Source organism: Dryobates pubescens, chromosome 19 (genome assembly GCF_014839835.1).
Source record: "Dryobates pubescens isolate bDryPub1 chromosome 19, bDryPub1.pri, whole genome shotgun sequence".
Taxonomy (NCBI): domain Eukaryota; kingdom Metazoa; phylum Chordata; class Aves; order Piciformes; family Picidae; genus Dryobates; species Dryobates pubescens.
Genome location: NC_071630.1, coordinates 15,039,427 through 15,177,915, shown reverse-complemented (window position 1 = coordinate 15,177,915; position 138,489 = coordinate 15,039,427). Strand labels below are relative to the sequence as shown.

The 138,489-nt window shown below is 47.8% G+C and overlaps 8 protein-coding genes and 1 non-coding gene across 25 annotated transcripts; 5 read left to right on the top strand and 4 right to left on the bottom strand.

Moving 5' to 3' along the window:
• Positions 1–237: 237 nt before the first annotated feature.
• On the bottom strand, positions 238–32,186 carry PHLPP2 (PH domain and leucine rich repeat protein phosphatase 2). 2 transcript variants are annotated; one of them, XM_054170307.1, is made up of 19 exons: positions 31,512–31,597; positions 31,351–31,429; positions 24,152–24,285; positions 22,628–22,818; positions 22,063–22,188; positions 20,704–20,858; positions 16,616–16,762; positions 15,330–15,560; positions 14,462–14,664; positions 13,948–14,008; positions 13,047–13,142; positions 10,925–11,080; positions 9,990–10,190; positions 9,149–9,311; positions 8,524–8,654; positions 8,011–8,121; positions 7,390–7,578; positions 7,028–7,259; positions 238–5,458 (listed from the first exon to the last, which is right to left on the bottom strand). In XM_054170307.1, exons 3-19 carry the CDS (start codon positions 24,204–24,206, stop codon positions 4,319–4,321), a joined length of 3,588 nt encoding a protein of 1,195 aa, XP_054026282.1. In that variant the 5' UTR covers positions 24,207–24,285; positions 31,351–31,429; positions 31,512–31,597; the 3' UTR covers positions 238–4,318. The 2 variants fall into 2 exon arrangements, with proteins under 2 accessions (XP_054026282.1, XP_054026283.1); XM_054170308.1 differs by adding an exon at positions 32,000–32,186 and having other exon boundaries at positions 240–5,458; positions 31,351–31,595.
• A 2,796-nt stretch (positions 32,187–34,982) lies between these two features.
• Positions 34,983–77,787, bottom strand: AP1G1 (adaptor related protein complex 1 subunit gamma 1). The gene is made up of 23 exons (XM_054170091.1): positions 77,670–77,787; positions 67,303–67,506; positions 63,150–63,274; positions 60,605–60,746; positions 59,303–59,399; positions 58,071–58,147; positions 54,188–54,283; positions 53,614–53,694; positions 53,271–53,369; positions 52,817–52,872; positions 51,832–51,945; positions 49,453–49,593; positions 48,750–48,804; positions 46,949–47,071; positions 46,530–46,619; positions 45,913–46,040; positions 45,210–45,314; positions 42,952–43,093; positions 42,382–42,508; positions 41,869–41,964; positions 41,481–41,641; positions 40,408–40,506; positions 34,983–38,024 (listed from the first exon to the last, which is right to left on the bottom strand). Exons 2-23 carry the CDS (start codon positions 67,501–67,503, stop codon positions 37,923–37,925), a joined length of 2,457 nt encoding a protein of 818 aa, XP_054026066.1. The 5' UTR covers positions 67,504–67,506; positions 77,670–77,787; the 3' UTR covers positions 34,983–37,922.
• LOC128898193 (small nucleolar RNA SNORD71) lies at positions 50,650–50,736 on the bottom strand. Its single transcript, XR_008462732.1, has one exon. It is a non-coding gene; the product is annotated as a small nucleolar RNA SNORD71 (small nucleolar RNA).
• Positions 77,788–79,052: 1,265 nt separating the features above from the next.
• ATXN1L (ataxin 1 like) lies at positions 79,053–87,946 on the top strand. 2 transcript variants are annotated; one of them, XM_054170093.1, is made up of 3 exons: positions 79,054–79,246; positions 79,557–81,154; positions 87,054–87,946. In XM_054170093.1, exons 2-3 carry the CDS (start codon positions 79,667–79,669, stop codon positions 87,108–87,110), a joined length of 1,545 nt encoding a protein of 514 aa, XP_054026068.1. In that variant the 5' UTR covers positions 79,054–79,246; positions 79,557–79,666; the 3' UTR covers positions 87,111–87,946. The 2 variants fall into 2 exon arrangements, with proteins under 2 accessions (XP_054026067.1, XP_054026068.1); XM_054170092.1 differs by lacking the exon at positions 87,054–87,946 and having other exon boundaries at positions 79,053–79,246; positions 79,557–82,637.
• A 620-nt stretch (positions 87,947–88,566) lies between these two features.
• Positions 88,567–101,243, bottom strand: ZNF821 (zinc finger protein 821). 13 transcript variants are annotated; one of them, XM_054169836.1, is made up of 10 exons: positions 100,994–101,243; positions 100,750–100,886; positions 99,177–99,264; positions 96,940–97,315; positions 93,738–95,682; positions 92,303–92,428; positions 91,668–91,810; positions 91,016–91,120; positions 90,383–90,549; positions 88,575–89,692 (listed from the first exon to the last, which is right to left on the bottom strand). In XM_054169836.1, exons 6-10 carry the CDS (start codon positions 92,382–92,384, stop codon positions 89,038–89,040), a joined length of 1,152 nt encoding a protein of 383 aa, XP_054025811.1. In that variant the 5' UTR covers positions 92,385–92,428; positions 93,738–95,682; positions 96,940–97,315; positions 99,177–99,264; positions 100,750–100,886; positions 100,994–101,243; the 3' UTR covers positions 88,575–89,037. The 13 variants fall into 13 exon arrangements, with proteins under 13 accessions (XP_054025820.1, XP_054025809.1, XP_054025811.1 ...); XM_054169837.1 differs by having other exon boundaries at positions 97,047–97,315; XM_054169840.1 differs by having other exon boundaries at positions 93,738–95,402; positions 97,047–97,315.
• A 170-nt stretch (positions 101,244–101,413) lies between these two features.
• On the top strand, positions 101,414–110,543 carry IST1 (IST1 factor associated with ESCRT-III). Of its 2 annotated transcripts, none has more exons than XM_054170151.1 (10): positions 101,414–101,434; positions 103,450–103,547; positions 104,205–104,385; positions 104,643–104,730; positions 105,043–105,126; positions 105,503–105,613; positions 106,003–106,209; positions 107,322–107,414; positions 108,549–108,594; positions 109,707–110,543. In XM_054170151.1, the coding sequence occupies exons 2-10, from the start codon at positions 103,460–103,462 to the stop codon at positions 109,904–109,906; spliced, it is 1,098 nt and encodes a 365-aa protein (XP_054026126.1). In that variant the 5' UTR covers positions 101,414–101,434; positions 103,450–103,459; the 3' UTR covers positions 109,907–110,543. The 2 variants fall into 2 exon arrangements, with proteins under 2 accessions (XP_054026126.1, XP_054026125.1); XM_054170150.1 differs by lacking the exon at positions 101,414–101,434 and adding an exon at positions 101,464–101,545.
• Positions 110,544–111,326: 783 nt separating this feature from the next.
• On the top strand, positions 111,327–114,865 carry DHODH (dihydroorotate dehydrogenase (quinone)). Its single transcript, XM_009908958.2, has 8 exons — positions 111,327–111,587; positions 111,977–112,176; positions 112,293–112,375; positions 113,272–113,459; positions 113,869–113,982; positions 114,313–114,466; positions 114,540–114,699; positions 114,811–114,865. Exons 1-8 carry the CDS (start codon positions 111,480–111,482, stop codon positions 114,863–114,865), a joined length of 1,062 nt encoding a protein of 353 aa, XP_009907260.2. The 5' UTR covers positions 111,327–111,479.
• Positions 114,866–117,591: 2,726 nt separating this feature from the next.
• Positions 117,592–119,647, top strand: LOC104307845 (haptoglobin). The gene is made up of 5 exons (XM_009908943.2): positions 117,592–117,704; positions 118,058–118,119; positions 118,267–118,368; positions 118,544–118,618; positions 118,851–119,647. The coding sequence occupies exons 1-5, from the start codon at positions 117,694–117,696 to the stop codon at positions 119,612–119,614; spliced, it is 1,014 nt and encodes a 337-aa protein (XP_009907245.2). The 5' UTR covers positions 117,592–117,693; the 3' UTR covers positions 119,615–119,647.
• Positions 119,648–120,095: 448 nt separating this feature from the next.
• Positions 120,096–129,897, top strand: DHX38 (DEAH-box helicase 38). Of its 2 annotated transcripts, XM_054169954.1 has the most exons (26): positions 120,096–120,552; positions 121,007–121,194; positions 121,334–121,438; positions 121,757–121,922; positions 122,037–122,155; positions 122,271–122,347; positions 122,608–122,763; positions 123,674–123,835; positions 123,921–124,028; positions 124,400–124,512; positions 124,616–124,753; positions 124,980–125,166; positions 125,255–125,440; positions 125,883–126,023; positions 126,195–126,305; positions 126,381–126,497; positions 126,744–126,851; positions 126,968–127,080; positions 127,563–127,771; positions 127,850–128,004; positions 128,086–128,241; positions 128,316–128,450; positions 128,529–128,654; positions 129,007–129,102; positions 129,268–129,389; positions 129,532–129,896. In XM_054169954.1, exons 1-26 carry the CDS (start codon positions 120,230–120,232, stop codon positions 129,614–129,616), a joined length of 3,702 nt encoding a protein of 1,233 aa, XP_054025929.1. In that variant the 5' UTR covers positions 120,096–120,229; the 3' UTR covers positions 129,617–129,896. The 2 variants fall into 2 exon arrangements, with proteins under 2 accessions (XP_054025929.1, XP_054025931.1); XM_054169956.1 differs by lacking the exon at positions 120,096–120,552 and adding an exon at positions 120,639–120,685 and having other exon boundaries at positions 121,007–121,438; positions 129,532–129,897.
• Positions 129,898–138,489: the final 8,592 nt, after the last annotated feature.

The following is a 138,489-nucleotide window of genomic DNA, read 5'->3' as shown; positions in this document are numbered from 1 at the left end:
AACAGGGATACACAAGGTACTCTGGGGTTTGAGTTCTCCTCCCTTTTAGTAGCTAGGTGCATGGAGTGTCTCAGTGCAGGGATATGTGGACAGTCCACCATGGTCCCGTTTCTTTTAATGACTCTCTATTTCCTGCTTGCTGCAGCTGTGCAGCAAGAAAGCTGTGCAGTACTGGTTAGAGCAAGTTCATAGGGCAGGATTTCTCTGGCAGGATACAGAAGCTGCCCAGTAACTGGTGTTATAAATCCCGCCCTCAGAGTGGTCTGCAACTATGGAAGCCTGCTAAGAAAAGCAGCACCCAGGGGTCAGTGAAGGAGAACACACAGCAAGGCTACTGCCAGCCACAGCCACATTTGACTGCAGTACTGCACAAATTCCCTCCAGTAATGGAATCAGAATATATAGAGTTAGATGAAAGTAAAAATCTTTATTGCTAAGTCAGCTGAAAAGTTGATGCAAAAATATTCTTCCTTCCTGGACTGCTCTATACATCTTGAATAAAGAATCAATGGAATAGTGTTTTCCAGCAATCTTACATTATTTGTCTCTCCAAAGCAATACAAACATAGGCCAGAGTGCTGAAAGTGCATTCACTGGACAACCTACTCCCATACACAATAAAACCAGGGGTTGTTACACGTGCATGCTGGAGTGGGATACAGAAATTATCCTCCTTGAAACAAACCAAACCAAACCATGAAAAGAGATTATTTAGTAAACGGTGCACTGCAGTATTGGTTTCACATGCGCTGGGTCGTGTGAGTCGAGTTAAAAAAGGTCATGTTCCAAAATGTGGAAAAAGAGGGAAAAATACACTGGACTCTTCAGACAGCAATGGAACGGCAGATGATGACTGCACAAAACCAAAGAGGTGAACCTCTTGCCTGAAGGCCTTTGGCAAGTGGCAAGAAAGCCATCACCGTCTGGAAGGAGTGCAGAAGGACCTCACAGCTGCCCCACCCCAAGAAAGGGAAATACTTGCTCCTCGGAACAGGATTTTACCCTCCTCTCTAGTTGAGGATTCTGAGCAGGTCCCAACAGACTATGGTGTTGCCTTCACCAGGCCTGTTCCTGGTGCTGGCAGCAACTTAGAGGCTATCCCTTATCCTCAGTACTTGGCCCCCCTACTACTTGTCAGTGAGTGTAACCTTTATGGATTCCTTGTGCAGAAGTCTTCCTGGACAGGCCAAGGTCAGTGCCTTTAGAGCACCTGTTCTTAGCAAGCATGCTTACCAGCAGAGACAGAATTACTGAAGAGATGGACAAACCAACTCACCAGCCTAACTTCATTGTGGCTGCATGGAGCATGGCAGGTCTGGCACTACTCAGCAGGGACAAGACAGCCTGATGACACCAACCTGTAACAGCAAGTCTGTTAATGAATGGGACATTCTTAGTGACATTGCTCTGTGGCAAGGATGTAGCTGTGCAAGAACCACATACAGAAATCAGGAAGCAGACTGGACAACAGGGAGAGAATGGGGAAAGCACTTTCCATCCCGTGCTACGAGTCCTTCACTAGACTTGGCCATTTATACCTGTTCTACCTACAGCAGTGCTCCAAGGGAGCTCAAAATCTAAGGTGGTGTTAATTTATAAGGTGAGGAAGACAAAGGAGAAGCTTGCTGCCTCTAGGAAGGCAGGAAAACAAAAGGTGGTGGTGGAGGGGAGCACTCAGACTGTGGTGCTCAGAATGAGACAACAGTTCACAGTATCGGCTGAAGCACAGAAAGCTGTGGACTCTACCTAGTGTAAGAGAACAAGGTATGTTTTCTGCCCTGACAGTTCACCCCCACAGAAAACATGAGCTGGCTGTATTAAACTCCCCTTCTGCTTCAAAACCAGAAACAGCACTGGAGAAGAAGGCTGAGTAGGAATTCCTTGCATTCCGTTCTGCCATTACTGTTAGGAGGAGCAGCTCAGAAATCTGCACACTCCCCTGTGGAGTTTATTTCACTTAGTCCTTCCCCACTGAGCCAGGAGAACTATTCATGATTATCTCCCTGTGGGACTGCCAACTCTCCAAGCAATGCTACTGGTTCAGACTGGTAAGTATGCATGGGATTTTCCACATCAGTGCAGGAAATGGAAAGCCGATTTGCATTAACATCTGCCACTCTCCTAGTGCAAGGTCTGTCACAGTCTTACTCAGAAAGAGGAGTTGTATTCCTGCATCAGTCCCACACTGGACAGAGGCTGCTTTGCAGCTCTGGCAAGTATCAGAAACTTGGCCTGGGCACAGATACTTGGTGAAGTTATCACCAGTGACAGAATTAAAAGTTACAGTAAAATACACTGGGATGAGCCTTTTCTGCATACTTCATATGAAGAGAACATGAAAGAGGTTCGGGGTTTGATTTTTTAACCTTTTTCTGCTGTTGTTTCTCTGCCTAAGGGATTAAAATGATGCTGGTTCTGTGATTCTTAAGAATTAGCTTTTGTCTCCATTTCCAAATGAAACAGGTATTCAAACAAACTCTGAGAGAGTTTAAACCTTGGAAAAAGTGGGGCTGTTTCAAGATGACATCATAACTAGCACAAGGATATCCTAAAATGTCCTCTGATGCATGGTAAAAATATGGGTTTTTTTCATAGTGACAAGGAATTCAAGGTGCTTTGAAATCTCAGTAGGACTCCGTTAGATTTTGTCTAAAGATCTGTATGGACAGAATCCCACAAGTAGTCTGCAGTATATCCTTCTGAGCATGGCCTGAATTTGATTCAAAAATATAAAACTCAAGCCCCTCAGAGTTCTTGAGAAGAAACTTTCAAGTTTTCTTCATAAATATAATAAAGAAGAAAAGGCACTAGCCCACATTACAGCCAGGATTATTGCACCACTGACATGATGGGGACAGCTGCTGTCCAGCTCTCTGCCAGCTAAGGAAGACAGCTCTGCACGCTACAGGAGCGGTGGTCTTTTCACGACCCTTACACAAGATGATGATGTAGGCAGCCAATTTACACCCTGCACCAAAAATCCTAATGGAAACACAATGCATCTGCTGAGTGCAGAGCAGCCAGCTCACTACCAGTGGGAGTGTTGTAAACATCTCCCAGTGCTGGTAAAACATGTTCTTAGAGTGAAAAGTTCTGGTTTTCCCTTTTTCATTGAAAGCTAAGCAGAAACAAGGATGTTTCCATCTTGCCTGTGGCCAAATTGGGCAAATACTGTGAAATGCAGTTTGCTGTGGATTTACAATATGACTCCTGTTTTCAGAGGCAAGCTAAGGTGCTGTAGCTGACAGTGAACAGGTTCACGTTGGTGAGAGCACTAAACACTTGCCCAGCGTTTGAAGGACAGCCTCACCGCTCACTAGCCTCAGAGCACTCTGGTTTCCCCTTAGGCTGAGTACCTCATTGAAACAACCATGAGTTCCTGGTTTCATTTCGTTGTCTTCTGGACACAGGAAGCCTTGACTGTGAAGCATCCACAATGGAACTGGCAAGTTCCTGTTGAGCTGAGTCTGTGCTCTGCAGCTAGAAGCACTAGCTCTACACATGACCTTAGTCAGCCAGTCCAGAACTGATCTTTCCTATGCTCCATGTAAAATGCCTCAATAGGCATCTGCTTATCACTCAGCTATTTTCTCATCCTGCATAGGCTGGTTGCATCATAATCCTCACTCTACCCTGCACCAGTGCTCATCAGAACACTGGTACCCTGATCTTGCCCTAACAATATCCACTGGGAAAAGGCCTCACCACACCTGCTGTGGAGTGCTCTCTCCCCTAACCCTAAATAATAAAGTGCTGGGCTGAAGGGGAGCAGAACAGCGTTAAGTGCAATCAATAAAAGTGCTTGCAGTTAATGTAGGAAACCATTCTTGGGTCAGCTTCATTGCAACTGGCTGTATTCTTCCAAGGAATAACAATGTCAGCTGCTGGGGGAGTGGAGGGGGGAGGGGGGGGCTGCATCAGAAATATTCACAGAACTCCAAACACTGGACATTGCCCCCTCAGCAGCCCCCTCACACAGATAGGCCAGCTCCTTTCCTGCAGAGCTGGCAGAACCTCAGGGTTCAAGGAGCTACACACAGGTGTTGGAACACCTGCCCATTTCCTAGTGCCTGCACAATTTCCAGACAGTCCCTAACACAGAGCTCAGCTGCTGGTCCAAGCGTTCACAGAACTACTGAGACTCTGCAGTGAAAAGCGGACAGCCCAGACCTTAGCACACTTAATTCTTCCTCAACTCCATTAAGGAAGCAGCAGATGCCTGTACTCCTTGCAGATCCCAGCTCCCCCTGGAGGGCAAGAGAGCTCTTATGGGTCAGAACTTCCTGGGACAGATGATCTGGGAGCAGTACTTTTAGGGTTACAAAGCTGTGTCAAACTCCTCTGGCATAGTCACTGCATGTTCCTCTTTCTGTTCCTGATCTGCTCCATTCTCCTGGTGCTGCTTCATTTGTTCCTTCACTTCCTCCTCCAGATCAGGTGGCACCACAAACTGATCTTCTGGCTCCATCTGGGACGGAGCAGCAAAATAGCCTGTCTTCTTCTTGGGTGCCTCTGTGGCTACTTCAATGAGGTTGAGGCTCTCCTCCAAGGGCACTATGGAGCCATTGGAAAGCTTCTTTCCATAGAGACAGCACGTGGAAAGAGATTTTTGCAGTTCACACTTTTCCTTGACCCCTCTCTGCACAGTGTTGCTGTTTACACTATTCTGTCTCCGAATGACAAGGACAAGCCCGGAGTCATCCTCCGGCCCTGGAGCAGAGGAGCTATACTCTGCAAGAGGAGGTTCAGACTCCAGGCCCTTTCCTTTGCAGCAGTGGATATCCACCTCTACCTCCACTTTACTGCCATTTGTCATCACACCTTGCACAGGCTGCTCATCATCGCTATCTAGACCATTGTCAGACTGGTTGCTAGAGAAGGTGGCACTAGAAGGTTGGCGTTGAAAGATGCTTGAAGAGAGCACAGGGTGTAGGCTGCAGCGTCGCTCTTGTCGTGGTAGCAAACTGCCATCAAGACCAACAGCGCTGTGTTCATCTGAAGCAGTAGAACCCACCTCGCTGCTAACCTCAGAAGCAGACAGTTCACTGTTGAACTCTGAAGCAATTCCACTGCTAGATGAAGGCGTTGCTGGCTTGGTGGTGGTGGAACTAAATCCCCCGGAACCTGGCAGGGTGAGGCCATGCATCTCACACGTGCAGCTGTCATCACTGATGTTCAGACACACCACCACTGCACCTACATTATCTTGGCAACCATAGCTTTGGGCTAAAGTGCAGAGTTTCTTCGCAGCAGCCAGTGGGTCGTGGAGGTGGCGCACAGCTGAGACAGCCTCTGTGTAGGAAAGGTGCTCCCAGAGAGCTTTGTTCCCCAGAAGTAGCAGCTCATCTTGTACAGTCAGTGGAATGGAATGGACATGTGGTTTGGGCAGGATCCAGGGATGTAAGTATGTGCAGCCCAGCATCCGAGTGCAGCAAGTCACACCATTCACCTTATTGTCCTGCAGACAAGAGAAAAAAGGGGCAGCAGCCTTATATGTGCTGTTAGATCATTTGGATCACAATCCTTCCTCTGCACACATACTGGCTAGGGAGGGGCCTTGAGAAATGCAGTACACAGCTACAGCAGAGCAGAAGGGGGTCTGGGCCCAGGAACCACAGGACAAACATTCACTGTTCCTGATCATTCACACTGGCAATAACACACTTTTATCCCACAAGACTTTTTGTCACAGCCTGAAGTTTCAGCAAACTGTTGTGGAATGAGCAGCTAGACCTCCTGCAGCACACGGACCAGAGTCTAACTCACCAGTCTTACATGAAACATTCTCTCAGTATGAGTGAGACAGTGACTTTTTGCTTTCTTATTGTGAGGCAGGTTGTCCACACATGAATTTCTGTGCATTTAATGAACGATCTCTCTTAACATTCTGAAGTGTGGACACTACATCCTGAGGAAGAAATGAACAAGTAGGTTTCTCACACTACTGCTGTAACCAGGAGGTATTACTTCCTTCCTGTTCCTGACAGATAATCCCCAGGCTGGCCTGGCCCTAGCTTCCTGAACAGAAAATTGCCCTCAGCCCCTTTTCCATGTCAGTGCATACAGAGCACACAGCCCCCACAATGTTTTGAATTACATTTCAGTGTTCCCACTTTCTCCATCCTCTGGTGTTAAATGTTGCTGCTGCTTCATATTAAAAACCAGCAGAGGTTACATGCAGGGAAGTCTCTGCGAACAATGATTTCATTTAATCAGTTTTTAAACCATTCAATGTGCTACACTGATTCAACAGCTCTTTATAATCAAGAATGCTACAGAACACAGCACCGTGCAGAGCTGTAACACATTAAGATTGTCCCTGTCAGAAACACTTCCATCGAACACCCTGATACTTCGGAAAACACTCAGTAGAAAACCAGCATGACTGGCACTGATCTCTCAGATCTTCACCAAGAACTTATCTTCCAGTTCTTTGGAACTGCTCTTTCATTTCAAAGTTTTTAGAAAGTTAAACACTACAGAGTTCTCCAGAAACTCTTTCCATAATTTTGCATAAGACCAATAAACATTTCTGATACTTTTTTTTTGGTGTTAAGAATTTTTACCTGTAATACACTTTTTTAATCCAAGTTCTGCATACCTCAGTGGCCACTAATCCTGTACTTTCACTGAGTAAAACATGGAGGAAATCCAGAGAGAGGTAATTTGAGTCAAAATTCTCAAGAAACACCAAAGATATTTTGTTGTTTTTGTTCCTCAGTGGCTCATCTCCACACTCACCCAAGTCATGCACAGTATTAGGGACCTCCCCTTCTTTAGCTCCACAGCTATTTTTTTTTCTTCCCCCTCTTCCCAAGCCATCCTTGGCATCCCATGCCTGTAGTTCTTAAGCCACAATGGGTGTTCTAGGCACGTGTCATTCTGAAGAGCTAATCAGGAAGCAACAGACAAGTCACCCCAACACTCTCATGCCATCCTCTCTCCTGTAGTAAAGGCAGCAGAGCTCGAGTTTGTGCTAAACTTTTTCAGGAGGGTGGGAGCTGAAGTAAAAAGGATCCAAACCAACCTCTGTTATAATGGCTTTTTGCTCCTTGACTCTCTTGGCTTCTTCTGAACACTGTTCAAGGCTGAAGACTTTGGAGAGAGGCAGTGGTTTTCCACTTCGGCACAGAACGGCTTGGCACGTCCCCACATTGGCCACCGTCAGAGAGAAGTTGCTGGCTGCATCGGCCGCGTCGTGACGAATATAGCAAAGGACAGCAGAGGACCCCAGCTTTTGCCCAGCCATGCCCAGCTTCCTGTGGGAGAAGATGCAGAAGGCTCCAGACTCCACTGACAGGCATTCTGGAGGGCTGCCTCACCCCACCTAGCACACGAAGTGAAATACCCATGCAGGTCCTGCCAGGACCAGCCTGCTCCCTGTCCTACCTGTGGGAGACCAAGAAGGTGTTGGACATGAACATGGTGTCTGACTGCTGTACCTCCTCCAGGAGCACATCAGCCATGGTGCACTGCAGCAAGCGTGGCAGCTCCTCGTTCTTGTCACCATCAAACATGCCATACACAGCCTCCATGCCCTCTGCAAAGCTCCCCAGTGCCAGGGATGACACACACAGCCTGTTAGAGAAGCACACAAGCACACTTAATGTCTCGGAAGATTACACATTTCCCAAAACCACGTCCACCAGACACCTTGCCAAGAGTGCTCTTCTTGCAGGGCAGCAAAGCCACTGTCCCTATGTTGATTGCCCCATGAGATGTACAGCTGCATTCCATTTCTCCTAGACACTCCTTCACCACACTCAGGAGAGGCAAATAGGCACAGCTAGAAAGAGAAAGAAAGGGTGGGAAACAAAATGCAGGAGTCCCAGGATAAGCATGAAAACTGAGGGACAGAACATTGTGGATGCTTTGCAACTTAGCAAGAGATCTGGAGAGGCAGAGTGGTGGATAAGCTCTTGAGCAGATGAGACCTGCTTGGGTGCCTAGCAGTATTCCCCTAGCACCCTGAGAAAACAGTGCCAGCATTCAGCAGACCACAATACTCACTTATTTCTTTGGCCTGCCATCTCAGCCACTCCATGACTCCAGAAGGTAGAAGTGAGTGCTGTGTCTGCTGTGAGGGAGGGCTTAGCATCAATCTTCAGTGTGGTAATGTGACTAGAAAGAGGTAGAAGAACAGAAGTCATTTTCTCCCAGAACCTGCTGAATAGTTTGTGGTCAAAGGACCTTGTCCAGTTTAGAGTTTTAGACAGCAGCCTATTTAAAGAAATGCACCAAGGGGAGGAGCTTAAGGGCTTGGCCTTCTGAAGATGTCTGGCTGCTTATGCCAGAGACAGCTGGGACAACCTCATACCACCTGAGAAATTGTTTGCTTGCTCTGATGATATGGACCCAGACTTAGACTTTTCCCTCCTATAAGACAGAAAACTTCAGCTGCCTCAGGCAGACAATATCATAACACTATGCAGTGTTTTGATACACACTTTCCTATCCCATTTTCCCTCCCAGGAAGGGTTACCTTTCCCAGGTCACTACTGGTTTGTTATCTCCATGGCTCACCTGAAGATGTCCAGTGTCTTGTGCTCTAGCACCAGGTTTGTGTTTCCACTCAGGTCCAACTCTTGCAAGGCACCTGGCAGTGCCTCAGGTATTAGGATTTCAGTTAACTCATTGCAGCTCAAATCCACAAACTGCAGTATCAACAAAACCACAATGAGAAAGAAAATACCCTTTGTCCCGTCACATGAGCAGTTGCTCCAGTACACCTTCTCAATATCACATGGCCCCCCTATTGACTGTGCCCCACCAGCAGGTCATGAAAACAGGCCTGACCTATCGTTAGAAAAACTATTTAGAAGCAGCAAATACCTACAACCTGCAATAGCCAGGACTCCAGTACTGAAAGAACAGCTCACACTGAAGGCAACAGCAGGCCTATATAGACAAATCTGCCCAGCTATGTAACACTCAAACACTGCTGTCTCAAATGGGAACCCAGAAATATGCATAGAGATGAATGGCAATGATGAATGAGAGATGAGCCACCTTTGATCAATTTGGAGAGGCATATTCTGTGCCCTCTCCTTGGATGGATCAAGCAGAATGCTGGGCTCCTTCCCCACTTAATCTTCATTCTCAACCCAAAGTTTCCCCTGATACCCCTCTGCCTTCTTCACACAAATACCTGGATTCGGGGCAAATGCAGGATCTCCGGAAAGATGCTGATTTCATTGGAGTGTGCAATAAGTGTGTGAAGTAGCTTGCAGTTTGCCACTGTTGTGGGAATTGTTTTCAGTTTGTTGCCACTCAGATTCAGCTCTTCCAAGTGCTCCAGTTTACTAAGTTTACTGAAAGACAAACAAAAGAATACTGCATCTTATGTCCAAAAACTTCTGAACCCACAGACAAGGTATCCACAGATGTTGCCCTTATGAGATACATTTCTAATTTATTGGTAAGAGCCCAAAACTTCTAAGAGATGCTCTAATAAGAGCTTGAGGTCCCCAAGCCTGGCTATGCAACAGACTGATCCTTCACCCCTGACTTGTAAAGCACTGGAGCAGAAGACTGCAGTGTCTCAGTTTCAAAGCTGGCAAAAAAACCTCCAAGCTGTGTCAATTCACTTTGTAGGAAAAACCAGATTTACATGGAAGTGGTTGCTCAGCCTGACCAGCACCAGGAAAAATCAGGGCAAAGCTTGCACAGAGAAGTCTGACTGAGGGTCTTCTGACAAGACTGAGAAGTGAAAAACTGCAGCACAGTGAGCTGCATGCCAGAAGCCCTGAGGCTGTGGAGATACACTGTCCCCATGCCCCACCCCCCCATCCATCACAACTAGAGGGACAGGAACCACTGCAGCCAACAGTACCCTGTGCAAATCCCCTTTTGCATGCTATTCCTCACTGTGTGTGGATGAACGGCACGCTTCTGCCCACAAGCCACAGGCACTGATTCACACAGGGTTTGCAGTAAGGCAGGTGACATCCCTCCTGGTGATCACTGCCTTGCCCACCAGCCTCACCTACCTTGCGGGGAAGGTCTGTAGGTTGTTGTTTGCCAGGTGCAGGATCCGTAGGCTCGGGTGTCCCACCAAGACAGGGATGCATTGATCTGTGAGGTTATTATTGGTCAAGTAAAGCAGCTGCAGCATGCTCAGACTCTCCTCCCCTGTACATGCAGAGGGCAAGGACTCCAGGCTGTTTGCAGATGCATTCAGGTACCTGAGGCTAACCATAGCAAGCGCAAAAATCAGACTTCACATAATTTAAAGCACTCCACTAACAGCAGGAAAAGGAGCTATAAAAATGCCAGTGCAGAGAGAACAACAGCATTAGACAGAAGGCCAGACAATGCACTGTAACATCCCTACTCACATTCAGATTTATGAGCCTACTAATGACTTATTAGCTATCTAGCATTGCAGATGCACACAGTGTTTTACAGTGAACTGTGAGTAGTGAAGAGCCTGTGGAGGTGGTGGGTAACGCTGGCAGGAAGCAGACTACATCAGCTCTCACTCAGAGTCTTTAAAAGAAGGGTTGACTCATGTCTGAATAGACAGTTATGAATGGTTGTTCCCTTGTAAAGGTCTCTCTTGCTGTCCTCCAATGACCTGATGTACATTCTGCTATAGCACATGAAAATCTGTATGGCTTTCTTCCTCTGCACTTGACTTCACACACTACTTTTAAAGACAAGCTCTTCAGACAGTAACATGATCTGAGAAACAGTTGCAACTGAAGTTAATTTTTCAGTTGGCTGTTTTCCTGTAACATGGACCGATTCCCACAAATCTGCTTGACACCTTCCCTTATGGCACCTGAATGACCTCCACGAAGTGCATGTCTCATAAGACATAATGCAAATGGCACCTTGCAAGGACAGTCATGCAGATGCCACTGCCCGCCTTTACAGCTCCAAAGGTTAATGCAAGCAAAAGATGACTGCTGTTGCCACTCACTTCAGAGCCTTGACAAAGAGTGCCTCTGGCAGTTTAGTCAACAGGTTGTGCTGAAGGTCCAGCACTTCCAGTGGAATGTGTTCTAGAAGAGGAGGAAGGCTCTGCAGACGATTGTGCCCCACCATCAACTTCTGAAGGCTCAAGCTGCTGAGGATCCTAAAAAGACACAGGGTTTTCTATATCAGCTTGGTTCACTCCACATCCACAAAATGTGAGAGGGTAGTATTCAATCTGTTATCATTTTACTGTACAGCAGAAAAAAAAAAAGAAAACACAGCGATCCATAAAATGTAAGCAATGACAAAGCAGGAACCCACACACGGGAAGGTGCCTCTCTCACTCTGAATGCTTGCAAGTGTACCTGCATTTGTCTCTCTGCTACTGCAGATCAGTAACTTGTGATGTGGCTGTGTGCATATGCCTGGCATCCTCTCAGATAGGAATAACAGAGAAGTCATAAAGGATGGATTTAAAATGACTGTTTTTCCCCTGTGCCACCTTGAATTCAGCGCTTTAACAGGCTGTATAGCACTCCTGTATCACTGCTGAGGCTGTTGTCACATTCTCCAGAGTTGCAGTGCTTGTTGAAGGAAAAGCCTCTATCCCCACAAACTGCAAAGAACTGCCCACAGGAATTTTGAGAAAGGGTATCTGAACACACCTGGATATAGACCAGAACCATCCTGCCCATTTGTGTGAGGTGATAATTTGGGACTGCATTCTGAGAGCCCTGTACAGAACAGCTTGGAAGCCAGGAATACAAAAGCTGCATTAGTGTGCTGTGCCATGTGTGCCAGCTCAGTTTCTTTCTGTATGCTAATTACAGTGGGGAGAAAAAAGCTATTCAAATGCAGATACACTAATTTCTTACTCAAACTGACTCTTCCAGAACTGGCTTGGGTATCTCCACTCACTGTTGCACACCACTTGGATACAGTTCTGTTTTCAGACAACTAAGTGTAAATGACAACTTTATGGTGAACTAATTTCCTTTCTGTGAGGCTCTTTCAGATTCAGTCTGCTGGATTAACCTGACCAATGGCTGAAAATCAACGCTTGCAAAGTTCTAACTGTACACAAAACATACTTACAGTGTTGATGAGAAGCAGATACTGGAAGAGATCCCCAATGAGTAAATATACAAACATACTTACTAAGAACAGTAACACAGTACATTCCAGCAATCTCTAAAAATGCTTAAATTTATTTTTAGAGCATTTATTCCTGTGTCTCAATTCTGCAGGTTCCTTTTGCATAACATACTTAAAATCTGCTCTTTTTTCATCCAGGGGTAGGGCTAGAATTCTTTTTGTAAGTTCTCATTATCACATCTGTGTTACATCCTTTTCTTGCTTCTGATGTATGCAGTCTTTCCTCTGAAAACCATTAGAATGTCACTAAGATCACTTCCTATGCCTGCTGTTTTAACTGCTTCAACCTGCTTTCTGTATTCCTTCACTGTAATCCATCTTCCTGTTCAGTTTCAATATAGCTTGCCCTAGATGCTGTCTTTCATTCACTACAACCACACCCCCACCAAACACACTTGTTAGGCTTCTTTTTGTGCTTTGCTTCTTTCCATGGTATTCCTTGTGCCCTGGGAGAAGTCATTATAAATGTCTGCAAAGTTATATTAGTTCTCGGCTCCCCTTTACCACAATTCTGCAGAAACTGAATGGGAAACAGGGAGAAAGGAGTTGGCTGATGATGTGTTGTGAAAGCTACCTTTGAGATCAGCTGTATCTCTGTGATGTCTCTCCATGAAAGGTAAGAGATGAAATGTGGGGCAATGCAAGGCATATTAGGGCCTCATCCACGACCTGTGATCACAGACACTATGGTAAAACAAATCATAGCAGTGTGTTCCACTTCATGTGCAAATAGCTGCAGCAGAAGCCAGAAGACAGGATGAAATTACCTGGCCTCTGTTATTCAAGAAGCTGATTTAGAAGTCAGTTCTTTCCAACATTTGAATACAGAGTATTTTCAACGCTGCACAGGGAAAGCAAGCACATTATATCTCTGCACAACAAGGAATAAAGCAACTGGAACAGCACTGCTTCTCTCCCCAGTCAGCTCACTATAGAAGAAAGCTCAGCTCTGTATAAGAATGTTTGCTGACCTTGACGGAAGATCCACAAGAAGGTTGTAGCTCACATCCAGAACTTCCAGTTTCTTTGCTTCACAGGCCCAGTCTGGGACACACTGAAGTTGATTGCTGAGAAAAGCAAGAAAGAAAAGCTAGACACCAGCACTCTGTGTGGAACACAACCTGTTTGAATGTGACATGACACTAGTGACAGCCAAACAAAAAACAACAGGCAGGAAAAGAACAGCCCCTGGGCTAGCCGCAGTGAATTTATCTCACAGCCAGCTGTGTAATGCACACTGAGCTCATGCAAGACTGGTAGAAAGCACTGATGCAAGGCTCTGATGGTTAGGCTTTTTGTTCAGCACTCACACCAGCAGAACAGGCCACCCTATGCTATCCTGCTATTCTGTGTCAGCCAAGAACTCAAGCAAAAAGCAATCACAGGATGACAGGATGTTAGGGGTTGGAAGGGACCTCTGGAGAACTTTGAGCCCAACCCCCTGGCCAGAGCAGGTCCTCTGGATGTTCTGTCTTACAGATGTCTGTAATGCTGCTCCGAGGGCAACAAAGCTGAAGGCAGAGATCACTGTTGGCTACTCTAAATGTCTGATCTACAAATTCCCCCCTTTTGGCTCAGTAAGCTGCTACAAATTTCAGTGGTCCCTGCTTGGCAGTTATTGCTGTTCATGGCCTAGAGCTGAAGGACAGCCAGTCACCTAGACAAGTCATACTGGTTCAGAGGGGCTTCTGGTCTGGAACACTTCCAACATTCTCTAGCAATGGGCTTTCCAGTTCCACTGTTTAGATGGAATGCCCTCCCTTGATTGCTCTCAACTCTTTCTAAAGCTTAAAAGCTTCAGAAAATTTCTCCAGAGAACAGCAAATATGTCCAGACACATCATGTTAGATTCTGTAGTATATAGGCACTTACTGAGAGAGCTCTAGACAAGTCAGTTGACCAGGAACTGGATAAATATTGACAGCTGTTAGACCTGATGAAGTAAAAGAAAATAATTGTGACTGCAGAGCTTCAGAAGGAAAACAGCAGAGAGAACCAGACAGACTAGCTGGGAAGTGAGACTCATACAGTCTTTATGGACACTCAGGGTCTTGTCCTTCCCAAGAGAGAGTTCACATTTAATACATCTGCCATGCAGCACTCGAGTGTCTCAATATGCCACTTCTCCCTCCGCCACATGGGGCATCAGAGCAAGGAACAACCAGATTTTTTTTCCCAAACAAATCTCACTGAAATCCAAATTTCTTGGACAGCTACTCAACACCACAACCTCCCCCCTGTTACACAGCTTGCCCACATCCATGCATCTGTGATCCCTGGGAAGTAACCCCAGAAGACCCATGACATATAGTCTCACTACTGTAACATCAGTGTAAACATTTTGTGTGTGTGTGAGAGGACAGGTGAAGAAGACAAAGATACGTACAGTTGCTGTTGGCATAGAGGGCCCGAAGGGAGAAGCCACTCAGTGTCAACTCTTTCAGCTTATTCCTCTCACAGTGCAGCTGCTCCAGGCTGCCCAAGGAGCTCAGATCCAAATCTGTCATCTGATTGTCTCGTAAATCCATGTAAGTCACAGATTTGTTCCCCTCCAGAGTGTCAGCTGCTGCTCTCTTCAGGTTGTTCAGCCTAAACACTCAGAGATAAGAGTTACAAAATCAGAAAACAGGACACTGAACTCCAGCAAGAAGACAGAAGAAAGGAGAGGAAAGGAACAGTTCTGGTGAAGGCTAATGCCAAAGGTAAGCTCAGGAAAATGTGTGAGGCACAATGGTGGATTTAGGCAGCAAATACAAAGAAAAACATTTCCTTCGTCTATACTGCTGTGAAACCATTTCACTTATTACCTGCTGTTTAAGAAATTCTGAAGATCAGCAAAGAATTTAGAAGCCAGGTCAGGGGACAGCTACTTGTACAGGAAGCTAATGCAGAAACTGGGTACTAGACCGCCTTGCCACAGACAAAAAGTTCTTTGTCCCTGAGAGCTCTGCAGTAGGTAGCCTGGAGAATTGGGATCACATCTCTAAGGGGAGGGAAGGAGGAGAGGGCAAAAAAGGGTAGGAGAGATCAAAGAGCTACTGCTTCATATTCAGTGACTTCAGGCATTGTTTAGTTAACCTTGCTTCTCGAAGTGAACTCTGCATGCCCTCAGAAACACAACTCCCTAAAAGCTGAAGAATCAGTAAGAGAAAAAAACAATCACACCTAGTTTACTGCAAAATGTAGCAGAGCCACACAGCTTCTCTACTGTACAATCTGGTTTATACATGTATGCAAGCTTCCCCCCACCTTACCTCAGGTCCACGCTTTTGATGTGACTCATACGGTTCAGCACAGCAAGGTCCAGGGTCTCTATCGAGTTCCCTGCCAACGATAGTTTGTCTAAGAGGACAAGTTTCTCACAAATTGCTGGCAGTTCACAGAAGTTATTGAAGGAAAGCCCAAGACAGCTGAGTTGTTGCAGACTTTGTAGTTCTTCTGGTAAGGAGGTGAGGAAATTCCCATCAAGCCAGAAGGTCTGGAGACTGCAGCAGTGAAAAAGAGCAACAAAGTAATTCAGCAGAGAGTGGTGAACGCTGCATTTAGCATTTTCAGTAAATACCCTCATATGTCCAGCTTGTCTCAGTGTGGCTTTTTCAAAAGTACCTAATAACCAATATTATTTTTATACACAAAGTTACTGGAGTTTCTTTTATTACACATGGAACTGAAAGTATGCAATACCAAATAGTTCCTAAATTGTTTTGGAGGTAAACTTCTGGTTGTGCCAAAGATTCTAAGTTAACACATGCGAAACACAAATCAGTACTTACATTGTAAATGAAAGATGCTTACTTAATCACTTGGTTTAGTACAAATTAAGAACTCCTCACTCAGCATGCTGGACTATCTCTAAAGGACAAACTAAAACCAAACCCAGAAGCAGTAACAGTGCAGAGCTACTTCATAAGGAACAATAAAAATCAACTGCACCTTCATGAGCTGACTGCTGGACTCTCACATCACTGTTATGGCACTTATTCATACCTATGGAACTTATGGTACACCTTAACCACAGACCCTCAGAGGTGGTGAGGCCACACCTCAAACACTGTGTTCAGTTCAAGTTTACTAAACTTTAAGTGACAGTATATTCATATGCTTAGAAGCCGTTATATTTACTCCAGTTGAGCAAGGTGGTGCCTGTGATTCAAGCCATCACAAAATACTGTTCAGAGTCTTCCTAAGTCAGTCCAAAATATGCAAGATCTATTAATCTCCTCCATTAGAACATTGATTTACACCAAGATATATTGCATAGCTAGTAAAATTTGCAGGAAGTCACAAATTATGAATAACTCACTACATATCAGTGATTTAAAATGGCAACTATATAAACATACTGTGATAGCTTCAAGAAAAATCAAACCTTATTGGACATCCTGGTTTTTGACTTTCTGATGGAGTCAAATCCATCAGTCTTTGAGGGAAGAACAGGCTGCCCCAGCAATCATACTTCCCTAAGTAGCACCTTCACATCAGGTGTGCTCAAAAGCAGCACAAAGGTGTTTATGGCTACAGATAAAAAGAATATACTCACTTCAACAATTTGCCAATCTGGCTTGGCAAGTGGTGAAGTCCATTACAGGAAACATTAAGCTCTGTCAGAGTAGAGATCTCACACAGTGACACAGGAAATTCTCCTAGTCTATTATGAGACAGGTTCAGGCTCTTCAACTGAGAAAACCTATGGGCAAGAATACTAGTTAATTCACAAATCTCCATGGTCTCAAAGCAAAAACATACAAAGCCAGCCATAAAGAATTTGCAAGTCTTTTTACACTGGTGATACAGTCAGCTACCTCTTTGTGGGGGTTTCTACACAAATTTAGGTTTAAGTTACTGGTATTTTTTTATCTTGGTGGCAATGCCAAAAGTGATCAAATACCATGGTTTTAGCACAGAAGCCCTAAGACCTTCACCTAGAAGTCCTTGGAAGGGATTCCCCATCTAAAGTGCCACTTGCTTGGCAGAGTGTACCACAGGTACAGCCACACAAGTACTGACACACAGCCCTCAGTCACTACCATTCTACCTGCACTTCACAGATGGTTGCCTATTCCAGCTCATCCTATCACCTTGCTAGGTCCAAATAAAGAGAAGAAATTAAGGGTGGCAATGGGGTAATATGCCAGAGGTTCTTCTCACAAGTGTTGTGACCTCTTCATACAAGGGGAGTGGGGTGTGGGGAAAAGTCTTTCTCCCCACATAATAGAATCAAAGAATCATTTGGCTTGGAGAAGACTTTTAGGATCATCAAGTCCAACCATTCTCTAACTCTACCAAGCCTGGTGTTAAACCATGTCTCTCAGCACCGCATCTCTGTGTCTTTTAAACACCTCCAAGGATGGGGATTCAATCACCTCCCTGGAGAGCCTGTTCCAGTGTTTGAGAACCCTTCCAGTCAAGAATTTTCTTCCAATATTTAATCTGAACTTCCCCTGGTGCATCTCGAGGCCATTTCCTCTTGTCCTATCACTTGTTACCAAGGCAAAGAGACCAATCCCAGCTTGCAACCATCTCCTTTCAACAACCCCACCCTTTCATGAGACAACTGCAAAACTAATGTGAGATACCAGAGAAGTACTTCTTGGAAACACATAATTCATTCATTTGCTCCACTTACCATGTTTTTTTACTAGACAATGGCAACTAGCTCTTATTTTGAAGCAAATGTTTTTAATACAGTTAACAAAACCAAGGTTCATTAGTTTTGAGGGAGAATACTACTTCTAACTTGAGATGCCTTGGAGTGTAAGATGGAAAAGTTTTGATTTTTTTTCTGCTTTATAGTGACTCCTTTTTCAGATTCAGAATACTTGGAATCATCTCATTCTATTCCTCTATTTTGCTTTTTGTGGGGGGGAGGGTTTTTTGTTTGGTTTTGTTTTTTTAAAGAGGTGGAATATCCGAAACTTGGACGTGGGTTGTTTGCTTTGAGAAAGGAGCCTGTTATGCAAATAAGGGCACAGGCATTTTTTGTTTGCAGCCACAGAGTTGCTCACTTGCAATGCAACTGAAAGCTGAAGATGGTGCACTGGTAATAGCCTTCCTAAAGGGAACACATTGTATGATGCAAAGATCTAACGACACAAAAAAATCCAGGAACTTGCACACTGAACTTTACACCAACAATTTAAAAGAAGAAAACAACAAGCAGAAGCCTACAGATTTGAACTATCTCATTAACTTGGTCTACTTTAAGAGATTTAGGATGGTCAACAGTTCTCAGGCTTTGGAACCAGGAAATGCATTAATGAAACTGCTTTCTCTAGAGTTCTACAACAGCTTTTCCTATAGCGCCTGTCCTTAGCACCAAGCAGCTCTTACTCTGTCAGCAGCATGGTGGGAAGCTGCCCAAGAGGCATTAAATGCAACAGCATAATCAATTTTTAGAACTCATCTCTCTGCAACAATATTAAATCAAACATAAAAAGGGCATTAAAATTTCAAAAAGCTAGGGGGAAACTGGCACAGTGCACAACTCAGTGAGAGACTCCTCAAGTAGACTGCTGTATGCAGCGGGGAAGAAAACACTCAAAACCCTTTTGAGTTCCCCTTCTCTTCCTCCTTCTTTGCACCACTATTCTCAAGGAAGCGGTTGGTATGCAGGAATGGAATACAAACCCAACTCACATTCAGGTAGTATACATGAATCAAGTATAATAATGAGTATGGATACTGAAACTGTTATGGGTCCCCAAGTTTTGGTCTATGCTCTCACACCAAGATTACAGCAAAGAGGTATGGAAACAGAGCAACAAATCATCCCCTCAGGAGCCCATACTGGTACAGGCCTGAAATACTCCCAATTTAACACAACATCCTGTTCTGTCACCAATGCATCCTAGCACAACTGTGTCAGAGAGCTAGAATGGCAATAGACAGGCATGTGTAAGCGCATGTGTGTGCACACAAACACTTATCAACGAAGATCAGATTTGATAACGTTTCCCAGAAAAAGGAGATACTGCAAAGGCAGTATGTTGTATAAAAAATAAGCCAGGAGATGTAACACAACAGTGGGGTTATTCAATTTCCTTTGATTAACATGTCCCCTTTCAGTCACTTCTTTTTGTGAAAGCTAATTACAGTTATAGCTAATCAGACTCCTAGAACATCAAGTATTTCCTCAGAGTAAGAGATCTGATCATTGCAAAAAATTCTGCTGGTCAGAGCTGTCAGTCTCTAGGCACGGGTAACATCTATTGCAAGTGAGTAAGTTTGGAGGCTGTGAGCTATTAAATAGCCTAAAAACCTCAGAAAGAACACCTTCTCAAAAGGCAATGAGCAGCCTTAAGTGGGCTACCTAACGCTACCTTGTTTATTCAAGACTGTGTGAAGTGAGGGCTTCTTTTATGGCTTTTGTTTGTTTGAGGATTTCAGCTTCATCAGATAGTCACTGCCAGGGAAAGAGTCGAGTTTCTGACATGTCAGATCTCTTGTTGACTACATGCAAGGTCAAAAGAAATTTCAAGCCCCTTTGCTGATCCTGTGAACCAAGGATACCGCATTTTAGCAAATAAATTTCTGGCACGGTTTGCAACATCATACAATGTATTTGAAGAGAGAAGCAGAAAGCAAAACCTTAAAATTATTTTAAGCAGTTTTTCCAATAATAGAATCTATTACAATTCATTAGCTAGAAACCATTTAAGTAAGTTTAGAATAAAAACCAGACTAGACTGACTCTCAATGAAACTGCAAAGAACTCCCAGAGAGAGCAGTCTTTTTCCTGTATACTCTCACAGACCCCCTAGGTATCTCATTATTCTGTAGGAAGAAATCACCTGGTAACAGGCCCCTAGAGGTAAACTAAACAATAACACACACACACATAAAAACCCAAACCAGAACCCTCAGACCAAAACAAAACCCTGCTGTTCTGCAAAGTTTCTCCAAATTAATTTTTCTTAAGGCACAATGTGTCCCCACCACAGAGTCATTTGACAGCATTACTTCAGCCTTCCTAACGGCTTTCAAAATTCAGAGTGGCTCCTTCAATTCTTTTCAGCATGGCTAGCATAGATTTCAACAGACTAATCTTCCTCTTGATTGTTATGGTTTTCAGAAATTAGCATTTGTTAAGACTCCTTCACTTACCTGACTATGCCATGCCTTCACACCATCACACAAGTGCTATTCTCTTAAAAGCAGATCATTACCAGTTCCCAAAGCAAAACTGCAGGCCCTCTACCAATTCAGAATGCACATTAAGAACTCACCAAAACAGGCCTTTGCACATCTTCCTACAAACACTTACCCACAACAGCACCACTGTGCTTTCCCTCACCTTTTATTTTATCCCCCAAGATATTCTCTGTTTAGTGGGCAGCCTTCTATTAATGTTGCATCTTGTTGATACAAATGGCACATGGCACCACATAGCTCATCTCAAACTTAGCACAAGGACTGTGGAAGGGAGGCCATGAACACAGTGAACTGTAGGAAGCTTAGGCCTGCCTGTACTGTTCAGTTTAACTTCATATCTCCCTCATTTGTCAGCTTCCCCATGATCAACCCTTTTATAATCCACATGAAAATAGGCAGCACACTCCCTCTCCTCTTCATCCCCAGATACACATATCAAGAACTCCAAATGTAGAAGAAAATTGTTTCTTTGCAGACCTGCAAAGAGAGTCAAGACTCCCTGCTCCACTTGATCTCATAAAATTGTGTCGTAGGTTGAGGTAGACAATGTCTTGACTGTAGAAGAGGTGCTCAGGTAGTTCCTCAAGGCTGTAGCATGAAAGATCAACCATGCCAACTCGCATAGACACAACCTGAAAAGAAGGAGAAAGAGCTGCAGCTGTGCAACAAATATTCTCCAGAACAAACCAAACTGTTGCAATGCAGGGCCAAAGAATGCAAGTAGTACATGATTTGCAAGAATATGAAAGAATCCCCTTGCAACCACCAGGAAGAGTCCATGCAGGAATCTGAGTCCATGGAGCACGAGTTATACCATTTGCCCCTAATGTTTCTGCAAGCCCTGTGACAAGGATGCGTATCTGGATAACAGCTAGGACACAGGAACCCTGTTCTGTATGTGCAATAATGTTGACTAAAAGCTTAGACTATGAGAGAGGCAACCTATTGGAGAAAAACAGTCTATGGATGAGGAAACTGCTGAGAAAGCATAATCTCTGAGTGCCTTCCAAAGGTGCAAGTAGCAACAGGAAGCAGTTGACTTTCTGGTTCCGACCTTTAAGGTACACAGAACCTCTGCATAGCCTAGCTACTTCTTCCAACTTTCTTTTGTTAGCTTATTCAAGGTGCAATATTGGATTGGTGTAATGTTATGATTAAAAGGCTTCATAAATGATTGTTTCCTAAAGTCTTTCCAAAGAACTGATCTCCATTCATTAACTGTGCTTTGTTTCAAAGTCTTTGGTGCTTCATTCCAGATTTCATGACCTGCTTTTATCTTGAACTCACTGGCCACTTAATGATATTACATGTATATCTGCATACGAGGTCAAAGTGTAGCTCAGCATTAAGCTATAGCCACCTAATTGTACTTCATTGTGGAATAAGGGTGAAGCTCTGAACAAGCTACACTTCCCTTGCTGACCTATGATCTCTGTGTTAAACTTACCAGGGTAGCTCTATGCCATTCCAGGGCACAGTTCAAAGCAGATGGAAGTGTGGCAATGTGTGCCATTTATGGGTTTCTGTGACTGTAGAGTCAGTCAGTTGCCAGGGTTTACTCTGTGACTGACCTGTGACTAGCTACTCTCAAGAAGTGCAGTGGGGGTGAAAAAAATGCAGAACTACTACTCGATATTGCACAAGCAGAGAGAAAAGAGAAGGCTAAAAGAAAATCTCTGTAATCCTAAGAACCTAAGAGAGAGAAAACTGCAAGTGTCCTGGGGTACTTTCTCCAGCATCCTACCTTCATCTTAGCCTGCATATCAAGCCTGTGTCAGAAAACCCTTCTTACCCCTGCACCCGCCACCCAAGGCCCTGCAGCCACCCGGGCCTCACCGTGGAGGCTTGTCGGTGCCACCTCTGGCACTCTGCCAGCGTTTCAAAGGAGACATGGTAGGTCTGGGCTTGTGCTCCAGCAGATGTGAAAGCAAGCGTGTACTGCCGGCGCTTCATCTCTTCCACCTGCAAAGGGAGAGGTGAAAACAAAACAGGCTGCCTAAACTCCAACAATCCCAGCAGATCTGAAGCCTAGGGTGAGGCATTACCAACTACCAGTAACAACATATTTTTGATGACAACACAGTAGTGAAGTTATTGGAGAATAACACAGAAGCAAGGCCTTCTGAACATCTCTCTGCTGAAGTAAATCCAAGAAGTAATAATTTCCAGAATGCCCATTCACACCACTGGCTAATGTGAAAGCAGAACTAGGGTCTCTTAATTGTATTAGCCTTAAGTCTACTTTTAAGCAAAGCCAATAGAAAGGGAAGCACAACTCTCTGCACAGGTTAGTGCAATAATGTGTTACAAAAACCTATATTAACTTCTTGTGGATAATACCTACCATTATAACCCCTTCTTCCTTTCTAAAGCACGGGAAGCTAAGCAAAAGAAGTCTCACCTTTCCTCCAACGAGAGGCAAGATGTGCATCTTCCCTGTGTGGCTGTCTTTCACAGAGGACACGATGAGGCACGTACCACAGAGAATCACCAAGCGCTCTGCCCACTTGTGCAGCTGGGTCTTTCCCTTGCGTACATTATAGACACCAGAGAGCAGGACACGATCCAACTGCTCCACCTGACATGGCTTTTCTGAAGAGAAAGGGGACACTGGCATTTACTCTCCATTTATTCTTCATTGGCAGTGGGTGAGTACAAATATCAACACAGCTGCACTGTTCAAGATTGGTTATTGTAAAGAACAAACAAAGACAAGTTGCACTTTAAGTGAAGGATCTTATGCAGAGGATGAGCAACTTCCTCAGTCAGGGCAGCAATGTCTGACAAACCACCAAGGAATGCCTTCCAGGACAGCATTTTAACAGCTGCCATGCAGTGTGTTTTAATCTGCTGGTAATTACAGACTGGCCAAACTTACATGCTTGCCAAACATCCCTCATTCAGATGCAATAGAAAAGCAATTTCAAACTCTTGTTGAGTCAGCTGAAGTCACAGTAACCACCAAAAAAGTGGCTTCTACTGGGCTTTAAATGAAGGCCTGGAAAATCAGCTACAGAATAAAGTTATTTCCCTGAAGATGACTGAAGTGAAAGGACTCCAGCACTGACTGTTATAGCTGTGTTGTGTGTACTGTTATGCTGTGACTAAACAGCAAAGCAGAATTCTGCCTCAGCCTTGTAATCCACACTTACTTTAGGTTATCTGACCTCAATTTTTACAAGACAATGACACATCTCCCAGATGCTTTTCAGGATTCTGTCTACCGTTTATACCATCTCATTGGCTAGGAAGGTTTCACAAACAGTCACTTAATACTTAGAAGAACAGGAATATGTCTGACCTGATTGACCTATGAGTCTCTCCGAAGGAGACTCCACAACCTCTCTGGTTCAGTGCTCTGGCACCTTCCAAGTAAAGAAGTTTCTCCACAAGTTCAAGTGAAACCTCCTGTGTTCTGGTTTGTACCTGTTGCACTTTGTCCTATCGCTGGCCACCACTGAGAAGAGCCCAGCCCCACCCTCATGACCTCCACCCTTAAGATATTTATATGCACTGATAAGATTCCCTCTCAGTCTTCTCCTTTCCAGGCTGAAGAGCCCCAGATCTCCCAGCCTCTCCTTGTAAGAGATGCTCCAGTGCCCTAATGTTTCTGTTTTGAACTCTTCTGCTATCATTCTGATATCCATAAGCAATATGAACCTAGAGGTATTTATATTCCTCCCTCCTGCCTTGCAGTCAGAGGAACTGTGGTGCTGTTTTCTCAATCCATGTCTATGGCTGGAGAAAAGACAAGAGAATGGTTTTCACATTGATCTTGAAAGTTTGTTTTTTTTAAGAAATGCTTACTGGTACTTTGGGTGCTTGACACAGCCATCTATAAGCCAAATAGTTCAAGGATGGGGGCCTCAGCTGAGTTCCACCTCACAGCTAAAGTACAGGAACAGTGACACACAGAGTTTCTTACCACTGAAAAAGCGAATCATGCAGCTGAGATCAGAGTTTGCTGCCTCTTCCTGCATTCTGACAGGATCATCAAAACCCAACTGAGCCAAGTAGTCATACACAATCTGAAGGGGTTTTTCTGTGGGCTCCAGCCTCCTGTCAAAACATACAGGAAAGTAGTTTGAGGACACAAAAATATTGAAGGAGTGTCATCACAGCTAAAGTGTAAGGAATACTGACATACAGGTTGTTATTCTCCCCTGAAAAGGTCTGGCAAGCACGGATCCTTGAGGTCTGTGCTTCCTGCTTGTCAAGTAGCACTTAACAACTGTAGCACTTGAATTACATTGCACAAGGGAAAAGCAGTAGGCATCAGCCATACAAGAACCTTTCTTCAACCAGAAATACAGCAACTCCTCACCCAAAAATGCTTACACTGCATAACCATTTCCAGTTTGTAAGGTATCACCCAGCAAGTTTCATTGGTTTGTGCACTGCTTTTCCACCAATGACATGAGAACATAGAGAAAGAACAGTCTGGGCTGGAAGGGGCCTTTAAAGGTCATCCAATTCAACCCCCTGTATGAGCAGGGACATCTTCAACTAGATCAGGTTGCTCAGAGCCTCATCCAGCACCACACAATGCAATGCATGACTAATGCCTTTGGCGACTAAGCTTGACATTTCAGTGGAGGAAGATCAAGTTTGTTTGGTAAGACCTGTTTTCTGTTTTCTACTGAACTTTGTTGACTTGCAGACATTATTTATACTGCACATCTTAACATGAAATATTTTATTTATCTGTGTACCAAATCTTTTCACTTCTTTCCAGCTGAAGAACAAAACCCTTTCTGATTCTTTTTAATGATGACACTACAGTATTTCCACTGCCACTGACAACTTTATCGGTGCCATTTCTTAATTAAGGCAGGACTGATTTCATAAACTATGCAACATTTACAAGTATACCATGCAACATTTACAAGTGTACAGTCATCCAGACTTTTGCAGTAAACAGGGCACACCTCAAGAAGGAAAATTATCTCAGATACCTCAAGCACATACACTGCAACTCTTTTACTTCACACATAGGACCTCTGGATCAGAAACAGAATTACTCTCAAAGTTATAGTCCAACAGTTTCTAGCCTGAAACAACAATGTAGTTAATGGGCAGCTGATCCAGAAAACTAGTTCTTACTGCTTAAGGTTTGCTAAGCCTCATTAGGGCAACTTTTCTCCCCCCTTTTCTTTTACATGGAAATACATTAGCTTACTAGCCAGAAGGCTGTATATGAAATTACACTCTTTCACCAACTTCAAAAATTGTATCTTGGAGCCTCTACTGGTTAATAAACTGTGTTAGGCCTTACAGACTCCAGTCTCTATTCACAGAGGTATAATCAGAAAGATATGGGCAAATTTCAACCCATAAATAGGCTTTATTTAAAAGACAAAGAAGGAAAACCTTGATCTGTATCTTCAAATCCACCCAAAAGATCTCTCCCTGATAGAGTCGGCTTGCTTGGGAATCTGCTGTTACTGCTTCCTTGAATGGACTAGGAGGACTGAAATTTTAGTTTAGAAAATATCAGCTGCCTTAACCAGCAGAAAACCTTCTTTATTCATATACCAATCCCTATCCCTGGTCATAATTTTTGGTTTATTTTTAGGAGTTATCCTAGTTTTGGGATGCCTGCAATGTGAGCAAAAGCAATGGCAGAGGTAACAATGTGATGCATACTTACATAGACTCCAAATCGTACATCAGAGTAACAGTCATTGATCAAATTAACGTTCAAGGTGTAATCAGAGGACTGTCAGCAATGCAGGCCATTGCTGCTGCTACTGCTGGCCTGTTGGGGGGTTTTGTAGTGGTGCTTTTTAAAAACATATAAAAAACCCACATTTGGAAAAGTGCCTTTCCTTTCTGTCCCTTCTTTAAACCAGTAAAGAAAAGGAAATAAACAGCTCACCAGTGTAGTTTAATGCAACTTGACATGAATTTCAGCAGAAAGCACAACCCCTCCCCAGGCCTAGATACTCCCTTCTGTTAGACAAATCAGATGCTGTGACATACATGTATGACAAAGACAGCTTTTGCCACTTTCCCAATTATTTGTTAATACCTTCTGTGATGAAAAAAAAAAACATGAAAGCCAGATTCACCTGATTTTTCCCAAACATACTGAACAAATGATCAGAATCCACATGAATTTAAGGCATGTAATGCCAAATTACTGAGCTCAGATGATTGTTGGCAAGTTGAACAGCAGTAATTCAGTACAGATATTTCTATCCCGTTACACTGACTAGAAAATGAGTTTAATCTCCATGGTAAGTACAGCACGAAAGCACACAGAACAGTAATGGAAGACTTTCAACATGTACTTTTTTCCAAAGTCAGCCCATACATTAGCATAGCAACATGGAGATGACAATTCTGAATTTAAAAAAAAATCAAATCTTTTCTATCACTGACTCAATGCACTTGAAAAAAAGCTTCTGGAGTGACCGTCTAGTCCAACCCTCCACTCAGGGCCATCTAGACATGATTATCCAGAATTTTGTCCAGTTGGGTTTTCAGTATCTTGATGGATGGAGAATCTGCAACCTTTCTGGCAACCTGTGCCAGTGCTCCATCACCCACACAGTGAAAAGTGTTTCCTGATGTTCAGAGGGAATCTCCTGTGCTTCGGTTTGTGCTCACTCCGTCTCTGAAATACTTTGGAGAGCTCATAAGCAAGGATTAGCTCCATGCTTTCCAAAATAAAATGGAAAATATCTACCAAAACAAAAGTAACTCCCCCCAAACAGGAAAACAGCACTTGAGAACAGAAATTCAAACAGTGCTGATCACCAGAGAGTGGTGGTGAATGGTGCCACATCCAGCTGGTGGCCAATCACCAGTAGTGTTCCACAGAGATCAGTGCTGGGCCCCATCCTCTTTAACATCTTCATTGATGATCTGGATGAGGGGTTTGAGTCAGTCATCAGCAAATTTGCAGATGACACCAAGCTGGGAGCAGATGTTGGTCAGTTAGAGGGCAGAAGGGCTCTGCAGAGGGACCTCGACCGACTGGACAGATGGGCAGAGTCCAATGGGATGGCATTTAACAAGTCCAAGTGCCAGGTGCTGCACTTTGGCCACAACAACCCCATGCAGAGCTACAGGCTGGGGTCAGAGTGGCTGGAGAGCTGCCAGACAGAGAGGGACCTCGGGGTGCTGATTGACAGCCACCTAAACATGACCCAGCAGTGTACCCAGGTGGCCAAGAAGGCCAACGGCATCCTGGCCTGCATTAGGAAGAGTGCGGCCAGCAGGAGCAGGGAAGTCATTGTGCCCCTATACTCTGCATTGGTTAGGCTGCACCTCGAGTCCTGTGTCCAGTTCTGGGACCCTCAGTTTAAGAAGGACATCAAGACACTTGAACGTGCCCAGAGAAGGGCAACAAGGCTGGGGAGAGGCCTTGAGATGAGACCTGGGGGGTTTCCCCATTATTTTTATCCTTCTTATCTTTCAATTCAGCATGAAGTGAAGAGATTCAAAATGCTAGTTTGAAAACCCCTTAATTTTCTATCTTGTCCACATAAAGTCAAACTGATGTCCTTTTAGAAGATAACAAACACAATGCCCTTGGTCTCATTTCTTTTTCAAAACAGCCACATACAAAGGAACATTGGCAGTAATACCTATTCAAGTCTAATCACCTCACACATCAATCTCTCTGACCATGCTACCATTCCTATCTGAAAACCAATCAAAAGTGCAGTCTGTACCATTTCACCATCTAGGTTTGCTGTCACCAGCTGGAAGACAAAAGCCTGACCAAAAAGGTTAAGTCTTCTCAATTCTTCAGGTTGTCTGCACAACTCTGCAAATTGTCCACTATTTGGAAAAACAATTTGAGTTTGCAGAAAAATCTACACCCAGAAAGTCATGAATATGCAATGCCTGGCCACTCTGCAGATGATACACACATCAAGCATGAAGACCTGATGGAAAGAGTACTTGACTTCCAGCTCCCCAGACAGACAGTTTGACTCTCCCAGCAGTAGCTATATGCTTGGTCTGTGACCCAGGAAACACTGTGCAGGGTTCAGGCGTTTAGAATCATAAAATCAATAAGGTTGGAAGAGACCTCAAAGATCATCAAGTCCAACCTGTCACCCAACACCTCTTGACTACTAAACCATGGCACAAAGTGCCACATCCAATCCCCTCTTGAACACCTCCAGGGACTGTGACTCCACCACCTCCCTGGGCAGCCCCTTCCAACAGCTAACAACTCTCTCTGTGAAGAACTTTCTCCTCACCTCCAGCCTAAATCTCCCCTGGCACAGCTTGAGACTGTATCCTCTTGTTCTGGTGCTAATTGCCTGGGAGAAGAAACCAAGCCCCTTCTGGCTACAACCTCCCTTCAGGAAGTTGTAAAGAACAGTAAGGTCTCCCCTGAGCCTCCTCTTCTCTAGAGGAGACCTTATTGCTGTTTAGGTCATCACACTCACAGGTCCAGCACAGGGCTCTATACACAGAGCAATGAACAAAGCAGCTCATTACCTACAGACTGCAGTCAAATCAGGGAGTAATTCATCAAATGCCTTTGGAGATGTTCTGGACACCTGACTGAATGGATCACTGTTCCAAGTTCTTGCAAGAGCCGTGTGATCCACTAACAAAACCTAGAATAGGCCATGAAAGTGCAAACCAAACCCAGTATCTGTAATGGCAGTTTCCATACAGAATTTCTTTAGTAAACTGGTCAAGGCTGATAGGTTCCAGAAGCAGCAATTACAGCTTTCTCCCTTTGAGAGAAAGCAATGCGGTGTGAAACCCAAACCGGCATATGATCACATTAGAAATGTAAAAACTCATCTTGCACCCAGTGCAACACACACTAAATGCCAGCACACATGGAGAGCACCCCGGCTGTCACAGCAGCTGCTATTTGATACAGGCTGTTATACCCACATCAGTATCACGTATCAGGTATCAGCCACTGCTGCTAGTCAGAGAAGCAGCTCCCTTAAGTGAACAAGTAAGGAGACAGAAAAGCCAACAAAAAGCAGTAACAGTTCCACAACTCCTGCTGCAGCTGTAGCTCCTCTTCACAAGCAAGAGTCAACTTTTCAAGTTTGGTAGTTGACATTTTCGCCATGAATGGTGTTACACCAAAGACAACATCTGTGCTCTTTTTGCTTCATTCTACCCTCTGCAAGAAGGTGTAATTCCTGAATAGGGAAGGGAAGTTTCTATCTAGGAGAACTCTAAAGATCCTTGAGGTGCACTGTGGAGGTTAAAAAAAAAAAAAGAATGTTCTGACAGAAACTGAATCTCTGGCACAGGCTCGAAAGCAAAAGGCAGAATGATCACAAGGACATCACTAAGTGATTGAAGTGAATATACAATAAGGTTTCTGTTACTCTTCCATTTACTGTCCAGCTCTTAGTCTTCTGAATCAGGCACCTCATTAACCTTTGCCATACTCAGCTTCTGAAAGCAAGCCACCTACTGATATTAAAAGGGCAAAAAATTCAGGAGTTGTTTGGGAAACAAAGGTATCTATGGTAAAATGCAATCAGACACTTAACATGGTAATTTGTACTTGCAAACATACTATTAAATAATCAGCAAACTTTATTCAGAGAAGGAATAATCTCAGCAGGGCATGGGGATATCTTGAGCATTCTGTCATCTTCCTGTGGACATGCAAGCAGGTACCACTTGGGCCTGCTTCCTGTTACTAACACAGATAGTACTGAAGCAATACTGGTAACTCCCATTTCACTACTAAGAACAGCCCTAGCAGGAAGTAATCCAAGGATCTCTTCTGTGGCAAATATGTTCTGAGCACTACAAAGAACAGACATTCCATAATCGAGAACCCCCTCTATGAAATTTAAGATGAAGCTTGACAAAGTGCTAGACATACCAAGAGGCATCAAGAGCAGGAAACAAACATTTATAACTTGGTACGTGCTTCCAAAGCACTGGTAAGGGGCTGATCTGCTAATCTGGTGCAAAGCCTGCCCCAAAGCAGACAGGCATGGCTACCATGAGAAGAGACAGATTATCGAAGAGAATTCAAACAGAAAAGCCATTTCATAAGCCAAAAAAGTCAAAACATTCCTCTCTGAATGTGTCTACGAGCTTTACCTATACCTTCTTCATGACCTGAAATAAAGAGTCTGCTCTTCTTTCTACATGAGTCCTAAACAAGCCCATTTCCTTATAAATTCTTGAGGCAACAAATGGAGAGTCATAGCTGCCTTGATAGGTACATTCAAGTGTCCATCTATCCTCACACTAAGTATGACCCACGTCCTATTCTCTGCATCTATTGCCATAAGCACTCCCTCTCCTGACCTGACCAAACACATGACATCCTTTTAAAATTTGGACATGTGCAACTTGTGACTTCCATTTCACTACAAATAAAAAAAAGCTACTTGCCATTTTCAGCCTGCAGTATCTATACTGCTCAGCCTTCCAGTGAGGAGACAACAGTAATTTTCCCCCCTCGCTCCGTGAACAGGAGTGGCAACTTTATAACTTAATCTTAACCCCAGAAGAGTAACTGCAATGTCTAAATCCTAACAAACCTAATAGGAGCTTGTAAACCTATAGAGGCATAAAGTTCATGCATATTAAACCCTGAGCTGTCTATTTTCAGCCTAAATCAACTGCAAGCATAAAACGTGTAATCTGATGCTTAAGCCTTCTTTATATAACCTTTACCACACTATCTTTCTGTCTAGCTTTAATTATTTACCTGGAAACTCTTCTTAGCAAAAAATTACCAACACATAAACATTACAAAACATAACTATAAAAGTACCTTAGATGTTTTGCTGACTCAGAATTTGCTTACAGCCTCTTACATAGATCACATTTTTTCAACTCTATGATGTCCACAACACAAAACATAGGAGATGTGTATGAACCACAGCCTCTGCCTATGAAATGGGATCATATTTCTAGTTGGTGCACCATCCAAATCCTCCCAGTTAAGACACCTATGGCTTCACTAAGAGATGTGTAAAAGGCACACCACTACTTTATTTTTATCAACTGCATTGCTCAAGGCTGTACCCAGCTGCTACTTATCACCTCTTTCTGCTCCGTACCTGCCCTGCTATCCAGGCAAGCACACAGTGAACGCAGCCCTGCAAGGCTACAGCAAATATTTCTCTGGCAGATTCATCCTTTCCCAGTCCTCACCTGACCAGGTCCCCATGAAGTTGCAAGAAGAGGTTCTTCCTCCCTTCTCCATCACAGATCTCAGATGCTGGAGTGTCCACTGTGCAGAGGACCAAGCGCAAATCTGAAGAAACAGCAGCTGCAGAATCTCGCCCGTGCACATACACGCAGCCTCGTCCTACGTCTTCTTTCAGCCAGCCCCTCTCACGGGAACCAAACCGACTCCTGTTCAAACAGCTTCTGCTCCCGTTGCGCTTCACGTTTCTCTGCGAGACAGCACAAACCAGAGCGTCAGCTGCAGCCTCTGCGTCTGGCTGCCCTCCTCCGCCTCCTTCTCTCTCGAAGGCCACAGCTGACCGTTCCGACCTGGCCCCACCGCCAGGCTCGCAGGCATTCCCTCTGCACAGGCCGCGGGCGCGGTCAGGCCCGGGGGCGGACAGACCCCGAGAGCTCCGCCACATTCGGGAGCCGGTGGCGCCGGGCCGGAGCGGGCGCCGGGCCGGGCCGCGCCACCGAACGCGGCCGTAAGGAGACCCCGGCCCCACCTGGCCATCCCGCCAAGGTCGAGGCGGGCAGCGCCAAGCAGCCGAGGCAGCCCTACCGCAACGAGTCGCCCCCAGCCCACCGAAATGCCGGCCCCGCGCGGCGCAGGCCCCGGCCCCCTCCTCACCTTCAGCACCCGGATGCCGCCGCGGGGCCCGGCTCGGCTCCCCCGCGAGCCGCACGGCGCCGCCGCCTCCTCCTCCTCCGGCTCCGGCGTCTCCCTCGGTCTTGGTCTTGGTCCCGGCCCCGGCCCCGGCCCGGCCTCCCCCATCGCCGGCCGGACGGCGAGACACCGGGCAGCGGCGGCGGCCCCGCCCCGGCTCCGTGCAGGTCCCTCCCCGGAAGCGCGCGAGCTTCCACCGCCCCCGGCTCAGGTCCCGCTGGGCTCCGGCTCCGACCCTGGCTCCTCCATCCGGGGCGAGCCGCAGCCCCTCGCGGGGGTGGCGAAGGGGAGCGCTCCGGTGAGGCGTTACCACACCATCCCAGCGCATTGCGGAGCCAGCGCCAAGCCAGAGCCGTGGAAACGTTCAGCACACGGCAGCAGCACCAGCGGCCGACCACAAAGCTCCCGAGCAGCATGAAACGCCGGTTCATCCGTGCAGGTTATACAGCTGCCTCGGGATGGGGTGCAAGGCATAAACTGTTCACAGGCAGGCGAGGAAACAATTCACCTGCCTTCGCCCAAGCCCTCCATCAACACGGTTTCTATCGCTTACCTCTAGTGTGTTAGCACCAGTGGTCCCAAGGCTAAAGTCAGCCAGAGAGAGTACCCGACCATCACCTTCCTCCCTCTGCAGCTCCTTCGTCTCAGCTATTCCCTGTGCTTTTTACCATAATTTGTTTAATGTATTGAAAGTGCTGCTGTTCATGCCAGAACGGAATCAAGCGTGTTGAAAACAAAAATGGAAGCTTCCCACTTTCCGCGCCGCTCTCCACCCCCTACAAAGGTTTCCAACGTCAGCCTGTCATCACATTTCTTTCTTGCTACACTCATCCCCAGTCTTACTTGAGAGTTAAGTCCAAGCTTGCGTTCCAAATTCTCACCCCTGCTACTGTTACTTAATAGAACTCTCAGGTCTATTGAGTCTCCTTTCATGCCTTTTTTCCTGGAAGCATCGGTCAAGGCAAAACCAACATCTACAAACATCTATAAAACATCCAGACTTTCACATCATCCGAGCTTTCTGCTGAACCGCACCGTGGACACAGAGCACACATATGCTTCCGGGCACATCTGATGTGCACAGCATCGTCCATACCCAGGAGGAACACTGAGGAATAGCTTTCCAGGGCTCCGTCCCAGAGCAGAACTAGTACCCAAGTCAACTGTGCACTGCCACCCAAAATGGTAGTTTCTGACCCATGTCTCAACAAGCCAGTATCCAGAGGGCTCTCCTACTGAAGAACAAGGTACTGACAGACTACCCCTCATCTCAGCAAGGTTAAAGGTGCTCCCCAGCACTTTGTATTGATTCACATCATTAAATGAAGACAGGCACTGGGATAGCCACCTAAATCTTAATGCTGCCAGACTACAGAAAAGCTGTGAGGACTAGTCTTTAGAAGTCAAATTATCATTGGGTTTTCTCTACAGACAAGCAGGATTGCAACACATCTCTAGCTACAGCTTTGTAGTTCTGTAGTTACACTGCCTCAACAGCACGTCCATAAAAGAAGGACACATGGCAATGCAGAGGAGACTATACTCCCCAGAGCAGTGATGTGTCAGAAAATACATGGAAAGTTACCTAATAAAAAGTTACTGTGGCTGGAAGATGAGAAAAACTTTATGACAGGCATGTGCATCACTTCAACAGACAGTGAGGTTAGAGCAATCCTTATCCAGAGGTGCATGGAGTATAAGAAGGGAATTTTTAATCAGAAAGGGAACTGTAATCAATTCCAAGGGCATGCTGCCAACAGCAAGGAGGAAAAAAAAAATAATCATGGGTGTTCCCATCTCATCACACCTTTCTAGCACCTGGACAGGTACTGCTGCTAGTAACTGACAAGCTCTCTTTTGGGGTGGAGGTGAGGTAGTTGACACAAGCTGTTTAAGCATTTTGTAGTTGTCAGCCATTTCGCTCTCCAAAATTTCCTGCAGAGTTTTTCAAGCTCTGCCTTTTATTATTTCCTATCATCTGACCTTGTAACGGTTGAACCATAAGAACCAGTGAAGTCCTAGCCCACTGCACTTGCAAAAAGCAACAAGGCACAGTTTTAAATCATTGAATATTGACTCATTTTATTAGTCACTTCATAATTTGTTTCAACCAAAAGACAATACACACAGCAGAAGTCTAATGCATCCCATGTAAATGTTTACATCCGTTATGCTCCTCATTCGGCCTAAGACTCAGCACTTACTGAAATTTTTCACATCTCAAAAATAGGTCTGCAGAAGGTAGCACGCCACTGGGCTCCCTGCTCAAATGGCATGTTTTTACTTTAAATTTGGTTGGGTTTGTTGGGATTTTGGTTTGGTTGGTTGGTTGGTTTTTTGTACTATAGTGTCAAAGGGTGGGATGGGCCTCTATGTAAAATGTAAATTACAACATCAGGAAAGAAAAAGGAATATACAGGAAGAGAGTGAAAGTTCAGAGGGAAGCACTCCAGTAGCTCCTTCCCTCACAGCCCCCAAGTAGAAAATGAACACATAGAAAGCACACCAGCAGATCTAAAAAAAGCCATCTTTGCTGCTCCATCTTGCAGCTAGTACCAGCCGTGGGGAAGGCATTGAATCACCTTTCCCAGCTGTTTCGGCATCTTCTGCGTTATTTATCCAAGGTACTGTATAGGTGGCAGTCCCCTCACTGCTATTGCTTCAAAAGGTTGTTCAAGGCCATAATTTGTCCCATCAAAACCTGGACACAGTCACATCTTAGGACCTTTTCATGTCTCCTCTCCTTTCAGGCTCATTATGCACACTATTCTTTCTGTCATTTTTTGACTCAAAATACATTCACTTGAAAAAACAGACATTCAATCTCTCCCAGCTCCAAAGTCTCCAACACAGATATTAGTAAGATTAGTAGATATTAGCCAGTTTAGTCATGGAGTCTGTGTCTTGCTCCCTTTATATTCCACTCACACTGAACCAAGGAACCAGTAAGAAGTGTTGCATTCAGCTGGTAGAAAGATTTGCCCTATTCTTAAGAGTGTCTCAGATGCAGACATGCGAGTACTCTCCAGTGACCAAACACAGCAGCAGAAGCACAGAGCTTTAGAGATGCACTTTGGGGTCCAGGAGTGAGCAATGGTATCTAGTACTGCAAGTAAGGGAAGATGTGAAACCTGGCCTTCCTTCTGGTCTAATGTTAGCACCCATCTCTTAGCAGGGAAACGAAAGAGCTCCAAGGGTAACAGAAATGTTTGGCTGCTACAAAGGACTACCTTGTAGGGAAGAGACGGCTTCAAGCAAAATGCATTTCAGGTACAGGCACTGCCTCCTTCAGCTCAAGTCAGAAGCACGTGACAAGCACCTGTTTCCCATGACACAAGTACTGTGCAAGAGTGGCTGAGAGACCCAAGCTTACCAGACAGAGACCAACCACAAACCCCAGCTCTCTAGGGGACAGAGAGCAAGTGCAACAAGAGGGACAAGATAAGCTGTTCACAATTAGTCTTTCTTGGCCAGTTTGTTGCAGCATATTTACCTCCTTCTCCCCATTTGGTCTCTGCACCAGTGCTCCTTCTCAGCAAAAAGTAACTGGAAATTGAGGTGTGCTGGCTTTCAGTCCAAGGGACCACGCACAATTCTGTGAGTACAAAGAGAATTTATGGGCAGCTCAGGAACTAAGGCAGAGACTCTCCATTACTTTCATGTCTGGGACAACTTCAGAGCTCACTGGAGTCTAAACTTAACATACTCAGCCTTCAACACTGAAGAGTCTGAGCTAGCGGGGTGGTGAATAGCCACAAATGCAGTGAAACCAAAGGGTTCAGCACCCACAAATGGACACTGATAGACTCATTTTCCTCAAGATTGGTTGCTTCATGATACATACACTTCTAGCTGAAGCACAGTATTTATTTCACCACTGAGAGCCAAGGCATGACCCTGCCACAACCTAGAGTTACTTTTAAGGAAGTCATACATCATTCTTCTAGATTTTATAACCCTATGCCGACGCCAGTTCCAATTCTTATTGGAAGGCCCAAACCTGTTTATTCAGTAAGGCAGCAAAATTGCCCTCCAAGAGAAGCTCAATTTGTTCCACTATACAAGATCAGCACTGAAGCCAGTGACAGACAGTCCTCCATTATATATCTCAATGCAGTTAAATCCAAAGCAGACTGAAGAACCTTTAGTGGCTTCCTGCTCCGAATCCAAGGGAAGAATAGGTCTTCAATTTTCCCTAAGTACACTGTGCACCACTCTTGCCATGTTTTTGGCAACGACCAGAGCCTAGTGTTAGCACTTTTGCAGATGTAAAAGGCTATGTCTAAGCTTGCCATCAGAACACTGAATGATCACTATCTGAAGAGCCCTGGCACAGAAATAAAGCAGCTGTACCATCCACTTCTTTTGCAAAAGCACTGGGCGAGAAGCTAGCACACCTTCAGCTTACCAGCACACTCACGGATGAAGATCCCCTGAAGAGCGCTGAACATCAGAACAATTTTGCCACAGTGGGCTTGATGTCCTATACATTGCCTCCATGAGAATTCACAGAACTGAACTACCTCCACAGCAGCTCACACTAGGAAGTGAAACTGAGCACAGCTTTCTCAAAGTGCTGGACCTGACATCTTTGGATCTAAACATTCCAACAACTGGCTTCCATTCTAAAACCTGTTCAGTGACTTTCAGTCTGAATCTGAACTAGCACATTACTGAAAGGGGTGCAAGGAGCAAACTACAAGAATCAATTAAGTAACAAAATGGGAAAAGGTCTCTTTAAACCGCATGGTCTTTATTTCAGTGCCAGTATTACAGATACAACACAAATATCCCAGTCAGAAGTAACTCAAATGGAATCCGGGGGATCTACAACAGGTTCTAGAAATCAAAGTGGGGAGAAGGTCTGGAATAACTGGGAAGAGCAACTTTGCAGCATAGTTTCTGATGAGTCTCCCAGCAGGAACAGAGCCCTTGCTCAAAGACAGATCAACAAAACTGAGTATGTCTTTTCTACCCATAAACCACAACTGATGGGTTAAAAGACTTTGAAACCATCTGTGGTAGAAAACCAGCTGCTCCTTGGATCTCTACATCTCTCACACATCACTGCACTTTCTGGGGAAGCTACAGAAGACTGTCTGTGAATCTGTACAGCTGTAGCTACTGATGGAAAGAAAGAAAGAAAGAAAATTCAAGTGTAAGGTCTTCATTTCCGAGTACAGCACCAAAGCAATTTTATCAGCTGTCACCAGCACCTCTTTTCCCGCACTGTCCCAGGTTCGCAGATGAAGTCCCAAGGCCTAACTTGCTCTTGGTATGTATCACATAACTAAGAGGTGAGTGTACACAATAATGCACTGAATAGGCTGCAAGAAGCCTCCAGCCCCTTCAGACCCAGATGATACAAGAAGAAAGAGGCAGGGCAGCCTGACATTCCCCAAGTCCCCAGTCCGAGCCCCAGATGTAAATGCCTGAAGGAATCCAGCTAGTAATGAATGACAACACACCTTGCCCACCCCAGAGGAAAAAGACAGCAGAAAGAAGGGGCAGCTGTTCACTTGCTGCAGAGAGAAGAAAGTTTCCCTGCTAGAAATTCCAGACTTCTCTTCCAACCAGGCTGTGTTTCTTTGCGAGGAGGGAGGGGGCAGGAGGGGAGGAGGGAATGTTGCTTCTGGCTGTGAACGCATGTGTGAGGGAGTGCACAGTAGCCTCCACAAGCTGCCAGCCTCATCAGCGGAGGAGAGGAGATTAGTCTTAACAGATATGCTTCAAAGTCAGCAATCACTTCAGGAAAATTCCTCCTCATCAGCAGGTCTCATCTGTTCCCCATGCCCACGGTGCAGTTTGGGGGATTGCCAAGGATCACAACCTTCTTCCCAGAGTTCTTTTGATTGGGTGGGGTGAGAGTAAGAATGGTGCCAGAGCCTCACTGCCAAGACTGAGGGGGAAAGTTGTTGACTTCTGCTAGATCCTGCATTGCTGAGCCCTTGTGATTATATGTCAACTTGATCCGCATACGTAGTTGTTGCTACAGGAAAAAAGGCAAAAACACAAAACAAAAACACAAAACAAATTCAGGTCTTCATTAAGGGTCAGCAACCACCCCCCAACCCCCATACAGCTCCCCTCCCTTACCCCATGAATACAAAACGTGGGCCTTTCCTGGTCTAGGCAAACCTGCTTTAGCACGGAGTGTGGACTAGATGATCCCCAGAAGTTCCTTCCAACCCCAGCCATACTGGGAATCTGCAATTCCTCACAAGAGCTTGCTAGAAGGATGTGCATGCTAATCTGTGACACTGCAGATAAATGCTTTATTTGGTAGGATGTCAACTGGTCACTGTAGCTCTCAGATCAGCTATAACCTCTCAGAAAAGCTACAGCACAGCTTCTACCCACATCTCTCTCTGCACTAGTCCTGCTCTCACATGCAATGAAATCCTTAAATGCAAAAATAACTGCCTTGAAATCCCAGTTAACAATGGGAGAAAGCAGGAAGCAGATCCAAACTCTGGTGAGCTGCACTTAGGCTTGCAGGAGGAGATACAATTTTCCATACTAGTAGCACTGTGAAAGTAATAGCCTAAGGAAGACTGGAAACAGAGTGAGTAAATGATGGAAAAGCTCAGAAAGCACAGAAGTTGCTTTACCCTCTGTCATTTGGCTGACATCCAGATACTAGGTGACCCTTAATAGTAGCTCGAGCACAGCGTGCTCCAGCCAGGCTCCCTATTCTCCTCTCTCTCTCAAAAAGTTAGAATTGTTTCCCAAAAAACCCTAAAAACAAAAAGTTGCTTATCTCTGGCTCTTCTACCCAGGCCTACAGGGAAATATGCAAAAAGGATAGCAGGAGGAGGAAAGGTTGATAACTGCTTCTACCACCAAAGCTGTATCAGTAATAGGTTAATAAAGTCATTGTCAGGTTTTTTTATGTTTGGTGTTGTTTCCATCATTTTCAATCCAACATAAGGACAGTTCATGTCCAGGCAAACAGATCACATTTTCACAACACTGACAGGACAAACAGCTACCTCCTGAACAGCCAGGCTTCCCAAGGTTGCCTCCCTTAGAACATTCCAGGTAACTAAACTATCTCATGGATAGTTCTTGCAAAGCTGCACTTTCAGGCAGTAGCAATCTAAAGGTCACTAAGAGATGCACAACTGCCAGAGGTGGAAGAGTTACAAAACAGCAGGCAAGGAAAGCAGGCAGTAAAACACTATTTTGCACCTCTGTACCCTGAAGCATTCATAGGAGTTGCAGTGTGCATCCCGCTATCTGGGTGTATTTCTCCTTAGGGGTTCTATATGGGGTGGATCTACTGAGACTTCTGGCACCTTACAGGAAAACTGCTAAACCTGACAAGCTCAGAAATAAACTTTAAAGGTGATTTTTGAAAGCTGCTCAACAGCACCACAGAAAGTCCTGCCAGATGCATACAAGACAAAGAATTATAGGTTCTGTGCCTTTACACTGGCAAAGGGAACACATGACACAGACCTGGGAGATGCCTGGGAACCACCAAAAATATGTTCTAGAAGACAGCCATTTCAGTGAAATCTTGGGCTGAGACTGAAGAATGTTCCCTAATTTGCACATCAGTTCAGCAGCAACACTTAGCATCTAAAGCAGTACAGAAATACTAATCTATGAAAAACTTCAGATGGTTTCAGATCTTAGTATTTAAGATCTTAAGGTTGCCCCACAATGGAAGAAGTATGTGATCTCAATTTCATTTTGTTTTCTGATTCCATCTGAATATTTTCAAAGCCTCTTCAAAGAGGACATGGACCATACCCCTCCCACCCCTCAAGTCTGTTGTATCTCAGTCTTGAAGCCTGTCAAGCAAATGGAATTATGCTTAAATCATACCTAAAGATTCCATCAACTGTTTAAAACTACACCCCTCACATTAAAAACAAATGACACCCCTTCAGAAAAGAAACAATTTTGTTAGTGTTACAGATTAAGCGGTTTTTTGTGTAACAAACACTTCAAGTAACACCACTGCAGAAAGCAGATACAAAGCTTGAATTATTTATATGGCAAGATATTTGCCTTTCAGATATCACTTTTACAATTTGTACAAACAACAGGTTGAGTCCTTCTAGAAAAGCCATCTAAAAACCTTGTTCAATGACCACTTCAATGCAAAAGACTAACAAATTCAAGAAGGTAGCAGAGATGTTGATCTGGTTTAGTGGTACAACCAAAGAGAAGGCCAAACCTGCGCCCAAGACTTCCTGTCTTTTACATAACTTCTTCCTAACCCTAACCAAAATGACTGTCAGTGAACAGACATCATTCTCAACCTCATTCCCTATCTCTCATCGGCGATACGTTCCCTAACTGACCACCAAATGCATGATTCTAAGACAGTATCTTTAATGACTGCTCTTGGAATCACTCACCTTCTGTGGATTCAGGACTTTAATGACCTGTGTGATGGTCCCCGAGTTAAATGCAGGGATGACACTGCTGCTGGGAGACAGGAGCTGCAGCTGGAATGTCTGAAGAAAGGGCAAAGAGAAAATAATGTGATGCTCAATCAAGCAAAACAAAAACTGATTTGTTTGCACCCAGAGAAAGCAAGTTAAGAGTTCAGTTTCTGGCCCTGAATAATCAGCTCTTCAATTTCCTGTATGTAAAGAACAAAATATTCAGCAGCCCACCATCTGTCTAAACAAGCAGCATAAACATAAGGGGTGAGGGCTTACTGTAGTGTTCCAAGATCAGCAGTGATGCATTGTTTTTTGCGTCATGTTCAGAGGAACAGTCGAGACTGCTCAGCACACCTGCAACTTCAGGAGGCCCATTCCTGCCTACAGCAGGCACGAAACCCATCAAAATTAAATCTAGAGCGTGACTGATTCCTGGAGGTGAACTCCCAGACATGAATGTGTTTTTCCAAACTTAAACAACACTCCAATCATTTCAACAGTCTGCTCTACCAGAAATAGGGCACTGCCTGTCTCCCATCTTCTTTATCTGCAGTTAAATGCAAAGGGGAGGCAATTCACTGCTCAGAAGAGGACCATCGCTAATAACCATGTGGAGACTCCTTTGAACTTTATAAGCAGACAATAGCTTCAAAAGACTTTTTTCATGTATGCATAGCTGCAAAGAGCATGGTATAGTTCTTAGAAACTAAGAAAAAAGGGAAAGATTCATGCCTTCACTTTTTTCTTTTGAATCCAACATTATTCTCAGTGTGTTTAGCAGCTCTCTGAGACAGTGGTGGTTTCAAACCAAAATCCTGTCCAAGCAGAAGTAGTCCAATCTGATAAGGAGCTGGTGTTCTACTGCATTTGTAACATTTTGTTTCAGAACAGAAAGGGATGACCAAACCGAGTATGAAGACAACCTATGAACAGCTCAACCTTGTTCACCATGCTGCAAGTTTCTGTCTGCATGCAAGCACCAATCAGGAAGTATTTGCAATGGGTCCTCAACCTGTCACTGTAGTTGCCCTAAGTGGCTCTACCTTTGGTACTGCAGCTTGGAAAACAAAATCTGTCATATCCAGCTCTGTGCTGTTGGAGGCCTGTATCGTGATTACAGTGATGCTGGGGTTGGTGTTTGACCTCTCAAAGGTGAAGTCAATCTTCAGCCCATTCTTGTTGTATGCAGTAATTGAGGGGATTCCTGTAGAAGACAAAACAGCATGACCTACAGAAACTGGACATCACTCTCAACATCATGTCATTTACTTTACCCTAGACATGAACTCTTAAGAAGATTAAACACATCCCCTCCTCCTGATGTCTGTGCCACACTTCACTTTCAACTCCCCCCTTTATTTACTACCCCTTTTTCCCCTCTTCTAGTTGGGTGCTGTGGCACCATGGGCTAAGGATTTATAAGTCCCTAACCTGCAGCAATATCATTGAAGAGAGGCTGTGATGAAAGTCCATCAAGCAGGAACGGAGGCTGTGCTATCTGGGGCGCAGGGGCGGATACCGGAGAACCTACAAGAAATGTTGAAGGATTATTACTTAGCTGTCATGAAATGAAGAGTAATTACTCCTTCTCCAAAGATCAACTATTGCATATTTCTTTACATGAAACTCTACAATTCATCCTCCTCTGCTTTTGCTATCAAGGGCTGGCTCCTCTTGAGCTAGCAGGTATTTAATGTAATGAATACCTCTTCTCCCAGTCCTCTCTGTAATGGCTCACAGAGTTCCCAGGTTGGAGTATGAAAATGCTCAAGCCTCACCAGTCAACCTATGACTTCATTCCCTGACTGCTACTTGTATGCTAATACTGATTTTGGTGAGAGTAAGTGTGAAGACTATGACTTGATATACATTGAAGAACTAGCCAGCCTCTCATCTCATCCCAGGACTGAGAATGTAGACTTTTAAGAGATGCAGCCTGCTCACCTGTTAGGTTGAGGTCTCCCAGAAGGTCAAGGAGCTCCCCACCAGCAGAAGCTGGCTTGCTTGTAGGTGCAGTGGGGATTACAGGTGTTATATCACTTCCCCCCAACAAGTCCAACAAATCATTTGCCTAATAAGAGAGTGGATGTAATAGTTACATATTCAAATTCCCAATACATTCCCCTGAAAATGTAATGAAATCTACTTTTTCTTGGACTGAAGACCAATAGGACTGCTGACCAGTCAGAGAAGTTCTTAGTTTCTATGTGGTCCCATGCCCACAAGAGATCTAGTTCCCATGCTCTTGGGACCACAGATAGAGAAGGCTGGAGTTTGTGCACATTGAGCCTGTTTGGGGCTTTATCCCCATCTTGCTCATGGACTCCCCACAACAACCTCCTCCACAACCCTGTTCCTGACACTACAACTATCAGAGGCAATGCAATCATTACCAGGCCAGAACTAGCAAAGAAGCAGAGAGGGGGAGGGAGATGGTCTCAGCTTACTAGTGGAAGTGGCTAGTAGTGTGTTCTGGCAGGCAGTGGAAACTTATCCTAGATCAGTTTCCATTACCTGGCTAGCAGGCTGCAATCCAGGGGGTGGAGGTTTGGTTTCCAGTACCGCTGGCTCCGTCTCTCCGTTGGTCTGTACAATCTCAGTAGGGCCATTTGTGGTGACTTTCTCCATTACTGGCATTCTCTCAAGCAGGGCTGGCCTGAAAGAAGCTGACATAGTTAAACTGTGCCATCTTCCTGGATCCTAATCCAAATGCTCAGACATTCAGGAGGTGATACAGACAGGGGAACCTGCCTTTTCCTTTTAGCTCCAATGCAGGGGGAACTGTAAGACTGCATGACAGCTTGAGGTGGTCAGAAGTAATCTCTGGTATTTTGTGCCAGTGTAAATACACTAGTTGAGAGCCAAAAGCCAAACAAGTCCTCCTGCCTCCTGTTTTCCCCTAGTACTTGATACAATTTCCACTGTGGGGCTAGGATAACAATCCCAAGACAAAGATTAAATAATTGACCAACGGGGATTAACTGCAGATGTGGGACACTGGACTGCTCTGTTCCATATGCAGCTGAATTAAAGAGTCAGCTCATTTGACTTCTCTTTGCAGAAGGGATAACCACTTAAAACAGATGACAAAGTTGGGGAAACAAATCACCATATTCTCATTTAGCCAAATGAAATTTCCAAACCCTTGAGAGTATCTTCCTGAATTGATACAGAGACTCAAAAGGAGGCACAGGATCCAGAATCCTGACATCAGACCAAAAAACTAGGAAAACCTGTACAGGGAGAACTAGCCTGTAATGCAAGAAAGGCCATTACCTTTCCAGATCAAGCCACAAACTGCTGTATGGAACAGCAGCAAGCTACACTGTCTATGCATTGCCTGGGCTGAAAAAGTGTACCAGCGCCAAAAATCCAACAATGAGCTGCATTTTTGACCATGAACAAAGTCCTAATGAGTAGAAATCATTAAATGTTGACTTTTACATTGTAATGAATGTACTGGGGGGGGAAATACAAATACTCTGCTGCATGAAGTGCACTGCTTCACTGAATGAAATTCACATGTGCTTTCCTGGAATGCAATGCTTCCCAAAGCTATGAATGGCAGGCACTATGCTCTGCTCAAAAAGCCAGCTGATTGCCAGATGCTGCCATCTGAATGATCCAAGGGAGATTTTTCTCAACTCATTCATAAGGCTCCACATGAAGCCCCAGGCAGCTCACATGCCCATGCTCATTAACATGGCTTTTCCACAAACAATTTGAGTTGCTCCAGGGATTCCACAGAAGAGAAAAGAGGAAAATAGAAGGGTGTTATGTCCCCCACATACTGAATAGCATGGTACCCATGGCAAAAAATGATTGCAAAGAGCCTTTGAAACAATGTTTGGAGGCTCCTACAAACAGAGGCAGTATTCAGTCCAGTGGCATCCATTTCCTCTCTGTCTTCTCATCTAGAGTCCACATCAGACCCTCCAGAATTCAGTGGAATGTTATGGGAAGTTTTCAAGAGTGGATGAAGTTAACTCCCAGACCATCTCCTCCAATCTTAGGATTCTCCCTGAACAGAATCTATGGTACTCCTATGTATCAAAATTAAATATTCTACATAGCAGATTAATGAGCACTCTGCAAAGAATTACAGCTTGCTTACTGCAAACAAAGGGGGGATTTTAAACTTGAGCAAAGCAATGATGAATGGGGAATCTCTCAATCATAAGGTGTAAGGAAGCGAACATGCTCATAAATTGTAAGACAGGGATGCTGTGTAGTGCACTGAAAAACTATGCCTTTGCATGCAGAATTTGAGCTTTTAAAATAAGACACCACAAAAAGACACAGTGAATTCCAATGTTTTCTAAAAAACTGAGAAGTATTAACAGTTGGAAGAATTACCCCAAGTTCAGAGCAGTTTAGGAGGACAGGTCAGTCAATCTCTGCACATTTACGGCAAAGATATTTTAAAGTAATTCTGAAGCTAATTACTATGGCAATGCTAGCACAGTAGAGGCTAAGACAGATAATTAATCATCTAGCAAATTCAAGATTCAACACCCTGAAGTAAAAATTAGTCAAGTTCAAGCTCATAAGCAAGGCAACTGTTTTGGCAGAGAGTCCCTGATCACAGAACTACCTTCCAGGATAGGGTAGGCTCTTAAAACCCTCACTAACCCTTTAGATAAGGGAGGAATTCTAGCTTCTCTGTAATCCTAATAACCAAAGAAAGCCCTCAAAGCACAAAGTGTTGAACAGAGGAGATCGGAGCAGATGATCACAATCCTTTTCAAACACCAAAACCCATCAGCACTTACCTCATGTGATCATACTTCTTAAAAAGTGCATTATATTCCACTGCCCTCTGCTGTAGCTCCACATCAATGCTGCTGCCGTAAATGGAAACTACCTTCTTGATGCGACTGTGTGGGGGCAGGGAGAAACAAACAAAACACACCAGGGAATCAGCACCAGTAAGGAAGGAATTAGCATGTGTCATCCAGAAGACACTATCCAGCCTCTGCTGAATAGGTGTCCTGTGTAATTCATTTAAAGCAGCAGTCACTCCTGTTTTTCTGGAGTGTCTATCCAACACCCATTTTTGAACTGTCCCTTCATAACAATATAAGCAGGTGATTAATATACCACCACAGGGTGTATCATAAGAAAGCTCAACTGCCCACACTGAGAAGCCATCTGCATAAAACAAGGCTATTTTTCTCTCCATCATCCAAAAAAGAAACTGGAAAGAACAGTTTACTGTCAGTAAGGACCTAGATTTCCCATAAAGGAGTTTTCAAGCAACAGAAACATGAATTAAATCTCTACACAGCAGAACACAACTGCAGAGAAAACCAGTATGAGTCAGTGGAAGTTTTCCCCTCTGCAAGCAAAGGACTATGACAGCCAACAAACAAGAAGAAAACTCTTATGAACCATGGAAGAAGAACACGTGCATGGAATACTTCTACTGAAGACAAGTGATGCCAGCATGCTTGCAGTACATCAACAAGAACTCACTTGACAGTACAGGTGAACCTTGTGGAAAGCTTCATAATGGCAGTGAGAGCATAGCCTCGTGTAACAGATGCAGACATATTAGATATCAGGACGCTTTCTAAAATATCAAGAACTTCATCCTCTGTTACCTGAAAAGTACAGAAAGGTTAGGCTGAGACAGAGAGAAGCTTTGCAGCAGGTCTTCCAAGGCACACTATAAAAACCTGTTTCCTGCTTAATGGCCATGCTTTACCTCCTCCACAACTCAGAGCCTGTAGCATTTCATTTAGAGTGCATGAGACAGCTGCATCTAGGTGGAGATTTATGGTATTAGCTGTAAAATACAGTTAATGTTCCACACATTGAAGTGCAGATTCATGACCAAACCAGACAGCTAAAACCCTAGCAGATACACTACAACCTAGGTTAGCACTGAAACCACTGCTTTGCCAGATGCAGCTTCACTCCACATGGTGTTTACACAGCCCACGCCTGTTGCATGGCAAGGAGATTTCCTGCCCAGGGTCCATCACCATAAAGGGACATCAGTGCTAGGTAACAGTTGAAAGCATTCCTCTCACATAACTAGCGTCAAGCAACTACAGCCTCAGTTTGCAGTCATTCTTCCCAAGCTATACCTGTATTGGTTCCTCCTCTTCACACTGACCAGACACCAGAAGATCTCCATACTCGCCTATGCACCAAGAGGCCACTTGCACCAGGGGTTGCTGTTTGAAGAAGAAAAATCAGATGCCTCAGTGATAAATGGATGCCTGTATGACAAATTAAACCATCACTATTTCTCAGAACAAGCTCAGCCCTCCTTCAAGCCAAGGAAGGTCTCCACAGCAGAAGAAACAGGAATAGTCAATTCAGTCAAAAACTCCACAAGAGAATTAGAAAAAATAAAACTAACCTAAATTTACAGCGGACATGCCTCATCTGCAAACTGTCTCTTGAAGCAAGACACTGTGATGTTGCCTTACCTTGAGATGCTTAGTAAACACATTTATTGCAGTACAAGAAGGAAACTGAAGCTGGTCACGTTTGGTATTACCTGGGAATAATCACCAAGGATGGCTTTGTAGAGTCTCTGCACAGTGTAGGCATGCATCTCCACACTATTCGTTATTAGCTGAATCAGATTAGGAACAGCATCATCACGAACGTAACTTCCTGCCTGCAAAAACAATTGTTGTTAGGTTTTGCTATTCAGCTTCTCAGGACCACCCAGCATCTGCTGATACCCTTCACAAACCCATTTGAGCTGTATGAAAAAGTCAGCCTCTACACGCCCAGATGCTTCACGGCTGACGCACGAGAGAACTGCAGACACCAAAGTCGGTGAAGAAAGGAGGTGGAAGGAGGTGCTCCAGGCACTGGAGCAGAGATTCCCCTACAGCCTGTGGTGAAGACCATGGTGAGGCAGGCTGACCCCTTGTAGCCCATGAAGGGCTCCATGCTGGTGCAGGAGGAGCCCAGAGAAGGCTGTGACCCCATGGGAAGCCTGCACTGCAACAGGCTCCTGACAGGACCTGTGAATCCATGGGTGACCCATGCTGGAGCACTCTGTTCCTGAAGGACTGCAACCTATAGGAGGGACCTCACACTAGAACAGGGGGAAAGGAGCAAGAGATTTCCCCCTGAGGAAGGAGCAGCAGAGGCAACATGTGATAAACTGACCACAACCCCCATTCCCTGTCCCGCTGTGCTGCTGCAGAGGAATTATGAGTGAAGCTCACCCTGGAAGAAAGAGAGTGGGAGGAAGGTGTTTTAAGATTTGGTTTTATTTCTCATTATGCCAATGAGTTTTGCCCACGACAGTAACTGGTGAGTGATCTTCCTATCCTTATTTCACCCATGAGTTTTTTGTCACATCTTCTCTCTCTTGTTCAACTGAGGGAGGGGGGGTGATACAGCAGCTTTGGTGGGCAGCTGGTATCCATCCAGGGTCAACCACCACAATGACTGGTACTATCTTTCTGTGTTAGTTCTCATAAGTCTGGTAAACTGGAAAGAAGATTTATCTGTAAATCTGCAGTAGGCAGTCTCACAAATACAACTTCTTTTGGCTGTTATAGAAACCATTTATGAAGGAAGTTACTTTATTAGAGGAGGTCATCTGAGAGCAATTCTCACAGCCAATCTTCTAATGGAAATTAATTCTTAGTTCAGAGGAACCTACGTTTCTCTGTTTCAGGCTGGCAAAACTGGGCACAAGCCAGACTCACTTCTTGATGAACTTCTCAAATTTGAACACTCATACTGATAAAGTAAATCTCTTTCCACTCTTTCACCTCGGGGAACACATTGCCTACCCAAGTTATCAGGATCGCTGCCAAAACACTACTTCAGTTCCACTTCAGCTGTGATGATCATGAAGAAATTCATGTAGGTAAAGAGTAATAATTAAACCCAAAGAAGAGGCACTAGAAGGCTATTGATACAGCTTCATTAAAAAGCTTTGATAAATTCAGCTTGGAAAAATTCCAAGAAATGGTTTCACTCTCTTTTTGCAAGTCACTTAAGGCTGTGCTCACTCTCCTCAGAAAGTGCTGCATGCTGGAATCACAGACAGCACAAGAGCAGTCCTAACTTAGAGCTTAATGTGATTACTGCAGTCAAACTCTGACACACTCTGTATTCTTGTGTGTTTCTGAAATCACATTTCTTCTAAAACCCACAAGGTCATATTTACTGAATTTATGTATTTCTGACTGGCTGCCTTGGGTCACTACTACCTCAGGACACTTGCTGCAGCATTTGTTAACTGCCAGCCTTTATAGCCATCTCCAACTTGATGCTGAGTAACCTTGCACAACAGTTTTGTAGAGTCACACAGAGGCAGTTTCACTTACTGTTGTTAAGACTCTCATGATTGTGTCTATGTGCCAGCGTTTGGACGGAGCATACCTGAAAAAAATAAATAAATAAGGAAAGAGGTTAGAGCAGTAACTGCTGGCCTTCAAACCTGCAAGAAACCCATCATCATCAGAACCTCCCCGTTCAGTTACTTCATGACCCACTGTTTCCTGAGTGGAACAAAACATGCACAAAACACTCCCACATAACAAAACACCACACACTTGACATTCTTAGACTTTTTTTGTATTAGTGTTGATGCTGGAAAACTGAATGAATGTACAAGTCTGTATATGGTACCACAGCCATACCTTGTACACACAGCACCTCAAAGTTAGGCTGTTGATTACAATGGCTCAATAGTACCAAGATCATCTCTCTTGTAAACAAAACAGAGAAAAATCTGTGTGTGTGGAGAGGGAGGCAGGACCAGGATGTCAGCACAACAGCTGTTCCAAAGTCCAGCAGAAATAAATACACCGGAGTGGTTTAGTGATATGAAGACTATACATACAGGACACAATAGTGCATCCTGTTCTTCAGACTAGGTTGAAACTGACAAACCACACACAGATCAGCAAATAGAGAAGGGATGATAAACATATTCTGTCCTGGGGGGACAGAAAGGAGAGGAACAACACACACAGTGTTCATAATTCCAAGGATGTACAAAAACTTAATAACAGGTTGACCCCATACTTTTCAGCTGCAAGAAATATTCCAGATGCACAGTCTGCCTTGAACTCTGGTTCACAGGAATCCAGGAAATAGAGCAACTCCTTCATCATTCCACGGACATTGTTCCCATTAACAAGAGCAAAACTCAGTTCCATTGCACGCCTAGGGCAAGAGACAGAAAACCAACAGAGTATCTTCACCTAATGAAGTAAAAAAAGACAACCAACAACACACAAGTCCAGCCACTAGAACACCCTTACCTTTTAATTAAGAAGAGAGCAACATTTATTACCCTTGTGAGAACAGCCTTCACATTACATGTACCAGCATTCCCCTGTTCATGGGCAGACAATAAACACACACCCCCAAAAAAACCCTGAGAGGGAGCAGTATGGGTATAGGGTGTTCTAAAAACACTTCTCTGTGTCTTAAAGGCTAGAAATATCTTACAGCAACCAGAGTCCACCAGCATTAAAGTCTGTCTCAAATATTTCTAATGGCATGCTGGTCATTTCTGATACACAACTGCAGTAAGTAATCCATGCTACCACAAGCCTTCTCCCACTTCAGGAAAGAGAGCAGTTTTGGTCTCTTCAGGGATCTCCCTATATTAAGGATTCAAATACAGTAGAAATTTAAAATGTTAACTGAAAAGCTTTATTGTATCCTGTCAGATAAATTACATAAGATTTCTATAACTCAAAATTACCCTAGTGCTATTCTCAGAACCCATTCCTCCCTTCTTCCAACCCAAGCTGATACCACAACTACACAGAGAACTGGCTCTTTGCTATTCCTCATTATATACATCAAGAAATCAGAGGCTAATCCTTAGCCTTTCTACATCAAGCTTCTGTAATTGATTCTAGCACATATCTTCCACACTTCTGACATTTTTTGAATTAAGACTACCATCAGATGTCTCTCTACACTGCTGGCAATTGGTTATGTTAAACCATACTGTAACTATGGATTAAAACAGCCTTACTAAACGACTTGGGCTCCTCTTTAAAACTGAGCATTTGGTATAATCCAGAAACCAAACTCCAAGTTCTGGATTCTTCATACTATCAGGAATTTTAATCCATGCCTGCCACTGACATAGCCTACTAGAAGACAAAAAAAGATCCTCACAGCACTGGACTTTGTCTGTTCTACTGCTGTTGTGCAACCTGGGGGACTCTGACATCCAGTCAATATATTGCTCCAATGAAGACAAGTGCATTGTCAGCAGCAAGAGTGTCAGCATGGCAACATCATGCTCTGCCGATGGATCACTCAAAGGCTTCATCCTCCAATTGCACTCAGATGTGAAGCTCTGTTGTTTGTAGCCTACCTGTGTTTTCCTAGCAAGACAGCTCCAATTTCTTCCCTATTCTGTACACAGACTGAGCAATGCTGTTAAAAATCTAGACTGGATTCAAAGATGGCATAAATCAACTTTATATGACAGAAAAAAAATTGAAGTTGAACAATTTTGAAGATATAGTCATGATGTCACAGGAGCTCAATGAAACTTGCCCAAGATGCAACATGGGTGCAACTGTTCCCATCACTGACATGTCATAACGCTGCACTGAGCTCAGACCAGTTATAGAAAGAATAATGATGAGGAAGTGAATTGTGAAAGAAAGAGCAAGCAACTGACAGTCTGAAAGACCCAATTTAGAAGAGCAGTATTCCATATAAGTTGGGTAAAAGTGAGAACAAACAATCCAAGAGCAACTATGTGTGTCTGACAAACAGGAAAAAGTTACTATGATGAGTGAAAGGAACATAGTTGAAATAATGAGAAGAAACAGAGTTTAGACTACCAGGAAGAGTCTTCCTGCAGTGAACAGTAAGGTTGCAGGCCCTTCCACTACCCAGAGAAGTAGCAACATATTGCCATTTAAATGACAAATGAACACTAAGCATTTATAAGAGGCCAAGTTTGTAAGCAAATTACGTGAGCAATCAAGTTAAGTCTAAATTCTATCACTGCTTAATCAAATTGAATCCAGAATCCATTATTTGGACAGCTTAATGCTGCTTTAAGACATCACAGTACTGCCTGTTCAACTGGGAAAGAAAAGCAGTGTGGAGCATGCCAAAGTAGTTTTGTTAAGGATACTTTAAGAGGTTTTCCCTCTTTTGTTGAGAGCACACAGTCGGATCTCTGCTGAGACTCCATATGGAAAAATTCAGACCAGCCACAATACTAGATGCATAAAATCTAAGTGCATCTTCTCAAAGAAGGTGGCTGCACATTTACATTACCTTCTTTGAAGTATGAATCACACTATACATTAATAGTAGCCTCACTGACAGCCCCCTCAGATTACTGTCATTTTTGCTTGTGCCCTGCTCACTTCCCATAGGCTGCCAACCATGAGTCTATGTGACTGATATTTCAATTACCTTTTAATGGAGACATCCAGATCCTTCAGGCAGTCCACTATCGTGCTTCTATGCCGCTGCACTGCATTATGGTCTGTCTGCACAGTTTTCAACAACGACGTCAAAGCTACGTATCTGCAACAAGGGCACATCATAACAAACAGCTGGCAGCAGGCATTTCATTCTATACACAGACACTCCCCCCAAAAAGAAACCCTTAGTCTTATTTTGCAACAGAATATGGTTCTCTTGTACTCAGCAACAAATAGAAATCTTCTAGAGGACTGTCTGGCCTGTCTCCAAAAGTGAGTTGCCACACTAAACTGCAATATGCCTAACAACATCCTGCTGCCTGGACAAGCACCTGTCCCAGTTCCTAGGCTCATGTCAGTTGTCCAGTCTTCGTGTAGATTTTGGAAATGATAAAGCAATTAAAGATTAGACCTCTGCAGACTGTACACTCCAACCAGTGTAAGCTGCAATTCCCCAGGCTAGAGCCTTCTACCTATAACATAGTTTGTAATCAAAATGCCTAGAGATGGGATTTAACTCTAGCAGTTGCAGCAATTCTGTGTCCAGCTATAGAATGACCACAGCACAACCAAACCTCCTTTTGACAACAGTACACAATCAGAAAAAAAAACCACCACAGACTCTGCCTAATTTGACAGATCTCCAGTGCCAACTTTGATTGGAATACAGCGCAGACCAGCTGCGACAAGACAGGATATTCATGGGTTATTGAAATGTAACTTGACTAGACTGACACATCACATGTTAAGAAACAGATCATACATCCAAACTCATCAACTAAGAGGGCAGGACCTCAGTAAAGATTTTCACACAGAAAAGAATGCATCAAGAAAGAAGCAAACATTCATACTAACCCCACTGAAGTACTTCCAAGTATGGCCTGCTGGAAATTTGTGCTTCAGCATAATCTTTGTGAAACTGCACCACACACATTTTAAACTGAGTGCTGCCAAGTACAGGTCATACAACTTACCTAATGTTTTTGTCATTGTTTAGTAAGAAACGGCCCAGGATGTTAATGGCTAACACCTGCAGAAAGAGTTAGGGAAGGTCAGTGATCAAAAAAGCTTTGTTGGTCATCTTCATTGTTTCAAGTTCATTTTAAAGGCAACATGTGAAAGCTACTACTGCAGCTTTTGGCTAAAACTAACGTCAAGCACTCTAGAAGCTGCCTAAGCAGAGGAAAAGCTAAGCTGCAGAAAGTTTTTCTTTATTATTTGTGTTATTTAAATACAAACAAACAACCCCCCAACAACAAAACCCCACCAAACAAACGAACCCAACAATCACCACTTTCTGAAGAGGTTAGTCTTATCTAGAGCTAACTGCAGAGTTATCTATGTGTGAGATGACTTTACTTCACACCTTCTGTAGAAATTACTCTAACAGAAGCCTGGAAAGAAAAGGCCATAGCAAAAGTAACTTACTCTCAGTCCACTCTCAGATTTTATGTCCATAATAGTCAGCACAGTTTCATAGAGAATGGCATTTCCCACATTTTTACTTGTTTCTGTATTAGTGGCAACCTGGAGAAAAGAGACAAAGTAAGTTACTCCAAGGCATCCAGAACTGATCCCCTTTGTGCTGTTCTAATGAACCGGCAGTGAAACCGCCCAGTACCTAGCAAACAAGCCATGACACCTATGAACATTTGTCTCATTTGTCAGCCCAGCAGAGGAAGCAGCTGTATCTTCAAAAGTGCTGCTGAATCCAAACATTAAGAAACCAGAAGAGAAAACTTAAGCTGCTCATCAACCTTGCAGATCTCACCTGTGCAAGTATATCATTCATTGCTTCACTAGAATCATCATCATTTCGCCCTAGAATTCTTAGTAACCGCAGGATCCGTACCTATTTGACAAAAGACAGGCAAAGAAAAGCTCATTGGATGGCAGTGGCTTACACAAGGGCCATGAAATGCCCAGCACACTTCCTGAAGAGTGGCAGAGAAGCAAACCAAGCTTCTGATTTCCATTCCTAAGCAAAATCCTTATCCTTAATAAGACCTTTACCAATATGAACAGGCTTATGCTATGTTCATTTTATCCCCATTAGCCAGAGCTGTTAAGAGCTCCCCCCACGATCCACAGCCTTGCAAGACCAACCCCCGTTGCATCTCTTCCTTTCTGTCACAACTTCACATAAGGCCCTACAAAATGCTGTTTAAACTAAGGCAGGTGTCTTTCACTAAGGTTGATGCAGAGCATTTGCACATTCAGCTCTAACAAGGCCACAAAAATCTTAAAATCAGCAGAGCTGCTCTGAGGTAACCACTTCATCACACCTGTCTCAAACACAGTACTAGAATTACAGCTATCAATCACTGCTTGCATCATGTTCTTACCTGCAGAAAGGGGTCACTGATCCCAGACACATCATGCTCTGGTGAATATCCAGACATGATAAGGTTCTTCAGAATACGAACTAATTGGGGAACAAGCTGTGAAGAAGAGAGGTTTCCTGTTAAGATGCTGTTTTTCTGCACTTTGAAATAGAGGTCCAAGAACAAATCTTGTATTTGAAAGCAAGTCAGTCTATGGATTCTTCCCCAACGCTCAACCTACATAACTGGAGCTGATGTTCTATAAGTAACTAAAACTTAGCTAGGGCACAACTAAAAACAGTTAAGCTGGGCCCTGAGCACCATATTATATCTTTAAAATACTAAGTCTACCAGAGCTTGGCAGTTGAGACCTGAGAGAAAAATACCAACTTAAATTCCTCCCCTCATGAAAAGAGGATGTGCTGCAACTATTAAACTGGTATAACTCCAGCACTTAGCTTGAGGGCTTTACATCACATACATTTTTAGTGTACCTTTCCGGCGAAGCATCAGTCACAGCCAAGAGATTTGATCTTTCAAAGTACATTAAGAAATCCTTCAAGTTCCTTCCACATTCCACAACTTAGCTTCTAGAAAAAAGAACTTTGTGATCTGCCTCCTCTCCATGAGTTTCCCAAACAGGGCAGAGAATTAATTTCCCTCCAGCCTTTCCCCAGGGCTCTGTTGTTGGACGACTACTTCCTTGTGAGTAGCTCCATCAGCTATTCTCCTCCTCTTGATCCCAAAAGTCTCAGCAAGAACAGCAACACTAAACTGACTAAATTGTTCATTTCACTGCTGTTAGAAAAGTTCTGCACAACAGCAGAGAAACTGATGGAAGCACTATGTCAATGTCACAATTTGGAAGCACAAAATCGTATCAACTTACACTGTTCTTAACGTTTCTTTCAAAGTCTGCAGGGTAAGAAAACTTTCAGAAGCACTTAAGGCACTGTTATCCTAGTAGACATCTACCCAGTAGACTGTCTACCTAGTAGACATTTGCAAAAGTTTGAGTGACCTCCCTCCATCTTGAGCATCTCTAGCCACAAACTTCATTTACCAGTGTAGCTATGAGAAACCATAATGGAATTTCTCTGTAGTATTTCACACATGCTGAGCAACTAATGAGTACAGGGCAGAATGTGGCAATAAGCCAATCATTGCAGCAGACAAGCTATAGCAGACTCAATAATTCTCTCCAAAAACCTTCATCACAACTATGAGTAACAACAGAGTTTTGGAGATTAAATGGAAGCTCATTTCCAATATACCCTATTAAAAAAAATTAAATCTTAAGATTGAAAGACAGAAATTGGACTCATTTTCATTGAGCTGTAAAAACCACTCCTGGATGACGACATAGAGATGTAGATCTCTACAAGCTTTATTCCTTCCACATAAGTTTCTCCTATCGCTGTCACTGCTGGTATTAAAATAATCCACATACAGGCTGAGATGAGGTGACAAACTAGATAGAGGTGTTACAATGCCTGCACTCTGTATTTCTCATTCCTGAAGCATGACTAGCACCAGGACACCATCATTCTTGCTCTCAGCTCCATGCACGACAATTGCTCTGTGCATGAATATTATACAAAACCCTTCCCAACTAATTCAACCTTAAGACTTAACACATTTTCCTGTCCTTCAGATGAGCTGTTCCAGCCTTCAGGGATGCCTTCTGCGGGTCAGGGATTGCATTCACACTGAACTTTGACCAGATCAGAGATTGCTTACAGTCATGTTGCTACTTCTGACAACATCAAACCAAGACAGTGTGTCAGATTTAGAATAGACAGCAGCAGCAGGTGTCAAAAGCACTATGTGACTTAGAGCACAACACTTGCATGTGGACATAATAAATAGGCAGTGTTTTCTGGGCTAAAGTCCTGGATATTTGCAGAATAGTACAGGAAGAAAACCAGCTGAGTTTCCCTATCATCTCTTTTTATTCCTACCTTCACTCTCTGGAAATGACAAACTCCTCTGAAAATGTACATTTCATAAAGTAAACAAAGGAACCATTAATTTCCTATTATCTGCCCTGAAGAAGAAACCAACATGGAGTGACCTGCTGGAGCACTCCTGGAGCCCTAATTAACATCTTCTTTGTCCTTGCAAGAGAGATCCAACACTGAAGACAGACAAACAAAGGGAAACATTACAGCCGTGGAGATCGGTTGAGGCCCACCCCCGCAATCTTCTGTAATCAAATCACACCCATGAAAAGTCCTATCAATGCGGCTGTACTCAGTAGCTCTTTGCAGCACAATGAGCCACTTACAGGTGAGTAAATAACAGTCTCTCCTGCCCTCTGTCCGGATTGCCTAAAGCTGCCCCCGATTCAGGTCCAGGGATACAGTTTGCTTAGGCACCAAATAAATAAATAAATCCCTAAAGTATTCCTCACATGAAAGAGAGCTGAAAGAAAGTAGGCTCATGTTTGGAGGAGGCCACAACTGAGATTCAGGGCTGCCAGGGGTATTGAAATTTAGTGACAAGACAAGACCAACACACAAAAAGCATTAGACAAGTGCAAATGATCTAAGCATGTGGCATCAATCACAAATGTGGAATTAAGAGGCACTGCCTCACAAGAAACATCTATAGATTGAATGCAAGCATGCACCGTCTAGAAGAATTAACTCTTACCTTTTCATTCTAACACACAGGAGGATTCCAAACAGACAAAAGGGACAAAACAGACGAAGCAGGCATTAGGAATCCATGTTATACCATTCACAGCATAAACAACTACAAGATAGCTAGAAAAGAATGTAGCTGGCACCTAAATTGTGTGACCTCAGCTCCTCTCTTTTCCCATGACTATCATCTTAACTGAGCAATTAGTAGCAGGGATGGCTAGGTCCAAGATGACCCTAGCCTCACTTCCATTCCTACTTCAACACATACAACCAGAGCAAGGGAAGAAGCGGGCCAAAATGCACAGATGCATCAAAGGATACAGTACTGTTCAAAATCCCTAATAATATAGACAAGCCAAGGCAGAACAGTGAACTGGACATGCAAATAAATAAGCACCTTTAAGACTTTTCAGAGGACAACCATCCAGTTCTGTTCTACCAGCATTATTCTATTTACCCTTCTTTGCCCAAGAAATCTGAATGACCATCCATGTGGTTTTCAGATGCCCTTCTATTGGTAACTTTTCATCTAGCAATAGTACTGTGCAGCAAATTACAGCAAACAGCATGAGCAAATTTGTGCTGGGGTTGGGGGAGAAGGAAACGCTCCTAACCAGAGGAGGAAGAGTGATGTTGGTTCTCAAACTTTTAAAGTGGAAAATGACATAATACAGCATGCCCAAGAGATGAGGTATCTACAGAATTACAACTTCCACTGGTATTTTTGACCTGTGCTTACAAAATTGTGCAGCTGTAGTTAAAGCATTTGAGTGCTGGTATAAGGTTCATTTTTTTCCATCTTTGTCTCTCTGTTTAATACATTTGTGATTCCAAAGTCACTATGCAATTAGCTACTAAAAAACCTTAGTGGAATGCCAAAAACAACACTTTAAATCTAACCTTAGGATGGGTTTCATACTGCACAGTCTGAAAACTGGTGTTGTAACTGAACCACCTATTGAAGGTGACTAGGCTTAGATAAACACAAAATTGCTAACGTAGTTTTTTGTGGGTTGGTTTGTTTGGTTTTTTTTAAATGGATAAGCAGCAGACAGTATCATTGACTTCTTCACCCAAACAGTTGTAAAGATTTTATCAAAACACTTGCACACTGCTTCTACTAGGCAGATTAAGAGAATGCATTGGTAAAAAAAAAACACAACACAAAAACAATAAGCCAAAAAGCAAAGAAACCCCAACTCATCAGAAACAAACCCACAAATATTAACTCTGAAATACTATCAGTTCACACTTACCTTTCTAAAGTGTGCAAGCATGTCTGGGCTTCTTTCACACATCTCTGTGAGGAGGACAACTGATGTGTGAAGAACACCTAAAGGTGAGGGAGCAAAATAAAGAGAAAAGTATCTCCATGTAACAATTGCAATACCTCCAAACATGTGGCTAAGGAAACAACAGAAAATTATTCTAAAAAAAAATTACTGAATCCAATGTATCTATCATGAAACATGTTTGTGCCTGCACCTCTGCCCAAAGGAAAGCAGCCGGCACTGTGCTCATGCACACGCGCTGCAGCTAAAGGCCAGAGGAGAGAAAATGGACTTTGCTGCAGAAACTTGCATACTAAACATACAGTCAGATGATAACAGGCACAGGTGCACTCAATCTTTAAGTTTCCCTCCAAACCAAACCATTCTATGAATCTATACAAAGATAAGACTCTAGAAGGACAATATCTGTTAATTGTATTGTAGGTGTCAGGATCTTCATGCATCCCAATCTTCTCTCCTATTTCAGTACCCCAGCAAATGATAGGTTTCCAGCACTGCAAATATTTACTGTAAAACTCCTAGCATATCTACATGTTTTCTCAAGGCATACATTCACTGCAATGTGCCACAGGACTAAGAGTCGGGGAAATGAGCACAAGGCTAGAGACAAATTAGTCAAGGCGTTACATTAGCATTTATCTTTAAATAATCTTCAAGAAGCAGTTGTGCAATAAAATGCATTAAAACAGAATAAACTTGCAAAGACCACTAAAGTGAGAATCTGCTTTATGATGTAGTTCTGATGAAAAACAGCACTGAAGAAAGACACTCTCCTGATGGCAGTGGAGATCTCTCAGACCTGGGAATGCCCCCTAAAACAATTTCAGAGAATCCTCCAGTGCTTTGCTAACAGAAGGCACACAAACAGAAGCCCTAAGAAGTGCACTTCAGAGTACCTTCAGGCACTGTATAGGATAAAAATCACAAACTTTCCCATTCCACTCACTCTGAAGTGTATCAAAACATAGTGAAAAGTTCCTTTCATCATCTATGCCATGTAAAAATCTTGCTGACTAGCAGAGTGATAGAAATCCCTTTCTTCTGAATGACATTTGCCTTCACTGCATAGAAATGGGAAGAAACAAACCATACAAATACACCTTAAATAGTCCCTTCCAAACAAAGATCTTAGGGTGGCAAGCACACCAGCCCATAAAGAGTGGCAGTGTCTTGCTAAATAGAGCCTTGGACATTACCATGGTTCTTCTCATTCAGCAGGTTTTTGGTGGCTGGCAGGAACATCTCCATGAGTTCAGGCACCTTTCTAATGACATGAACAGCACACAATGCTGCCTGTACAGAAAGAACAGCTCTGTTAGTACACACTGTAGTGACAACAATACATGTCTTGAGATCATCTAGAATGGTGAGAACTGTCATAAATTTCATGATACAGAAAGACCTGGAATGTTTACAACACATTTTTCTCTCTATCACAACTACCACTAAACAGCATCACAGAGAAAAATTCAATAAACTACCACAGGTGGAGAGGGAAAGGGAAACATACTGAGCTACAAAGTAATGCTCCCACTAACAATGGTTTTTACCTTACTCACTTGAGAAGCTATATTAACTGCAAAGCAGCTCTGCCTTTAACAGGGCTACTTCAGCCTGTTTTCCTGTTGCTAGGGAGGGGATAATGCATTGGAAGCAAACAATTACATATATGTCATACTATGGCTCACTTTCTTTCCCTTGAGTATTATCTCGTTCCCCACAAAATAACTTTTTCTTGCAGGTGATGGGTCCTACAAAAGGAAATATATACTGCAAAAAACCTGCTCACTACTTCTAGGCTACAGAAGCTACATGAGACACTATTCTTTGCAGTTGCTTGAGAATCAAGTGGGCCTCTTCCCAGAATACAGCAGTACCTCTTTCTCTCCAGTCTCAAGATCTAGCACTAGATAAAGGAGTAACAGAGGATCTCTTGCTAAATTTCACTCTCACTCCACCCTCCTCAAGACTTAAAAATGAAATAAATGTAAAAGAATAGGGGTGGTTACACTTTGCAGGTGTTATAATACACTTGCTATGGAAATGAGACCCATTTCGGGTTCTTAGCCTATGTCACATACTGCTGTCGTCACCATCAATGGAAGACATTACATTCAACTCTGCAGATATCAGCCTACACTGTCAATGATCACAGTTTCTCTGGACTTACCTGAGAAGATATAGAAATAAAACTGATGACTAGAATTTTGGGGTTAATGTCTGTGAATGGGCAAGTGTTCACATCACCATCAGTAACCTTAAGGTAGAGAGCATAAAACAGAAACAACTGCCTCACCTGTTGGAGGCCTGTCTTTTAGAGGCTTACACATATTCCTGCTATAGGTAGGACAGGGAGTTTTGACCTCTATCTGTCTTGCACACTGGGAAAATACTCAGCCAGTGTGATCCAAGCCATCTACAATTCCAGGTATTAGCAGGTATCCAATCAATCTTGAGTTTTAATCCATAGCAAGGCATTCAAAAGTTCCCTGAAGTACCTTCTTCCTAAGATAGGAGTTTGAAGTTTTGAGGAGCTTTTCCACCTCTCCTGCAAGATCTCTGCACATTTCTGAGGAGCCCATGCAGCCAAGAGTGCAGAGTGCCAGCCCCTGCACATATTGCGTGCTGTGATTAAGGTCACTGTAAAGAACAAAAAAAAGCCAATCAGCATGCACCAAGAACCCGAACATACAAGGGGAAAAGGGCATCTGTATCTACAGTCATCTAATCAGCTGCACACGTGGCCTGGAAGAACCCTCCAGGTTCTCAGCTATGACTTAGGAGTAACAGCAGCTTTGAGTGCACGTACCATAGTCTTTGCTACAATTCCTGCTCAGAATCCTCAATTATAAAGACAAAATACTTGGTTAAAACTAACAGGTAAGTAGGTAAGGATTGAGCTGACAAGAGGGAAGACCCCACAGAATCCCCATTAGAACTTCTAAAGTGAAGTAAAATGAAGAAAAGAACCTAACAAGAAATGCATTCCTGAACTGACTCTGTGGTTTGTCCCCCAGTTTAAACATGTTCTAGGTCAGAATTTTGCTTCTGCATTTACAAACCAAACACTACACAAAAATCTGTGTAAAAATCTCCTCTATTCTGAGTAAAAAACACAAACCCCACCACTTGCATACCTTGAAAATAATCCACACAGGAATTTTGTTCAGCAATCTTAACTATTCACTTGCCTAAGTTGTGACACATGGTCAGTCACAAGCTAAACCACTTTACAGCAGAGTAGACTCTACTTAAGTACAAGACAATAACGCTTCCACATGGCAATACCACAGCCTTTAAAATGTACTTCTACATGATTTTTCCCTCAGACTATTTGGTCCTAATTTTGCCACAGGATTCAGTGTTGAAAGCACAAAATATGCTTCCTGGTTTGGGAGGTGGGAGCTGCATAGTGGGAAAGCCGGGGAAATAAGAAGTATGTAGACGCGCACAGCGTGCAGAAAAACCAAGGCAGTATTCTGGCTGTAGTACCAAGCAGCTATGGAAACATGCAGATGAAGGAACAGACAGTGCATGCCACGAAATGGGTTGTGGGGTTGTTGGGTTTTTTCCTTATTAACAAATCTTAGCAGCTATTTGAAGTTGTCTGTATAGCAAGTGTGTGCTCCACAAGGCTGCTCTTTTTTTTTTTTTTCCTGGTATCAAAAATCTAGGTCAGATTGACAATGACATACATCAAGCACCTTAATGTCTAGATAAAAACAAGACAAAGTATCAGATACAGAAGCCAAAGAAGAAAGCAATAAACAACCCACTGAGGTGGTGGGAAGCTACCCACTGGTTTTGCTCAGCTTCAGTCTGACCCATTTTCAGTTCAAAGTCATTGCACCCCTACCACAAGAACTCATTTTAGCATAAACAACCAACAGAGTTATTAACCTAGCAAGGTGGTTCTAACAGAAGAGTCTCACAAATACTGCATTTCAATGAAAAACAGCCAAATGTCTCTTCTCTCCTAGACACAAAGTCCAAGGCTCGTGTCCAGCCAATCTTCATGCTTGCAGTTTTGTCAAGTTTCTTTCCAAGTACTTTGAGGCCAAAGTCTAACCAAAGAGAAATACTTATGTTCTAACACCACACACAACTAAGGAGCCCTCTGCATAAGTCAACTAGAACCCAGCTGTTCACACCCATGTTGAAAAGGAGTGCTGTTAGAAATGCACCACTCGCCATCTACTAAACGATAATGTAAATCTGCCCCAGCTTAACAGCATTTTCCTGAGAGAAAAAGTTAAGGGTGGGGAAAAGAGATCATTTCCCATCCTCTCTTGTCTGACTTCAGCAAAATGCCAGACAGCACATCCCAAGCTGCTGCCTTGCTTCCAAGGAAAATCATTCATCAGGACTGCTAAGCCAACTTAGAAGGACACAGAGCCTTGATCCGTGAAGTCTGACAACTCTTCAGAGCTCATCAGCAGAAATCAAGCAAACAAACAGGACAACACGGCTACAGCAACAGATATGACTGTGACATAGCTGGCCAGTCCACCCTACATTTTAACAGTGTTATAGAAACATCCTGATTCAATCATATTTAAAAGGTGCATAGACCTTTACTGATGCTGCATTACTGCTGGCCTGGCTCTTTGCCACTGCAAGCTGGAGCATAACTAACTTACAGAAAGAGAAGCGAGCTCTTAACAACAACTGAAGTTGTTCTGCACTGGCTGAGCTGCTTGGTCATTTCATCTCTCTGATTTCATTTATCTTAACATGACGTCCAGAAACATGTACTGCCATTCTGTAACAGCAGTTCTGTAATGGGTTATTTGTCACATATGCCTCTTAGGGCCAAGGCAGTTTTGTATTCTCTTCCCTTTATGGAAGCTAAGCAGGATCTTCCAACAGAGCACAATACTAGAATAGCCTTGTATGATCGACACCACCCAACAAATTGAAGATAGTAGTTCTTTAACACAAGGGAAAAAAGCTTAAGTGCTCAAAATACCACTGTCAGGAGTGTACTTTCAGATCCTGAAACCTCAAAGCATGTGTTGATGGATAGAGAGGTGGTACCCTTACTTCTTGATGCAATTGGTCATAAGAAGATGGACATCCTGTCTCTCATCCAGCAGCAACATGGCACCTAAATACCCAATGCGCTTGTCTGTGAATTTCTGAGAGGCAATGAGCTTGAGGCACTCCAACTGGAAAAAAAAGAACAAGAACAAAAAGACAGAATTAGCTTAAACTACTACTTAACTAGAGGAGAAAATTTGAATTTTCATGTTTACTTATTTATGTCTCTCAGAATGCATTTTAAAAAGTCTATTTTACTCTCATTCTGGTGATATGGAAAACGAAGAAAGAGTTAAAGACGTGTCCAAAGCACCCAGCAAGACAGCAGAAGAGTCATTAGCAGCTGTGGCATCTTCAAGAAGCCAGACACTGTTGGCCTTCCATAACCTCAAATACACTAGGTACATGGGGTTATGCCAGATCACAAAAGTAAAATATACTTAGTGACAAGAGATGCACTGTTAAAAACAAAACAGTAAAGATATGGAAATCTAGATAGGTTTAGTTTTTGATACATACTGAATACTTCTGAACCAGGCTTGAATAGGTTCATTCACCTACCAGAGAAGGATCAAGTTAAGTTGTCAAAACCAGGTTTTGTTTATTATGGCCTGTAACTACCTTGCTAGCCTGGTAAACCTTAGATACAGAGATAGAGATTGCACAGTAGCACAACTTAACTATCTAAACACCTGAAGTTAGACTAAGATCATAAGCATTGTCACCACTACAAGCTTCCTTCGCCACACAGAAATGTCAGCTGTGCTCAACAGCATAAAGGAGAACCCTAAGACAACCTGCACAGGTGCTGCTTGCACTCAGCTGATTAAGAACTTTTTTCCTAAAACGATCATTTTCTTACTGAAACAAAACCAACAGAACAAAAACCACCTGAAAAAACATCAACCACAGATATTCTGGCATTAGTATTATGCACTAAAATACTTTTATCTAACAGGTAACATCTATTATAATCAATATCTACTTCCAACATGCCTTCTCAAAACAGGTGAGAAACCTATTCCTCTCAAACACACCCTGTAAGCCTGCTTGACAATTAGCTGGGGCAGCAAGTAAGCATATACAGTCAGTTTAAGGAGGGGTCAAAGCTTGCAACAGATCTATTTTGAAGGAAGTGAGGGGGCATGCAGAGGCAAAAATACTGGGTGTCATGAGAAGTCTTTCATCATCCCCAGCTACAAGGAAGCTTGATCAGAGCAACAGACATGGGTGAGATGTAAGAAGCAAACATCAGGAGGGTAAAGTTGTACAGGTTACTGGTAAGAAAATTAAAGCTGAAGTGACAACAAAGGTGCATGCTATGGTCTAGAACACTACCGAGTGCTCACAGCTGCATAGCATCAGGACATACAACAAACTATGTGACAACTAAGAAAGTATCACACATGAATGTCAGCTAGTGCAGAGTGGCAAACTGCTAAGAAAAAGTTTGAAAGAAAGTGAGCTCAGTCTACTAGGTTAAAGGGGCTGAACACTAGAATAAAGAAACACCTCTGAACAATAAGATCAGTCATCCACATGGATAACCTGCATAAATGGGCAAGATCAAGCAGGGATAAGGTACAGAACACTACATACAGAACTCTTATCTTCCCAGTGCTTTCAGCAAGAGAATAATGCACCTCTGAACCAATTTTGTTACCCAGGCTTACAAGACACTTTCTTACACAACTCTGCAAAAACGCAATGTAGAAGAGATGACAGCTAAGCTAGAGTGTAAGACCCAACAAAGGCAGAAGACAACTACTACAAAAAAACAGAATGGAAGTAATGACTGCAGCAGATAGATTTCTAGCACTTTTGAGTTTGAAATTCACCCTGTGAAAGGCTGACGAGTTCTTGTTTCACTTGTATACAAATACATGCCAGCTAGCTTCATGCACAGCAATACTGAGAAACATGATCAGTTGAAGCTCTTACTAGGTCTAATTAGTGGAAGAAATCTTGATACCGTTATATCCATTTCATTCAAATGAACAATTAAATCTGCTACACCAGTACAGTAACAGATACATTAGGAAAGCCAGGTATGATACAGGTGTATAGCCAAACTACAACTTACCCAAGTTTATACTGACAAAGCAACTCATAAAAACAGGATTTTTGTTGTTGTTGGTTTTGGGTTTTTTGGTGGGGGGAAGTAGAAATAATGACAATAACAAAGTTATTTGATCATTTTCCCAGGCTGCCTGACAACTTCTAAACTTGCACACACGCCTTTGCACATGCTGAAGAGCCAGTTTGCCATCCAGTACATCTCACATACACTAGCTAAATATGATGCTTATGCTCCTACTTCTGTGTAAGATATCCTGAGTCAAAGCTGAGGATTCCTGACTTGGAAAGAAGGAGATCAACCATTCACTACTTCCGATACCTTCTCTAAATTGTCTTTTATTATTCATTACCCCATTCACACTGTTAGCTGTCAGATGTCTGCCTACATCTTTAAGAGAAACTGTCTACCACAGCCTCTGGCTTTTTTCTGTTTTCACCAAAACATATTTCCAGCATATTTATTCTGTCAGTCTCAGAAATGTATTTCCTGTCTACAGTGCTGGACTGTCTACAAGACTCCACAGCTGGAACAGCACATGTCTTCAGCAGGTCCCCCACTCATACAAGCCATTACTCCAACTACACAGTATTTGCACTTTTTTTCTGAAAGACTTCTTCTAATTTTAAGCACTAAGGACATACAAAAGTCTGCAGCTTACTCAGTTGGAGAATACTTGTTAAAATGCCTGCTCAGCCTTCCTCACCTACCTCAAAGAGCAGCTGATAACTACATGAGAACCAAGGCCATGGAACAAGGTATTCTGTTCCCAAAATACTCAGGGCAGATACTTCTGTTTGAGCAGTGGCAACTTCAGCAACAGTAGATATTGAAGAGCCTGTTTTAGCCTTCTTCCACAAAGAGCAAAGAGGTAATTTGCTATTACTGACCAAAGCAGAAACTTAAAAATTATTAGACATGTGGTCTAATATGGGATTAAATACTTCAATAACAAGAATGAAATAGCTCCAAACATATTCAAATGTAAAAAAAAAAATCCAGACTATACTTATCTGTGTAACTTTTCCTGTTTCTTGCAGCTCATAGAGACTTAGTCTTAATTTTTGTGATGGGAAGTTTCTCTCTTAGACTGGGGAGTCTGGCCATGTGAGGCATTATGAATGGGAAAATACACAAATTTCACTTGCTCTTATGCAGCACCCCCTTACCCCAAGAGAAGAATCCAATGATGTAGAAGCAGGATGTGTAGTTTATATGCAATAGCACAGCCCAGACTTGCTCCCTAACACTATGACTATTTGGAATTTGATTTCAGTGGTTTGAGTTGACTCTTTCAGCGAGTCCTTTCAGGATTGGTAAATCTAATAATGAATGGATAGACTCCTAAGGCAGGAACCTACTTCAAGGAATACAACAATTTGACTGATTATTGATTTATTTAGATTTATGGAAGGCATAAGCTAGATTACTACTAACAAGACAATTACTGACTTCTAAGCAAAACAGACCATACCCCAAAGACTCAGCAAAACTCAACTTGAAGAACATCTTACATATCAAGAACTCCCATCTTCCAACCTCCCTTTTCCACAATTTAGCTGTGTCAAAACCAGCCAAGACAAAAAACTCATACCAGCATTCTCCAAGTCACCTCACTAAAAGGGGAATAAGGAACACCAATGCCTTACTCCAAGGAAGAGACCAGCTCTTACCTGTCTAGATCAGATTGCTTTAGAAGGAAAAGGGTAAAGAACCTCCTTTGAAGCACTTGCTATTTCCATGACATAGAACTCCACCAGCATGTTTTAAGCCCATCTAGAAATAACTGTTTGTAATGGGCTGTGGTTTAAGAACAACTTCTCACATGGGTGCTGAGGAGCAGACAGTCTTGCAAAAACCAACTAAGTTTTATAACAAAATATGTCTCCAAACAGTAGATCTTACTAACAAAATCAAAACTAACTACTGCATGTTCAGACCATATATGAAGAAAGATTCCAACACATCCCAAAGAGCAGACAGCAAAATTGCAGCTGGGAATGCTCCAAACAAGTCAATGTGCCCAAAGCCCACAAAGCAGACTGGCACGTGCACAGCAAGCACTCAGCTCTGACCCACCTGTCCAAAATGTGCAGGGTATCCCAGCATGTGCATATACAGCAACTTTGCCACGTTTCTGCATCGGTATGTGTTATCCTCCTCTCGGAAGGACGACCGGATAGCAGCACACTCCTTCTGGATCATCTCACGCTCTTCTGCCTGGGTTCTTGCTGTCCGGATGGTCCGGATCAACTCCCGTAGTCTGATGGGGGCTGGCATCCTCTGGGAGAAGAAAGAGATCTGTAAACCTTGTACTGTACCTAAAGGCTTCACAATGGTCCTGTGCTTTAACCTTTTCTTACTTCTTTTTAAAATTCTTACTCTATAATTTTTCAAGTAGAAGAATCAATAAAATACAGACTGCTTCAGAAGCATGGTTAAAACTAAACCTGAAAACCAGAGCAATTCATTGTACCTCCCATTTGCATTCCCAGAACATTAGAAATGGGTATTATTATACTTTGAGATAGCTGGCAGGTGAACATGTCTCCCTACCTCAACATGCAGAAATGGCACTCTGCAAGGTGCCTAAGGTCCCCCTTTTTTTAAGCCTGGAATTACCTATTACACAGACAAGCCACATGGTTCAAATTGATTTTGACAAGCCACTGCTGGAAAATTGGGAAGAATTACAAAACCAGAAGACTCACCATCAGATGATAGCTAAAATAAAAGGCTACCTCCTGTAACACACTAAGAGGCAGTTACTAGACACAGTCCAATCTGAACTACTTCCTAAGAGCAGTTGTATCCCATACACACTTCCTTCTTGATAAAGGCAGAACAATTCAGAGCTGCTCTGATGGAGGACAACATGAAGGACAAAAGACAAAGCTGTGATTTATTTTCCAAGATTCAGTACTCCTGTCCTTGTACTGTAATTCCATACTCAGCTTTTTCTTTTCCCCCAATATTAAATCACTCACTTTTTTTTTTTTAATACACCTTGAATCCTTCCCATAAACCAGGTTTGGCACCCATCTACATAAAATAGTCTCTCACACACACAAATCACTTCACATGCTTATTCCTTGGGGTCTGAGCACCTCTTTTTGTGCACACATTTTTCTAGCATTTCAATGCACAGTAATTCATACCCAATGTGTTGGGTTGGCTTTTCTTCCCCTCCACAAGCAAGCATTCTTTTACTAGCAAGAAATTCTTACATCAGGTATTTGATTTCTGCCTTCATGAACTTTAAGATTTCTTTGCATGTTAATACAGTGGAAATCTCATCTGTTAAGCTTCAGACATTTCAAGTAAATGTAAGCAGTACATACTGAAGGGGTAAAGAACATGAGAACACTTAAGTCCAGACACATTCCAGAAGAGATTAAGATCTATCTATTATGAGGTATTCCAAAGCCTTTCACAATGCTGACAGACCTTTAATGCGACATACCTTGGGTAATTCCTGATTTCCTGTTAAGTATGGCTGTTCACAAGACACAATATGCATATACACGAACAATCTAAATAAAATTGTGAGAGTCTTACCAGAAGACTGCATGATTAATTATCTGTTGCCCTGTATTTATGTATTACAGGCAACAAGTGGGAAACTGCAGAGGATGGCAGCTGTCATGACAGGCAAGGCATAAAGCTGACCTCATCCAATAACCTGACCCAGGAAGGGAAGTACCAGGTGCATAGGGAAAGAAATGGATAAAATGCATCTTCCTCAGCATCTTCCCTGCTTCCTGTATTTCCTGCAACTCAAGGGACTTCCTGAACCACAGACTATTTTCCTGCACAACAGGAACAGATCCACAGATCTACACATTGATCTAATCACTTTTTGAAAGCATCCAATCTTTTTCCCATTCATAACCATGGTAACAATTTGCAGTTTAACAAATTCCACAATTCCTCTGATCAAGTAAGGGCTACTAAAAGAGAGTATTACACAGTGAAAAGTACGTACTCATCACTTATTAACTGATCTTACAGCACCTATGCTCTTGCAGCCTTTAATTGTACCTCCCCCTCGGATACCTCCCATTCTAGGCAGCAGAGTCCTTCTCTAATCTCTTCCTGTATGAGGCCATTGCACAATTGCTTGATATCACTCTGTACCTCTCAAAATTCCACTTCTTTTTTTAAACAAAGAGCAGAACTATAAAATGTATTCAAGCAATGGGTGCACAGCGAGTTCACATAGATTTTTTTCCCCCCCTTTTGTTTTCTTTGTAGAGAGACAGTTCAAAATGTGCAAACTCATTCTACCTGTTTGGCTGCTGTTGAGCTGACATTTTTAATGAAGATCCTACAGAAAGCTGTAGGATCCTCCAGCTTGAGCGACAACTTACTTAGAGCCTCTCACTGGGTATGTATTTTTGCAGCAATTTCTTTTCAAGGCAGACACTGCTTTGCATTTATTGGCAATTAATTCATTTTACCATCTTACTGCATACTTCCTTAGTATCACAGCTTGAGGGTGAAACTGTCACCTGACTATAACCCCTCTTCTCCAGACTGCTTTCTGAACATGCTTAGTGGCACTGCTACGCAGAGCGCCGCTCAATAGAATCATTTCCCATGACAAAAGCAAACAGATTTTTCTATCACTTTCCCCCCCACCCCCTTGCCTAGTTACTAATTCACAATAGGATCACCCTTAAAAACCTGTGTGCGCTCTAATGCAGATAAAAAAAATGTTAGCTATGAGCTCTACCAAGATTCATGAAAAATGTCACAATTTTATAATCCAGATGACCTTCACTCATTTCTAGGAACCTGCCGAGAGCCACACAGTTCCTGGGTCATCCACCCAAGGAGCCCTTCTGAGAACTGGAATCACACAAACTACCACCAACTCTTGTTGTAAACAAAGCATTGATTAAGATAGTGACAGATTTACAAGTTGAAGTTTTGAGTTCCTTCAGATATATTAATGAACTTCACTTTCTATTGGCAATGTATTATTAATTGTACCTCTTAGTTCTAAGTGCTCTTGCGGCATTTCAGTTTGAGAGTATTCTTCAAAGATGTGAACATGAGAATCCCAGTAAAGTTTTCTATGTAAAGCATGAATGTAAACAATGCAGATATTTTTCCCCTATACATATGTTTTCTTTACACATAGGTTATCAGTTAGAATTCTAGCCTAAGTCTCTGTTATGTATCATATTCTTATACTGGGCAACAAAGCAGAGTCCTCTCTGGGCACATGGTTCATTGGGTGTCACTGGAACATTTCAGAAATAAAAATGTTTCTCTTCCATGCTGAGGTACTGAGAAATTGAACTATGAACATCAACTGAGAGGAAGAATGTGGACAGGAAAATAGATCAAGAAGTTAGCTTACGCACATAGCACAAAAAAAAAAACTTCAAAAAAAGCATTAAGCAGTTTTTCCTTTTCAGCATAACCCTCAGACACTTTGTCACATCCAAAAGACAGTCAGACATGGCTTCCACATCATCACCAGCAAATCAGTTCTTCGAGACCTCCTGATTGGCTCAGGTCCCACCCATACAGCACAGGTAATACTGACTGCCCTGGGATCCTGCAGGTACAACAGCAACACTATGGGATCGGGGGAAAAGTGGTTGGAAATTACCTTGGCAGAAAAGGACATGGGGGTACTGGTCAGCAGCCAGTTGAACACAAGCCAGCAGTCTGCTCAAGGGGCCAAGAAGGCCAACAGCATCTCAGCCTCTATCAAGAAAACAGCAGCCACAGCAGCAGGGAAGTGACTGTGCCCCTGTAACAGGCAGCAGTGAGGCCAGACCTCAAATACTGTGTTCAGTTTTGGGCCCCTCACTACACAAAGCACATTGAGGTGCTGGAACATGCCCAGAGAAGGACAACAAGGCAGGTGAGGGGTCATGAACACAAATTCCGTGAGGAGCAGCTGAGGGAGCTGGGGTTGTTCAGCCTGGAGAAAAGAAAGCTGAGGGGAGAACTCACTGCTCTCTACAACTACCTGGAAGAAGGTTGTAGCCAGGTGGGGGCCAACCTCTTCTCCCTAGTAACAACTGATAGGATGGGAAAAAATGGTCTCAAGTTGCACCAGGAGAGGTTCAGGTTGGGTATTCGTAAAAATTTCTTCACCAAAAGGGTCACTGGGCACTGGAACAGGCTGCCCAGAGAAGTGTAGAGTCACCATCCCTAGAGATGTTTAAAAGATGATTGGATGAGGAGCATAAGGACATGTTGTAACAGTCATGTACAAGGAGAGGCTAGGTTAAGGTTGGATTAGATGATTTTAGGGTCATTTCCAACCAAGTGGTTCTATGATTCTATGAAAAAGTACAAAATGGAAGAAGGCTCCAGCAACCCCTAGAAAATGATTTATTAGCAAGTATTTATGATTTCCCTAATGATATAAGTGGGGTTTGGAGCACAAGCCCTATGAGGAGAGGCTGAGGAAGCTGGGGTTGCTTAGCCTGAAGAAGAGGAGGCTCAGAGGAGACCTTACTGCTGTCTACAACTACCTGAAGAGAGATTGTAGCCAGGTGGGGATTGGTCTCTTCTCTCAGACAACCTGTGTCAGAACGAGAGGACAGTCTCAAGCTGCACCAGGGGAGGTTTAGGCTGGATGTCAGAAATAAATTCTTCACAGAGTGATTTGCCATTGGAATGGACTGCCCAGGGAGGTGGTGGAGTCATCACCTCTGGAAGCGTTTAAAAAGAGACTGGATGAGGTACTTAGTGCCATGGTTTAGTTGATTAGATGGTGTTGGGTGATAGGTTGGCCTTTTCCAACCTGGTTAATTCTGTATTCTGAAGTATGGATAATAGGCAGCATAACCATAGCACAGCTCTGCCAAGGGTGCTAGTTACAGTACTAAAATCTTACAGGGACTTGATGTAAAACCAAACACTTCACTAAAGGAAGGAATTATGGCTACATATCAATAACTAGGTTAGAAGTGAGAGCTAAATCAAAAGGAACAGTAAATAATTACAAACAAACAAAAAAGGAATAAATAGGATTAAACCATTTAGAGCTCAGAGGGATTAAAACACTTAAGTGATCATCTAGACTATATTATTTGTCTAGAAATGAGACAATCTTGAAATCCACACTATGAACCATGTGAAAGGTCAAGAAAGTCAGCCTCAGGTGAAAACTACAAAGCTATCAGATAGCAAATCATCACAAAAAGTTAAATTTTACAGATTTCTCTACATGACAAAAATGGATTCTATTGCACAAGATGACTAACAGAGGGAGTGCAACCATATAATCTAGTAATAACAGACCTGAAGTTTAACTTCAGCTGATTAAGTGCTGCTTAGAAATTCCTTCAAAGTAGCAGGTCCTGTTCTTCAAGATTTGTTAACATTTTTCACAAGCACTTGTTTTTATTCTTTGCACATTAACAACAAGGTAATTTTTCCTAGTTACCTTTTTCCTTGTTTACAGAAGCAGTGTCCTTCTGCTATTTCTTTGCTAACAACAAGCTCTAGAAATCGGGGATGACCCCTGAATACCTGGTAAGAGCCTACCAGTTAATACAGTATCTGGAGGGAATGAAGAATTCGCACACCTCACCAAGTCCGTTTCCCTTTCTCGTTTGAAGGCCACACTTGGAGTAAACTATTATGAAGATCAAAGCTTCTGAAAGTGTTATACAGCACTTGGATTAGTTCCAGGGACACTGGTGGCTGGTGTCTAGGTTCCTTTAGAAAAACAATTCCAGCTCATTTCCCAGTCTCCAGATTGCATGAGAGGTGTTAGCTCAGGGATTCTCTCTCTGCTATTCATGAGGTGTTCCCTGAACCAATAAAAAAGGGCATTCCTTCTTTATGCAATTCATGCCTACTAAATTATCCAAGAGGAAAAAGAAGGTAACATATTAAAGCCATTTTACTTTCATCTAAATTACACTACTAAATCACTATTTTCTCCCCTTTTATGGTTTTTTACTTGTTAAGCTTGCTGTGTTTCAAAGTTAAGGATTTTATTCGACAAACCATTATGTCAAAAGTACAGAGGCTTTACTACAAGTCTCTCTCAGAACACAATCATATTCAAATATGATTATTCACCTAATAACCCTTTACAAGAACCACCTGATAGTACCAAAACCCACCTGTAAAATGCCTAAATGCTTCAACCAAGGTGTATTACTCTATCAGGAATTGAATGTAAAGACAAAAGGACTTCCTGTCCTTAAACATATAATTGAACTGAGATTCTGCTTTCTAGAAACTATACAGGAATGCTAGGAAAATACAAAAACCAAGCCCACTCTTTGAATATATTAATGAAATTAAAAGTTGCCTAAGAACATGTTTAGCAGACATTAACAGACATGGGTTTAAATTCCATTATTATTTAGCCTAAAATTCTTTAAACACTAAGACATAAACCCCACCAAAGCTCGTAGATTTATTCACAGAAGGGCTTTACTGTTTGGGAAAAACGACTTTTCTGTTCAAATAAGATACATACCCAGTTAGAGCTCTTCCTGTAAACAGCAGGATGAACCAAGTTCAGAAATAATCAGCAACCCAAGAGCGAGGACCCAAACATTTTCAAACACATCCGAAGTACAAAAGTTGCTCCGCCCCAACACATGCATAAGTAATCACATTCCTCAGGCAGAAACAGCTTTTGGGAAGTTACACAATTAAAGCCTGACCCAACACCCAACTGAAATCAGCAGCAAAACTCTCCTACCTGCTACCATACAACTGAATCAAGTACACAAAAGCAAAAGATGCATCTGGACTCCAAGAATAGCTGCAGTGGTTCACTACAAATGCTGATAGCCTCAACTACTCCATACTACTATCAGTGGGCTTCACAGTTCTATCAGATACTAGAAGAACAAAAAAAATGGCAGTAAAAGCAGAAATTCACACTGCAAATAGAGATGAAGCTGCACACAAAAGCAGAGATATTGGTATATAGTCTAATATTATCAATGTTTACACAGAAAATATTAAACACCTAAGCAAGGAGCACTATCATCATCAAGAAGGGCAAAGAAGGGCAAAGGCAACACAAAAGAGTTAAGAGGAAAAGCAACCAGCCATACAACATTCCAAGCAGAAAAACAACCTCTCCTGAGAAAAAGCTATGTGATACAACAGAGAAGATGAAAGTTAGTAACATCAGAATATCAAAGAAATGAAGGCAGCAAGAGACTGCAAAATAGAGTATACTAAAAAGCATCTAAAAAGACAATATGGGACAAGAAAAAAATAAAAGAGGTCAAGCAAGGAAAAATGCCTCAAAACAAGAGCTAAAAAATAATCTCAGAAGTGATGACAAGTTATTTAACAGAAGAGTATTCAAGAGGCAAGCCACCATGCTGTTCAGAAGCTGAGGAGGGGGGACAGGAGATACAGGACAATGAAAGAGGATGTTCCACTGCTGCTGTTAGGAAACCTTAGCCTGGAAAGTTCCCACGAGCCCCCCATCCTGAATGCAGCCCTCCCACCTCTGTCTCTCTGCTTCCAGCCCAGCCACAGCAGTGAGACCAGGCAAGCACTTTGGATGTTTCCATTACTGCACAACAGCATAGATACGCCAAACAACTCCTGAACTGGCACCAAAAGGTCTGCTGAGCTTTCAAACATTACAGATATTAACCTCAGCCCCTGCCAAAAAAAAAAAACAACAAACCATTTCCTTTTTATTTCTTTTTTTTTTTTTTTAAAGTTAACAAATGAAGCATTGGAAGAATTGTTAACACATTTACAGGGCTGATCAGTGTGACAGACAAGACCAGAATTATAGGCTTCCTGGCTTTTGTTCCTATACTTCTACCACCACTGACCTACTCTACCTTTGTATTTATCACCTGCTTCTAGTTTCCTAACTATTTTGGTGTTTAGGATAAGCTGGTTATTTTACTTCCTGTTCACTTTCCTGCAGAGTTAAAATAATTTTTGTTTAATTAAAAATAGCTACTACTTGAATCCTCCACACCTTTCTTTACCTCGACTAATGCCAGATAAAAGACAAGGTGCCACCTTTTTACATTCTTTATTATATAAACTTCACAAGTAACTTCAGCTGTGTTCTAGGAAGCTCTCATCTTAGATTTTACCTATACCATCTCTGCCAAACAGCAGATAAAAGCTAATACTACTCCTTGTGACGTTAGCAGATTAATTTGCACTCATGTTACTGTAACTGTTTTTTGAGTTACAGCCTCATCAATACACTCACTTATTAACTCTGGGACTCTCATCCAATCAAGCAACACTGCCCAATAAAGCAATACTGATACCAAGGCCCCTTCCTCAGAGAAGAGCTGAGTATCACTACCAACAAACTAACTTCATTTTCTGCCAAGAGAGTTTGCCCTGTTATTACAAAAAGTATCAAGAAATCAAACAACTTATCTGCTGAAGTTATCATACATTACAAACTTAAAAATAGAAACAAGTATTCACACTGAACAGACACAAGAAGCTTTACTGAATGAATCAGCTTCAGAAGCAGTTAAGATTTTTATGAGCCCTGACAATCTGAAAGGCAGCTCTCCAAACCTCAACTGCACTAACCAAAGCAGCCTGTCTGCATGCCTATGGACAACTTCAGTTCCTTTGCTACTGTTCACAACCTTTCTACATCAGTGCCTGACAAACTTGCCCATCTCATTTTACTTTATAATGATGGCATTGCACAGCTCTGTACAAAAAAAGAGCCATCAAGAATGCAAACAGTTTTCTATCCCTTACTCTCTCACCAGGACACTGCAACAAAAGCACTGAAGGACCTCTCTCACACTACCTTCAGGAACAATATCAGATCAGCAGAAACAGGAACAACAAGCCAACAAACAAACAAAACCAAACCCAAAACAAACCAAAACTAACAAAAATAAGAGAATGCTTTTGAATCAAAAAACAGCATGAAATTTGGAAGCTATCTTATACACTGGAGACAGAAAAGTTGGATCCCTTTACAATGCAATCACCCCGGACTTACTTTCCCTCTCTCAACAGTGAATACTTTGCCCCACCACAGAAGAATCAAGGGCTTCACACTGCAGCCCTCACACAGACACACAAAATGCTCTTGCTTTCGCTGAACTCTGAGGTACCCAGTAAAGTTTTCATATCCTGTGCCAAATACCAGAGTGCACGAGGAGGCGAAAAGAAAGATTTTGGCAACAGTGCAGGCCTTGCAAACAAAGGAAGAAATAACAAGTGTAGTTTATAGAATGGGAAGGGAACAGGCACACAAAACCAGCCGTGCTCCATCACGTGAAAAACAGAACAGGAGAAAAGAGAAGAAGGAAACACAAATCTCTGTCATTTTAAATGCAAAATGCTAGGGATGCTACACAGAGGAATACACACATATATTTTACTTTGTTTAAGCCAATGAGCCAAACTGGTCATACATATACACCCTTCCAGAAGTGTTCCACTGTTCTGTACCGTTCCATTAATATTTCAGGTATCAGAAACTAAAACACATCACTAAGCATCATTTACAACACAATAAACCACATAGCTCTTCCCTCTGCAAACTTAAAGAGCAATGCTTACTATAAAAAGCCCCACACCTTATAATCTGTCTTCCAGCTCTTGAAAGAAGAGTGACAATTCAACCAAGCTTGACGAAGCGACTCAAAACTGTCTATACCGATTGATTCTCAAAAAGTAGCCTAGCACTAACACAAACCCACACCTGCAGTTTATTACAGAGGCCTCTGGACAGAGCTTATAGCTATTTTGCTTCTATTAGAATCCATGCAGTCAACACGCAGGCACTACAAGTATTAGAGAGACACTAACTGTAACACTCTGAGCAGTTGTGCAGCACACGCAACAAAATGCCAAAGGAAGGATGGACGCAAAATTCCAAGCTACTTCTTAGGCGCCAAAGGCCTCCAGCATGGACACAGTCATGCTACACTTCGCACTGACAGGACTCCAGCAGGTTTACGCTTTCCACGTCAAGGAAAGCGGTGTTAAGATCACCCGAGTGCCAGTAACAAGGGCTGAGAGAGAATCCTGTCAGCAACACCTTTCCAGCGGGTAGTAACAGAAGCACGTACGAAGTGTTGCCTGCGCCCAGGAAGGCAACGGGGCAGTCCGGCAGCGCGGGGCAGAGTCCGGAACGGGCCCCGGCCGCCGGGCCGAGGCGGGGTGCGCAGGCCGCGGCCGAAGAAGGCCGGCACGGGCAGGCGGCCCGAGATTAGTCACGCCGGCGACGGCCGCAGGAGGGCATCGGGTGGCCTCCGCCGGCAGAGGAGCCCACGGCGTTGTCGCGGGCCGCAGCCAAGCCGCGGAGCTCGGCGGCGGGCAGAGGAGCGAAGGCACGCGGAGGCCCCGGGCTGTCGGGACCTCACGGGCGGCGGGAGCGGAGACTCGGCCTGACCAGCGACGTAGCAAGGGAAGCAGACAAGCGGCGAACGCCCGGCGCGGAGGTAAGCTGGGACGGCGGGCACCACGGCCGCACTCACCGGGCCGGTCCCTGCAGTGGAGGAAGCGGCAGCGGCAGGAGCCAGGCATTCAAAATGGCGGCGGCGCGGCCGCAGCACCGATACCGCAGGCGGAGGGATCCTCTCGCCGGCACCTTGCTCTCAGCCTCCCGGCTTCTACCGGCAGCGGGTGGGGAGCACGGCCGCGACGGCCCCAGGGGAGACAGTAGAGGGACGGCGCGGCACCAGCGGTGGCAGACGGAAAAGGCCACTTGCACTACTTTTCTTGGCGGAAGCACCCGAGAGGCGAGTCTTGCGAAGAGTAGTGCGTCTGCACCGTGGCAGTCACTGATGGCGTCACGCGCGGGGCGGTCTTTCGCGGCGAGCGCTGTCCCGTGGAGAGGCCGGGCGGGTCGCGCCGCCCGCAAACAGGGTTCCGCCGCCCGGAGCGGCCGGCGCCGGGGCGAGGTCCTCACGGAGCTTGCCGCTGCCCCTGGAGCACGCAGGCCGCCCGCGAGCAGGGCCCAGCTGCTGGACAGAGGCCGCCCTTGTCGGCAGCGGGGAGATTACCCTCAACTTGCCACTTCTTGTCGTTGTTAAGCGTTTGCTGGGGACTCCGGGGACGATGTCATGGTCGTCTCCTGACATCAGAGACTCGGCTCTGTACCTTTAATGGGGCAGCAAGAACGAAGCAGAAAAGTGTTGTAGAAAGCGTGCGGGGAGACTATTTCGAGACCAGCCCTGCGGTGGGCAAGGCCGTGCACCAGCAGCAGCAGGAGCGGGGTACAGGTCTGGCTTGCGTGACAACTGTGGTGGGAGAACCACTCGGAAAGGACATGTAGAGCGGACACCGCTGCTCGGCCCCGGGCTCTGGACTTAGCAGGGGGAGAGGCCTAGCGTGCGACAATGAAAGAGGGAACTAAAGAAAGGGGCTCAGTCCCCCACTGCACTTTCCAGGAGTTTTAGTCACCTTAAAAATCAATGAATGCCGAGAAATGGCACATTGTGGGGATCTGCTGGCAGCCAAGAAAGTGCCGTGCAGTGAAGGCCCAGCTCTTAACAACCAGCAGGCAGCCGTGAGTTGCGTGTTCCCAGCCAGACGCCAGGAATGTCCACCTGAGGCGAGTGAGACGACGAAAGCCTCACGAACCGCCTTTCGACTGGGGACTGGGCACGTCCTTCACCTGCAGGACGTCGCTTTTCCCGCGCCCCGCCTAGCGGGGCCCAGATCTCGGTGCAGGCCTCTCCTCCTGGCGACGCCGCCCTGCGCCCCACAGAGCAAGTTCCGCCGCTCCACCGCGACATGCTCTCCGCCAGGAGGGTCCCCGGTACCCGCCGGCGGCGGTGCTGACGTTGCTACGGGGCGGCCGGTAGGCGCGGCGCCATCGGGCCCGGGCGGGCGCGGCTGATTGCTACGACAACCAGCGCTGCAGCTATCCCGTGACGTCAGCGCCGGGCGCCGTGTAGTTCCGCCCCCTGCCGGTCAGTGAAGCACTTCCTCCGCGCGGGGCGTGACGTCATCGCTGAGCGCCGCGGAGCGGGGAGGGGTCGGGCCGGAGGCGGCCGCGGGCGGCGCCGGGGCCGATGGGGGTCGCGGAGGAGGAGCCGGGCGATGGCGGGTGAGCCGCGGGCTGCGATGGGCACCGGGCGGGCCCGTGGAGGCGGGGCGCGGACGCGGCGCCTCGGGCTCGGTGGGGCGGGGTGCGGCACGACCGGAGCTCTGGGGCCGGGGGTGGGGCCGGTGGTCGGTCTCGGGCGCCCTCCGTCCCCTGGGCTGGGGCCAGGGACCATCGCCTTGCTTGCTCTCGGTGCCGGGGCTCGGGGCTCTTTCTGTCCCTGCGGCATAGGGGCTCGCTGTGCTCCCGGGACCCTCTGTTCCTGGCTCGGTGGTGGGGCCGGGACTCATGGCTCCCTCTGTTCCTGGTACAGGTGAGGCAGCGGCCGGCAGCGGGGACCTGGGAGCCGGCGTGTGGCAGCCCCTGCGGGTGCCCCCATGAACGAGCGTCGCGGCCGGGGCTGCCGGGACACCACGGGGCACCATGAGAGCGGGCCACGAGCGCAGCCAGGAGTGCCTCCCGCCAAAGAAGCGGGAACTTCCCGCCGCCAGCTCCGGCACCGAGGCGGGACGGGCGGGGGGTACCCAAGCTTCAGGCGAGGGCCCCGAGTGGGCTCGGACAGCTGGGCTGGGTCCCACAGCGCTGCGCTATGGCTCTGGCGAGGCCACAGAAGCAGTGCCAGGGCTAACGGTGGACCAATATGGGATGCTCTACAAAGTGGCAGTGCCACCTGCCACCTTCTCTCCCACGGGCCTGCATCCTGTGGTGAACGTGAGCCCCATGCCCCCTGCCTTCAATGTGACCTCACCAATAATCCAGCACCCAGGGGTGCCCTACCCTCCCATCCACTACGCGCAGATCCCTCCAACGTCCCTACAGTTCATCGGCTCGCATTACACAGTGCCCTATGCTGTTCCTCCTGGCTTCCTGCCTAGTCCTCTCCTGTCTCCTTCCACCAACCTCACCGCCTCTCATGTCTCCCACTTTGTGCCATATGCCTCTCTCTTCACGGAGGAAGCCGCTCCTTCCCCCCAGACTACCTCTCCTACCCACACCTTCAACAAACAAGCTTCTGCAGTCTCTCCTTCTGGCCAGATGCAGCACCATGCTGGGACGCAGCCATTAGACATTACACCAGGTAGAATTCCTGTTTATTATCAGATGTCTCGGCTACCACCAGGGTATTCAGCATATGAGACACCTACAGCAGGTGGGAGCCCAGGGTCTCCTCGTCAAGACAGTCAGCTAAGTTCGGAGGTAGCTGCTGCTAATGGTGGACAAAGGCATCTGGAGCATAGTGTGGTGAGGAGGACCAGTGAGGCTGTGGACTCTGCCAGCAGTAAAGCTGAAGAGTGTCTGCCGGGGACTGCAGTGGGATGTGTGGTTGATGGACAGTTCCTTTCAAGTTACCAGACACTGGGAACAGAGGTCTCTGTGCCAGCTCAAAGAAGCACCCCAGATGCTGATCTGGAGGTTCAGAGGGTGGTAGGGGTGTTGGCATCTCAGGATTATCATGTTTTGGCAGCCCAGAGGAAAGATGACCCGAGCCCTTTAAACCTTTGCCATAATGTCCCTGATCAGCAGGGGGAGTCAAAGGATGCGCTGAGGAACGCAGTGGAAAGGGCTGCTGCCGAGAAAAGCCAGTCCAGGAGTCCATACGTAATGTCCCCCGAAGAGCCGGTTAGACAAAGACAATTAACCAAAGGAATGGTGATAGCCAACGGCAAGCCAGTCCTGGTTCCCGTTGGATCTGAGCCCGTCCGGTTTTCTACTTCAGAAAGCCTGGCGAGGCGGAGCCCTGATGCACAGGCTCGAGGAAGCATGCTTGAAAAGGACTTGGCCCGGCCACAGCCACCCAGCTCTTCACACTTGCCCTCTCACTTCATGAAAGGAGCCATCATCCAGCTGGCAACGGGGGAGCTGAAGCGGGTAGAGGACCTGCAGACTCAAGACTTTGTTCGCAGTGCGGAGGTGAGCGGGGGCCTGAAGATCGACTCCAGCACTGTGGTGGATATTCAGGAAAGCCAGTGGCCTGGGCTTGTCACACTGCATTTTGTTGTTGGGGAGCAACAAAGTAAAGTGAGCATTGACGTGCCACCAGAGCACCCCTTCTTTGTGTATGGCCAGGGCTGGTCCTCCTGTAGCCCAGGGCGGACTGCTCAGCTCTTTGCTTTGCCCTGTCACAGGCTGCAGGTGGGTGATGTCTGCATATCAATCAGTTTACAGAGCATGAATGGCAACTCTGCTTCTCAGGCAAACCACCCTCTCACAGATCAGCTGATACCTGCTAGGGAGAGATCTGAAAGAATGGCTCTGGTGTCCAGAGAACCATCTGACAGAGCTGCTGAAAGGAAGAGCCACACAGATAGGGACAGTGCAGTCCAGAGCTCTCATGCAGAACCCTCTCAGCCTGAGACTGGCAGTCAGCACAGCTGGACAGCCCCAGGCTTCCAAAGATACAGCATGCAGGCAGAGGAGCCTCGACCCTCTCTGCTCCGTCCCTCTTTCATTCCCCAGGAGGTCAAGCTGTCTATCGAAGGGCGTTCTAATGCAGGGAAATGATCCCTTTGAGGCTATGAGTTAGGGCATCCCCTGTAGGTGAGCCTCACCATCAGATGGAGAAATTGCACAGACTTCATGACAGGTTCACCAGCAAGGCTGCTTTCTGACCGGCAGGACTGGCTTTATTCCAGTTCAGTGGCTGACCGGTTCCTCTTGGGGAATCAAGAGGGCTCCAGTGCCTCAGGGAGCAGCGACAGACTAGCTGGGGTAGGGAACAGGGATGCGCTCATGAGTTTGCAATGAGAGCATTCCAGAGGTTGGAGGCTGGGGCTTTCTCACATCTCCCTGAGGAACAGATTCCCTGCAGGGCAGGGTAGAAGCATTTCAGGATAGGTGGGGAGATGAGGAGGGCAGACATGGCTTAAGGTAGCAGATGAAATTGCTGAATATGTTATTCCTCCTTTCTCATGATAGGGAGATATGGGTCCCCACTGGAGTTTGGGGGGCTCTACTCCCAGTTTCCCTTTTCTTCACACATGCACTTTAAAAGGACCGTTCACCGATGGAGCTCTGGAGGGCAGGATGGAGATGCTTCTCTGGTGGTTCTGTTTAATGTCTCTTCCACTGAATCCAACTGCTCTTTCTTCTTGCAAAGAATGTACGGATTTGAATGAATCACAGAAATTCAAGAGGAAGGATCAAAAGGATGGGTTTGGGTGTAGGTGAATAGGGAACTTAAGCACTTGGGATGGGACACGAGCTGGGATGGGATACATCAGCTTCCTGCTATAAAATATATTTCATTATTTGCCACCAAATTGAATCTTTCTTGCCCTGTTAACAACTTAAAAAATAATCTCTTGGGCTTGTAGCTTTTGCAGAGGCTTAGCCTATGGATGAATGAGGTTGGGGGTTTGGGTTGGATTTTGATGTTTTGGGTTTTTGTTTGTTTTTTTTTTTAAGCTGGAGTAAAATATATTCAGCATTCTCTAGGGAAGAATAGGAGACACATACCTTTTCTGTGAGAAGACTGAGACTATTTTGTAACTAAATCAGAAAAAAAAAAATCACCTTTCCAGATGGCTAATTCTTGCCTGCAGGCAGTTTCCTGAATAAACTCTAGACAAGAGACAACTGTTGTGCATGTGCAGGCAAGGTACACAGTTTCTGCTGAGTACAGCTGTATGATTAATGTAGGGACTCAAAATATCACAGCATCACAGGGTGTTTTGAGGTGGGTTTCTGTTAGTTCTGGTGCTTCATTTTGGAGTTCCTTTGTAGAACAACACAGTAAAATCAAGAGTAGTCTTTATCACGGTGAGATGTAATACAAATGTAGATGAATACCTCGTTATGGTAATAACACTCCATTCAAGTGAAGGCTCCTGTAGTTACACTAATTTGCCCTCCCTGGTGGTGTGTTATGACACCAACTCTAGCTGCTTAGCTAGGGTGAAAAATAGTCACTATTATTTTGAGGCTAAGAGTCTTCACTGGCTGAACTCGGTTTAAGTATTCCTATATTAAGGTGCCCATCTCTGTGTTAGGACCAGGCTTTTGGGAGTGTTTCTCTTTCAGTGTGCAGGTCCCCACTAGAATTCTGATTCTGCTCCCAATGTTCAGCATACCATTCTCCATCTCCCTTCTCCTTCCTAAAATTTTCTTTTGAGCATGCCTGACTGTGAAGGCACTGCTTCTCTCTTCCCCTGAACGGCTTTTGTGCCAGCAGCTCTCCTCAGCATTGCTGTCCCTCAGTCAGCTTGCGGTGATGGTGTCTTAGGGCTGTTCTGCGCGCTCTCCAGGAATGTGTCCTTGTACTTGGCTGTCTTTAGTTGGCTGTGTGATGGGGGTGCTCTGCCTGGGTATTAAGCAAATTTAGAGAGTCTCCAGAATGTCCCTTCCATCCAGGCCCCAGCCCTATTTTCCTAGCACATTGCTAGCCATTTCTGTTGCCTTTGAAATGCCTGCATCAGGACAGTTTCTCTTCAGGCCTTAGGTGAGATACACGCTACTCATGCCTTCGCTCGTTGTGCCTCACGGGGGTTTCTCCAGGATGAGGATGCTGCCTGTATCACATGTAGCTTCCCCCAGGGGACACTGCTACCGATCTCATCAGCTGCATTTGAAATTTGTGAAGTCATGCTGATGCTGTCACGTGAAGGTTCTGTCTCCTTGGGTGCAGCAGCTGTGGGAGCAGATGCTATTTTCATGGCACTGTTTGTCAGTAAAAGTGCTCTGTCTGGGCCCAGTAGCCTGTCCTCATCACCTCCGTGTTTCACCGTTGCTGTTCATCACTCTCCTACGCAAAGACCTCGATTACCGTTGGTTAGTACTTAATGCTCAGGATAACCAGGCAGAAGGCAGAGGAGCACGGGTTGTCTTGCCTGTTCTTTACGTGGTGCATGCAGAGGAACTCAAAGCTGTGGCAGGCGGCTAAGAAAGGGATCTTGCATATGTATGGTGTGTGAATGTAACAGGCTGGTTGCATGCATAGAGGGAAGGTCCGAGCAGCTGAAGGGTGCAGAGCCCCTTGTGCATCTTTGAACACAGAAGTCTGTCTTTTATAGAGTATTTGGAGAGCCTGCCATCTCTTGCATGTGTTGGTAACTACTCCTAGATCTCATCTGCACTGAATAGTGGCCTGAAAGGACAGATGCTGATGTAAAAGGCAAGATGCTGTGTGGATAAAATAACTTTGTACTGTAGGCAGCTGAAGAGCTGTGAAGGTGCTCACCCTGGTGTTTACCTGGCTGCTGGCCTGGACTGTGGTTACCTGCTGATCTGCCGAGTGTGGTTCTGGGCTCTGGAGCAAGCCAGGGTGAATTTGACCTTGGTGCTTCTACCCAGACTCGCCATCAGTCCCATTGGTGTGCATGTTTCAGCTGCCAGCTCTTATGTATGCAATGGTTTGGGACACATCTCATGGTGGGGCACTGAGATGAAGAATCTGGGCATCTGGCTGTTTGCACCAAAGGCAGCAGGTGGGACGGGGCCACTGTTTGCCCTCTGGCCCAGCTTAGCAGGACTCATAATCACTGGAATCTGTTTTACTAGGTTGATCTGTGGTGCTCAGCACCTGTGGTGGTGGTTGTGCTGAGCACTGAGACTCACCTGAGATAGGGAGTGTGTGAGACAGGCTCTGCTGTAGGCAGAAAAGCTATGAACAAGCTCAAGGAGGAGGCTCGCTATTTCTTAGGTTTACGGGAAAAGGAGGAGATAAAGCCAGGAAGACATTGTGGAATGAGATGGTTATCTGGGCTTTTCTGCTGGCAGAGATGTGACAGGCTTCTCAGAGAAATGTACTGTTTTCCTGCTGCTATTGTGGAGGGGGAGGAGAGCTGTGGTCTGTCCAGCCTGGAGGTGGAGGCCTCCTGGTTTTGGTCTTATGCAGCCCACACTCTGTGGCAGGAGTCTGTAGGATGCCATAAGGGGTACCTGTAGCCACCTGTCCCATCTCACAAAGCATTCTGTGGGTCAGCTGCCCAGCAGAGGCCAGGCCTCTTTCTAGGCTGCATGTACACTGTTGCTCCAGAAACGTGAGACTTGCTCCAAGTGACAAGCGCTCATCACTACCAGTCTATGCAGAGGAAGCTCTGTCTGGAGAGCAGGAGAGCTGCAGAGGCCCCTCTGCCTCCCCTTTCCAGCAGGTGCACCAGTATAATGCACTTTTCACATTAAGTGTCCCTGCCCCCTGTCCCCATCCCACACTTGAAGTCACTTTCCCTCATAGAGAACCAACAATCCTTGTAACTCAGAAAATACTGTAAAGGAAACTACAGCAGCTTGAGTAGCCCAGATGCTAGTTCCTGCCCGCAGCAGTTCATGTGCCTTTCCCTAGTGTTACCCACAACTGCTCTTTGTCTTTCAGACTGTCCTAGGGCCTGAAACTTTGCAGAAGCTTCTCAGATGGCTATGAATGCACATTCTGTACAGAGTTTGGCCCAGGACATGTTCCATGTATGGCTTAAGATGCTGATGGTCAAGGCCCTTCCATGGTCTGCATTTGTCTGTGGAGGACAGGACTTGCCCCTAAGGTCCTTCACGGCTGCTGCCACCCCCCACACAAACACAACCCCCTTTCCCCCCATTCTAGTTGTTTTCTGCTTTCCTGGCACCTTAGCGCCAGGGGAGGGTCTGCCCATGCAAAGCAGAGGAACAGGCACGTGGCACTGGGGAACATGGGCTGCCCTGAGGCAAGGAGGTCTTTGTAGATAAGTGCTGATCCCTCAACTATAATCCCAGTTATGTAATGGCTGTATTAACATGTAACCGACCGCATTGTATCTAAAGCCTTAGAACTAGTCAGGTGCTCCCCTCCAACCTTGTTCCTGCCCCTCCTCCTACCTGATCTTTAACAAAGCATTAATAATTCTAAGGATAATCTCTATTTTGTTGTGCTTTTTTGTAACTGTTTTAAATAAATCAATTTGTACTGTATATTTGTACTTTTGGTGAGATCCTTTTTCCTGTTTTACCATTTTAAGTCTGTACTTGGCTACACACAGATTGTATTTTTATTGTTAATGCTCTTATGAATATTGCATTTAACTTGTTGACTCTGTAAACACAGTATATATCTATATCTATATATATATATATATAAACCAATAGCTTTTCCTTTGGTGTTTGAGACTTCTTGCTCGTCTGTAGCATCAGTGATCATTAGTATGTGGCTTCTCTGGTCTTAACACAGTGATCTGGAAACTCATGGTGAGGGCAAGGTAAAGACTGTCTGACAAGTGGATTATAAGACATAATTCCATCCTCAAATACTTGCTTGAAGGTTTGGGAATGATGATAAGGTGCCAGTGAAACTGCAGGGAAAGTTTCAGCTGCAGATCAAACAGTGAAGCTACATGGCTGTTGGCCAAACAGAACAGCAAACTCTGTTGGTCTGAGTATGAAAGGACAAAGGTAAGAATAAAAGTGAGAGATCAGTTCAGAGTGCCAGGGAATGTGGGGCTGAATGGGTCCTTTCCAGATCTGGTGCCATTTGCCAGAGAGAGGAAAGGATGTCAGCAATATGAGATGAATAATGTGTTGAAACAGCTTCCATAAGGTGAGCAAACAAGGTGGTGTTGCAGTGGCAGGTGAAGAAAATTACAGCGTTGAAAAGATTAAATGCTTTTTGTAGCAAGCTTCCACAGCAGTGTCCCTGAGGTTGGTTTGTTACCGTGACAAAGGATGCAACATGATGCGCTTTGAAGCATTAACTGGGGCTTTTGGGGACTTCAATCAAGTTTTTCCAACTGAGAAAAGAGGGAAAAAGCAGGTTTCTAAGTAGTCTGGCCAAAAGCTTTTGCTTCTTGTTTTAACTTTTCTGATCTCAAGTAGGAGTCTTACAGTCACTGTTTCTGACTTAATGCAGAGAAGCAGACATTGGAAAGAAGACAGCAGCTCCCAGTGTATCCAGACCACCCTGTAACCGTGCTGCAGACCTCAACTGGAAATGCTGTGAAAGCAGCTGGGGTGTTCAGCCTACAAGACACAGATGCATGGCACCCCGGTGTTTGGTGGGCTGACCTTTGGAAACCACAAAGCTACAGCATGCGTTTTTAGATGCTCATTCTTAAAGAAACCAAATAATGGAGAGTGTACCACCCCTTTGCCTGCCGTGAGTCCCTCTCTGCTCATGTTTTGCCTTTTCCAGTTTAAATATGCCTAGGTTTAATTTCCATAGTGGCATGGTTTCATAATGATTTGTATTAACAGTGGGAACCTTTCCATATGGGTGCAGACTAAGATGACCTTTTGTTTTGGCTACTGCTTGAATGAGTTAAAGAAGACTCCCAATTCCTTACCCTCTGTCAGTTTTTTCCAGACTTCTTCTTGAAGCTTTCCATGGCTCTTCCCTAGGTGACCCCTCTTCCATGTTCCTCTCATTGGTTTTTGTGATGAGTGGAAGCAAAAGCAACTTTCTATTCTACCTGTGTGGTTCTGGTTACTAATGGTCCCCATTTCACTCCACAGTGTTATTTACAGTGACCACTGAAAGTCACTGCTGCTCACAGAGGCGTTAACTCTGATCTGTGGTCCCAGATGAGCAATGTTGCATTTGGCTTCATGGGAACAGTTGAACAAGCTTAGGTTACTACTAGGTCATGGACTCACAGAACAGTTGAGATGGTAAAGGACCTCATGTAGGTCATCTGGTCCAGCCCCTCCCCGATCAAGCAGGATCACCTATAGCCAGTGGCCCAGCACTATGTCCAGGCAGCTTTTGAATATCACCAAGGTGGGAGACTCCACAACTTTCCTGGGTAACCTGTGTCAGTGCTCTATCACCCACACAGTGAAGTTTCCTGACATTCAGAAGGATCCCCCTGTGGTTTCCCTTTGTGCCCACTGTCTCTTGTCCTGTCACTGGGCAACACTGAAAACAGGCTGGCTCCATCTTCTTTACACTCTCCCCTCAGATATTTATACAGATAGATAAGGTATCTCCTCTTCCCTCAAGCCTTCTCTGGGCTGAGCAGTTCCAGCTCTCCCAGCCTTTCCTCATGATCTTGCTGGCCCCTCTCCAGTATGTCCATGTCTCTCTGGTACTGAGGAGCCCAGGACTGGACACAGCACTTCAGGTGTTGCTGAATAAAGGGGAAAGCAAATCCACACAGTATTACTGAACTGACTGCTGACTTACTGTTTACCATTCAATCAGCTTCTTCACTTGCAAACCTGACATGCTGTTTAAGTGAACATTAACTAGTGAGTAAAACAGGAAACTTGTTTGCTTGTTGTCTTACCTCAGTTGGCCTTTGTTAGTGTTTATATAAGGTGTCTGAGAACAGGAACTCAGTTTACTCTTAGCTTTTCCATGAATGCTACTGCAAATGAGAGCATAGTGTTAAGAGGAAGGGCATGCAGAGCCATTTCCAGGGATGTGACATCCTCCTTTGCTTCTTCTTTATGGGCACAAACGTTGAGGGATTTAGTCCTGGCAGAGTTGTCCTCAGGTCCCTAATTCATGCTGCAGTAAACAAGATTCATTTTTAGTAAGGTATGCTTTCACCTACAGCAGAATTGCAGCAGGCCAAACCCATCTAGGGGGAAGGGTCCAAGAATAGGACAAAGCAGAAAAGGTAAAGAAAGGCACTAAATAAACATGAACATTAATTTATTTTCTCCTGCTCACAGGCTGTAACTTGCCCCCCCGAGCAGACTGCATCCTCAGAATCTGCTCCCACCAGGGCTGCTGTGGCAGACAGCTCTGTTCTCCTGCCATGTTCAGGAGAAAACCAGTACCATCAGTCAGGGAGAGTCAGCCAAGGACCCACAGCAGCCTCCTGCGTGCCGAATCCTGCTAGTGTACCCACGGCAGGTGCAGCAGTGGTGGCACAGTCCTTGGCTGCAGCTTAATGCAGCGTGGTGTTGCTCTGCTCCTCAAACGTCATTTTGCCCAGCAGCTGGCTCTCCAGCTCCACGTTGCTCACTGGCAGCTGGAAAAAGTTCATTTCAGCTGCCAAGGCAGCCATGGCAGAGGGGTCCTGGCCAAACTGCGCCCGTAGCATCATGTCCATTTTCTCCAGGCGCCTCTTGAGCCTCTTGGCCTCACGCTCCCGGATGAGCCGAGCCTGTCGCTTCTCCGGGGTCTCGTTCGCGCGTTTCAGCCTCATGGCCTCACGGTCCCTCTGCAGGCGCCGCGCCCGCTGCTCGTCCGTCTCCTGCATGCGCTGCAGGCGCTTGGCTTCTCGATCCCGCATGCGCCGGACTTCCCGCTCCTCAGGGGTCTCATTGTCCCGCCGGCTCTTCTTGGCCGTGCGCTCCCGCTCCAGGCGCTGCAGCCGCACCTCCAAGGGCTCGTTCTGCCGGCGCAGCGCCCACTTTCGCATGCCAGGCGCCTGTGCCTCCAGCAGCTTACGATATGCAGCACAATTGTTGCACACTAGGAGGATGCCCGCAGGGTACACGGGCGGGTGGAAGGCAATGTCTTTCCCCTCAAGGCTGGAGGAGCCCTCGCTCTGTGGTGCTGGCAGGCGATCTGCACTGAGCACCTCTGGCAGCTTCTCACTGAAAAGAAGAGAGGACAGAGTCGGAGACCTGGTGGGACAGCAGAGTCCCTACCTCAGACTACCCAGGGAGCTGCAATGAACAGCGCCCCTACTACAGCTCATGACAGAGGCCTCTGCTAACCATTCCTGCTCACGCACGTCTGAATATCTGAAATGAAGCAACATCCTATCTGGGGGTAGGAATCAGGATAGCCCAGAGCAGTATCAGGGTTGGAAGAGCAAAGAGCAGGAATTACCAGCAAGCTGCTCCTCGTCATCATCTCTGGATTTCTTCTTTCAGCCCTATTACACCAGTCACTGGATGATCTTCCACCAGGCAGGCCACAATTTCTGCCTGTAGTCCTGCTCTGGAAATGCTGAACCCATCTGGGCAGTACTCTAAAGGATTGCTGGGTAAGGGAAGCATCTGATTGTTCTCCAGTGACTGGAGACCCCAGCACTCTCTGCACTGTTCTAGCTCTCTACAGTGGTAAGGAATGCTCTTTTAACAGCACAGCCCATGGAGATCTTCACAGGTGATGCAGTGCTGCAGGCAGAAAGGGATCAAGGGAATCTCGTGGGGGGTGTTCACAACTCTCCTACAGGCCTTAGTGGGTCCAGAGCCGTGCCTTCGGTGTCATTTAAGGCAACCCAACTTCATCTTCCATGTGGGTACCCAAGCCCACTCACCAGCCAGGGTGACCCTGACCTGTTGAATGTGGCATGGCTGGTGAAGCGTGCTCCACACACTGCACAGTTTGACAGCTGGTCCTCTGAGTGGATCAGGAGATGTCGCCCAAGGGATCCTGGTGAGCTGAGGGCTCTGCCACACACAGGACACATGTAGCTCTTGGCACTCACCACAGCTGCTGTGTGCTGTAAAACAACCACTGTGGTGTTAGTTACAAACTGCCCATCTCCCTGCTCAGTCCAAGGCAAGCTCAGCAGATACAGCAAACCATCTAGTTGAGCCTCTTGAAATGAGAACACTTCACCACTGTACAAAATAAATAACTGAGTGATTAGGAGGAAGGCTTATCTCACTGAATGATGTAAAAATTGCTTTCATGTTTAATCTCAAGGAACTGCTTGGACTCAGCCTGCAATTCCTTGCAGAGTCTGCCTAGAGATAGAGTTTTGTTTTCCAGATTTGCGGACTGGTGCTTTGCTGATTCTTTCCCCAAGACACCCTCTGCTTACTGCTGTAAGCTTCAGTCACATCCTAGCTAGGAGCTCAGTTCTGTGACTCCAAAGACCAGAACATAGCTGCCCTGTGCTTTGAGTTGTTTCTGCATGTGGGACATAAGACTAGAGATTTCCCACTGTTCAGACCATCTCTTACCTGGTATACATGAGCAATGAGCTGCTCTCTGCTTCCACACTCCAGCTGGCAGAGAGGGCACTGGGAGAGCCCCAGCATAGGGTCAGCATTCAAACTCTCAGGCACCTACAGGGAGGAAAAGCTACTTTGGTGTAAGGCACATAGACCCTGCACACAGTGACCCTGCCTGCCCTTGCATATAGTCAACCCTGCAGGCAGGCCTTGACCAAATGAAGTGCTGCATGCCCAGTCCTGCTGGTTCCTTGCATTCTGAAAATTCCTTCATGTAGCCTCTGAGCAAACCTCTGGCTACCTCAGGGAGAACAGCCAGAGGCCTCCTAGCCTCTGCTTGCACCCAAGCTCTTGCTGGTGCAGTGGTTCTAGCAGGCAAGGCTGCTCTGCAACAGAAGGGAAGGGGCAGTCAGAAAAAGGCACCAGAAGTGAAGGAAGGAGACACACTGTACAATCATCTTGACCATCCAGGACAATGGCAACTGGTACCTGCTATCTCTTCTTCCTGGCAGCCCAAGGACCCTTCATACCCTATCTGCCTGCTGGGACACGTTCTTTGGAGGAGGTGGGAGGTAGAAAAAGATAAGCCACCATGAGGAGATGGTTAGACATTACCCTTCTCTCTCCCTGGGAGGCTAAGATAGAGCTGGCACACACTTGCCTCATTTTCCCTCATCACTGGGGTTCCAGCCACTGGTTGTTCTGCATTCTCCAGTTCTTTCTTCACTTTCACCATTGAGCCATCCTCTTCAGACGTATGGGAAGAAACTTCATCCTGGGTGGTTTCCTCCTCATCACTGCTACCTGGAACATGCAGAACAGTTATTCCAAGTGTCAGGACCCTGAAGGCACTCATAGGCCCTAGTTGCCATGGCTGGCATCACTTGGGCTCTCTACCCAACCCCTGTGACCATGGGCTCCATTTTAACTCAGGCTGTAGAATCTTTGGGCCTGGGCTGTTACCCTGCCTTGCTTGACAACCACTAGACCATTGGCTAGACTTGCTGCTGTTGCCAGTCTGCTCTGGTAAGCTGGGACTGCATCCTGGTGGTGAGGTCATTACCCAGTCCGTGTTGTGGTGGTCCTTGGCTGCAGGCTTGCCTTCCCTTAAGGAGCAGCCCAAATTTTGCTGTTTGCTGACAAAGTCCTGCATAGGAGCCAAGGGCTAACCCAGAGGAGGATATGGGTAAGATCGCCCTCAGAATACCCCCACAAGTCATGCATCACTTAGTCTCACCCCTTGCCAGGGTCTCCCCAGTTCACTACCTTGCCATTATTGGAAGGGGCAGAACTCACTGCTGCTGGAGTCAGGGTCTTGCAGTGGATGAATGGCTGGCCTTTGGTCCCCAAGAGCTCCAGAAAAGTTGTTCTTCATCATGGCTTGGCGGGCTTGTTCCTCCAGCCCTGCAAAGACTTGCTCCCCTGGCAGCCACAAGGACAAAGAGTCAGACTGGTGCCATTCCATTGCTTTCACCACTGTGACTTGCCAAACCCACAACAGGTGTGGGACTGCTCACCTGCACTGTGCAGAACCTCTGAAGTCACTTCTCAGAATGCACTTAAGTAACCTCTCTGCTTGCCTACCCTGCAACACCAGCCTCTTGCATCTGATGATGTTAGCCCAGACCCTGTGTGTAGAACAGTCTTGCCAGTGGATATATACAGCATCAGACTGCTTTCTGCATACTCTTTACATGCCACTCCAGCCACAAAAAAAGCCCTGTGAGATACCATTTATCTTTGTAGCCAGCTGGCTTTCTCAGCTCCCAAGCTATCTGCCAGCAGAGCTACAGCTCAGCTCTAGGTGGAGGAAGCCGCTCGGGGATTATGGCTGTATCCCAGCTCAGCCATAGTGCTCTATGGCTCTGCTAAATCATTGTCCTGTTTCCTGCTCTGACAGGCAACTTGCACAAAAATAGTACCTCCCCGAGGGTCCTGGCACCTCATCTGTGCTCCACAGGGATACTCAAACCAAGGATTGTCCTTGGCATCCTCTGTCCCAGGAGGACTGAGGACAAGCTGCCCTTCAAGAAGGTGTTTGTGCAGGAGCTGGTGTTCTGCTTGTATGGTGGGTAACTTCTTTCGCTACCTTGCCTTGTCCAGGGATGGCTCTGGCTAAAATAAATCTCAGTAACACTTCATATGCTCCAAACAGAAAGCTAAAGGAATGAACTCAGAAAGATGGATGCTTATTTAGAATAGCTTACAGTCTGTTGTGTTGAAAGACACTGATCACTAGTACCTCTATTTGTGCTTCTCTGAAAGTACCCTTCTTACAGCAATCACTGCTAAGGAGAACTTTTGGTTCCAAAACCAAGGCAACCATTAATTTTCATATTAAAAAAAAAATAAAACTACTTTGTTCCAGATGTTCTTGTGATTTACCTCTCTCAGTGGATAACTGGGATAAACTTCAAGGTGCTGAAGTTCCCAGTGGGCTAGCTTTTGGATTAAATCTATCAACTGATTTGTAAGCTCTCAAGAACCACTCAGAGCATGAATGCAAAAATGCCAAGGAAGACGCAGTGCATTTTTTCACATAAAGCAAAAGTCAAAACCTGGCCTTCAGAGGGAAGTTTACAGCAGGCCACATCAGTATCACCAGGCAATGGAATCCTTGACCCTTGAGAGAACACCAGTCCTGTTACTCGGACAGGTACATTCCCATATGATGAACAGTTTAGCCAGCTTTGCCCCATATTCATACTCACACTGCCTTCCTGGTGCTTACCTCGCAACTTCCAGCAGTGCCATATAAAGCAGTAATTTATGGAAGATTTCAAAGGCTTTCAGAAGTTTCACCGAGACTGTGGGAGAAGAGTTTTAGTTCCCAACATCCCCATGGAGGTTTCCAAAAGCATTTGAAGGCATTTATTCTGTTTCAGAAATGTGAGAAAGATTTCTGTAACCAAGGCTTCAGAACACCACCCATGGGGGGCTGAAGAGGTGCTGAGGAGCACCCCAAGTCTATTTGTCACTGGAAGAAGCAGGTACTGCCATGACTGCTATGACATATGTACCCCCATCAGAGGCCATTCCAGTACTGAATGTTTTTTGTAACCTGGAGTGCTGCTTTTATGTCTGGATCACAACCCCACATTGGTGGGACTGAGATAGAGATGGTATGAGCAGCAGACAGTGCCTCTCCAAGAAGCAGATGTCCATAAACCACCAGGATAAGAGCCCAGAGGCCAAAAAAGTATTGCAAGACAAAGTGTGCTGTAGTGGGGAAACCTGCAAGACAGAGGACAGATGTAAAACTGTGGTGGGAGATGTGCTACCTGTGACAGGGTAGCAAACTGGATTCCCAAACACCACAGCAGCTGCCATTGGAAGCAGCAAGCTGTTTTGTCTTCTTCCACCTTTCCCCTTGCATTTCCACTGAGCAGCAGCCTGGGGTCTAGTGGCCATTGGGTTCCTTCCTGCTCAGGCACACAGACTATGCAGACAGTTTGGAGGATTATAAAAGCTGTGACCTTTACAAGAGGTGACTGAGGAGGGAACTCCTGTGAGTAACACGAGCATCAGTCACAACCAAGAAAGCCATTGGGTCTGCCAGCAGCCTTCCCACATGGCACACCCAGAACCAAGTCAGCGTTGATTCAGCGCAGGGCAGAGAACCGTCAGCTTGCAGCCAGAAATGCAAACTGTTAGCAAACCAGGGCTGTTAGCAGATGACACCTTGTGCATTCTCCACTAGCCTAGACCTAAATAGGCATCATAGGATTGGGAAGGACAAACTTTTTAAAAAGCCATTTTTAGCTTATGCAGAATTTCTTAATGTATTAAACTAATATTGCCTCCAAAAGAACTTAGGGAAGAGTGTCCTCCTGTTCATCTACTGATGGACTCAGGCCTACTTTGATGAAGCTTTAGAGCTTTGACAGGTACAGGGTTATACTTTCATTGTTTCTGCTCACACTTGCTCACATGCAGACACTTAACACTCCCACCCCTTTGAATACACTTCCATTTGTTTGGAAATGGAGTAAGACAGGGAGTAGCTTTAGGATCGCGGCTATTTGGTAAAGGATCTTAAACTCAATAGTGAATCCACAGACTCTTCTCCAGAAGTTGTTTTATTAAATACAAAAGGGCTGCAGGCTGACCAAAACAAATCACTGTATTTGCTTTACAAACAGCTAGAGACACCGGACAGAGAGAGATTGTACAAATGCCTCTGCTTTGCACTCCAGTTCTCCTCTCCATAATCTTGCAAATGAGTGGGATGCCAGGTGAGCAGTTGTGGAGGTATGGGGCAACCCTGTGGTACTGAGCAACAGGCAGTTATGACTGCTAGGATCTGGTGGTGCAGCAAGTTGGTAGCCAGAAATTATTTTTTTCCTGAGCCCTTCCCTTCTTGCACTGTATGAATGCAGGATAACTCTCAGATGTTCTGGAAAATAAACACACAAACAAACAACCCCCACCCCAAAATCCACAAAGCAAGGTCAAAAGAAACTGCATCGTTCCCCTGTCTTCCTTCCTAAACAGAAAGGTCTCCCAGAGATGAGCCACTTTATTCCCTCCTTGTACATCAATTTAAAGTCCCTGTTCCTGTAGGTCTTCTCTGTGTTCCTTTCCTGGACCTGAAATCTGCAAGTCTTTCCACCACTGTGGATCTAGTCCACCTGCCCCATCGCTATTCTGGGTTGTCCACACTGCTGTAGTGGTTACTGAAATGAAAAACAACACAATGGAAAGAGTTAACAACAGCAGCCCACAGAGCCCTTTAAGAACCAAGAATTTTGATGCAAGTAATATTTCTGCTCGGTTTTGAATGCTGGGTGCTAATTCTTGCAAGATACTTCCTCAAAAAAACCCTGGGAATACCAGAGATGGCAGAATTCAAGGAACACCAAAGAGCCGAGAGAGTGTGTGTGTGTCAGAGGGAGAGGGAAGGAAAGAGGATTAACGGGATGTTGGGACTATGACAAAGAGAGCTAGAAGTAGGAGTTTGACTAACAAAAGCTGTTCTCAAGAGTCCTAAAATAAGCACCACTTGCAAAGGGTACAAGCAATAGAAAGTATAGCAGCTCATGGGGTAGCAGGGAGAGAAAAAATGGAAGCACGTGCCAACACCTACAGCAGATTTTTGCAAGCACAAGGGCAGCCCACAACTGATGAGGTGACAGCGCAGCAACGGGTGGGCTTGAGTGTGAGATCTGATGAACTGCCTGGAGATTTTAGACATTTATAGTTTAGACTCTGGGAGAGAATAAAGACCAAATTGAACCAATTAAGGTGTCTCCACAGGAAGAACGAGACTGCAGTGTATTTCTCTGTTCAGTGTAGAACTGGCAATGAAATAAGAACATTCCAGTGTCTCTGCTTTGTCAGGTCCAAGAGTTTTTTATGAACCACGTGGCAAAACAAAATTAAATTAAAAGCCAATTGTGCTGCAGCCCTGCCAAAGGGGAATTGACTACAGTTAAAACAGCAGAAGGACTGGCCATCAGGCACAATGAGACTTTGGTGATAATTGCAATTTTTGTCACCTTTTCTGTATTATTTTGAATTTCCTTATGCATCAGCTTCCATTTAGATCTGTTTTGACCTGTAACCACACCACTTCCCAGCCAGTCGCTCTGCATGCCAAACAAAGTGATTCTGTGCTAAGTGAGAACAGCAAACGTTGTTGCAAGAGCAAAGGTTAAACAAGGCCATGCCAAGCCTGGAAAGTAACCCTGGAAAGAGGTGGCTCCAAGCAACCCAGGGAGAGGAGACCTACAGTTGTCACTTGCCCTAGTCAGTCCAAGAAAGAAGATAACATGGAGTGGCCATGCAAAGAAGAAGTTGGAACCATCCTCCCCCAAACTTGTCCAGTTAGATATTCAGAGTGGTATTTATGCAAATCCAGAAAGCACTTCCCCAGCCCCATGGCCTGCCAAATCAGACCCCAGCTGCAGACAACTCCATTAAAAGCTGCGTACCTGCTGTCCCATTTATTCCTCTCCTCCCAACCACTCCAGTCCCTGTGAAGAAGTCTCAATAATATGTCTGCTATGTCTCAGCCTGACTCCTCATTCTGCTGGCTCACCCAGTTCTTGGAGCTGATTCTCTCTTCGATTATCCTCGTCAGTGCACTGCATGGCATTTCTGGGCCCTCCAGATACACAGCAGGCTAGATAGACAGAGAAGTCCCAATGATTTGGTGGTGTTCATCATAAGACAGACAAGATTTTCCATCCCAAGGTGGAGACGTTGCCATTGACATGTTTCTTCTGTCTTTTGGTCCCTTTATTTTCTTGTGGTCCTGCTTGCAAGCTCTTGATGGCTCCCGTTGAATAGTTGCTGTGTAGCAGTGTACTGCATGTAAAGGAGGTGAACAGGTCGCAGAATTCCTCTCTATGACACACCAGATGTCATAACCTCAACCTCATGCCCACTAGTAGCATGTTTGTCAGATAGCTTCCCCTGAGACCAAAATTGGAGATATAATCACTTGTATTGCAGATAAACCCCAGGAATGTTCACTGTGAAAGCAGTGCACAGCTGAGTACGTAGAGTTTTGTGTAAAACAGCACAAGCTTCTGAAGAACATAACCCTTAGCAGTGGAGTGCAGAAAACAGCTGACCTAAACAGCACAGACACGCTACCTGCATCCTTAGAGCTGTGGAACTCCCAGGTTTTCATACACAAGAGACCATGACTACACCAGGAGAGAGGAGAGCCCGAGTGTGTGCCTTAATCTAAGTCTGGTCTGAACAGCAGCAGTAGTATCTGAGCACTCTCAGCAGCAAATGCATGAAGACACGAGACATGTTACTAGCATCATAGGACAAAACACAGGACATTCCAGGTTTGTCTGAGAAAGACAGCTCCAAAGTCCTTGGTGTACCATCAGGTGAATCAAAGCTATACTCTGCCACTGCTGAACCCAGCACCCGGAAGCAGGAATTGGAGAGCACAAGTCAGTGCAGATGCAAAAAGCCACGCTGGTGACCAAGGAAAGCTTTGTCAGCTCTCCCATGCCTAGCTCCAGCAGCCTATGGGGCTTTCAAGTGCCAGACAGAGGTAATTCTTCCCAGTACACTCAGTGAGTGTGCAGAGTGTTAGGCTGTGTCACAGCGTATTTTCCCCTAGTACAGGGAACAGCATGCATAGGTTCCTGTTGCTGTACCCATACAAGAGGCAGCATAGGAAGAGAGAGACATGCAAGCCAGCAGCATCAACAAAGGGAGGCAGCATTAGGGCTGCAGCATTCAGTTCTCCATCTCATACTCTGACAGCTACAGCACTTGAGCAATACCAAGGCACTCTCATCAGCCTTGCTTTCACATGTCTACAGAAATAGAAATTTGTTTTCCTTATTTCAGCCCAAATTCCAGCCACAGAGCTGGGTATGAACAAGGCCATACCTTCAGTCCCCCAACTTCCCTCTGCTACAATCAGTCAGACAGAAGCCGTGCATGTGCAGTTTTCCCTTTGCAGCCAAATGTCCACACATATCCCAACTCCACTAACATCTTGCTGTAGCCTGGCCACACTAAGTGCTGATGTACAGCACCTTCAGCCCTTTCGCTATCAAGTGCCAGGGTCTTGACAATGCTGGAGAAAGAGAGGTCTGTCCTGTCAGCTCAGCTCAAGAATGATCTGACAGACTGCATTTGTCTGTCCAGTACATGATTCAGCCACTGCCTATTCCCTGCAAGGAAAGTGCAAATGGCTTTCTTTACATTATCTGGTAGGAAACTGAAGTACACTGAGCCTCAGTTACATGCCCAAGACCAGTTAGTTGAGTCTGTGGCAGGGCAAAGATTGGAACCTAGGACATCCTGGCTTTTAGCCACACACACAAACCACATTGCCTAGAATTTATTTTGCTATCCAAAACAGCCCAGAGCCCCAGAGCCACATTTCTTAGTGTACTAACTTGCACTTGTAACAGCGTGAATGCAACGTGCAGCTACAGATCCTGCACGTACACACCTACCTTTACGGTGTTAGTCGTTTGGTCAAGCCTATCCCTGTCCTGTTGTCAGGACACAGCCAGCTACCCTGAAGCAGAGAGCTCAGTGTCTCTACTTACAGTCCCTAAGACAAAACGTGAACAACCACCATTCCCCAACAGACTACACCTTTTCATCATTTCCCTCCTCCCCATCTCACTCCACAACAATCCAGCTAGGGCAAGGACTCCACGATACTGTGTAACGGAATACTCACAGTGAACTTTGTTAGGAGTGGTCTGTTTCCGACGGGACATGTTTCCCTGACCCGGGGGCAGCGTTCGTCCCCTCAGCAGAGGGCTCACCTGAGAAGAGAAGAGTCTGTCACACACACCACTGGTACCCACCGAGCCTCTGGCCAAAGGCAGCTGGCTGTCACTGGTCACATTTCACCCTTTTGTCTACAGGGCATATTCTGCATTACCACAGCCAAATTCAGTGCCAACACCCAATCCACAAGCATTTCACAAACCACCCTGTATGGGCAGTCTCATCCAGTTCTCAGGCAAAGTTATAAGCAACTCTGTCCCCAGTATAAAGAAAGCTCAGAGTGCCCCACTTAAGAATGACTGCAATCCCAGTCCTGACAACCTTCTCCCTCCTGTCTGTTCCCACAGCTGACAGGGGAAAAGCCTAACCAAATGTGTAAACCCTGCTTTAGCTCTGCCCTCTCATCCAGAGAGAGACTAATAGAACAAAAGGCCAGACCACACTGAAGACTGGCATGAGGCACTGGATAATCCAGCCCAGGCAGACAAGGGAACCAAGCACCCCACAGACACAGCTCCAGACACAGCAGCAGCTGACAGGATGGTGTGGCCAGCCAGGGACAGGTCTCGAGCAGACAGATGTTCTTTGAAGGGAAAGACCTTACCACTCTCACAGATGGGCACATGCAGAGGGCAACAATGGTGCTGCTTGTCCTCCCTCCTGCCAGAACCTCCTGGGGCAGGCAGGGCTGGGACAGGCAGTGGGGACACAGGGAGGGACCACTGACACCCCACCTCACACAGGGGGATGCACCTCCTTGTCCCACACAGGTAGGGACACACTGACCCCCTCAAACTTTACAAGCAGGGGAATTGTCAACTCCTCATCCTCAGACTGACGGAGGATGAAATCAGTTCCAACAGCCTGCTCCAACAGACAAAAGGAGGAGCTGAACCCACTTACCCCTAAACAGGACACAGGGATCGTGTCAGCCTCTTCAGACAGATGGACACAAGGATCCCCTCAGCCTCCCACCGACAGACGGACACAGGGATGCCCTCAGCCTCCTCTGAGGGATGCAGCCAGCGGTCCCAGCACACGGGAGGTGGCTGAAGGAGGGATCCAGCCCGAAAGAGGGTGGATACATAGACAAACGGGCCCGCTACTCTGGCAGCGGAACGGAAGGAGGAACCCAGCCCGCGCCCCAGAGGATGCCGCCGGAGCACCGTGGGACGCAGCCCGGCAGTCGGACAGCCGGTCCGGACAGACAGCCCGAGTCCGGCCCCGCGCGGGCGCAGAAACCAGCGCGGGGGCCCCGCCGGCGGACGGGCCCGGCCCGGCTCGCCTTACCCAGTCCCGCTGCAGGCGCCGGGGAGCCGCAGACAGACAAAGGGCTGCCGGACAGACAGACGGGCAAGATGGCGGCGCCGCCAGAACGCGCGGCGCGGGCACGGGCGCAGGCACGGCCCCGGGAGCCCCCGGCACGGCCCGGGAAGCCCTGGCCCGGCAACGGCAGCACCGTGCCGCCTGTCAGAGCCCTGCCGGCAGAGCCCGACTGCAGGTTGCTCGTAGTATCTCACCTGTCAGCCATGGGTCTGTTCCGGCCGGCAGCGCCCGGCTGCCCGGAGTCTCTCATTCGTACCGCTTCCGAGCCCGGCGCCCGGGCCGGGAGGCGGCTGTCCCCGTGCTATCCGCGCTCACCGGAGTCTGTCTTACCCTGCAAGGTCAAAAATCACGATTTTACCATTACTGTCAAAAGCACCACGTGCGTTTAGAACTCATGCATCCGTGCAAAAACGAACAGCCCCCGCAGAGCTTCCCCACCTCAGGCCACCATCCGCCTCCAAGCGGCCGCTACCGCAGCACCAGGGCTACGGGCGCCCGAGCCTCTCACGGAGGCGCCACCGCTGCTGCCTGGCCCTCGGGGAACCGGAGACTTCTTCGCGTTCCTTCGTCTCTGCGCAGTGCCTTCAATCGAGCGGGTCCTGTCCCTGTGGAGGCGGGGCTCACGACAAGGGACAGAGGCAACCTCCGCGGAACGCCGTGCTCCCGGAACCTCCACGCCGGGGAGGGGAACCGGCGGGCGCCTATGAGTCGAACACAGACTCAGTTGAAATCCCTCCGCCGGATTATTTAGTTCCTCAGCATCATTCCCCTCGTTCGTGTCGCTGACGCTTGTTCCCCGGAACGCCACCGCGCCTGTGCGGAAAGAGATCCCTGTGATTTTTCAGCCGTAGCTGCCGCAGCAGCTCAGTCGTACCCCAGGTAAGGAGCTGGGGTGGGGGAAGCGGGCTCGTGGATCCCTCCGCGCTAGGGAGGTGGTGCGGCCGGGGTCCGCCATTTTGGTTACCTGAAGCCTGCGCGGAAGGGCGGCCGGTGAGTGTCTGTGATGTGGTGGTCGAGCTCGGTGCGGCGGGGCGCGCTCGGTGCTGATAAAGGTGCTGGTAGTGAGCGAGGTGCCTTGCTTCTAGTGTCGGGTTGAGGGCAGGCCCAGGGCTGTCCCGCCCGCGCCGTGGGACGCTCCTACGGCACTTCGGTGCTGGGAACGGCAGCGCTGGAGGTGGGGGAAGTCTTTTCCCCTCAGCTTCGTCAAGGTGCAGCGGAGCCGGTGAAGCGCGCCCGCGGTCTCCTGGCCGCTGGTCAGCTCCGCGGCGAGCCCTGATGTAACTTGCGCAGCCGGACACCACCCTGGCCGCAGGCTCCTTGCTGCTCAGGGCAGCAGCTCGTCGGCAGGGAGGGCGAGGTACGGGCCGGAAGAACTGGATCAGTCTTTCTGCAGCAGCGCGGCCGAGAACCGGGGAGTGGGGACAGCAGAACTTCTTTTTAGAGTGACTGCAGGGTGGCTGCGGAAGAATGTCTGGTGAGCTGGAAGCTACTTAATGGCAGTGTTTTGAGTGGATCTGTTAAAGCAGGCTACTGTTATTCAGAGTAGTTATTTAATCGGTACTTTTGCAGATTCGTACTGAGACTTTCTTGCAGCACTGTGAAGCTATTTTGATGTTGTTAGGAGCACGATCCAGTTGCAGAAGGGCAAAACTTACATTGTATGGCGTCAGACTTATGCATGTGTGTTTCTGTAGCAATGTCTTTTGAACTTGGCTGGTTCAGTGCCTCAGTGAAATAGCTGTATGGATGTGGGAATAGATCAGCTAAATAAACTGGATGTACTGTAGACAGTGATAATCCTTATGTGAAACACTTGTATAACAGGTGCCCAAAAATCTGTTCCAGTCTATCCTTCAGGTACAAGCCAAGGTCTTTCTATTTAATGTGATAGCTCTTAAGAAAGCAGTTTTTGATAAACAGTACTTGGCATAACAAAATAGTGTAATAAAAGGTCTTCCTGGGTAGTTTTCTGAAGGACTGAACCAGGGTTGTACTGGCTCATAAGAGACTGGAGAAGCACCAGAACATGTGTTCAGTGAGCAGGAAGAGTGTGGGGAATATGGAATTGCAGCAGCTCTTTCCTTCCAGTGACAGGACTGTAACAACCTTAATTTGTACAGTCCTTAATTATACAACTTGCATATTAATAGCACAGAGGCTGGCTTGGTTCTTGCAGATGACCTTCACATTTTTAAAAAAGGATGAGTTTTGTCAATGAAGTAACAGAGAGAAGAGGGGATTTGACTGTGTGATATTTGTCACAGATGGCATCTTGACCCCTTCTGAAGTAAGTGAATGAAAACATGTCCTCAGGAGCTGTGCTATTTGCAATGGGGTGTTTGTGTGTGTGTGTGTGTTTCACTTGAGCTTCTTAGAAATGTAGAGCTAAATGGAACCTCAAAACACTGACTCAATAAGCTCAACTTATTGATCTGAGGCACTGTTGCCTTTTCCTAGACCACTGCTGGTAGGTGTTTAATGTTTATTCTGGCATTTACACCAGTGCCTAATGTCACTTGTCTGGATTAAATAGACCTAAGCTTTAACTTCTTGCTTTAGGGTATGTGTTCTAACCCTGTTCCTATCTATGGAGTAATCCCAGTTTTTGATCATCTTACTTTTTTTCTGGGGTTAAGATTCAGTCTTCTCTGGGACTGTCTGGGAAGTTTTTATTCCCTGTTGGTGTTGGGCAGATGCAGAGTTATAAAGTGGGAAAGGGAGTGGTGAGTGCTGCAGGTCCAGTCAGTTGTAAATGACCAGATTCAGGAATAGCAGGTCTGTGCCTGGCTGTTTGGAGACTGCTTTTTTCCCCCTGTTCCCTCCCAGGTAAAACAGTGACTGGTGTCCTGACTTACAGTTCTTGGTTCCAGTGACCTTTTCCTCTTTTCCCACAGAGTGTTTATCATGTTGGGCTCTGGGTTCAAGGCAGAGCGCTTGCGAGTCAACCTGCGCCTCGTCATAAATCGTCTCAAACTGCTGGAGAAAAAGAAGAGTGAGTATTTCAGGGAGCAGGTGTGACCCAGGATGCATTTGGGGCTCAGGAGACTTGAGGAGGTCTTTCTGGAGTCATGGTACTTACATGGCATGAGTATGGGTCAGTCTTGTATTCCTCCTTACTAGACCCAGGCCTTGCAGCCTGCCCTGGTGTGTGAGTACCCAGAACTGGGCAGAATGTGACTTCTGTCTTGTCTCCTGGCAAGGGTTAGAATGCAGTTTATGGGGTGCATGGGGTGGTAGTTAAGAACTCTGTGGACTGACATACCATTTTGGCTCCTGGGCCTTCTGTGCTCTCAGTGTAGTGGGGAACTTCCTGGGGGCTGTGGGAGTCTTTCCCAAAAGTCCTGTCCTGCCCTTCCCTACTCAGAGTCAGATAAGATCCATGATTCTGATCGACTCTACAGAAAAATTGAAGGGGTAGGAGTGTTTCTAGCATCTATAAGCCCACTGACTCTCCTTTCTTCTAGGAGTTGTTGTGCTAGGACATAGACACAGGGGCTCCCCCAAGCCGTGGCTGAGTGTGTTGCACTGCAGAGGCTCCATAAAGGAGAGAGAGCTCATGATACCTTTGCGTGTGGTGGGGACTGTGGGTGGGTGCAGAGGCAGCAGCCCCTGCCAGCACAGTGATTTGCTTTGGTGATATCTACCACAGCTGAGCTGGCCCAGAAGGCAAGGAAGGAGATTGCAGATTATCTGGCAGCGGGGAAAGATGAGCGTGCCAGGATTCGTGTGGAGCATATCATCCGTGAAGATTACCTTGTGGAGGCCATGGAGATCCTGGAGCTGTACTGTGATCTGCTGCTAGCACGCTTTGGCTTGATTCAGTCCATGAAGTAAGCTGTAGCTAGAGGATGTGCTGTGGGGGAGGGCCCAGGGATCAGGGAGGTGTGCTCCTGGGGGCAGGTCTGGGGTACAAAAGCGCTTCTGTGCTTGTCTTGGTGTCCTGGGGCCTCCAGAAACCTTTTCTTCTCCAGGCAGGGAAGGCTCTGGAGCCCAGATATGTGGGATGGGACTTTCAGGCTAAGCAGATTGAAGACAGCAAAGTCTAGGTGTTTGGTGTGGAGACAGCATTGTCTTCTGTTGTCCTCAGGGAGCTGGACTCTGGCCTGGCAGAAGCAGTGTCTACACTGATCTGGGCTGCACCACGACTCCAGTCAGAAGTGGCTGAGTTAAAGATTGTGAGTAGGGTTGTTTGAAAGGTGTTACACGTTCGGGGTGGGAGTGGCACTGCCAGAAGTGGGTGGAAGCTTTTGTCCAGGACTTTGTGTCATTAATGCAGAGGACGTGTGTTTATGAGCTCTGCAGATAGAGACCCCATTATAGGTGTCCCTGGAGCATCACTACTGGCTGAGGCTGCTGAGATGGGGTCTCTATGGCAGAAATGAGGGTGATCTGGGGAGGGGCTAGCTGTAGGGGCTACAGCAGCTGTACAGTGAATGATGGGGGAAGACAAGGGTGTGCGTGTTCCCAGAGTTTCTCTTCTGCTGCAGGTTGCTGACCAGCTGTGTGCCAAGTACAGCAAGGAGTATGGGAAGCTGTGCCGGACAAACCAGATTGGGACAGTCAATGACAGGGTAATGAACTGGTGGAGCTGGCAGAGCAGACAGGCCTGCTGTGGCTTTCTGCCCCTTTTGCCTGTGGCCGGTGGTTGATGCCTGTGGCTGATGCCTGTGGCTCACTGTGGAGTAGGGTGGGCCAGCTGAGCTGGTGGGGCCTGCCTGCAATGGAGCATGGGAGCAGAGTGCTGCAGTCCCTGCATGTGGGAGGAAAAGGGCAGAGTGCTTACAGTCCTGGCTGTGGCTGCAGCAGCCTCCTCTATGGCAGTGCCATGCTGGGAGGAAGGGCCTCTCCAGGGCTGCACAATGTTCCCTGCCACAGTGCCCTGGCACATAGAGCTCAGCTGTGCTGTGCAGCCCTGTCCCACTGAATCTCTGCACTTCTGTGTTCCAGCTCATGCACAAGCTGAGTGTGGAGGCACCACCCAAGATACTGGTGGAGAGATACCTCATTGAGATTGCTAAGAACTACAATGTGCCCTATGAACCTGACTCCGTGGTGATGGTGAGTGAAGCACCTGCCAGCCTGGAGCTCCCTTCTCTGTTCCTGTGGCTGAAACATCCTCTTAGTGTTGTGTGAGCTTCCAGAGCAACAGGGCTGTTACATTGCTGCAAACTTGGTGCTAGTGATACTTTGGTATCTTCCAGACAGCCCTAGCACAGTACAATTTCTGCTTCTTCCCACAGCCCTGCAACATGTAGCTATAGTTGGGCTGTAGTCTCTTTCCCTTTCTGATTCCCAGTGATATCACTGTGTAGCTGCTGCCTGTTTTTTTGTCATGTCCTTGTGTTGTCCCATCTTGTCTGGTGACAAAGATGCATCTAATGCAGTTCAGAGGGCTGTGATCAGAACAGAGATGTGTTGGTGAGCAGAATCCTTCCCCTCCTCTCCAGGCTGAAGCTCCTGCAGGTGGAGAGGCAGACCTGATTGATGTGGGCTTCACAGATGATGTGAAGAAGGGTGGTCCTGGAGGAGGAGGAGGTGGTGGATTTACAGCCCCAATGCTTGGTCACGATGGATTAGTACCCATGCCAGTGATGATGCCTATGCCCATGCCAACACCAAATCCACCCTTTTCTTATCCACCTCCAAAGGGACCGGTAAGTGCCTTTGCTTTGAGTGTTCCCTTTTTCAGTGGAACTGAAAAGCACCACTGGCTGTGGTGCTTTGCCCTGTGCCTGCTAGCTGAGGGGTGTCCCTACCTGACAACTTGATGTTTCAGAAGGCCATTGTGTTGGTGTGAGACTGGGGTGGAAATTGTGAGTGGTGCAGCTGAAGCTTCATGTTGCTTCTTGAGTGTGGAGGTTCCTATTCCTGTTCTCCAGCCATCCCCCTTTGCCTTCAGGGAACAGAGGAGGCCAGACTTAACTCCTGAGGCAGCCTCTGACTGCTGGGCTCTTGGCCAGAGGTTGAAGCTGCACTTTGGAGTTGGCAGGCTGGTAGTGTGCCAAGATTCAGTCAAAGTAGCAAGGTGTTTGTGTGATGGGAGCAGCACAGAAAAATGTAGAGGCACCCTGCCTTCAGGCCTGCAAGGGAAGGGCTCCAGGCCAGTGGCTCTGGGAAATGATTGGTTGCAAGGGTGGAGGTGGAAGGTGAACAGAGCACTGTGCTCTGAGTTCAGTCACTTAAAGGATATCTGTGTAGACAGGGGAGTAGCAGAACAATGGGATGTTTGGAATCTTAACATGGTCCCAACAATGCTGTAGTGGTTTTTGTAGAAAATCTGGGCTGAGGATCATCAGCTGCTGGTTGGCTCAGGCACAAATATGCTGAGAACTTGTGCCAAGTCTAGGTGTTTGAGGCACTGCTGAGTTATGAGTCAGGCTAATGCAAAGTCTAGTGTGAGCCAGTGACCTCCTTCTTCCTGTTATGTGATACTGCAGTGGGGAGGTGGCTGGGGTCTGACTAATGCAGAGTATTGCCCTGGTGTCCTGGTACTTCTGATACCTTGAAAGGTGAAGTGTTCAGTCATGCTTATTCATTAGAATAATTCCCAGTCCTGTTAGCTGGGTCTGGTTGCTCCAGCTGACCATATCTGACCTAATACTTGAGAGTCTTTCTAAAGTATTAACTTTATCAGATTGGATGCTTGCCTGCATTTATCTTGTATTACTGCTTTCTCTGACTCTCATAGCAGCTATAGGTGTGCTGTGTCCCATGATCACTCTCTTAGGTGAGTAGTCTGATGCATGGCTGTAATCTCTCTGTACAGGAGAACTTCAATGGCCTACCAGTGGGGACCTACCAGCCTTTTAGTAACATACATCCACCACCAATTCCAGCAACTCCTCCAACATATGAGTCTGTAAGTGCTTGAGCTGAGGCTGCAGGCAGCAGGGGGAAGCTCAAAAGGGTGCATTGGTAGCCACAGAAGAAGCAAAACACCCTGCTGTCGACCTTTGGAGCTTTCAGGGTGGTGCTTGGTGTTGTTTGTGGGTGTGGTGAGCCACTGCGTGTGATGGGATCGTCGTCGTCATTGGAGTATGACTCATGAGAAGTTCCTCATTCAGTCATGTGTTTTGGCTGCAGAGGATAGCCAAGGTTTATTTTACTGTGTTGTTTAAATGGTGATAAACAGTTAGCAAGTGGAGTCCACAAACCCTCATTTTCTGCAGCAAGCACAGGTTTATCACTTCCAGTCTGTTCACTTACAGCTTTTGAGCTCATGAATAGTTAGCCTGGATGACAATTTTGGCTCACCCATATGACATGTATTGAAACACTTTTCCTTTCTCAGACATGTCTTAGTCTTGAGGGAAAATGAAGGAGAGGCTTGACTCTTCTTTCTGTGCTTGGTTATGTTGCTTCCATTCATAATTATTCCTTCCATTTTGCTTTTGGTGATATGCTGCTTGGTTTTCAGTATCCTGAGTAAAGATGAGTGTAGCCAAGCATGAGCATATGTTGGCACTTTGTACAAGATGAACAGCAGCCCCTGAGTGCAGGAGATGCGGACACAGATGCAGCAGTTGTTAGTGGGTGGGAATAGATGTCACCACCTGTAGCCACAGGGAATGATGAGGAGCTAAACTGGCACAAGAGACCATGCTGCAGACCTTTACCCCAGCTGGACACAGACCTGAGGTGGCCTCATCTCAAACCTTGCTACTGGTCACAAGGACCTGTCTGTTGTTTATGAAAGAAAGGAGGCAGTAGCTGTGATGAAGAGGGCACTCTTCTCCTACTTAAGCCCTTGATAAGTACTTCAGACCTGCTAGCAGATGTGCTCTGTTTACTCGGGTCCAGAATATGGCCAGTGAAGCTTCTTGGATTGACAGGGTGGGGGAGGAAAGTTGAAGCACTGATGCCTTTACCTGGGAGAAGAGGGGTGGGGTGTGCCTTGCTCTGTGAGCATGGGTGTTGAGGCCCAGTGCCTCCACAGGGTGTGAGCCTCTGCCTGGCAGGAGAGAGAGAGCTGTAATAACAGAGTCTTTTTCAGATCGATGAGCCCAGTGCTGACAAGGATGCCTCTGCGCCAGTGGTGGGTGAGTACATGGGGAGGTGTGGGAAGCAAGGGTGGAGAGGGGATGTGGTTATTCTGGTGTCCTGGGAGGAAGCTTTCCATAGAGGAACTGAGAACTGTACCATAGAACTTGGTACATCTTGGGAGCTGGATTTGAGTTTGGAAAGAAGTCTCATGGAATTGGAGAGTGTCCTCTCAAAATAGGGAGATCCAGTCTTCCACTGGGAAACTCGAACTAGAGTCTGACTTTGGAGTCATCAGACCAGCTGATGAGGTGTTGGTCTGAAGCAGAATAAAATGGGAAAGCAGCAGCTGGCTCTAAGTGAGGGTTTTGCACACTGTAAAAAACATTGTTCTGCAGCAACATAATGAAAGAAGCAGGTGCTAAGAAGGTGGATAGGTATTTATGTCAGTGTGGAGGCTGTGCACAACAGAACAGGACTAGTAGAGATAGCTGTTACTTGTTGGTCCATCTGCCTAAAGGCTCACAAAGTGCTTCATGCATACATGATTGGATCATAACAAAGTTCTGCCTGTGCAGTGTGAGCCTGCTCTGTGTGCTCTAAAAGCACTTGTTATTGCTAGCACTTGATAAGGCTGGAGAGGGGTTTTGGAACAAGCAGGCACTTGCCAGCTCCAGCAAGGATTCCTGATTGCCTAATGGAGTCCTTTGGGGAGTGTTGGTGGTGCATGCAGAAGGAAAGGGGGCCGTGGTTGCACTGGATCTGGTGGTATGCTTCGTTTTGGCAGCCATGTGATGGTTTCTAATGCTGCATGTGTCTCCAGGAGGTGTCAGAGTGGAGAAAACGAGGTCTTTGAATCCCTGGGATGCAATCCAGACAGTGTAGGCATGTGGGAGCTTCAGCCCACCCTTGCTGGCCATGGCTAGTGGAGGAGAATCTCCTGCTGTCTGGTGCTGCCATGAGATAGGGTCACAGTCTAGATCTGCCATGGATGCACCCTTGAAATGTGGTGCTTTTGTCCATTGATGATATGTGCAGCTGGGGGTGTGTGACCACTGGTCTTGTTCAGACAGATGTACTGCTTTTTTGGTACAGCCACCTTTCTTCATGTGGCTGTTTGGCCTGCTGAGTGTGGTGATAGTGAGGTGAAATGATACATATCTTATTACAGGGCCTGGGCCCAAGTCAGAAGCTTCTCCTAAACCCAAAGTTGGAGCTCCTAATACCGTCGATAACTTTGTACTGCCTGAATTGCCATCCGTGCCAGACACGCTGCCCACAGCATCTGCTGGTGCCAACTCTTCTGCCTCTGAAGACATTGACTTTGATGATCTTTCTCGGAGATTTGAGGAGCTAAAGAAGAAAACATAAAACTGGGCTGTAAGCCCAGTGTGTGGGGCAGGAGCTCTGACAGCTGCTTCTCTCTGAAAAACACTCCCCTTGAAACTGGTTTCCTCTATTAACCTCAAATGAACACGCTCTTCTTTTCGAGCTCTCTTCCTGCTGTACTTAAACCAAGTGCTGCCACTTTCCTGATCATTGTTGCTCCAGGAGGTGAGACATGGGGAATCTTGTTAGGCTGGTGCAGGGAATAGCTCTGTCCAGTCTGGGTAGCTGTACAGAAAAGCTGTACTGATCTTCTGGGTGCTGTTTCTGGCTCTCTGCTCCTCCCACAGGGAAGGGAGGCGAAGTCTGAGACAGGATAGGGCTTTCTCCTCTGACCTAGTGGGCTTAAGGGCAGCAGCATCCACGCACTGCCACTCTGCTGTGGCTTGTGCAGTGGGGATGGTTAAGTCCCTGTTGTAGGACCTTTGGCTAGTGGGGGCTGTGGTGGGGAATATGATGAGGAGGAATAGTATTGCCCTTTGAGGGTGTGCAGGATGCTGGCACTTCGGCCATCTCACTCTCCTGGTTCTGGTTTGCCTAATGTTCTCTTTGGCTCTCACTTGGGGAGTCCTCCCTGGCTGTCCTGGTGTTCTTGGCAGGGAGTCTACCCTGCTCACAGAAGGACAGCGCGGTTTGAGCAGTGCAAGCCAGGCAGGCATTGGCTGTGCTGCAGAGTGCACCGGGCACTAGGCATGTGAGGGGACTCTGGATTTGAGGTAGTACCTTTGCTGTCCTCTGATCGAGTGCTGGCAGAGTGCTGGCAGCTGGTCCCGCACTGCGCACGGGAGGTGCTCTGTGTCTGTACCCGTGCAGAAACCTCTCACACAACCTTTCTGTGGAGCTGTTGGTTTGTAGCTTACAGTTGGTTCCTAATAAAGTCGAGGCCTGGGAGCAGCTGTGGCATGCTGTCACGGGGGGTGCGCGGCTGTGGGAGGGCCCGGGGTGTAGAAGCGGGTGGCGGGGACAGCTCTGATCCTGATGAGTTTCGGACCCTACTTGCGCCCCGGGGCGCGCGGGGATGACGTCGTGCGTTCTGCCGCGCCGGGCCCCCTCCAGGCCCCGTCTTTGCCTTTTGGCCGCCCGCCTTGAGTGCCGCTGCGTCCCTATTGGCCAGCGCCGCCCAGCATCTACCAATCAAGGGGGGCGAGCTCCCGGAAGTGCCGCTACACGTGTCGGGCTGAGCAAATGGCGGCGCTGCTGCGCGTGAGCGGCTGGCGGGATTCTGTGGGGGGGTGTCCCGGGGCGACGGGGAAGGCCGGGCTGGTGCCAGCTGGGGCTGGGGCAGGCAGTGCCGGGGCTGGACGCGGGATGAGATGGGTACCAGGGCAGGGGCAGATACGGGATGGGTGTGGGGAGTGGGTACCGGGATTAGGTGGGTGTGGGGGCCGGGATGGATAGGGATGGGGTACTGGTATGTAATGGGGAGTGGGGTACCTATGCGGCCGCAGCTGACGACCTCTCATAGGGACGACTGAAGGTGCTGGCGGCGGCGCTAGGAGGCTGTGGGTTGCTGCTGGGCTCGGCGCTGGCTGCGGGTGACGAGCGGCTCTACACGGCGATGATGCCCGCCCTCCGCGTCCTGCCCCCAGAGACCGCCCACGGCCTGGCCCTACGTGCTGCTGCTCTAGGGCTGCTGCCGACCGCGCGTCCCGACGGCCCCGCTCTGGTGCGGCTCTGCGGCGGCTGGGGACCGGAGTGTTTGTGGGGAGGTCAGGGATCAGGGCAGGACTGGCCTCAGGGGGCGGCGGGGGGGGATAGCAGGGCCCCGCGGCGTGAATAGGGTTCGCGTTACAGCATGACTTGTTGCAGTCCGTGTGAGCCATGGGTTTACGGGGGGCTTCTGGGCTGGGCCGGGCCAGGCCAGGGCGCAGGAGGCGGCGCTGGCGTGAACTGTGCGTCCCCAGGGCAGGCACCCGGTGAGGACACGCTGCAGGGCAGAGGGGATGGAGCGAGGGGGCTGAGGTGAGACCGTCCTGGTAGTGGCTCCTGGAGCTGGTGGGCTCCGGCCCTCCTGGCTTTCACCTGACGATGTGTGACCCAGCCCCTGCACCGCAGGAGGTGCAAGTCTTCGGGCAGCGGTTCTGCAACCCAGTGGGCCTGGCAGCTGGCTTCGACAAGCAAGGAGAGGCTGTAGACGGGCTGTACAAGATGGGCTTCGGTTTTGTGGAAGTGGGGACTGTCACACCCAAGCCCCAGGAGGGGAACCCGAGGCCCAGAGTCTTCCGGCTAGTGGAGGATGAGGCAGTCATTAACAGGTGGGATCTGAAGGTGGCTCCTCTGTGGTGGCCCATAAGCTGCCTCCCTCCGATTTCTCCTGTGTTCTGCTTGGGATTGGTGGATGCTATCCCAGTCCTCCTTTGTTGTGTGGCAGGTACGGATTCAACAGCCACGGCCATGCCGCAGTGGAGCGCAGGCTGCGGGCTCGCCAGGAGACACAGTCCAGACTCACTGGTGGTGAGACAAGCTTACAAGCCTTTGCTCTTGGGGTCTGCAGGGTGGGTTTAGGGGTTTCCCAGGTAGCTATAGGCCAGGAAAGATATGTAACAGCAGTGTCCAGGCACGGAAGGGCCCTGGCCAAAGTGAGGTATACTTGGGCAGCAAGAACACACTTGGGGCTGTATACTCACCCACTTGGGACTCTGACCACCTTTCTCCTTGCACATCTAAGTTATAGAGACTCTGCTTGCTGCTCGGGGCAGGATGAGTCTGCTAAGACTAGGCAAAGACAGGAGGGCCCCAGCTGGATGGTTTCCAAGGACAGCCTCCTCCAGGTGGCTCAGCTGGAGGCAGCAGTGCTTGGAGATGCTGACTAGGCTAGCTATGCTGATACTCCTGTGGCAGCAGGCAAGTCCCAGGCTCACCTCTGAAACACATGGGCTGCATCTTCCTGGAGAAGGTGCCAGAGAGACCTTATAATAGCAGGCTTCCACTACCTGAAAGGGGCCTACAAGAAGGCTGGAGAGAGACTGTTTACAAAAGCCTGTAGTGGTATGATGAGGGGCAATGGTTTTAAGATGAGAAGAGCAGATTTAGATTGGATGTTAGGAACAAGTTCTTTACCATGAGGGTGGTGGAACACTGGAACAGTTTGCCCAGGGAGGTAGTTGAGGCTCCATCCCTGGAGATACTCAATGTCAGGCTTGACCAGGCTCCGAGCAATGTGATTTAGTAGAGGATGTCCCTGCTCACTGCAGGGGGGTTGGAGTAGGTGACCTTTGGAAGTCACTTCCAACCCAGACCATTCTATGATCTCAGTTTTAGCTGGTCCTGTGGTCTCCCTTGTCAGGCACCCTCGCCCCTTGGGTAGTAGTTGGTCTTGCTGCCCTGGTTCAGCCATGTCTGTTTTTCAGCGGGGATGCCCCTTGGAGTCAACCTGGGCAAGAACAAGACCTCCACTGATGCTGCAGCAGACTATGTGGCTGGTGTCCGGATGCTAGGCCCTCTGGCTGACTATCTGGTTGTAAATGTGTCCAGCCCAAACACCCCAGGGCTGCGGAACTTGCAGGGCAAGGTTGAGCTGCAGAAACTGCTGACCAAGGTGGGTGACCCTCACAGCTGTCCTGGACCACAGCTGCAGCACTGCATGCTCATGGTGGCTTCCTGGAGTGGTGGGTAGAGCTACCAACGTGTCTCCTGACCAGCTGCTGGCACAGGGGGTCACCAGGGCACTGTATTCCAGCAAAGGACACATGAGCAGGGAGGCACTGACCAATGCAAGGGGTTAGCAAGCCACCCAACCCATGGCATTGGAGTCCCTATGGTCCTCTGTGGGTCCTCTGGCCCAGGCCCTGCGCCATCGGTGCCCATCCAATTGGCATTGCCTTTCTGGGAGAGCAGGGCCTGTTGTGATGCTGCCTGTGGCAGCGGGTGCACATCTTCCCAGTCTGGGGCAGGAGATCTTTCCCACATGTGCTGCTCTGTGACCCTGGGGGCATTTGTCACTACAGGTGCTGGCAGAGAGGGATGCGCTGCCCTGCGAGCACAAGCCAGCTGTGCTGGTGAAGATTGCCCCTGACCTGAGTGTGCTGGACAAGCAGGACATTGCTAGTGTTGTCTGTGAGGTGAGCAGGTGGGAAGGGCAGGCTGGTGAGGAGCTATGCTGTTAAGTCTCATGCTCACAGCACAGGGCAGGACCACAATGCTGCTGACAGATCACTTCTCTGAAAGGATAGGTGGGCCTATAGCTGTTGACATAGTGTCCTGGGTAGCCCTGAGTCTGCAAGGACCTGTGTGTGCCACCCAGGACTTGGGGACAGTCCAACCAGTGAGGGGCAGCTGCTCTGTCCCCAGGCATGTTGCTGAGGTATTGGAGTTCCTGGCATGGCAGCCTGGGGATAAGATTGGGTGACCTGCTGGTGTCAGCTGTGTCCTCATGCTGCTGCTTCCCTCAGCTAGGTGTGGATGGATTGATCATCAGCAACACCACCGTGAGCCGCCCCAGCAGCCTCCAGAGCAGGCAGCGCACGGAGGCTGGAGGCCTTAGTGGAAAGCCCCTGCGGGAGCTCTCTACCCAGACCATCAGGGAGATGTATGCCCTCACCCAAGGTAGGGGCAGAGCAGGTCTTGGGGGGGTGTGCTGGAGTCACCCATGCTGTCTTGACCCTGTGGCTGCCTGCAGGCCGGGTGCCCATCATTGGGGTGGGTGGAGTGAGCAGCGGGCGTGATGCCCTGGAGAAGATTCGTGCTGGAGCCTCCCTTGTGCAGATGTACACAGCACTTGTGTACCACGGGCCGCTGGTGGTGGGGACAGTGAAGCGGGAACTGGAGGAGCTGTTGAGGTGAGTGAGGGGCCTGGCACCTCCCCAGGGAGCCCTGGACCCAGGGTGGATCTGGGCAGCAGTGGTGCTGCGGCGCCAGGCCAGCGGTGCCATCACACTGTCCCTGCTTAGGGAGCAGGGGTTCAAGAACGTCATGGAGGCAGTTGGAGCAGATCACAGGTGCTGAATGATGACCAACGTCCAGCTGGGAGGAACTGTGGCCAAGCAAGGGCAAGACTGACACTTCCAGTGCTGGGGCTGAGCTGAGGTCCTGGTCCAAGCCTGTGAGAAGGGTCAGTGATGGGTGAAGCTGGGGATGCGGTGGTGGGGAATAGCAGGGGTGGTGGCCTCCACACTGCTCCTGCTGTGAAGGACCTTAATTTGGCTTTCTTGTGATTTGGCTCCCCAACAGACACCAATGCTGAGTCAGTCTCTGCTGGGTGGTGGGGAGGGCCCCTTGGGGGGACAGCCCAATGGCTGTAGGTAGTCCTGTGCCCTGGCTTCTGCTGCAGCTCTTCCTGGAGAGAGCACACCCTCCTTGCTGTTACTGCCCAAAGCTGTGGGACAAGCAGTGTCTTGACCATCCCTTCTGCCAGGGATCCTGCAGCCCGTGCTGCCTGCTCTGGCTGATGCTTGGTTCTGTGCTGCAGGCCCTGCAGCAGGCTGTGCACCCCCTGCCCTCCCCTCTCAAAACGTGATTCTGTAACAACCCTGCAGGCCCTGGGTCCTGCCTGAGTGTCAATAAATGTTTAGCTCACCATGTCCTGTGTGCTGCTCTGGGGAGACCCCTTAGGCTGGAGGGACACAGCTCTCCTTAGCTGTGCAGGATTGGCTCAGTCAGTGCATTTTTTCTGTGGTGGAACTGCAGGGTAACAGCTTGGGGATGGATCCCACAAAGCTCATCAGACCTCCCTTCACAGAGAACCTTTGCCTGAGGCTGGGCCCTTGGGAGGTGCTGGACACCATTTCTTCCCTTTGCTGCTGGTACATAGATGTTCAGAAGAAGCTGTGTGCCCTGTCACTTGCTACAGAAAGGCCCTATTCATTCATGCTTTGGGAGGATGGTTTGTCTGTCATTGACTGCTGTTTTGCCCCAGACTCTGTGGACCTCTTGGGCTTTTCTTACGCAACACAGCTTGCCCTGGAGATGTTGCTTCCTCTTCAGCCTCTCGCAATGCACCCTGCGGAGCAGGATTGTGCCAGCACGTCAGTAAGCTTGTTTACAGGAGGAGCAGGACTTGACACAGCTCTCAGTGACCCTCAGCTCACATCAGGGCTGTCACATGCCTGCTTCTCAGTTTCTGCAGCCCCCTGCACCAGCTTCTTTGGTTCCTAGAGACTCCTTTGGACAGGTGGTGCCTACTGCTGCTCTAATAGGGAAGTGACCTGGCTTGGTTGAGATTTTGATGTGCTTTTCCTGGGGAGGGTCTGCTTTCCCAGTCTGGAGGTGGCTGTCTTGCCTGTTGGAGCTTGAGTTTCACCTTGTCCTACAGCACTGTGGTCTGTGCTCTGTGCCATGGCAGTCCTGGCAGCTTTGGCCTCAAGCATGGCCCTGTTCTGCCATAGCCTGGTGTGGTCTGTGGTCTGTGCCCCATGGGCAGGCTGGGGCAGCTTCCACCACTCTCTTGCAGGCTGTGCCTCTGTCTGAGCAAACTGTGAGGCTGATGAGTTGGCATGGAGGCACAATCATGTGTTGCTTTTTCCCCCTGCCAGGGCATGGCAGTCTCATGTTGAGGGACAAACCTGCTGCTCCGAGACAGTGCTATGTCACCCCGTTGTCATCAAGTGCTGCAGCATCTTTCCAAGTGTTGGTGTGTTCATGATTCTGAGCTCTCAAGCCCTGATGCACCCTGTGTTGGGCTCCAGGGTGCATTTCAAGTGTGGCTGCATGAGCATGGGTGGTGCTGGGCCAGAGTTGTATTGTTTAGGGGCACGGGCACCCCATGAGATGGGAAGAAGCCTGCGCAGGATGGCTTGGCCCTCTTCTGGTGTGTCTGGGACCAGGCACTTAGATCTCTCCTGAGCCTGAGGGACTGCAGTGTCTGAGTGGCCAGACCCCAGCAGGCCAGGCTTTGATGGCTCAGTGCTGGAGCTGGCCCCATACACTCCTGACAGTTTTGGGGTGGCCTTACTGCACCACTGGCACCTTAGGGTAGTTAAGAGGGTGGATGCCTGTCTCCTTCTCTCCTGCTGCTCCTTGTTTGTGCTTCTGCTGGAAATAGACTCCACTGGTTGGAGCAGGCTCATGTGCTGTAGCTGGTGCCCTTGCTGCTGGCCAGCCACGTCCAGCTGGGCACTGGCCAGCGATTGCTGCTGCAAGTTCCCGTAAGGCTGGGCTGGCCTTTGCTTTTACTGACAAACAACATGTGCCCAAGGGACCAAGAACTGCCAGGATTGGGGGCTGGAACCAGGGTGGGGACCCTGGCTTGGCCACAGTCCTTTAGAGCCTTCAGTGACCTGGCATGGGATGTGCAGCCCTCAGCCATCCAAGCTGGCACTGGCTGGGACACTGATGGTGCTGAGCTCTGTGGTGCCCCAGCTTTGTAGGATGTGCCCCAACTGGGGAGAGCCAGGCATGGTATGGAACTTGGCTCCTCTGCCCCAGCTTCCACTGCCAGCACTGAGTGGCTGCTGGATGCCCACTGAGGTGGTTGGCACAGGGTAGGGGGAAGGGGCTGGCTCTGCTTTCAGTGAATCTCAGCAGCTGTCACAGTGCCAGGGTACCAGTGTTTGCAGCCAGATCTTTCCCTGTATATTGGTAGCTGTAAAATCCGGGAAACTCTTGGCAGCCAGCTTCCCAGAGGGGCTGGCAGGTTTCCCAGGAGCTGCTGCCAGGCTGGCTGTGAGCCAGATGGGGCTTTTTGTGCTCCTGCTGCTGGGAAAGGTGCTGGCTGCATATAGCAGGGTCAGGAGGTCTGGAGCACATGGGACAGGGAGGTGGCAATAAAAGGCATGAGGAAGGAGCCCTGAACAACATCAACCTGCAAAAGGAGGTTGCTGCAAGGAGAGGAAACAATGAGCATGGGGTGAGTGATGCTGATGCACCCTTCATGTGCTTGGTGCTGTGTCTGTCCTGCATGTCTGGCTGATGACCTGGCCCTGCTGTGGGCTGCAGCAGGACCCATGGAGGACCTGGAAGCGCTACAGGTCCCAGCGCTGCAGCCTTGTTCTCCACAGCAGCAGGATCCAGGTCCAGCCCAGGCAAGTTCTCCAGGCTGTGCCTAAGGGGCATCCCTGGAGGTGTGAGGTTGGTGTTCTGCCCTTCTGGGGAGGGAGACCCCAGGCCTGGGTATGAGCTGGGGCAGTGCTCCAAGTGGATCCCACAGGCAGGAGCAGAGGGTGGGAGATCTCTGCTGAGTGTGTCCTCTTTCCCCTACAGACCTGTAGTGCTGCTGATTGCTGGCCTGGCCTGGACTGTACTGGAGACTGCAACTGCCACCGGTACTTCCAGGGCAAGGGTGGGAGCACTGGAACTTGGCAAGAAGCAGGCGTGGGGCAGGGAAGGCAGGACTGGGGAAGGACCTACTGGAAGTGGGGTGATGTCTTGGGCTGAGTCCTCTGAGCCAGCTGAGCATCCTCTGCTTGCAGAGCGGAGCTGTGCAAAGCCTGTGGAGATAGAACATGGCTATGTGGAGCACCTGATCAAGTATCGCTGCAACCCATACTACAAGCTGAGCAGCTCTGGTGATGGTGAGGCATGTGTCATGGGCACAGCACCCATGCTTGTCCTGGCTTCAGGGGATGCAGGGGACTGCCCTGTGCTGGATCGTGCAGGCCCCACCATCCTGAGGGGCATGAGTGGCTGCATACCCCTGAGCCTCCCTGGCTGCAGGGCAGGGATGTGGACTCTGATTTTTCTCCACAGGCACATACAAATGTGATGAGAATAATGAGTGGGTGAGCCCTGAGGCTGTCCAGGAGATGCCTGTCTGTGAGCCTGGTGAGAGCAGAGCAGCAGGGGCTGGGGCATTGAGGGGCAGTGTGGGTGGGAAAGTGTGAGGGGCAGGGCAAGTGGGAAGCTATGAGCAGCCTGTCTGGGTAGTCCTTGGGGTGTGGGGACTGCTTGCAACCCCCATCTTCAGTGCTGCTCCCTGGGGCTGCTGCAGGCCAGGAGGCACCCAGCAGCTGCTGGCCCTGGAGAACTCACCAGGGTCCTGCTCTGCCTTGTGCAGTGTGTGGGAAGCCCAAGAACCCCCCCACGCAGATGCAGCGGATCATCGGGGGCCTGCTGGCTCGGAAGGGCAGCTTCCCTTGGCAGGGCCGGCTGATCACCCACCACAACCTCACCACGGGGGCCACGCTCATTGGTGACCAGTGGCTGCTGACCACGGGTAGGAACGTTTACCTGAACCACAGAGAGGATGCCAAGCCAGAGGAGATTGCTCCGACACTCAAGCTTTTCCTGGGCACCCAGGAACAGCCTGCCTTAGACATTGAGCGTGTGGTGCTGCACCCCGGCTACCCGGAGACTGTGGATCTGGCCCTGCTGAAACTCAAGCAGAAGGTGCACCTTGGAGAGGAGGTGATGCCTATCTGCCTGCCCAAGAAGGACTACGTGCGCCCGGGGCGGGTGGGTTATGTGTCAGGCTGGGGCCGTGGTGCCACCTTTGCTTTTTCCAGCATGCTGAAGTATGTGATGCTGCCGGTGGCAGAGGGGGAGAAGTGCCGGCAGTACTATGAGGCACGGAATGGGTCCTACTGGGTCCAGCCCATCCTCAGCAATGACACCTTCTGCGTGGGCATGAGTGAGCTGCGGGAGGATACGTGCTATGGGGATGCTGGTGGTGCCTTTGCCGTGCAGGACGCTGATGATGACACCTGGTATGCAGCTGGCATCCTCAGCTACGACAAAACCTGCACGGCCTCCAAATATGGTGTATATGTGGATGTGCAGCGTGTCCTGGCCTGGGTCAAGGAGACAATGGCATCTGGCTGAGGCAGGGCCATTAAAAAATAAAAGTGCTTCACCCCTGGCTGCAGGCTCTGTCTGTGCACAGCATTGTGGGGACCGCACATCTGTCGAGGTGGGGGTGGTGAGCGGGTGCCAGCCTCTCGGGGGTGTGTATGCCTGTGCGGTCCGTGTGGGTCCCGGCAGGGCTTTATTGGGGGATGTCTGGGAGACTGCAGGGACGGCTGGGGGTGTTGTGTGTCCCCTCCCCTGTCTCTGGAGGCGTTCGTGGGCTTCTCGCCCGTGTTTGTGGGTGCCTCTGGGGTTCCCCCTTGGGTGCGGCTGTCCCCATCTGCCTTGCCCCTTCCCTCCCCGACGCTCTCTTCCGGCACCGCCCTCCAGAGCTGGAAGTTGTCCGGCAGCCACGTGACACCGCGGCTTCCTCACGCCGGAAGTCCGCCGGGGTACGGGCCGCAGGTCGTGGCTGGGGTGGTTGCACTCTATGGTGTGAGTGGCTAGAGCGGCCTCTCGCGGGGCATTGTGGGGCGGCCATGGCGGCGCTCTGGGAGCCGGTGTATCGTCGCTGAGGCAACTGTAAGCGGGTGTGGGGCTGCGGGAGTGCGGCGGGATCGGGGTAGCCTGTTTCGAGTAGGGCCGCCGGCGATGGCCGCGGCGAGCGAGGAGTCGCTGCACCGGCTGGCTGGGACGAGCCCGGAGGCCGAGGCCGGTGGTCTGGTGCTGCGGAACCGGAGCGCTGCCGCCGAGCAGCACATTTTCAAGGCGCCGGCGCCACGGGCCTCTTTGCTGGGCTTGGACGTGTTAGCCGCCCAGAAGCGGCGGGAACGCGAGGAGGAAGCGGCCGGTGGGAAGAGGTCCCGGGTCTCCTCATACAAGGACTGGGAGGAGGGCCGTGACGAGGTGGGCAGTTCTGAAGAGGACGACGAGGAGGAGACTTCCCGGAGCGGCCGGAGCACTCGCAAGGACAGGTGGGATCTGCTGGGATTTCTGTGAAGGCGGGGGCACCTGGCGCGGTGCAGCTACTCCATCCCAGCCAGGGAAACGGGCAGATTGTGAACACTGTCGGAGTGAGTGGTGGGACCGTAGCCTCCTGTGTGGCAGGTAGGCCTGGAGATCTCCTTGGAGCACTGTGGAACACCTCTAAATCTGACAAGATCCGGGAATAGCCCTTTCACTGGGGCCCTCCCCGAGGCGTTGTGGGTAGTCGGTGCTGGGCCTGCAAACGGCAGCCATCCTAGTGCAAGCCCTCTGCTTCGTGTTGCCTGGGCAGGTGCCTGCTCAGATGGGCACATGTCTGAGGGCAACACACAAGCTTCTGCTGTAGTAGAGGGTAGAATGAGAGTTGGATGAGACAAGCCAGCCGCTGGCGCAGCTGTTCCTCAGTGCTTTTGAGCTTGCTTTCTCTCTGCTCCGTCTTTATAGGCATTACCGTTCTGTCCATGTGGAAACTCCCTCCTACACAGGGGGTGTCAGTGAGGAGTTTTGGGAACGCAGCAGACAGCGGGAAAAGGAGCGTCGGGAACATGGTGTCTTTGCTTCCTCCAAGGAGGAGAAGGACCGAAAGAAGGAACGCAGCAGGGATCGGGACCATGACCGTAAACGGGACCGTGGTAACTGCTCAGACCCTTTGTGACTTTTCCTGCTTTGAGTTTCTGCTTGTCCCTCAGCCTCTTTGTAGACATTTGTTGTGTTTGTTGCTTGGGAAGCTCATTTGTGCACTGGGCACTTGCTTTTGCTTCCTTTTTGCAGAGGAGCGGGACAGAAGTCGTCACAGCAGCAGATCGGAGAGAGATGGCTCATCGGAGCGGAGCAGCAGGAGGGGTGAGCCAGAGAGCCCCAGACATCGTCCCAAAGGTAGGAGTGGGACCTGATAGAGTTCTAACAGGGTCCTGCCTAGGGCAGGTATAAAAGTCCTACCTTGACTGGGGTCTGGAAGCAAGCAGCCAGCTCTGTGTGTGTGCCAGTCTGTCTGGTGCCTGTGCAATGGGGTCTGTTTTGTGTTTGTGTGACAGAAATGTGGTCCTTTGACAGTTTTTATTTAAATTGCTGGGTCAGCTCCTTCTCTTAAAGGAAGGGCAAATGAGTGCCCTCTGCTTTCCTGCTGGAAGGTGCAAGGTGGCTCCAGGTGCCTGGAATCATTGTCTGAACTTCAAACCCTGTCTCCTCTGCCAGATGCAGCCACACCATCTCGCTCCAGCTGGGAGGAAGATGATGGTGGTTACAGCAGTGTGCGCCGCTCGCAGTGGGAATCTCCTTCACCCCTGCCCTCCTATCGAGACTCGGAGCGCAGCCACCGATCATCATCTCTGCGGGACACAGACCGGAGAGACCGTGACAGGTATAGGTGCCAGGGCCTTCGGCTGTGAGTTACTGAGCTGCAGAAAGGGGAGGGTATGCCTACCAGTAGTGCCTGGCTATGGGCACTAGTGCTTCCCTCATGCTGTGTTCTCAGGTCTGTGAGGAGCAAGTACTCCGATAAGACGCCATTGCCCACTCCCTCCTATAAGTACAATGAGTGGGCTGATGACCGGAGACACCTGGGGTCCACTCCACGGCTATCCAGAGGGAGAGGTGAGAAGCCTGGGCTGGGCCATGGTAGAACCCTGTTCCCTGCACAGCATGAGATTGGGCTCTTTGGGATTTCTTCTGGAGCTGGTGCCTGAACTGACTGGCTCACCCCATCCAGGACGGCAAGGAGACGGAGAGGAAGGCATTGCCTTTGAGACAGAGGAAGAGCGGCAGCAGTGGGAGGATGACCAGCGGGTGAGAGCTTGAAGGCGAGCAAGGAGTGAAGTGGGCAACAGGCATGGGGCTGCTGGGCTGAGCTGGCCAGACTGTGGAGGGGCAGGGGGCAGTGGGAGCAGTGGGGCAGTTGGATGGTCAGAGGGCTCCTCTTAGCAGCTGTACCAGAAGTAGTGAGAAGGCCTGGCCCAGGGAGCATCTCAGCAGGCATGAGCTGCAGGGGCTGCCTGGACTGGGCTTCAGGGATAGCAGAGCTCAGGGCTGTGCCTCTCCCCCCTCAGCAAGCTGACCGGGACTGGTACATGATGGATGAGGGCTATGACGAGTTTCACAACCCCTTGGCCTACTCCTCCGAGGAGTACGTGAAGAAGCGGGAGCAGCACCTGCACAAGCAGCGGCAGAAGCGCATCTCAGCACAGCGGCGGCAGATCAATGAGGTAGGAGCAAGAGCTGGGCCTAGCTTCTCTGAACATGTGAGTTTTGTTGCCCTTCCAGAGATCAGCTTGCAAAGGCAGAGATCAGGCAGCAAAGGCCAGGCTCTTGCTTGGGTGGGGAAGGGCAATCTGTGTCCTGGCCCAGACTTCAGAGAGGATTTGTTAAGTTCCCTGGAAAGTGCAGCGCCATATCTTCTGTCTGGGGTGCAATCCAGTCAGGGTGACTGTGGAGGACCACAGTGTCCAGGGCAGAAGGGATGCAGATGGCTGCACTCCTGTTCTTCTGGGCTGTGAGGCCAGGTGTCCAGGCTTCCTGACGTGTTCTGAGTGTGGCAGGGGCCTGGTGGGCATTGTGTCCTGTGTTTCCTTGGAGATAGTCCTGTTGACACTGTGCTTCATATGCTTAGGCTGTGTTTCTCTTACCCCACTGTTTTCAATCACAGTTTATTCCCTAACATTCATGCTTCTGAGTCTGAAACCGTCAGTTTCATCCTTGAAACACGGGAGAAACCTAGTCCCTATCAGCTGGTCCTTCTCATCCTAATCTAGCCCAGGGCCTTCACTGTGATGGGTGTAAAGGGCTTGCAGATGAAAGCCACTGGGGGAGGGCATCCATCACCGCTGGCCCACCAAGGAAGTTGTGTCTCTTCCTCCGCCTCGCTTCCTGTTTGCGAGCCGATGGCGGCAGCCTCTAATTAATTGTGGCTTGAAATTACTCAGGCACTTCTCAGGGAATAAATCATCTTCCCTGGCTCCACAAGGCAGATCACAGCGAAGGCACAACCCAGAAGGGGAGAGGAGGAAGGAGGGAAAGGGCTGGGCTCAGACCTGAGCTTGATCACACCTGATCTGGTGTGATCTCCAGCTTCCCCTGGGGTTTTCTGGGCTTTTTCTGATGTGTTATTTCCTGCAGGACAATGAGCGCTGGGAGACGAATCGGATGCTGACCAGTGGCGTGGTCCATCGGATTGAGGTGGATGAAGATTTTGAGGAAGATAACTCTGCTAAAGTGCATCTCTTGGTGCACAACCTTGTGCCCCCTTTCCTAGATGGAAGGATTGTCTTCACCAAGCAGGTAGAGTCTGTGGAAGATGGCATTGATGGCAGGGAGCCCCACACTTGTGAGTTCTCTGTACTGAAGCAATTGCTCTTTCCTCTAGCCGGAGCCAGTCATCCCTGTCAAAGATGCCACCTCAGATTTGGCCATCATAGCCCGCAAAGGCAGCCAGTTGGTGCGCAAGCACAGGGAGCAGAAGGAGCGTAAGAGGGTATGCTTTGGTTCACTGCTGCGCTCTATGGGGGCCGGGTGGTGCCTCACAGCTTTTGTTCGGGCTCTGTGGAATACAGGCCTTGGCAGACATGACAATAAGTAGCTCACATTTTAAGATCTGGAATATCCTGGAAGCCCAGCTCATTGGGTTGTCTCATATGCAGCTGCTGTGATGTGATTCACTGTGTATCCAGAGCAGTGTCTAGAAACTCTGCTCCAGCTCCCTTGGGAGATGGGACTTGGTGTAAGAACAGGGTGTGTGTTCTGCACTGTAGCATTGAGTTGTTGTGTGGCTTAGGAGTTGAATTGGAGGAGAGTTATTTATTAGTTCTTGCTATGACAAAGTCACACTGCTCTCTGCCCTTCCAGGCTCAGCATAAGCACTGGGAGCTGGCAGGCACAAAACTGGGAGACATTATGGGGATCAAGAAAGAAGAGGAGAAGGATGAGATGGTGACTGAAGATGGCAAAGTGGATTACAAGTAGGAGCTTGCTTTGAATTAATCCTGTTCAGCTAGTGATGTGGACTGTAGGTATAGCAAAGTGTGTGGAGAGGCAACTTCAGGACTTCTGGTGTTTCCTTAGGACTGAGCAGAAGTTTGCTGAACACATGAAAGAAAAAAGTGAAGCCAGCAGTGAGTTTGCCAAGAAGAAATCAATCCTGGAGCAGAGACAATATCTGCCCATCTTTGCTGTGCAGCAGGAACTGCTTTCCATCCTCAGGTATGGCTGCCAGGGAGCTGGTCCTAGAGCATCCCCAGGGCATTGGTCTACCTCCCTACACAAGCAGCACGTTGAGGCTGTGCCCCTAGGAAACAGGCCACTGCACTGTGTGTTCAGTGGCAGCTCTCCTGCCTGAGGAGGATGATGCTTGTTTGGCCAGCTGGGGCTGTGAATGCAAAAGCCCTTCTTTGTGATGCATGAAGAAACACTTTTTCCCTTTCTTCAGAGACAACAGCATTGTGATTGTGGTCGGGGAGACGGGGAGTGGGAAGACAACCCAGCTGACGCAGTACCTCCACGAGGATGGCTACACAGACTACGGCATGATCGGCTGCACCCAGCCCCGCAGAGTGGCAGCTATGTCAGTGGCCAAGCGTGTCAGTGAGGAGATGGGGGTGCGTCTGGGTGAGGAGGTGAGTCTGGCAGGGCTGTGGGGTGCAGCTGGAGGGCAGAGAGTTCCTGGGACTGTTGGCAGACTTGCCGGTGTCTGGGCTCTCCCAGGTGGGCTACGCCATTCGCTTTGAGGACTGCACGTCCGAGAACACAGTGATCAAATACATGACAGATGGGATCCTCCTGCGGGAGTCACTGCGGGAGGCTGACCTGGACAACTACAGCGCCATCATCATGGATGAGGCACACGAGCGCTCCCTCAACACCGACGTGCTCTTTGGCCTGCTTCGGGAGGTGTGTGAGAGCCTGCGCCCGGGGACAGCAGCACGGGGCACGTGAGCTGGTCTTAAAGCAGAGTGTTTGGAGGAACAGCCCTTTTCCACCAGGTCTGGGAGAGGGAAGCAGAGCTGCTACATCTGTGTCTGCCCTTGCTGCTCTAACATCCTGGTCCCTTGTTCTGAGGGGTTAAATCTCCCCTAGTGCCCAAGTGCTGCTAGGGGCTTGCTGGCAGAAGCTCTAGGTGTGATCTTTGCTGGATTACGGCTTCCTGGAGTGAGGTAGATGGGTTTTACCTGCACAGAACACAGAGCATCTGTGTTCCCTGACACTGATGGCCAGTACCTCTTAAGAGTACAGCAGAAGCTCTGTCCTATGCTCTTGTCTCAGTGGTAATGGAAGCAGCCTGCAGCCATAACCAAATGGCCCTTCCATATTGTTCCTTTCATCTCTTTTCTAGGTGGTGGCACGACGTTCAGATCTCAAACTCGTGGTCACCTCAGCCACCATGGATGCAGATAAGTTTGCATCCTTCTTCGGGAATGTTCCTATTTTCCACATTCCGGGGCGCACCTTCCCTGTGGACATTCTTTTCAGCAAGGTATCATCAACGTTGCAGAGGGAAGTTCTGTTGTGACAGGAGGGGGTTGTGTGTTGGGTGTGCTGTACTCTGGTGGACAAAGGGCAGAGGAGGGCTGCTATGATGCAGTCCTGCACACAGGACAGGGCAGGTGAGATTATTGGTGTCTGTAATGTGGGTTGTGTTTTTCAGACCCCACAAGAGGATTATGTGGAGGCTGCAGTGAAGCAAGCCCTGCAGGTCCATTTGTCTGGTGCTCCTGGAGACATCCTTGTCTTCATGCCTGGCCAGGAGGACATAGAGGTGAGCTAGAAGGGCAGGCACTGCTCTACCCCCTTGTCATTTTAATCTTATGTTTACGCCCCTCTTTGTGTCTAGGTAACCTCAGAGCAAATTGTGGAGCACCTTGAGGAGCTGGAGAAGGCACCTGCTCTTGCTGTCCTGCCTATCTATTCTCAGCTACCCTCAGACTTGCAGGCCAAGATCTTCCAGAAGGTGCTGATGTGTGCTCTGTGGTAGGAGTGGGGCTGGGAAACTGGTACAGAGAAGTCTCCTGAGCATGAGTGGTGCAGATGTGCCTTCTATATTGCACGAGGAGGCCAAGAGCAAGCATGCTTCCATCCCTCGTCTTCCCAAGAGTCTCCCCTGTCCTTCTGGGTTCTGTCTTGCTGCTCTGCACTCCTCCTTGGTGGTACAGAGGCCCATGCCCACGGGTTTGACTGATGTGTGGTGTGCTTGCAGGCTCCAGATGGGGTCAGGAAGTGCATTGTTGCCACTAACATTGCAGAGACCTCACTGACAGTGGATGGCATCATGTTTGTGATTGATTCTGGCTACTGCAAGCTGAAGGTAAGCCAAGACTTGCTGTGCTGTTTATGGCCATGATCTCTGGGGTCGGGTTGAGGGAATTCTGTGGCAGTGACCCAGAACCTCTTACTTCAGCCTTGTTTTCTTGTGCCCTGCAGGTTTTCAACCCCCGTATAGGCATGGATGCGCTGCAGATCTACCCCATCAGTCAAGCCAATGCCAACCAGAGGGCTGGCCGAGCTGGCCGAACAGGCCCAGGCCACTGCTTCAGGTAGGCAGAGCACTGCTGTTCCTCTTCCTATTGTATCTACAACTCTGCATCAGGTTGTATATATTTTTCTTCTCACTGAGCTGTTGTTATCTTGAACTTCTGGGGACATGAGGGTAGTAGGCAGGCCTTGAAGCCTTTTCTTTTGGACCCCGTGCCTCTGCAGAAGGCAGGACATGCTCCAGTTTCTTTCTCGTCTATGCTCACTTGTGTCTGTTCTGCCCGTGGTGCTGTGAGGATAATGGCCAAGCCAAAGGCAGCTTTCTGCAGGCTTTGCTGTGAGATTGGTCTGTGCCTGGGGAGAGGCATACACTGTTACTGCAGTCCAAGTACCTTATGTGCTGGCAAGGCCATTCTTTGGCTAGGGTGGAGGCTCCTTCTGGGGTCCTGCTGTCTGGCTGGGCCGAGTGCGGAGTCACAGCCCTGTGCCTTGCATGGCTGGCTTGGGCAAGGAGAGGAGCATGCTCTTGGCATCTGTTCCCCAGGCTCTACACCCAGAGTGCCTACAAGAATGAACTGCTGACAACCACGGTGCCCGAGATCCAGCGCACCAACCTTGCCAATGTTGTGCTTTTGCTCAAGTCTCTGGGTGTGCAAGACCTGCTGCAGTTCCACTTCATGGATCCTCCCCCTGAGGACAACATGCTGAACTCCATGTACCAGCTGTGGATCCTGGGTGCCCTGGATAACACAGGTACTGGCTGCTGGGGCAAGCTGCTAGCCCACGGGCCTAGGACCTGCCTGGCTGCTGACCCTTGTGCTGTTCTTACAGGTGGCCTGACCTCAACAGGACGTCTCATGGTGGAGTTCCCACTGGATCCTGCGCTCTCTAAAATGCTCATTGTTTCCTGTGACATGGGTTGCAGCTCTGAGATCTTGCTCATTGTCTCCATGTTGTCTGTGCCTGCCATCTTCTATCGGCCTAAGGTACCAGTTTGCTCTTTGAGCAGTCTGAGGCCTTCTCCTGCCCTGTGACTGACCTGTGTTTGTTCTTTGCTTACCCTTCAGGGAAGAGAGGAGGAGAGTGACCAAGTGCGGGAGAAATTTGCTGTTCCTGAGAGTGATCACCTGACTTACCTGAACGTTTATCTGCAGTGGAAGAACAACAACTATTCCACACTGTGGTGCAACCAGCACTTCATCCATGCCAAGGCCATGCGGAAGGTGAGGTTGTGGCAGCGAGCCTGGGGAGGGAGCCTTGCACGGGAGAGGGATCCAACCATCACACCCCTTCGCAGGTGCGGGAGGTGCGTGCCCAGCTGAAGGACATCATGGTGCAGCAGCGGATGAGCCTGGCATCCTGTGGCACTGACTGGGATGTCGTCAGGAAGTGCATCTGTGCTGCCTATTTCCATCAAGCTGCAAAGCTGAAGGTGAGAGGTGTCTGTGCTAGGTGAGGGCTGAGACCCCCACTCTGGGAACTGGTGGACCAACCACACTTCTCTTCGCAGGGCATTGGGGAGTATGTGAACATCCGCACCGGCATGCCCTGCCACCTGCACCCCACAAGCTCGCTGTTTGGCATGGGCTACACACCAGACTACATCGTGTATCATGAGCTGGTCATGACCACCAAGGTGAGCTTGATCTGAGGGCTAGCAAGAAGAATGCTCTGAGAGAGATGGGAAGGCTTTGCTGTGGTGCCACAGGCCAGAAGGGCAGTTGTCAGCCTTTCTCACCTATTCCAGCTCAGCATGCCTGCATCACCTGCAGTGTCTGTCCATTTCTCAGTATTTTTCCCTGACCTGTGTGGGACGTGTTTGAACCTCTTTACAGTCTTACCCAGTACAGCCCATAGCAGCTTCCAAGGAATTGTTCACAAGGGATGTAGGCCTTGCCTGAGAAGTGTCACCAAGTGGGGGAGGGAGGGAGCTGCCATGGCCCTGAGAGTGCCATCCTGCTACCCTGAACATTCCTCTGTCCCTGCAGGAATACATGCAGTGTGTCACTGCTGTGGATGGAGAGTGGCTGGCAGAGCTGGGCCCCATGTTCTACAGTATCAAACATGCTGGCAAGTCACGGCAGGTGAGTCTCCTAACCAGGACAAGCTGGCAGACAGCATGCTTGCTGCATACCCATTTTAGTGCAGTCTGTCTATTTTGGCATGGAGGGAGCAGGCCTGTAGGCTTGCAGAGTGCCTCTGCTGGCCAGCCCTCTTTCTGACTCTCACCTGCTGCTGCCTTGCTCCAGGAGAACCGCCGCCGTGCCAAGGAGGAGGTGTCAGCCATGGAGGAGGAGATGGCTCTGGCTGAGGAGCAGCTCCGTGCCCGCCGGGAGGAGCAGGAGCGCCGGAACCCCCTGGGCAGTGCAAGGTGGGTGCTGGCCCTGCCTGGCCAGGGGTTGCCTGCTTAACCACAGCAGTGGCCTGTGTGGGGGATCCCAGCTTCCCTGTGGGTGTTCTGGTACTGGTAAAGGTTGCACTGCCCACTAACCACCCTTGTCCCTTCCTGGCAGATCTACCAAAATCTACACCCCGGGGCGGAAGGAGCAGGGGGAGCCACTGACGCCACGACGCACCCCAGCCCGCTTTGGCCTCTGAGGAGGCAGTGCCCATGGCTTTGAGGCTTAAAGACTTCCAGGAGCAGCTGAGCCTTAGGAGAGTGCCCAGCTCCTCTGATCAGTATACTCTGTGAGGACCTCCACAGCTTGTGGCCCAGGAAGGCTTCGGCACTTGGCACTGATTTTGCTACAGAACACAAAGAATTTATTTGTTTAAAGGTTGTCAGTCTTAATCCTTGCTTGGTTTTGTGCTGCTCCTTGTCCTGGAGGCAAGTGCTGGGTGGAGGCAGCCCTGCGGAGTCACGCAGGGATGGCACCGTCGAGTTGTTGCTCTGTGGGGCCTGGGATGAGGCATAGAATTACACTGACAGAGGGCAAAACCAGCCTGTCCCTCTCCTATGCTGCTGCAAAGGCAGTTCCATGACCCATGCCCTGGGCAGGCCGCAGGTGGCCGGTGCCCAGTGGTTCCTGTGCACAAAAGACCACAGGCCCAGGCCCTGTCTCAGGCCCAGACCTGCTTCTGACCCAGCTGTGCTAGGAACTCATCTCACCTTAGGTTGCTGGTCCTATTTCTGCATTCTGACTGTGAGATACCTGCTTTCCTCCTGTATCCTGCCCAGTGTGTCTGGAAGATGCCTGGAGGAAAGGCAGGGGAGATTATAGTATCATAGTATCAGTCAGGGTTGGAAGGGACCACAAGGATCATCTAGTTCCAACCCCCCTGCCATGGGCAGGGACACCCCACACTAGATCAAGCTGGCCAGAGCCTCATCCAGCCTGGTCTTAAACACCTCCAGGGACGGCACCCCAACCACCTCCCTGCACAACCCATTCCAGGGCTGCATCACTCTCATGGGGAAGAACTTCCTCCCCACCTCCAGCCTGAATCTCCCCACCTCCAGCTTCATTCCATTCCCCCTAGTCCTATCACTACCTGAGAGCCTGAGAAGTCCCTCCCCAGCCTTCTTGTAGGCCCCCTTCAGATACTGGAAGGCCACAATAAGGTCACCTCGGAGCCTTCTCTTCTCCAGACTGAACAGCCCCAACTCCTTCAGTCTGTCCTCACAGGAGAGGTGCTCCAGCCCTCTGATCATCCTCGTGGCCCTTCTCTGGACACCTTCCAGCACGTCCAGATCCCTCTTGTAATAGGGGCTCCAGAACTGGACACAGTACCCCAGGTGGGGTCTCACCAGAGCTGAGTAGAGGGGGAGAATCACCTCCCTTGACCTGCTGGCCACACTTCAGATGAGGTGATGCAGTGGTGCAAATGGTGCAGATACAATCCTGATCTACTGGCCTGGTCCTCAGGCAGTCCAGCAGTTGTGCTTCTGTTGCACACACCTCTGCTGGCAGCAGTAGCTGCTGTGTGCAGAGATCTGAGCCCTGCTCCCTGTGTTCACCAGGTACTTCTTGCCTGTCATCTCTGTGCTCTTGCTTGATTTGCTGCTGGATCTTGTGCCCTTGTTTCTCATTTGGCTGCTTGAAAATAGCATGAGCTGAGGGAGTTGGTGTGAGGAGAAGACAGCCACCTGCCCCTCCACTCTGGTATGACTTCTCACTCACATTTGCTCCTTCACATGTTGGCTGATGTTGAGCAGCACCAGCTCCCTTTCCTTGCACACCCTGCTGCTGTCAGAGCATGCCAGAGTGCAGCATGATTCTCCTCTGTTCTGGGGCAGTGCCCAGAATCAGAACCTGGTGACCTCGTGCACTGGAGAGCACCTCCTGGTGCTGGTGCATCTGGCAAGCCCCATCCTGTCCCACTGGCAAACTTGTACCAGGGTGAGCCTTGCAGCATCCTCATGCCATGGCTCTGTTGCCAGCCTCACACTGCCCTTGCACACCCTTCTTTCTGTGCTACCCTCCTTGCACCCTGCTCTGGCCCCATTGCTGGCCACAGGACATGGTGCAGGCCTGCAGTTTAAGGTGGGTGCTGGTGAGGCCAGCAGTGGTGCATGCTGGCACTGTTTCTCTGGGCCAGCTGTGCCAGTCAGCAGCTCCTTCAGCTGTCCCCTGAGCTGCCCCTAGAACTGCCCTGAGCTCTCAGAAGAGCTATTGACAGGGGCTCCTGCTCCCTGTTTGTTCCTGTCCAAAAGGGTAAAAATAACAGGAATGAGTTGTTGAAAATGAAATTTCACTTTCCCCACACCCTTCTGTCTCCATGTGGCTTCCCAACACAGATCAATAGTGTTTAGACAGCCAAGGAGATTTTTTTTCCCCCTCTTAAGGCACCAGATCAATAGTGGAAAAAAAACCAACAAACCCAAAACAAACCCTCTGCCCTTGTGTGTGTTAAAGTAAATGTGAACACATTGGGCCTGGGGATGCCCAAGTGGTGTGATAGCAGTGGCTGGGGTGGGTGTCCCCTTTGCTCTGCACACCATGCACAGGTCACTGCTGGTGGGACTTGCTGCAGGGGACATCCCGGCAGGGCTACAGGCCATGGGCTCCGGGGGAGGCCGTGGGTGCCCCAGCACAGCACCCATAGGTCATGAGGGGCTCTGAGGGTGGGGATGAGCTTGGCTGTCAGCCATTAGACTCGACAGAAACCCAGGCTGGCAGGCACACGTGCAGCATCGATCTGCTGGGGAAGAAGCTTTTGCAGAGGGGAATCCTGCTGCGCAACCCTGCAAGAAACCTTCACCAGGGCTTTCAGGAAATCAATCAGCCAGCGTGCAGGGGATGGACTGGTGCTAGCAGGAGGAATCAGTGTCCAGTTGTGCTAGGCAGTGACCTCCAAGCAATGTCTGGCCACGGGTGACCTGCCCTGTCCTGTGGGGCCGCAGGCCACCTGTTGCAGCTGGGAGGTGTGTGTGCAATTTCCTGAGCTGCTAAAGGACCATGTGAGCTGGTGACCAGACAGAGGCAGGGCTAGCCCAGTGTAGGGAAGTGTGCAGCAGTGTGGACACACCAAAACCTGTGCAGAGGGGACTGCTGACTGGTGCAATGGGTCTGCAATGCCTGAGCTGGGGAGCTGCTGGCTCACCCTTGCACCCCAGGCCGCTGAGGAGTGGATGGGGCAGCTCTGGGTAGCATGTGGCTAGTCTGTCCACCCTTCTGGGGCTGCAGGGCAGCAGCCTGGGTGGCCCAGGGTAGCAGACTGGGGCTGTGGGTGCCCGTGCTACCTTGTGCACGGCTGCAGAGCAATGCCCTGGGCACACATCTGCCTGTGCCATGGGGCTCCCTGTGCTGTCCCCCCCCTCACTGAGGCTCAATGCAGTCTCACAGGTATGTGTTCTATCAGGAAATTTCCAAGGCCAAGCTGGGCCCAGAAGGTGAACGCAGATGTACCATAATAGAAATCATCAGTTGCTATGGCGACCTGCTCCACCAGCGGCCGCAGCCACAGGCGGTGGGTGGGAGCGGGTGAAGCGCCAACAGTCCTGCGAGCAGGACCACTTAACCCCCACTGTGCAGAACACGATTGAATTTAGCCCTAATTTCTGCCAGTGTGAGGGAACAAAATTTCCCTGCAGATTTCAATCTTCTTCTGGCAGTGGCAGCCAGGGCACAGAGCCTCCACAGGGCACGGAGCCTCCATGGGGCACAGAGCCTCCAAGACTGCCACTGCTTTGGTGTTCCAGCACAGCCTTATTGCTGCTTTAATTAAAGGTGGTTACTCTCCTTGGCAGGGCCACACACATGCTGGGACGGAGCCCAGAGCAGCCCACACCACTCTGTGGCACAACTCAGCGTGGCTTGATATAGCTCTGCTGTCCTGTAGCAGGATGCACACAGATCTGCAGTCTGCAGTGGTTCAGCTTCGTTGCAGTGACCTTTGCCACCTCATCTGCCCTTGTTAGCGCAGCAGCAGCCCTGGCCATGCTGCTGGGTTATGCCCACTGCTGGGTGCTTCTTGCATGTGCTGTGATCATGGAATCACAGAATTGTTTTGACTGGAAAAGACCTTTAACATCACCGAGTCCAACTGTTAACCCAGCACTGCCTCGTCCCTGCTGAACCACGTCCCTCAGCAGTGCAACTCCATGGCTTTGAAACTTCTCCAGGGATGGGGGCTCCACTACTGCCCTGGCTCAGCCTGCTCCAGGCCCTGATAACGTTTTCTATGCACTGCTGTACACCATGCTGAGCTGTGCTGTGCTGCACAGACCCAGATGCCTACTGCTGGAGCAGGGGAGCTGCGTTGGGTTGGTGTGTCTGGAGATGCCCACTGGTGCCTGCACACACCTGACCCACTGGATTATCTGTTCTCTACTCCTGCTGCTGTGCTGATGACCCTGCTGCCGTGGGGCTGGCTGCCGTGAGGCTGTGAGTAGTGCCTACCTTGGCTGGGCTCAACCCTGCTCCCACTTCCAGTGAGCCTGTGGGGCAGCCCCACAGCACTTGCCTGGTGTAGGGAGGACAAGGGGACCAAATTGGACTCTGCAGGGTGAGCTGGCACCGTGCAGCGCTGGGGTGGGAGTTGTCTCGCTTTAATTACTGCCGTAATATTATTCTTTTCAGTGTCACGTTAATTGAAATTAAACAGCTGCCACATTCTGGCTGGGACAAAAGTGAATCCTTTTTCATTCCCCTCCAGTTTAATGAAGACTGACGTGTGGAGAGGAAACAAAGGCAATCCAGCTGCTGCCTCTCGCTGGCACACGCATCAGCAATTACTGGGGACCCTGTGAGCCGGCGGAGACACACTGGAGCACACCACAGCTACCAGTCCCAGCAGGAGCGGGGTGCCCGTGTTGTGGAGGATGCCAGCTCTGGAGTGTCAAGGAGAATTGCAGCCTGCCCAGGCACTGAATTCAGCCTTTGGATCCATCACTTGAGATGCATCCAGCCACCAGCCAGGTCCCACTGTGGCTCCTTGGCCCTCCTGCACTGCCAGAGTCATCTCATCCCTGTGGGCTTGGCCAGCTTTAGCCTCCTGACATTGGAAATCAGCAGCAGGCCCACACAGCCTGAGAGCCCGAGCCGAGGCAGCGGTGTCAGATGAGGAGGGTATCTCTCTCCAGCCTTAAGTTTTTTTCTGGTTTAGAACTAGACGCTTGCTTGTGATGCCATTCAGGACTTTAAAATATGCAAAATGAGGCGCTGGTACAAACCTCATTAACACCCGCCTCCAACATCATTAAGATGTTTCCAAGAAAATTAATTGAGAGACTCATTAAAAATAAATTAAGAAAAATGTGTTGCAGAGCGCCTGCTCTGAGCTCGTAAATCACGGCTCAAAGCTCCAGGCCGCTGCACAGGCAATTAACGCCAGCCAATTTGTTTTATCCTGACTGCGAAAATTAGAAAGCAGACATGGAGATTAGATTAGGGACGTCTGTCAAGCGGAACTCGGAGTGAATATTTTAGGATACAAAATGGAAATCAGGAAAACAAAGCTGGGACTTCATTTGGAAGAGCTGACAGGCAGAGGTGGGGAGGGAGGAGAGAGATTTCTCTTTCAAGGAGCGGCACCATGCTTGCGTTTAGCTGCAGCCCCACCTCGTGCTCTCGCCATCCCGCCGCTCCCCGTCTTCATCTGCGCATCGCCGGTCCTTTGTGGCCACCTGCACAGACGCCGCCTGCCCCTCTCGGAGCGCCTGGGCTCATATTGAGAGCGTGCTTTGAAGTCGCTGTGTATTACAGAGCCTGAACCAACATGTCGCCTGTGTATCTGCCGATTACACACTTGGATTAGCAAACACAGTACAACTGGGTGAGCCCACTGCTTAGGACTTGCTCGGCTTTGTGCCATTAGTACCCCTTTGTCCACCTCTCGCACCTTCCACCGGAGGATCTCAATCTACTTTATATTCATGAACTGAACTGCAGAGCCCTTCTGCAAAATGAGCAAGTGTTATTATCCCCATTTTGCACAGGGAAGCTGAAGCAGAGATAAGTTAAGGTCTTGCTTGTAACTGTATGAATGCATAAATAGCTGTGCAGAAGCAGCCATTGTATTTGCACATACCAGTGGTGTGTTGGACACACTCATGGCTCTTTGTTCAGCCAGATGTCCAGCCATTGCTGCAGCAGAACCAGCTGTGGTGCACAAGGGGGTCGCTTCCAAACAGCCACACAAACAGCTCACAAAAATGCAGGTCAGAGCATCCTGCCTGTGCTCAGCTCTGTAAAAGTGACAGGGGAGGTTTAGGTTGGATATTAGGAAAATGTTCTTTACTGACAGGGTGGTCAGGCACTGGAACAGGCTGCCCAGGGAGGTGGTGGAGTCACCATCCCCAGAAGTGTTCAAAAAATGTGTGGACATGGCACTTCGGGACATGGTTTAATGGCTGTGGTGGGCTGACTGTTGGACTTGATGGTCTTAGAAGGCTTTTCCAGGCAAAACAATTCTATGATACTATGATATCTGGAGTGACCTGTCAGTGTGGCCCTGGAGCACATGCCACCTTTCTCTCATTGCTGAAGCTGCTAGGCAGCTCTCTCTGTGGGCTGAGGAGCTGTGTGTGGCCTGTCAGGTGTTCTGCTTCTGAGTCAGCTGATGCTGGCCACCTCCAAGACTGGGTACTATCTCCTAGCAGCCCACCAAATGGCCAGCTTTTGGAAAAGAGTGGTCATGCTTTTGCGCAAGGGAGACAGGAAAAGCCCTGGGCAGGGCAGGCTTTATTGCTTTCTTACCTCGCATTGTTCTAGACGGGTCCAATGCTTGTGTCCTGAGGTCCAGCTTTGTAATGCTCCTGATGGTATTTTAAAAGGAGAACTCTCCAAATATGTAAAGTGGTTAATAGATTAGAAGTCTTCTCCTGCATTTTGACCTGCCTCTCTCTCACAGCATTTTATCTGCTGTCCCCTCCCCAGGATGCCTTTGTGCAGCCACTCCGTGTCAGCTGTTACATTTCAGTATTTAATGTGTGTGCTAGTCATATGCACTGTCTGCTTTTAACCACAAACTTCTACTGGTACCAGTGCAGGTCAAGTCCGCCAGGGCAGTGTTTGATTGTGGTTTTGCTTGTTTTGTTTTGTTTCCCAGTGCAGTATTTCTTCTGGAAGCACCTTTGAACACAAAGAGCTTCTGCCTTCCCACCAAATGTGAGCCTGCACATTTGTTCATGTGCTTTCCGTCACACCAAACACTGCCTCACTTCTGCATGTGATTCCTGGACTGTTTGGTCTCTGTGCCAGTGCCCAATACACTGCAACTGAGCAGATGCAGAAGAAAAACCAAAGAGAGAAAAACTCGGATGGGATCACTTTAATATGAGCAAGCTCTTGGAGCATGAAAAGAAGCACAGGTGATGGTGAATTCCTCCAGCAAATGTAAGCGCATATGCTGGAGCAGACAGTAATATTTTTACCTAACTAATGTTAGAAAACACAGACATGGCTGATGTCCTGGTTTTGCTGGGACAGAACCATCGGCCAGCCACCACCTGCAGGCCATTAGCAGTTTGGGGCCAGCTTGCAGGTGTTCCTCATACCATAAACATCACTCACTGCAAAGGGGAAAGTTTACTGAGAATCAGTTCCTCCTTGGGTTCCTGCTCTTTTTTGTGCTTCTCCTGACCCTGCTCCTCTCCCCTCTGCTCCTGAGGTCTGCTTTCCTGTTTATTGTGACCAGTGTACATTTGCTGGGCTAAGTATACCTTTGTATACTTTATTTTGACATTGGAATTAGTTTTGTTGTTTCATTATATCTGTTTTCAACCCATGGGTCTTCTCTCCTTTTCTTGATCCCTTCTTTGCTGGGGAGGGGTCATTGTGTGATAGAGAAACTGCTGTGGTTTACCTCCAGATATGGGCTAAATGTAGACAACTGATTAAATTGTTAATGACAAATTCATGCACACAGGGATGGGGAGACTGCAAAGCAGGTGTTTCATCACTGCTGAGACTCTGGACACTGTGGTAGGCCAGGTGCAGGCAGATGACATCAGGTCTCTGCACGATGTAAACTCCTGCTTTCAGAAGCAAAGCAGAGACACTCCAGCAGTGCAAAAATCTGTCCTGGGAGCACAGACTTGGAGGAAGATGTTCTGGTTTTGGAGACTAATCAATGGCTTGTGGGTGTTCAGTGGAAGCTGCGGGCTCATGAGTCAACATGATTGTTAACAGGAACATCTCAGCAAGGATCTGTGGTCTTTGGGTGGCAATGGGAGCTTGCATGCTTCTTAGGGCTCATGGTACAGAGAGATATAAGAGCTGTGGAAAGGGCCCTGAGAGGAGCCACAGGCATTGCCTCAGCCTGCAAGACTCATGGGTACTGCGTGCAAGGCCTAGTGGAGGGGAGAATGAGGGATAATTTTCTCATGCATCTGTGTGTAAGTGGTTTTGTGGCGAGCAGAGATGATAACAGAAGGCTCTTAGATCTAGCAGGCAAAAGTTCTCTCAGTCTAGTGAGTGTAAGATGAAACAAGATGCACTTAAACTGGAAATAAAGCCTGTACATTTCTGGCTCTTTGCAGAGTAGACTGAATGCTGCAGGACATGTGTCAGTGAAAGCAACACAAAGTTTTAACGTGATTGTGTCACACTTGGGCTGAACTCTGAGAGACTTCATTTTTGCAGCTAAGATTTTCCATGCTGAGGTCTTGTGTGAAGATGCTTTTAGTTCCAATGTTCAGTTAGCTTTCTTTCAAATATTTCTGAGTTATGGAATGAGTGGAAAATACTTGCATGTAAAAAAATGACTAGTGTTAAAAATAATTCTAACCACAGGGAAAACAGCTACATCTTTTTAGCTTAACCAGACTTCATCCTCATGTGGCTCAGCTCCTTCCTCAGAAAGAAACACTTGCAACTAGAACAAAAATGCTTTGGAGCATGCTCAGATGGTGTATGCTGTGTCTATGGGGGGTGAAGAGTTAAACCTAAGGGAACCCCAGTCTAATCCCAGTCTCCCTCAGACTGACAACGGAATGGCTGTTTGTACAAGAAACATGAGACAAAGTAATTTACCCTCCCCCCCCCCCATCCCTAACCACTAAAGCTAACCCCTGGCCCTAACCTGAA

Bases quoted from the DNA above. Each gene is read 5' to 3' on its own strand.
- PHLPP2 (XM_054170308.1), bottom strand. From the start codon at position 32,143: ATGGGGGAGGCCGGGCCGGGGCCGGGGCCGGGACCAAGACCAAGACCG. The intron at 22,189-22,627 runs GTGAGACTTCTT...CTCCCTTTGCAG, and splicing joins TGCCTCTCGTTGGAGGAAAG to GTGGAAGAGATGAAGCGCCG. The intron at 14,009-14,461 runs GTACGTATCTTT...TTACTTCATCAG, and splicing joins CCTCTATGCCAACAGCAACT to GTCTAACAGCTGTCAATATT.
- AP1G1 (XM_054170091.1), bottom strand. From the start codon at position 67,503: ATGCCAGCCCCCATCAGACTACGGGAGTTGATCCGGACCATCCGGACA. The intron at 46,041-46,529 runs GTATAGCTTGGG...TGTACTTTTCAG, and splicing joins AAGAGGAGGAACCAATACAG to GTAACAGAGGATGAAGTTCT. The intron at 40,507-41,480 runs GTAGAGCCACTT...CCCTTTCTTCAG, and splicing joins TCCAAGCTGCAGTACCAAAG to ACATTCCAGCTGCAGCTCCT.
- ATXN1L (XM_054170092.1), top strand. From the start codon at position 79,667: ATGAGAGCGGGCCACGAGCGCAGCCAGGAGTGCCTCCCGCCAAAGAAG.
- ZNF821 (XM_054169832.1), bottom strand. From the start codon at position 92,471: ATGGAATGGCACCAGTCTGACTCTTTGTCCTTGTGGCTGCCAGGGGAG. The intron at 91,811-92,302 runs GTGAGTTCTGCC...TGCATGTTCCAG, and splicing joins AGACCCTGACTCCAGCAGCA to GTAGCAGTGATGAGGAGGAA. The intron at 90,550-91,015 runs GTAAGAGATGGT...GTTGTTTTACAG, and splicing joins TCATTGCTCATGTATACCAG to CACACAGCAGCTGTGGTGAG.
- IST1 (XM_054170151.1), top strand. From the start codon at position 103,460: ATGTTGGGCTCTGGGTTCAAGGCAGAGCGCTTGCGAGTCAACCTGCGC. The intron at 104,731-105,042 runs GTGAGTAGGGTT...CTTCTGCTGCAG, and splicing joins AAGTGGCTGAGTTAAAGATT to GTTGCTGACCAGCTGTGTGC. The intron at 106,210-107,321 runs GTAAGTGCCTTT...CTCTCTGTACAG, and splicing joins ATCCACCTCCAAAGGGACCG to GAGAACTTCAATGGCCTACC.
- DHODH (XM_009908958.2), top strand. From the start codon at position 111,480: ATGATGCCCGCCCTCCGCGTCCTGCCCCCAGAGACCGCCCACGGCCTG. The intron at 114,467-114,539 runs GTAGGGGCAGAG...GGCTGCCTGCAG, and splicing joins GATGTATGCCCTCACCCAAG to GCCGGGTGCCCATCATTGGG. The intron at 114,700-114,810 runs GTGAGTGAGGGG...GTCCCTGCTTAG, and splicing joins GAACTGGAGGAGCTGTTGAG to GGAGCAGGGGTTCAAGAACG.
- LOC104307845 (XM_009908943.2), top strand. The intron at 118,120-118,266 runs GTACTTCCAGGG...CTCTGCTTGCAG, and splicing joins GGAGACTGCAACTGCCACCG to AGCGGAGCTGTGCAAAGCCT. The intron at 118,369-118,543 runs GTGAGGCATGTG...TTTTCTCCACAG, and splicing joins GCTGAGCAGCTCTGGTGATG to GCACATACAAATGTGATGAG.
- DHX38 (XM_054169954.1), top strand. From the start codon at position 120,230: ATGGCCGCGGCGAGCGAGGAGTCGCTGCACCGGCTGGCTGGGACGAGC. The intron at 121,195-121,333 runs GTAACTGCTCAG...TCCTTTTTGCAG, and splicing joins TGACCGTAAACGGGACCGTG to AGGAGCGGGACAGAAGTCGT. The intron at 128,005-128,085 runs GTACCAGTTTGC...CTTACCCTTCAG, and splicing joins CCATCTTCTATCGGCCTAAG to GGAAGAGAGGAGGAGAGTGA.